The sequence below is a fragment of the Platichthys flesus genome, chromosome 3 (assembly GCF_949316205.1).
Source record: "Platichthys flesus chromosome 3, fPlaFle2.1, whole genome shotgun sequence".
NCBI classification, from domain to species: domain Eukaryota; kingdom Metazoa; phylum Chordata; class Actinopteri; order Pleuronectiformes; family Pleuronectidae; genus Platichthys; species Platichthys flesus.
This window is the reverse complement of record NC_084947.1, coordinates 13,112,640-13,255,405: the sequence shown is the minus strand read 5'-3', so window position 1 is coordinate 13,255,405 and position 142,766 is coordinate 13,112,640. Positions and strand designations below refer to the sequence as shown.

At 43.4% G+C, this 142,766-nt stretch overlaps 6 protein-coding genes across 13 annotated transcripts; 3 read left to right on the top strand and 3 right to left on the bottom strand.

Moving 5' to 3' along the window:
- The first annotated feature begins 30,645 nt into the window (after positions 1-30,645).
- fam222aa (family with sequence similarity 222 member Aa) lies at positions 30,646-81,505 on the top strand. 3 transcript variants are annotated; one of them, XM_062382028.1, is made up of 3 exons: positions 30,646-31,568; positions 57,576-57,718; positions 74,307-81,505. In XM_062382028.1, exons 2-3 carry the CDS (start codon positions 57,622-57,624, stop codon positions 75,776-75,778), a joined length of 1,569 nt encoding a protein of 522 aa, XP_062238012.1. In that variant the 5' UTR covers positions 30,646-31,568; positions 57,576-57,621; the 3' UTR covers positions 75,779-81,505. The 3 variants fall into 3 exon arrangements, with proteins under 3 accessions (XP_062238012.1, XP_062238013.1, XP_062238014.1); XM_062382029.1 differs by lacking the exon at positions 30,646-31,568 and adding an exon at positions 48,280-48,951; XM_062382030.1 differs by lacking the exon at positions 30,646-31,568 and adding an exon at positions 55,968-57,434.
- A 3,800-nt stretch (positions 81,506-85,305) lies between these two features.
- trpv4 (transient receptor potential cation channel, subfamily V, member 4) lies at positions 85,306-98,884 on the bottom strand. The gene is made up of 17 exons (XM_062384839.1): positions 98,663-98,884; positions 97,581-97,659; positions 96,620-97,077; positions 95,909-96,081; positions 94,662-94,814; positions 93,440-93,580; positions 91,854-92,152; positions 91,580-91,759; positions 90,591-90,749; positions 89,842-89,934; positions 89,635-89,708; positions 89,117-89,282; positions 88,972-89,038; positions 88,065-88,369; positions 87,327-87,454; positions 87,128-87,234; positions 85,306-87,009 (listed from the first exon to the last, which is right to left on the bottom strand). The coding sequence occupies exons 2-17, from the start codon at positions 97,587-97,589 to the stop codon at positions 86,918-86,920; spliced, it is 2,604 nt and encodes an 867-aa protein (XP_062240823.1). The 5' UTR covers positions 97,590-97,659; positions 98,663-98,884; the 3' UTR covers positions 85,306-86,917.
- Positions 98,885-100,903: 2,019 nt separating this feature from the next.
- gltpa (glycolipid transfer protein a) lies at positions 100,904-104,578 on the bottom strand. Its single transcript, XM_062382426.1, has 5 exons — positions 104,444-104,578; positions 102,571-102,629; positions 102,345-102,478; positions 102,111-102,261; positions 100,904-101,733 (listed from the first exon to the last, which is right to left on the bottom strand). Exons 1-5 carry the CDS (start codon positions 104,544-104,546, stop codon positions 101,551-101,553), a joined length of 630 nt encoding a protein of 209 aa, XP_062238410.1. The 5' UTR covers positions 104,547-104,578; the 3' UTR covers positions 100,904-101,550.
- A 1,235-nt stretch (positions 104,579-105,813) lies between these two features.
- tchp (trichoplein, keratin filament binding) lies at positions 105,814-111,117 on the top strand. The gene is made up of 13 exons (XM_062382021.1): positions 105,814-105,954; positions 106,288-106,482; positions 107,191-107,401; positions 107,481-107,537; positions 107,882-107,950; positions 108,320-108,493; positions 108,587-108,699; positions 108,787-108,853; positions 108,936-109,108; positions 109,200-109,281; positions 109,363-109,548; positions 109,676-109,819; positions 109,922-111,117. The coding sequence occupies exons 2-13, from the start codon at positions 106,292-106,294 to the stop codon at positions 109,952-109,954; spliced, it is 1,500 nt and encodes a 499-aa protein (XP_062238005.1). The 5' UTR covers positions 105,814-105,954; positions 106,288-106,291; the 3' UTR covers positions 109,955-111,117.
- Positions 110,522-125,710, bottom strand: git2a (G protein-coupled receptor kinase interacting ArfGAP 2a). Of its 6 annotated transcripts, XM_062382017.1 has the most exons (21): positions 125,352-125,710; positions 122,580-122,713; positions 122,155-122,267; positions 121,889-121,994; positions 121,694-121,780; positions 121,472-121,602; positions 121,280-121,374; positions 121,014-121,059; positions 120,488-120,539; positions 120,311-120,383; positions 119,643-119,740; positions 119,431-119,542; positions 119,185-119,327; positions 118,944-119,093; positions 116,629-116,877; positions 115,694-115,783; positions 113,841-113,923; positions 113,499-113,690; positions 113,114-113,245; positions 112,121-112,184; positions 110,522-111,810 (listed from the first exon to the last, which is right to left on the bottom strand). In XM_062382017.1, exons 1-21 carry the CDS (start codon positions 125,401-125,403, stop codon positions 111,598-111,600), a joined length of 2,415 nt encoding a protein of 804 aa, XP_062238001.1. In that variant the 5' UTR covers positions 125,404-125,710; the 3' UTR covers positions 110,522-111,597. The 6 variants fall into 6 exon arrangements, with proteins under 6 accessions (XP_062238001.1, XP_062238002.1, XP_062237998.1 ...); XM_062382018.1 differs by lacking the exon at positions 113,114-113,245; XM_062382014.1 differs by lacking the exon at positions 116,629-116,877.
- Positions 125,711-126,885: 1,175 nt separating this feature from the next.
- ankrd13a (ankyrin repeat domain 13A) lies at positions 126,886-133,916 on the top strand. The gene is made up of 15 exons (XM_062382020.1): positions 126,886-127,205; positions 128,329-128,464; positions 128,734-128,858; positions 128,970-129,015; positions 129,267-129,410; positions 129,508-129,697; positions 129,897-129,963; positions 130,079-130,160; positions 130,274-130,335; positions 130,417-130,547; positions 130,652-130,809; positions 130,901-131,047; positions 131,142-131,302; positions 131,421-131,485; positions 131,654-133,916. Exons 1-15 carry the CDS (start codon positions 127,098-127,100, stop codon positions 131,850-131,852), a joined length of 1,821 nt encoding a protein of 606 aa, XP_062238004.1. The 5' UTR covers positions 126,886-127,097; the 3' UTR covers positions 131,853-133,916.
- Positions 133,917-142,766: the final 8,850 nt, after the last annotated feature.

Here is a 142,766-nt window from a genome sequence, read left to right as displayed (position 1 = left end):
ACAGGGTGCAGCGTAGGATCTTCACAATTGTCGTATTTAGAAAAAACAGTTGTGAGTCTTGCCCTGTATGAAAACATCTACTTTTTTATATGTTTTTTAACCCCTTGTCAACCAACACAGAAAAGTGCATGATGAGATATGTGCATGGAGTCTCACCCTGCAGAATGGAGCACTTTAACCGAAACGAGAGACCCTGTGAATGGAGAGCGAGCAGCTTCTCAGTGGGCGGCTCCAGTTCAGGAGGAAGTGTGGGTTCTACTCCAATCTCGGGGCTGGTGGCGGCTCGATAGACAACGAGTCCAGATCTGAAGCACATGGTTAGCCTTTTAATAAGATCTCCTTGTATAGAGCTGCTCATGTACAGTTCATAGTTACTGTATTTAGTGCCTTAACGGTCCTACTAAGTTTGAGCATTAACAGCAGAATTTGATGCAGAACTGAAGAGATAATCCGCCTTAAATATGTCTGAGTTTGTTTTTTTTTGGAATCAAACACTCACCCCCTGCAGGTTTGAAAGGTGGCAGTAATCTTTGAAGGAGCAAACACAATTTTATGAGGCACCTTTCAAAACCCAGAGGGGGATCAGTGTTTGGACTGAGTCATTTCTTTAATTCTCAAAGATTCACTTGTGAAGCTTAAGTGCTTGATGATGCGGGACATGTTGATAATTGGCGCTAACGTAACTGAACCATCCTACAAACTAATTTACCTGTATAACTTGGCTGAGATCGGAGTGAACTGTTTGTCATGCACATTTATAATAACCTGCTACACCAACATTTATTCCCGCACATCCTGCTCGACAAAATTCACACACTAGGTGGCTGCCTCTCTTCTGTGAATTTTGATGTCACAACACAGCCTGATTTTTCCGAATTTGTCTTAACTGTTTATCCATGCGCTTGCATATAAACACGGATGTGTGTTATATCCGTACTGATTATACTGGGTGAAATACACTGTTGATCGAGACTTCACTGAGGTGAAAATGTGAGGAGCCCAATAGCCTAGAGTGTTGCAAAGGGCCATTATCTGTGTTTGTGTGGCTAACTGAGGAGCGGTGACGCAGGTCAGCGGCCCCCTGTGTGTGGCTCCTGAGCAGATGCAACTAGAAATGCTGCAAACACAGAGAAAGCCTGGTCCTCGGGGCTGAGCTCAAATACCCAAATGCCAAATCCCCCCCCCCCCCCCTCCACCTACTCTAACCACCCACCCATCCCCTCCCCCTCACCCCTTCAGCAAAACTTCCACATTTTTAATCCAATAGTGTGCACAGAGCTCAGGGAAATGATATTTAGGAGACAATGAGTGCCCTGCAGAGAAAAAAAGAAGGGAGGGGGGGATTAGAGTGTGTCTCTGAAGTGGCTTTGACTCCCCTACTGATGGAGAGTAATTAAAGCGGCCTACTGTGTTGTCGATGTAGCTAAAGGGGGATAATAATGAAACATCACAACTCTCGGAGTCGGGGCCTGCAGCACCTAACATTGGCTTATAGGAGTAGACTCACTATGTAGGTTGTTCCTAGACTCAAATACTTAATACTCAGACACAAACTAATGTGCAACTGCTTTCAGAGGTTTTAATTATGGGTTTGCGGTGAATTACTTCCAATCAAAAGTAGATGGAGTGGCTCTTGTTCTGCTATTTATTCTCGTTACATTTGCATTTTTGATCAGAAAATTCCTCCGGCTCTGGCTGGCTGGCTCATCCAATTACGTCTAAGCTGAGAGGACATTAGTTGGAATGGACTATCGCAGGAATCCAAGGTCACGATTTCCTCACCGTCCAGTTACGTACAAAACTGCGTTGAATCTGTGAGTGATCCTCATCTCCTGACTCCATCGTCTCGTATAACTATCTGGTAACCCCCAAACTTGCCACTGCTTACGTCTTGAAGCAAGCCAGTGGGCAGCGCTCAAAAGAGAGTATCTTGGACACAGAGTGCAGTACAATGGGTGGCTGACTTACACATGGTGTCCAGGCTCTGAGTTGTAGTGTGTCGACCAAAGCTCTGCTCACTCCTGTCTCTGCAGGTCACTGTAGGTCACATAATCTGTGGGTCCTCCTCTGGAAACTTTACAGAAACCCATAGAAACATTACAGCCACTAGAAATAGAGGTGGGAATTGCAAGATAACCAACGATACGCGATACACGGCCCACGGTGATAACAATAATATACTGATACATCATTATGATGCATGACAATCATATAACAGAACACAAAATACCCCTGAAGAGTTAAAGAATAGGATTTATGTATTTACACAAACAAAGATGAAACAACGTCTTGTCTTAGAATCTTTTAGTCTTTAACAAACACAGTAACTTGTCAATGATGCTATGTGCCTTCATTCCAATGTAAAACAACTATAAACTGGCAAAAGTCTAAATGTACTGTAGCTATTTGGTGCCAGCATATTATTAATTGTATATCATGAGTCAGGACAATTCATATATTGTCCCATCCTGAACCAGACAACTCAACATGTATTACACCGACAGTAATGTTAAGTCAATGTGGGTGTTACTAGGTTTTGCAAAGATGATTTTTTTAGGCAGACCCAACCAGACCTTTCTCAAAACATCTCACTTTGGTTTCCTCTTGCTTAAAGAGTGTAGGCAGGTGAGAGACAATGGCAGGTTTCATCGAATATATTTCCGTCGAGATCAACAGTTGCCTGAACCATGAGTGCTTTGGTTTGGAAACAGCTCAGATCATATTAAGGCCAAGCTTGCAGCTACAGCAGGAAGCAGCTGGGCTAAGGTTCACTCTGTCCAGACACATGTGGATAATGGATTTTCATTTTCGTTCCCACTCCCTTGTGTTTGCACAAGTGAGGGGGTATAGAACAGGGGTGTGGAAGTCAGCAGATGTTAAATTAGGCGTGGGGTGAATACATAATGAGCTATTAAGGCAGGAAAACCTGTACTAAATATGGCTGAATTCTGCACACACATCCCAAATGGTCACAGGAGTGTATCTGAAAGCCTCGCCCCTGCGGTGGTCCTGGCAAGAGAGAGGATATGGGGAGGACGGCTTGTGAGGAGGGCAATTCTGGTCGCTTTTTGAATTTTGGATTCCAGCATTTAGGTCAAACTTTACCATGGGTCTTGCAACCATCTGCTCCTGGGATGCGGGCCAAGGCCACAGGGCAGGGTTCTGGTAGCGGGGAGGAAGCCAGGCAGCACCATCTATAAAGAGGCCTTGTGGAAGTCAGCACATCCCTGTGATGTGCCCTCTCCCCACCCTGTGTTTCAGGTGTTTTCCCTTTTTAGCTGCATCCTCCAGGGAGCGAGCTTTAAAATGGATGATTGCCTGCGACCGTCGCATTAAAAGCATTAATCCCGCTCTTATCAAGCAGAGAATGATGAATTAGGAGTGTCAGCTCTGGGCTCACCTTTGTTGTCATTTGAACAGAATCAAAGCTTTAAATCACAGGGCTGCACCTGGTAATAGGAGGGGGGGATGGCGTTCTAATACTGTGTGTGACAGAGCCGCACTGCTTCCAGCTGATTTAATAACTCCAGAAGGAGGGGGTGGCGCTGGGCTAAATGATAATTTGAGCGAGGTTTTTTAGAATATATGATTGCAGAATGAAATAACGGCTGCCCTCATTTCTCTTCGGTTCTGGTGTTCCTGTTCTGTGCTGTGTAATACAAGTGTGCATAGTCCGAGCTGTCACTCCGTCATTGTCAGGCCAGTTTTGATAAGGTCTTTTCTCCTGCCGGGGCCGATGGGAATTCAAGTCCTCTTTTAATGGCCACACTGATGATTCTGACAAGTTTCCACCCGGGAGGGTTTTGTTGTAATCAATGTCTGATTTGTTTGGAGGTAGAAAATGTGTCTTTCCAGGAGCAGAGAACATGCTCTGCAGGGCCGGGACATTCACTCCCACTGGTGCTGAGCTGCTGCAATACCGTTTGCAACTCATAACAATGAGCAGGTCACACTGTTCTGACACCCGACAACTGATTTGAAACAAAATGTCCATGTGGTGTAAATATTTTCAACAGTGCGCTGAGTTTAATTTAATCATTTGCAGTCTGATATTGAGGGAGGTGCGGTGCAGCAATTAAACACGACAAAACAAGAAATCCAGGCTTTTTATGTGTACATGTTTGCACATATTTTAATGGAGCAGAATTGTTTATGAGCAACATTTAAGCTGCTAACCTCTCTCCCTGCTCACGTGGCCCTGCCGTATATTCATGATAAAACGGGACGGGACGGAATAAAGTGACTGTTTTAATGAGAAAAGACAATGTATCTCTATTATTACATTTATTGTACCGCGTTCATTTCGGTAAATTCCCACATCAAAGCAGCTCATTACATTTTGTTAATTAGACCTAGAATAATTGAATCTTACTTCAAAATGCAGGAATACGAGAGCAGATTTTGGTTGTTCATTGAAATATGGATTGGACTTCAGTAGCCTAGTTTCCCTCAACATCTGACGCAGCTAAAGGTGATTTTCCACGTTTTAAATTATGTTATCATTTCCCTGTTGCCAACCGCTCTGCTCTTCCTATTTGCCCTTCTTTTTCTCCGGCTCTGTCATTTCTTTCCTGAACACCCACAAGGTCTGTAAAGCACTCGGCCGGCTCGATCCATACCCTCCCAGTAGCACGGACACCGCTCTCCTTTTGAGTCAGTAAACACCGCCAAGAAAGATGTGAAAAGACAGATATGTTGCAGTGAATATTAATGGCTCTTTGAGAGCTTGCTCCCTGGTAAACAGAAGGATTGAGTTGACATGTAGCCAAAGACATAATTTAAATCCGGGGAGGTCACAGGAAACATTAGCAAATTATCTACCCGATGCCTTCCAAGATCTCTGTGCAGATAATGGAAAAGCCAATCTATTCGGCTGATCGGTATCTTATCGGAATAGGCTGAGAAAAGCTCACAGTAATTTCGCTTGATATGATAGAAGATTTCCCCTCACTTTGAGATTAGGTTTGCCTCATGGGTCTGTGCAGTAATTGTGAACTTCTAAGAAGGTGAAACATTAGTGGAATTCACAGCTACGTTTTCTACGAAACCTGCAAAGAGGGCAGCACTGTGCGAGATGTGTGTGAGGCTAAACACACACACTACAGTCAACACAGACACAGGTCTTACATGAAGGGAGGGGAATATTTCCACTATGTTTTACTATTAATGTCACTTTTCATCTTCAACACAGGAGTTCAATTTATTTGTAAGCACGGAAATGTTCATTTGATTGATTTTACTGCTGAAAGCTTTTATAACATTGGATGTTTATGATCAGAAAGTGAATCATTTTCTTAGCATATTGTAGAAATTACAGAAACATATACAAAATATAAGGTTCCAATTGATCAACTGTTAAAAGCCGTAAGGTTACATTTGTTAATTAGAACTTTAAACAAATTACAACTGAGTAGTTTTGCACAGATAAAAAAATGTAATAATAGATAGCGCCAGAATAAAAATCTGATAATCACTAAAGTCATCCTCTGGGGAACAGGATATTTGTAATAAGTTTGAAGGCCTTTCGTCCAATATTTAATGAGATAATTACCAAAAAGATGAACCTGTCAACCTTTTCATAGCATTAAATAAAAAGTATGTTCTCCAAAATCATTCGTTTTCATCTTTAAGGGACTATGAATGCCTATATAAAATTTGATGGAAATCCTTCTGTAATAGTATAATTATATATGACATATTTCTGTCTGTGAATTAGACATTGGACCAACAAATAGACAGAGCGTCTATAAGCTCACAGCTAGCACGGCTGAAGGAGGGTGTGGCTGGACGTACAGATGGATGAAGAGAAACAGGACTGGATGGACGAACGAATCTTGCGTATGACAGGATGTTTTTTATTTCAAAGTATTTATGTGTTTCTGGTAAAAACTCAAAGCTAGGCAGAGAATTGTCACGGATATCGAGTCGTGTTTTCAGTAGCTAATAGGGAAGAGCTTAACGTGTACAGTAAAGTTATCACAACAGATGAATTGGACCGTAAAGTTTCACGTGTTCCAGTCAGTAACTAGGAGAATTTATAGTCAGGGGGAGGGAGGAGTGGACGTAAACACTCATGGGTGGAGGATGAGTCGTCAAACAGTTGAAAAGACAGGTTTTGATATTTGACATTATTTTTGACCAATATCTAACATATATAAAAAAGATTGATGAACAACTAACACAGGGACCTAAATTAAATTTTGCAAATGGGTGTTTATGTTTTTTTCATTTGGTTGGATCTTTAATATAATCATAATGTTATGCTTGTGCACGGCCAGAAAAAGCAGACCAGTCGATCTAAATTATTTTTTATTACCATTATGGGATCGTTCGTGGTGATAAATGTTTTCACTTGGTGTTGCTGGAGCGGTTGCCCGTGACCTTTAAAGATGTGGAAAGGAGCCATAAGTGAAGTTGAGGCCATCTGTTGCACATCTGCAGACTGTGGATCCATCCACATCCAGAGGAGGAGCAGAGCGGAGAGGCTGAGACAGACGGGGGGGGGGGGGGGGGGGGCTCACCTTAATCTCCTGTCTATCCAGTCAGATTCCATCAGACTGCTTTCTGCCCCAGATTACTCTGCCCTCTAAGGTTTTGTTTTAGTTAAGCCCAGCTGAGCTACCTTCAGAAACGGTGGTCCGTCCTGATGGGAATGAGCCCTGGCAGCTGTGGCTATAAAGTGGAATCCGATCTGTGGCCCTCTGCACGGCCTCTGGAATTCCACAGCTCTCTGAGGCCAAATCAGTTGTCCTTCGCACTGATCGATCTGAGACCATTGATTCCTCCGCCGATTTAATTTTCTTCCCGGTGTCTGATTGGTAATGATTTACAGAGCCCTTTGTTCTGCATGCAAAACCTCAAAGACAACATTTTGATGTTTTTTTATTTCTCTGTGCGCTTCCACGTGTGAACCTCAAAAATACAGAGGTCGTGACCCCGCGGGCCAGAGAGGAGCGGGCGCTGCCCTCGGGTGTTTGCTGGGAATTGGAGGAGCTTGTTTTCACCTCACCACAGTAAATTAAGAAGCAGAGGTCATCAACTCAAGAAACACTGTCACGGAACGAGGAGCAGACAGGTTTCTACTTTCTCCCTCTAAACCTTTGACTCACTGCACTGGTCACACGGGTCCGGAGAAACAACTCCTTGAACATTTCTGTTACTATGAATTATGCTAAGTGTATTTAATCATTCCTTGAAAAAAATTAAGACATAAACCTGTACTGTACACTTATTGCAAATAAACTACCCTGCACTGACATGGAAGGAGCTGTCAAGCACTCGCAAAAGCTGATATATAGATGTTATCATCTGAATTTCATCTCTTTTAGATTTGCCTACCATGTTAAACAGTTATGCACGTTTTTGTAACTAACTCTGAGTTAGTCCTACAGCTCATACTGGAAACTCCCCTCCTTTTATCCACATATGTTGTCTGATTTATTGCAGTTATGTCGATGTGTGGATAACCACTTCCATACATCACATTGCATTCCACAAAACCATATACAGAACAAGCTGGATTTGAACTTTCCTACGTTTCAGAAACATCAGAGGATCATATCAGTGACATTTCGGTAAAACACAGAGTGAACGTACAAAAATAGTCTTCACTAGTTACAAACCGTCCCTGCATGCCATGCTCTCCATTCGCTGTAACCTCCTCCCACCATGTGGTGCAGAGAGCTCTGAGGTCACAGCTGCAGCGTGCATGCGGGGGATGTCAGGGCAGGCCGGGTGGAATCCTGGGCCTGAGAGAAGGGTTTTTGTTGAAGGGAAGATTTAAAGAATCTCTCCTGCTGTCATGGCGGAGGGCAGGAAGTGAAACTTGTACCAAAGCAGAGGCCGTGGCAGAGGCCTGTGGGTAAATTGAGCTTCACAGCTGGAGGACCCCGCCCTCCCCCGCTGTGACCCACTGACTCCTGCTGCAGGTTTCTGTGGTGTTCACAAAGCATGAAAACAACTTGCATGAGCAGCAAATTACTGAGATGGAAACCAGTGGAAAAGGTTCTGTAAAGAGACACTGTTAGTGTTAGCATAGTGCCTGACAAAGATGGAACCTTTGGGATGAAGGTTTTTCACCTGGCTTTACAATTGTGAAAAATATGTTTCTGCATCTTGACAGTGAGATGTAAAGATAATATATATATGTAGCATACATAGAGTAATGCATAAATGATGGACTCTGGTCTTTAGCGTATGTTAGCATCAAGACTGGGAACCAACCAGTACAATGCATCGAAGTTTCTGTTTGTGCACAGATTAAATGAGCCCCATGCAGGTTCATTTGAGATTATCTGTGTTTTGTTTTGGTTACTTCGACGAGAGCCAGGCTACATTCCCACAGCTTCCAGTCTGTATGGTCAAACAAAGAAGTAGTTTCACATTTTTGGAAAATACAAAAATAATATGTTTCACTAATGAGACGTAGATTAGATGATAAATGCCATTGTCTCATCTCCATCTTAAATCTCAACCTTATCATAAGGACTGAAAACAGCAAGAGGTCAACAGTAAGATAGAAGAAATGTGAAATACACCCACCAGTGGACATTGTGTAAATCGCAATTGTTCAACCCTTAAAAGAAACCCTGGTAAACACAAAGTCAAAAGCACAGCCAAATAACCTTATTTTCCATTTAACACATAATAAATAAAGATGTAACTAATTATTATTAATGAGCTAAACTTTAAGAATCAGTTTCCCCCTTATTCACAGCCTTTATGATAAAGTCTGCTTATCGCCTGCAGGATGTAGCTTTATAGTTTAGGCACAAACATGACACTGATTTCAAGGGTTACATCTCAGTCGGGGCAATTTCACAAAAAGCTCTTTTCTTTAACAAAACAAACAAGGACTGTGTCGTTTTATGATCAAGCACAACGAAATTCTTAAATAATAATTACTACAACAAAAGAAACAAAGCTCTATGGTAAACATAAACATCGCTTTCATTTTGTGAATATGGGCTATACAAATAAAATTTGATTGATTGATTGATTCAATGTTATCGCCACGTTATATTAAGTTTAATTAAGTCTGGATAAACTGAGAATAATAATTTTTAAAATCATATATATTAGGATGATGTCATCAATACAGTTTGTAAATCAGAGCCGCAGCACTAACTCCCAGTGTGAGTCAGATTTCCATATCTATGCTGATGTGAACCAAGGGCAGACACGTCACCTCTGCTGTGTAAATGTGAATGTTTGCCCCGAGTCATTTTCCTGCCTACAGACACGAGGACTCGGGGGAAATGAGGTGTAACACACGGGCCCACACACGCCAGGTTGAGGCAGTTGTTGCTTTGATGATCCTGCGAGCTTATGGGTCTCCAGGTGGAACGCAGCTCCTTGTCCCAGACGTTGACTGTAAATATCCTCGTGTTGTCGACACCACACGAGTACGGGTTTGACTTTCCCTTCACGCCCTTCGTCTTTATTTCACCTTATGTGTTATTCGCAGCTTCTTCCTGAGAACTTTCCGTGCTGCTGCTGCTTTTCAAAGCAACAGCTCAGTAGATTATTATCCTTTGTTCTGTGCACTCTGGACGGTCTGTGGGGAACAGTGGGAGGAGGAGATCGTCCCTGATTACTTCGAGGGCGCTGATAATTGATTAGGATATTGGAGCTTCGTCTTCAGCGGCCCAGTAGATTACGAGCTGTGCTGGGCACCCGGCTTCACGATAACCCCACACCTGGCCTGCTGGGGAGATGCAAAACAAAAGGAGCCTGGATCAGCTCAAGATTCCCCCGCTTAAAATCAACAAACTTCTTAGAGATGAAAGTGGTCTATTTCTGTGTGTTCCCCCCCCCAAAAAAAAAATCAAAGACCACCTATGCCTCCCGGTATGTAAGATCATGTGAGGTGACATCGCTAATAAAACCAATTTGTTTTCAATCAGAAAGAACCTCTTGCGCCGAGATTCCTCTGTGTTTTCAGAAACAGGCCTTGATTATTGTTCTGGCCTTGCCTTCAAAGTAAGCTTCAATAACACCGCCTCGCTCGCAGGTGTCAAAAGTACAAGGCCCCGGAACACACGCCGCCGCATTCCTGCTTTCTGTCAAATTATTCCTCTCTGTCTGTGCACTTTGTTTTCCATCGAAATAAATAAATAACTGAAACATCAAGCGGCGCCTGTTTGCTGTTTTCAAGCTTTTGTTTGTGTCGGTATATGCGACTGTGTGAGCGGGTGCGTTTCACGTGCACAGGGGGTGTGCACTCAGACACACTGTAAAGCCGATGATGGCTGACGGGACGCCCTGATTGATTTCTGTCTGAAATCCAGAGAGCCAAGGCTGCACAGAGACAGCAGGTGGAGGTTTCTGTTAATGGCAGAGTGGCCCAGCGAGACTCCACACAGACACCTGGAGTGAGTGTAGCACTCCTAAGGTCAGCGACACAGTGTGCGCATGTGTGTGTATTTGAGATGTTTAACACACACACACACACACGCACACACACACACACACAACAGTTGCTAGAGCAGCACAGCATGATGTTTGATACAGGATGTGTTTCTTTATTCGTATTTGTTGAATAAAATTAAGATGTCTGAGCGTTCTTTAAACACCTTGAACATAGAAGTATAAAGCCTCTTTTACACTGGGCATAAAACATCCGATACCATCTGTTTTTTTGTCGCCAATGGGAATGGATACAATCAGTATTAACTCCAAGGTCAAGTTACACATGTTTTACGGTGAAATTAGCAGGTATACATGGGATTTTTAGAAGCGGGCAAACTCAGGCGCCAGTACAGGAGTTGGCCTTTCTGTTTTGTTCCTCTTTGCGTCATGATCGACATCACAAACACGCCCAAAACAGAGGCTCTCTCTCACCTTGCTTGACGCTAAATTACCGCTGATCTGAGCCGGAACCGATATAAACCTGTGTCTGCTACAGACTGATTTGACCCTGCAGTGAATGCCGATTGAATCCATTCCCATTGTTAACAAAAGCCAGATGTTAGCTGGCGTTAGTGTTTTTTTTGGACCTGTGGAAATAGCCTTTAAATCTGCAGTAGACACAAGTATTTGTCCGGCCCTGGTTGGCATTGGTGGAAACATGCGTTTCTTTCTTCTTCTTCATTTTGTCAGTCTAGACGCTGATGCTGAATCTTTTCCACGGCACGGCATTGAACTTGCAGATGTTGCCGCACAAATAGCCACGAACGTTTAATTTGTTTCTCCGACACAATCTGCAGCACGTTCATGATGTCAAAAATGTCTGACTGGCAGAATAAAACTCCAAAGAACAGAAAATTCCTCTACTTGCAAGGGGAAAGGAGTCCTTTGACTTCTTTAGTGGGTTTATCCACAAACAGCTGCTAATTCTGGTGTGAAACTAGTATGAAACCGGCTTTATAAAAACCCTTTGTGTCCTGTCTGCTTCCTGCCTCCACCCACACGTCTCTCCTTTATACCCCTCTTCCTCTCCGGTGCTGTGGCTGCGCTGGTCTGGTGTCCTCTCCCTTCCCCCCAGAGGGCCCTCTCCCCAATTCAGTCCCCCCTTATCAGCAACATCAAAAGATCTCATTACCAGCAGTGACACCAGCCCCACCCTGAGCCAACCTGTTCCTGCCATCACATTTAAATAGCATGATGTTGTCTTCATAATAGGTAATGTCATGCACTGTGCTCTGTGATGTCTCAGATCCCAGATTTCCTGTTTCCTCTGCCTACCACTTCATCCTTTCCCTCTCCATTCCTATCCTTCCCTTCCCTTTCCTTTCCTTTCCTTTCCTTTCCTTTCCTTTCCTTTCCTTTCCTTTCCTTTCCTTTCCTTTCCTTTCCTTTCCTTTCCTTTCCTCTCCCTTTCTTCTCATCTCCTCTCCTCCTCCTTTCTACTCCTCTCTCCCTATTTCAACCCCACATGCCCGACAGACGCCCCTCTATAAAATTCTCTTTTATTTATAGCTTGTTTGCTTTTTATAAGGCAGCTGTGTAGACCAAAGTCGCTCGTCTTGTTTGATGTGCACATCTCTCATCTGTGATTACGAAGTGAATCTTAAAAAAAAAGCACAGGCTATTAAATGAAACGACTGGAGTGGAGCCTCCTTAGCGAAGATTATTCTGCACACATTTTATTTGCCTTCTCTCCATCAACAGCACATAACTTCAGCCTGAGATGCTTTCCGCACACTCCCTGTACAGCAGACACCACCTGGAAGCGACCCTCTAGCTGCTCTCACACGCGTACTAAAGTCTGGACATGTTTTTTAAATAATCCTGGAGGGGCTGTGTGTGAGAATTGAAATGTCCGACTCAGTTGCTCTGGATATTTTCTGGAACATTTCCTGCCGGCCACCTTGTAAAATGTCAGAATCACAGCATGAGAATGTCCAGGAAAGTCACAGCTTGTTGATGATGCTTCTAATACGTGATGGAACTGGAGGAAAACAAATATTTCAGGATGAAGAAGAGGTCCTTACATGGAAGACGCTGACGAAGATGTTGACTTGGAAAGACAACGACATTTGCGAGGTTTTGGCGTTAGAGGCCGACGCCTGTCTCAATGTGCTGTGCACAGAGGCATTTGGTTTTCAGCAGAAATGTCTTCGTCATGTCCGGCCTCCTGTGTGTTCTACCCAGACGTCATCCCTCACCTGAATATTCCCAAAAATATTCCTGTACTTGAGAAAGTACAATCTCCTGCTGCGTTCTTCATACATAAAAGATACACTCCGGAAATGGTCCAGCGTTAAAAACAGCTTACCCCACCTGTTAGCTCAGTAGTCCTGGCCCTACGGCCAATAGGTCATAATTAAGTGGAGTGGCGTCCCGCTCCTGACGCTCGCTGCTTACTGCCCTCGTTTACTCTTTTAATTCATTCACTAAGCAGAGCAGTGTCGCTCATGTCCCTGGTAACACTCTCCACGCCACAGTGCTGTTAAAGAACAGAGCTGTGTCGTAAATAATCTCCACGGCAGACTTTCCTGGGCCCACTGAGCACAGCCAGGGATGAATCAGATTGTAATATCGGATGGGGAGCGTCCGTGAGCTGCATTTATCAGGACCTACGGGGACACACTACAGTCCTGCAGGACAGATGGATCTTTAACTTTGTCTCCTTTTCTTCATGCTCACTACTTTGACAGATATCACTCATTCCCAACCTACAGACAGCCAATTAAATTGGTGTACCGTCTAACCTAGATGCTCTCCCTGGACTGACCCAGCTCGTATGATGCGGGTGAATGTGTGTGTGTGTGTGTGTGTGTGTTTGTGGCGTGTTGATGGTGGAGAGGGGCAGATGCAGAGTTTAGTTGGAGAAAGCACAGCTGCAAGGACGACTTCTCCATCTCTCCCAGACATTTATCTGACACTTGAGAGTAATAGATGAAGGTTGCAGCATTTTTGGAAGGGGATGCTAGAGTTTTATTTCACAGGATGTTTTGTTTTTCCCGTGGAGAATTTATTTTGGCAGGTCTGTTACTCAGAAGTGCTGCTCTTTCCTCCCTCCTCTCTTCCTCTCCATCTATCTCTGTCCTCTCTTCATCTCCATCCTTTATTTCTCTCTGAGGCACTGTCGCTTCCTTACAGCCTCCCCTCCGTTTGATAAACTTTTGAGATTTTGTATAACAAAGCACACAAGAAACAGCAGCCACGAGGAAAAAAAAAAAGGGGCAATCACACTGTCAAGGTGCTTTGAAGAGCAGAGCTCTGCAGCAGCAGATTAATGTCCTCATAAAACGAGGGAGCTGATTTTGATGGAGGACTTTATAGATTTTTTAGGTGGACCTCCTCCTTTGGGTGATAATTCTTTTCTCTTTTGTTCTACATACTTGAGGTAAAGGAGGGAACGGGTGGAGAGATGTAAGAGTGGCTGCGAGCGCAGGGGGCAGACGGTGACAGTGACAATACCCAGATCAGCTCCACGGTCATGTATATGAAAATCTCTGGCCTGGTGGGAGAACGGCACACAGCTTCAATGATTATTACCTCTCAGGAACAATACACAGCATGCATCCCCTTTAGCCCAGTCCTCCAAACACACATACACACACACATACACAAACACACGCACGTACATACACACAGCTGAACACTGCCACTGATATCGCACCATTAGGAGGCAATTGTCCAAGAATGATTGGCCCCTTACAAACAATAAATCTGTAGTTACTATGGAAATGGAGTCAAAAAGAAAACAACAGTGGCTATTGATGCGGGCAGGTAATGAAATGATAATACCTCACAGATGGAACGGTTGTCAAGGAGTCGTTGACCTTGATTCCTGCCTGAGTTCCTTTCTGTTCTCTGCTCATGGTTGATAAGAGCAAACAGAAACACGCAGGATCAAAAGATCCGTCAGATCCACGCGGCTCATTACACACAGCCGACACGTCACACACGTTTGAAATATTTCAGAATTTTACAAATGCATGAAATCTCTAACGACTAACAAACGTGTGAGTCTGTGTAAAGTCTACAGGATTGATGAATCGGACGGTGTTTGCTTTTCTTTATAAAATCCAAAGCAAACCTCAGCCCTTCCTGACCATCGGCTGTGTGTGATTGCATATTTGTCTGGAGGACAAATGGAGAGACTGTGGATAACAAAAGCCATATGCTATATATCTTCCCTTTTTTGTTGAGACCTTTTGATGAAATTCAATTTGATGGCCCAAACGGCAGTAAAAAAGAGAGGCTTGATGGAGGAGAGTTGAGCCTGAGCCACATACGCCAGGGTAAGGAGACCTCCCTCTGGGCCTGGCAGCCCAATCCAGTTTATTGATTTTCTGTCCTCTCCTTCAATATCTGGAATGCACCGTACCCAATAGATTATGACAAACGTGCCCGCCAGAGACCACCGATCCTCTAATTGAACTTGATGGAGTACAGCTGAGGTTCAAAGGTTGGGAAAATTCGGTGACTGAGCAGGTTTCTGTAAACCTCCCAGAGACTCTTCCTCAGTCTTTAAAACACACCGGCGGCTCAGGGAGAAAGAAGTGTCTTCCATTCATCCGACCATCTCTTCTCTCTTGTCTTCTCCATGGTAGAGGACAGCTAGACTCTCAACGCACTGCTGAGCACAATGGAGTCAGTGCTTTACAATAACAACCTCCTGCCAAAAGCACAAAAAAACAAGGCAGGAGAAAGCTCAGTGCTCTATTTTGATGAAAGTAACAAGCACAGCTTGTTGTAAATAGGCTCTGTGAAGCCTGAGGCAGCTTTTCTCCCCAGGGGACATGCTTTCTGCATGTCTCCCAGGGTTGCTGTCGCCAAAAGGTTCTCTCTGTTAAGGGAAAAGGAGGCACAAACAAGAAGGAGCTTCGGTTCTTCTGGCGAGAAGAAATCAACCGTCGGTAGGGCACACTAGCTGGGATTTACCATCCATTCAGATTAGGAATAAGATTTTTGGGTTACAATGCACGGCTGTGTATGGACCTTTCTGTTAGCTGTGTTGGTGGGATTACCGTCCAGGTGCGCATGGAGACACATTGTTAGCCGAGCGCGTCGAGGTGTTGAGTGTCTGAGGGAAGAGGTAGCACCCTGTCGGTCTGTGAGCGCTTCCTCCTGATCCCTGATAACTCGGATGTGTGCTTATTCAAATGATTTCTGCTCCGGGCACCCTCTTGCAAATCAGGTGCCATCCGCAGTGGCATTGTCACACAAATTAGAAACGGATGTTTTGGGTAGAGCAGAGGTGCAGAGTCTGTGGACATAGTTAGCCCTGGTTTCTTTGACGTATTTGTGTCTCTCTCCACAGGAAGCTCAACCATGAGACCCCATCTCTCTCCCTCTTTCGTCTCTTAAAGGGGGAAAAGCAATGTAAAAAATGGTTGCCTCCAATCTGCCACCCACATTTGAGAGAGTAGTTTTTCTTTTAATAAATCTCCTCAAACCTCTCTCTTCACTTACCTTTCTCCCCAATGCCTATAAGCTCCTCTGATCCTTTCCAATAATAATGGCATTGCCAGCCAATCTCTCTGAAAATGGGTTCAGCGCATACCTAATCCCATTTAATTACTTAGACACACAGGGCTCAGGACACACTCCTCAGGCGGCGGCCCCCCTCTCTCTGTAAGCATGCCCTGTTTGCACCCCATCCACCTCTTCTCATGAATTATGGATCCCTGGCTGCAAGGCGAGGGGTGATCATTCCGCCTGCTCTGTCATAAGGCTCAGGGAGAGCCTTAGCCCAGTGTAAATATGGTGCCTGTCTGGGATTGAGGTGCCCTATTGTGCTTGGTATTAAAAGCTCACCACTCTTACCTCTCAGTCCCTACGCCGCGGCAGTGCTCACAGCAGGGGGGCAGAGGTAATCGCACAGCCTTTCCAGCACTCTGCTCAACTGCAGCCGGGCTCACGCTGACCAGCATTATGGCTGACAGTCATCATACCTGCGATGGGGGGGAGAAATGAAAAGGAGATGGAAGCTGAAAACTGTAGAAATGGGCTGAATCAGCCCAGTTCGGCTGTTGATTTGTCAGCACAAACGCCAGTTTACGCAGTGAGAAGACATCAACACTTTCTCTGTGATCACATGTCAAAGTCCGCCCGACCCTCGTGTCCTGGGTGATGTAATGGTGATATGACTCCAACAGACAGTTGCTGAATGATACATGTTTTTGGATGTTTGCTGTTTTAAAAGGGCCGTCTGTAAGGGGTGTCTGAGTCTGTGTCCTTCTAACTTGTGAGGATCAGACCTCTTTTCTCCAGCTGCTATCAGAAGCTTCAACTGCCAGCACTTCTGGGCACGATACACCTTTCTCCTGTGTCCCTACCTGTGTGGAAATATGATGACATGTTTATAGAGAAGAAAAGTCTCCACGATCCTTCATCAGGGTTGTATACATTCACAGAAACAGCTTAATAAAGTACAAGATGGCCGCCTAAGGACTATAATTGGCAATGTCACAGTTCTCCCCTTGCCCTAGGAAAAGAAAAGAGAGATGATGTCTGTGTCAGCTCTGAGATGGTTCGATGCTGTCTGTCAGGGCCCTGAGCACATTTCCCTGAGCTTGATACAGACAGGGCTTGTCTCGCTGCCCTCAGCAGCAGACAGACGTCTCATCTTTATCTCTCCAGATTTCTACCTAATCTGTTTCTCTCCCCTTGGCCCCTCTTCATGAATCTGTCATAAATCATTTTTGGATTCTGGCCCCGTTTGCACAGACGGTTTCATAAAGGGAGAGGAATGGGCATCAAATATCCAGACTAAATAGCGATCAAATTACACTGGATATGAAATGTTGTAGTTTGGAATCCATTATACTACTCAATAAGAGTCTTCCCACTGTAATATGTCAGCATTGGCCCCTGAAGGGACAAAAGCACAGATGGTACTGTATATATGCAATATGCATATGACTGAACAGTCTAATAACTATGGCTGACAGCTGAGTGAACAACATGCGAGCTGAGTGTACACAACTTGTTCAAAATACAAGCCTGCCTCCATATTAGTCTTACTGAATATAAGCCAAAGTTTGCCTTAGTGCAGCTAATCTTAAAAACAAGCTAAAAACACAATAAAACAGTTGGAGACCTCGAAAAAGGAGTTTGCAGTTGTTTTAAAAACCCTCAGGTTCCTCTCAGGCTTTGCCTCCTGTACCGGTTGCTTTGTTTCTGCAGGTTAATTGACATATTTTTTTATTTTGTGTTCCATTTCAAAGTTCACATGAAACCAACTAATTACATTCAATAACAAAGTAAAGTGATGATTGTACTAAATGGACTGGACCTCTCTGCCTCCATCTGTTAAAACCACTGCCTATTTTTTTTTAAAGGGCTCTTCATTTTGACAAGTATCATTGAAAAATTCCGTCACCATGGCGACGGCAGACTCATTATGTTTAATCCACTAATTGGTAACTAGCTCCACAATTGGCTCTAATTGCTTTGGGGACAGGGTTAACCCCTTGGTTGGTATGCAGAGCAAGGCTACTTCTGCCGGCGGCGTCGGACAAAGGCCAGAAATGAAAGATGGTGCCGTGGAAACCCAGTCAACGAAAAATCCCCCCCCCCCCCCCAAACCCCCATCCCCACCCTCGCCCCGAAAGACAAAAAAAAACGCAATCAAAAATCTGTGCACATGCAATGTCCTCTTCCTCCAAGCGTTGCTAAATCTCCCAGTGCAATATTAATTAATGGGGATGGTTGCCATGGTGATTGATCACCATATTCTCTGTCAGCAGTATTTAGCCAAATGGGCCCTAATGTTTGTTTGTTAATGGGGCAGTAAACAATACTGCTTGAAGTCTTTTATTACCTCCTCAGCGGCTCCGCCAGCACCTGGGCCATTCAGCGGTGCACACTGTAAGCCCAACATCACATGAGAGACAGGAAGTCTACTGCATCTCTCTTGGTTGCTGGTGGCGACCTAACATGATGATATCGTAGCACACATAACAATATCAAAGCCCGATATCAAAGCCATCACACATCGCAGAACCCCCTGCCATGTGTAATGACTTAAAAAAAATGTCAGCCACATTTTAAATTATGTCGGCGTGTACTCTGATCAGTGATCTTACTTTTTATTTAGTCAACGTCCTTGATGGAATCAGTGGGGTCATTAAAACGGCTCATACAAATGACTGTGTGATGATGAAACAAGGTGACCAGTGGGATAAGTAGCTTTATGTCTGTGTGGGTGGGTGTTAGTCCGGATGTCCGTGTTACAGGAGGCTATGTTTTAGTGTGTGTGTGTGTGTGTGTGTGTGTGTGTGTGTGTGTGTGTGTGTGTGAGTCATGGCACTGAACAAACTCAAACCCCTTTGAAGAGTGAAAGGCTCAAAGGATGGAGAGGCAATCCGAGAACTTCACAGGCACAGAGGGGAAATTGCCTTGAACCTTGAGGTGTATGAAAGTGCAATTTGTGTCCCATCTGTTCTGCTTCCCTTCCATTAGGAGGAAGGGTGCTCTAAGGCCACCGAGGAGAAAATGCCCCTGCGAGGGTCTCTGGGTACACAGGAGCTCTCAAAGATTTAATTTGCCAGACTAGTCATTCCTTTTTAACTGTGTTTATTATGACTGCTTTGAATGTTGTTACCGTCTTCCTCTTTGTAATTCTCTTTTTTTAAATGAAAGGACAATGCAGTTTGGCTTTTGAAAATTTCTAATTTTCCCTACAAAAGAGAATATTTGAATTCATGCGTATGTGTTAGCCAATAAGCAATTTAGACTGGTGATATTTCCATCCCATATTGACTGTGTTTCCAGAAGAGAAGGGAACATTGAAAGAAACATGAGAGAAAGAAACTGAGAGCGAGAAATAACCCTGCAGCTCTGTCGAGAGAGGAGTCTCTCCACCTGCACTGAATCCCGTCTCGGTAATACCACTCTGCAAAGTGGCTGGATCGGCTTCCTTAACTTTCTGCCCTTTCTTCGGGCGGGGGGGATTTGCATGACAGAAGCCAGGGGAGGAGTTTGTTGCCCAGGCAACGGATTGCCTCCATTTGCAGCTGGAGCAGAGGTGTTACTGCTGGAGATCACATCGGCCCAAAGGAGACACGTGTGTCAGAGCTCAGGTAGTCAAGTGCATTACCGTCACCAGAAAGAGCCAGTGTCAGTGAATCAGACCAAATTTTCTATATTTTTTTTATTTCACTACACTTATCCTTAAACTTAAGTTTTGTTAAGTTGCTTATTATTGTGCCTATTTTTGAGTCTTGTTGCTGTAATATTGCAAATTCGCAATGTAGAAGATTTATCTTATCTGACGTTCGCATCGAATCTTTGAAGTGTTACTCTTGCATTTGGACTTTTGACCAATTTATCCTGCGGACATTTACACTTTTTACACAAAAACAAAACCTGAGCAAGAACATGTCCAACTTTGAACTGATGTATTGATTAATAAATATATCTGAGAATAAACTAAGGGGATATCTGATTATCCGAGTTATGAATTGTAATGATATATGTATTTATCACATTTGCATTCAGTTTATCGCCTCTGTTCTTTCACTGGACTTTATTCATTACCTCCACCATGTTTTTTATCTACATTTGTTTATTTATTTGTTAGGACTATGACGAACCAATTGAATAGATTTATTATTATATATTATAATTTTTTTTACATTTTCCCTGATTTCCCAGAGAACAATTCATGGACCTTGATAATCAGGCACAGTAAGGGAACTGATGATTGTGTCTAATTCAGTGCAGCTTGATGAATTCAGGAGGACAATGGAGCCTTGGTGGAGGTTCTAATTCATTTAGTTTTAACTCTATTTTCTTCTATCAAGAGTAATAGTTGTATTTTATTTTGTCGGTCATGAATTATAAGTCGTTCCGTTCATCATCAAAAATTCACTCTTTAGAGGAAACCATTTACGTAGCGTAAGGTCATGGATGCAGACACTTCAACCTCCTCCCTGCTGAAATGAATTAATCCTAATGGCACCTTCCAGTGAAACGTGCGTCTCGACCAATTGATTTCCACGTGTGAAACAGAGACTTGTCCCAGGTGACAACAGCTCCTAAAACCCTCTTCACACCTACTGCATATGCTGCTAATTCAGAGGAAAAGGACAGAACATAAATGTGAAATAGAAATGGGGTTGCGTTGGAGAACATTAACAGTCGGAGGGGCGAGGCGGGCGCGTGCAGTTGGTGATTAGAGCCACAGTTTGTGTAGAAGAGAGTGCACGCAGTCCCCATTGCCAACTGTGAAACAAATGGCATCTAAATTGAATAATTCAGTCTGGTGGAGAAAGATGTGGGATTTGCACACAAAGACTGACTGACAGATAGAGTGAGAGGAGAGGCAGCCAACCTTTAGCAGAGCTGGAGAGAAAAGACAGTAAATGGCAAGTTAGATTAATAGATTGGCAAGGTCTCACAGAAGATGGGGTAATAATTCACCGAGCAAAAGAAAGGCAGCCTTTCTGAGGTCAGAGTTGAGTGAGGAGGAATGATGAAGATGGAAATATGAACGCTGAATAATGCAGCCGACATCCTTCCCTGAAACAAAGAAAAAAAGAATTAAGAGTGGTAGAAGGAGTCAAAGGCTAGAAGCAGTTGTGGAGAACGATAGAAAAGGAGTCAGGTGGGTGTGGAAAAAAAAAAAAGAATCCGTGAGGGAAGTGAAGCGTAGTGGAGACAGAACAGCTGGAGAAAGAGGAGTGTGCTCTGCTGGGCCGGGGTCAAGGTGTTATTCTAATCCACATCCGGCACCAGCCATCAGGCTAGGGCGTTCACCTCTGTGTGAGCACCTCTTAACCCGCCGCTGGCATGCAGGCACCAAGCTGTAAACGCACATGTAAATGAACACCTGCATTCCCGTGAGCTGCTTTGGATCCAGATTCTTACACAGGGATTTTAGCTGAACAAACACGCACCACTTCACGAGTCAATTATATTACGGGGAAATGAGAAATTGACTATTTAATTTTTACAAAGCAGCCTCCATCTCTGGCTAATTGCGTGCTGCTTATTTCGGTTGGTTTCTCCTCGCTCGTGAGTTGATGCATGTTTCTTTCACTCGCTCCACCTTCCTGTAGCCGGGACCTCGGTTTGAGGTTTTTCTCTGATCTCATTCATTCTCTGTGTTTGGAGCGAAGCTGTCCTGCTTGTATTGTTAATGAGTTTCCAACAAAGACTTTTAACCTGCTCTGTGAGTCGTACTTTTCAAACCCTTAATTATTCTACAATTTATTTTCTCTCAGCTTAATTTCATCGAACAGCACTGGGAGTGTTTGCTCTCTGTGATGCGCCACCTCTACAAAACTGCAAAGCATCAATATTTTCTAATATCTCTTGTTTATGAAAGGCGTTGATCGTGGTGATGAGACCTTTGATTCTCTTCATCAAAAATCTGCCGTTACTTAAAATATGTACGTTGTTTTTGTGTCTTTCAACTCTTTGTTTTGAGTTTACTTAACAAATCGATTTTTTTAAATGCACAACTTTACTGATTTAGTTCACTCAGCAATCTCAGCAGCAGGCAAAATGACCTAGGAACCTTTAAAAGCCTACTTTGCACTAGCATGCCCAGCACCACGCAGCAGACAGACTTAGCAGCCAGCTGGTGAACATGGATGAGCATTCAGCAGCTGAAGAGCCAGATATCACTGGAGGAGTTGGCTGGAACCGAACCAGAGCTAAAAGGAGAGAAAATGCTGGACCTGCTCTGACCTGCACCAGTGGAAAAGAAACACAACTTGGCCTTTAAGTAACGGCTGCACGGGTTAACAAGCATGGGCCTTTGTATTGTCAGCAATGTATTCAGATTTCTTATATAAACAATAGTTACCTTAAACATCTGGTCATACCAGACAAAAGGAAGATGAGCTAGATGGTGTTTAATGGATTAACCATGTTATTTCTTCTCACTCATATTAATAATAATAAATAAAAAATGTCTCTGCATTTTATATTTTCTCAATGAGAGGTCCAAAATTATTGTAAAAATGGCAAATGTTTAAATAAAGACTAAAACTAACAAGCCGAGATGTCATCACTGTCACCATTATCATCATCCTAAAAGTTGTTTATCATTGTCATCATTGTCCTTACCTCCTGTAGATAAGACTCCTCATTTTAAATTAATGCTGTAATCATTTCAGCCTCTTAATTCGGTTGCATGGAGGACGATTTGTATGCCGTTAAGTAATTGGACGGAGTATTCAATGAGAGTTCCAGAGTGGTGATTGTTTACAGTAGACAGCGGCGCTCAAGTGTTGTCTGTAATGTGATTAGCTGTCTGTTTCAAATTAAACACAAGCCAGTAATGTAACGAGGGACAAAGTGTCTCTTTGTCCTCAGCATCCCGGCAGATATCCTCACTTCTGCCCTTCTTTCTTTACTTTGACAGCTTTTGTTCCGCCTTTCATTTCCAGCCCTCGTCCTTTGAAGAGACAGACAGTAGGGAAGAGGTGGATGTGTGTGATCGTGTACTGTATGTGTGTGTGTGTGTGTGTGCGTGCTTGTGCGTGTGTGTGTGTGTGCTTTGGGGTTGCAGGGTGGGTGAAAGGAGGGATCACTCAACTCTCAGTGGCTCTGGGGAGCTGTCAGAATTGATAGTGCTCTATCACTCGCGAGCGGAGGTGCAGAATTGGGCTGAGCCGAGCTCTGCGCAAAGCAGAGGATGATCGTCCCTCTGTCCACTGGAGCCTGACTGGCTGAGATGGGGAGACATGGAAAGTGTTCAACCAGCTGCCTTCACAAGTTGAAATGAACAAGCAGAAGCAATTTAGAATGCAACAGGAGGAATTCAAATTGCAGTAACTGACAACAGGGACGACTAAACCCCACTGAATTTTCTCAAATGTTTTATCCAGACATGTAGTGCTCTTCGTTTCAGTACCAAAGGCCAACTGTGGGACACATGTTTGAACAGTTTTTCATTTTAAAAGGTTATCGTTAAGGTTTCCCTTTGTTTTGTACAATTACAACTAAGCTGATGATCAATAGTTTGTCTTAATCAGGTTTTACGTCCACCTATCACGACCGTATCACGTTTTCACCCCGTTGAGAATATTATGACACAGTCACATATCTCAACACTACCATGGATGTAGTGGATTGTAATGAAACATTTAGCAATATAGGTAAATAAACTGAAGCTTCATTCAAACTAGGCAAAAAGTTGCAATTCAGGCAAAGGCCGAGCTCATCAAATACGCTATAGGCTATGTTGACCTGTTGTCCTCATTTCCATCAGTTATGGAAGATGCAGTGCAAACTCACCAAGTTGAATATACTGGCTCCGTCATGTCTCTTTGTAATGTGCTTAGAAACTACAAGGAGGCTAGGAGAGTGTTTGCCTCCACCAATACTCACACCCTATCTTTCAATGTTAAAGAAGGTTTAAAAAAAATCCATGATCCACTCATTTCGCCAAATCTGCCAGAAAATGTCATAGGTTGGGTCATGCTCCACCCCTCCACAAAATGCCATGAAAATCAGTCCAGGAGTTTTTGCGTAATCCTGCTCACAACAAGCAAGCAAATACAGCTGAAAACATAACCTCGACAGACGTAACACAGCCACGGTCAGAGGAGTGAGTGAAGAGTGAAAGAATGTCTCCTCCATTACTTTACAAATGGGCCTTTTACATTTAAACAGTATTTAGAATTCGGATAGATTCTGCTCTCACATCAGAACGCTGATTATTTCACTGAAAGGTGTCGCACATTAAAAGACTGACACATCACAGACTTAACAAACCAAGTGCCAGACGACTCCACCCCCCCCCCCCCCCCATAAAACCACCGCTTGTTTTTACACCTCATTTGTTTTTATACCTGATATAATGCGTCAGAAAGTTAACTTCAAAGAGGCACAGGCAGCTTTTGTTTCCTGGTTTTCTGTCTTTAACTTGTTACCGAACAGACGGACATTTCAGTGTCTGTGAGGGAGACGTTGTACGAACAAAGATTTTGGTGGAATAATACTTACATCACATTAATACTGTTAAATGATAGTATTATACGATTTTATAAAATATACATCTATAATGTAAAATCAAACAACCAACAGAAGCTAGTAGCTGTATCTTGATTTGGGATTTCCTTGTCAAACTGATGTGATATGTCTGTAAATTGTCAAATGGGTTTTGAGTGAGGCGGTTCCCTCTATTACTATTTTCCCTCAGTTTTAATATTTCTTTACAAACACTCCTGCAGCTCTCTCACTGTTCTTCTTCTCAGTGCTTCCAGTTCATGTTACATTGTGGGACAAAGTGTCCTTCAGAGCTACAAAATCCTGCTATTCATTTTGTGTATGAGCTGTATGCTTAGCTATTTGCTTATGCATACTTTTGTGAGCACGCTACGCACTTGAAATGTGGTTAGTATGCAGTAGGCTATGGAACTAGGACACAGCGAAGGGCTTTAATCAAGGTCTATTGAAATTGCAGTCACTTCTTAAGAAGATTAAGGTCTAATTAGAGCCGAGATCATCATCGCTGAGCAGAGCAGAGGTAAAAACTCACCTAAAACGGTTTTTCCTTTACACGTCACAGTTGTTTCACACATATTGATTATATCTGATAGCCTGGCAGTTATTTTTAAAGTAGGTCTTAACTTAACGGAGTGGCCCCTCGCCTGTCACGGACACCAGTGCTGAGCTGAGGCGGCATTGTGTGGAGAGGGCGGAGATGCAACATGTGAAGCTCTCAGACAACAGGAAGGATACCTGTGTTCTTGGCAGACCTGCCTGAAGCAGCTGCTGCTCGGAGCATCAATACACAATGTGAGCTGTAGGTGCGTTGTCACCAGAAGGCCTCTCTGATAGACGGCGACATCCGTTGATAATATCTTTTGCTTTATTTTGTCGTTAGATTATAATGCAAACACTTTAATTCTGTGTAATATATGATTTGTCTGTAGCACGTCTGTGGAAATCAATTTATAAAGAATGATGGGACGCGCAAATCATCTTCACCGATGAGGTAATTAATGTTTTATTCACAATGCGCTAGGAACAACAATGGGATCCATTACGAGTAAACAATAAAATGGTGGGAGTAAAAAAACAACTTCCTGTTATATTGTGGATTTCTCTGGGTTAGAACATTGTCGGATACATTTTGGATAATGTTTATTCAAATCAACAAAATATACAATATAGGTCGAGTCGTTTTAAGAATTTTCTTGTATTTTTATACATATGTCTTGAATAAATAAAAGAATGTGGTTAAGTGTCTTTTCAATATGCTGCTGGGAGCGGCTGCTCACAAAACACACATCATGAAAGGTGTCTTAAAGTGTTATTATGTCTTTTGATGAAATGTGATTCCTCACATTAGATGCAGCAAATTCAAATAGGTTTTCTGTGGAGGAGCCGTTTCCAAGGTGTTGAAGCCGGTGTTGAAGCCACATTTTAACTTCCAAAATGTGGAAACTGACATTTATACATCAAGTTACCAGCTCTTCTTCTGCTTTTTCACACCCTTGTGCTATTTCTGTAATAACAATTTGCTGTTCTTTTTATGCCTTATTAAAGTCTGTGATGAGAAACAACAGTCACCACCTAAAAGCACATTCATCCCAAACATTTGTGTTCACAACATAACCGCAACTCAACCTGTGTGCAAACAGCTTTCTGTGTGAACTCATGTGTGTCTCAAGAAGACGTCTGTGACTGGTCACACGCAGGAAACCAGATGCTTCGGAGGGTTGAACCAAAACCAGAAAAAAAAAAAAGCATTCTAAGACATAAACAAGTGACAATCTTAGTGTGGAGTCAAGTCAGCTTTCCTCAAACGGCACCTCTGAATAAAAAAACAAGGTTACAAAGCACAGAGAGTCGCTCTCAACTAAAGCTGTGAAGGAACAGCTTGTCCTTTTGAAGCGCCAACAAAACAAGTGTCAGTCACTACATTTAATTACACCTTGAACACAAAACACTCATATAAAGAACACAAGAAAGTTAAAGTAAAGAAGGAATAAAAATCACAACAAATAGACGACAAAGAAAAGTGAAATTTTCAACGTTTTCACAATAGCAAGGTCACAGGATAGAAAACATGTCTCGCAGTCTCTAAAAACCAAAGCACTCACTTTTCTTTTTTGAAGGTTTCTGCACAGCAAAATGTTGTTCTCCTTTTTCGCTGGTCAAAAAACCCACTGAAACCAATTCACTAAGATCTTTTACCTGCAATGGGACCAATCTGCATTCACTCCCCAGTCAAATGACTCCACAGTGGACTTCTATCAGCGCTGCCTCCCATCATTACACCCGGGTGAGGATGTTAATCACTTCTTTTTTTTCTTTATTTTGTCGACACACTGACGCAGCACCATTTCCAGCGCGATGCTATGACATGCCGGAAACTTCCAGGCATTTGTGCGTAAACAGTTTGTAATTGTGCGGCCGTGATTTTTTTTCCTATGTATTGTGTAAGATGCAACACAAGGAAGACAGTGTTTGATGGCATGTTGGTTACGTCCACACTCTGGCGGTGTAGGCTCCAGACAAGTACTCTAGTAGTATAGTTCCACTTTCACTGTACATTGTTTACGAGTCCGGACGCCATTTTGGCTAATCTTTATCTCAAGCCATCTGCATTTAAATGTAGATAAATTAAAAGCAGATGATGCATTTGCCGATGTCTTCCAGCTCCAAAGTCCTCACCCCTACCAGCAGATTCTGTATAGATTCACATCCTGAATCTGTTTATAGAGATTATGTCAAAAATGTACACTTAACGGGAGTCAATCGCCTTTGTGTAGTGAGTTTAATAACGTCTGGAACCCTGCATATAGCTGCTACCTCTGGTGTCAAAGACGTATTGACAGGGTAGACAGTAAAGGATTTCAGCCGTAGAGGAGATGGGGGGTGTGATGTCGTAAAGATACCAAAGTTCAGGAGTAACACTTCTTCATCTGGCTCTGTTGTGGCCTCTGATCTCTGTCCTGGCTTCCCCTCTCCTCCACAACATTTGGCTGTCAGTGTAACGTCTCCGGGGAAACATCCATTTGCCAATTGCTGAGACTTAAAATATTGCAAAAGATGCTCGTCTTGTCAAGCACCCGCAACAGTGGGATTTGATATATGCTTACTCACACAGTATTATTGTAGCCAACAGCCTTCGACTTCACAGTGAATAAATCGAGGATGGTTGTGCTCACAGCAGTTAAAACAGGGGTCAGCGGAGTTATTTTCATTTGAATGCTGATATTGTCAGCGGCAGAGAGAAGCTCTTGGTTTTACCGGATGTCTTGGTTGATATGATGGTTTTCGCTTCGGGCCCTTTGCTCTTTCACTAAGCTCTCTGCTTTCATGTCGATCTGTTCTCGCTTCTGTCAAATACGGTTAGCGGAACACTATAGAGACTCAACCCTGCATAGTGCTGGTGTCATGCGTGTAACATCATCCTCTCTTATCAAGCCCTTTGTCTCCTGCCTTTCTTCTGTTCGATACCTCGTGCCCTCGCTCCTTCTCCAGCCTCCTCGTCCTCCCCTGCCACCTCTGGCTGCCCCCGATCTCATCCTCCACCTCTGTGTCCTCTAACCACTTGACACCTTTTCAGATTCATCCCCATCACTTGGCAGACAGCGTGCATTTCACCCGGAGGGCACAATGCAGCGATCCTCACCGATCAATGGCAGATAAATCAATGCTATCTCTTTTTTCCATGCCTCTGCTGCCATTGATTTTTTTTTTTCCTGTTACTTTGCTGTTTGTGGAGACTTAAACTTTGCTCAATTAAACTGAGTCCACTTTCAGGGAACAAATTGTAACAGCATCAGGCTTTCAGTTTGGAGACTAGTCACTAATGTCACTCTGGAGGTGGACAACCAGAGCTTTATTTACGAGGTGCCCCATTCAAACAGAGGCTGAAGTGGTTTTTTTTGCCACTGAAACCAAACCAATTTATTGGTATTGTGAACTCTCTTTCAGATGAGACATGCCGAAGGCTTGCCTTGATATCAAGGTCTTTCATTTTGAAAAAGAGCTAATACCTTGAACAGACAAAGCAAATATCCTCTGATCATGTTTAAGAAGAAAGAAGGAGGCTCAATTACCATGTGAATAAACCTTGCTTTCGTGTTTCAGTTAAACGCTCAGAGCTTTATTGGCAGGGAAATATCTGCTATGATTTCATATCCAATCTCCAGCCTCTGGATCCTGTCACTCGGAATGATTCCTGGTAAATGCACAGACTCAGACATATCATTTTGAAAACTGCATTTAATATAGCCCACAGAAAATTATCCACTGTGATATTTCGCTAGTCTCCCCCATAAATAATTCATTGTTTTTATGCGCCCTCGCGCTGCCTTGGGGATTGGAACAGCTGAGTGTTTTCACAAAGTATTTGTGTCCAATCTTCTGCGTATTGGGCGTGCTCTAATCAAACCACAGTAAACATGCCTTGAATGTTTGTTGAGTCATCTGGTTATCAACTAATCAAATGGCTTATTTGCCCGCCTGCCTGCCTCACAGGAGCACAACACAGCTCTGGTTGAGTATTTTCCAATTAATAGTTCATCTGTGTGATTGACTATGCAGCCACGTGGTGTAGGATTGAACTCCAGATACTTTAATGTATGCTCTGTAGGTCCACTGCAGTACTGGGGGGGGGGGGGGTAATATTTGAAGGGAGCTAATACATTTAAGCGATTGATTAAGCCCCTGCGCTCCATTGTTCTGGAAATTTTAAGTCTCTGAGAGCAACTGTTATTTGTCATGTCGGTGCGAGGCCTCCTAAAAGATCCTACATGCACGCACTGATTGTAACTATATTTCTGTGAAAGGGCCTAGTATGAAAGTGCAAGTCATAGAGAGTATTTCAAAGGCAGGAGCCAGGACAGCGACATGGAGCTGCCAGGGATTGGTGAGCAATCAGATAGGGCAGAATTGATGACCTGGCTCAGGATGGATTTCTTGGAGCGGGCTGCCAGACTGAGGTAATACTTTCAGGCTCTTATCAGCACTGGCATAAGCTGAGTGCTGCATCACCCACTTCCCAGCGTCAGCTTATTATGAGAGTCCATGATGTGTGATTGCTTGTACCGCCTTTGTGTGGCGCGGGGTCTGTGCGCTGGGTGCGCCGGACACAGTCGGCCAGAAGGAGGAGAAGAAGAAGAAGATGAGGAAAAAGAAGAAGAAGAAGAAGAAGAAGAAGAAGAAGAAGAAGAAGAAGAAGAGGCCTCAGTCAAAGTGAACCCTCCACTTCCTCACTGTTGTAATGACATTTTGCAAAACAGCACACACGTCTTGCAAGGTTTCCTGTGACTTATACAAGCTGAAGGCGTCAGTGATGGACTCCTTCAGAGTTAAGTGGCCACAGATATGTCGTACTTCCTCAAAGATTCTCTTGCTGCAATGTCCTCTCTTCTTTGTCTTGCTCCATTAAGGTGTGAGTTAGTGGTGTTTCTAGTCAACAGAGAGGGCTGTGGGTGTCACCAGGGATCATTAGCACAACTGCTTTTAATGTGTGTATAGATGGTAACAAATAATTACTAACCCTAACCCTACATATCTATATTAGTAAATTACCTTTGGAGGTTGTTGATATAGACACTGCACCCGTCATGGTTTAAGACAAACGTGCCATTAATGCATCCTAATAGATCCCTGAATAGATCTTTGTGTCTCCGAGGCGGCTCCCTGATGATCACCCAGCTCTCTGACTTCTGATATTATAAACTGATTGTTGCCAGGCTTATTATACGAGCGGAATGTTTGTCCTATAGGAGTTTCAAACCAATTAAGTTAAATGGCATTTTCAAGGCACCAATTCATAAACAGTAGATTCATTCCACATGCTAATCACATTTAATCTTATTCAGGTTGCATAATTATACTTTATTTCTCCCCGCAGAGCAGCTGGCTCAGGAGCAGAATTCCTGCAGCTTGGAGTGTGATTCCGCCCGCTGCTCAAGGGCACTGCTCCGCCTGCAGGTTTTGAACCCATGTCTTCTCATTAAAGGACGGTGTCTTTAACCTTTAGCAAGGCAGCTGGGGGTGTTGGGGGGGGAGAGGCTGAGACGCTGTAAAGGAATAAAAGAATGATTAAAGATCTCAATCTGCATCCTCCCAGCGAGATTCAGATCAGCTTATTTTCTTCTTCCGCGAATAAACAACGTGGTTTCAGACGCTTGGACGCATCTCTATGGAAACAGTCCTCAATTACCGATGATTGGCCAACCCGTGGGAATGTTTCTATTCCCTGAGTGCAGTGATTGGTCGGTGGGCGGTCTGTGCTGCCTGACAGTCTGCAGCGTTCCGGGTTATTGTCAGTCTCGGCAGCTCGGCACCAGGGCAGGACCGCATCCCGGAGCTGGTCGCAGCAGCCAGCTCGTTATCCACACTGAACCACTTCTTACTCGGTCACCACACCAAAGAGAGCGTCCCGGAGCTCCGCTGCCAGGGTCAGGCCACAGCCTCAGCGGGGAACCGGAGTGTGAATCGTGGGGAAAGAGCTCAGCGAGGCTGCCGACACCGCGGAGAAAGTGACGGACGGAGCAGAGCCTGAACGCCGGGGCTTTTCTTTACATCGCATCGCAGCAGTTTCGGATATTTCAGGCAGCTGCTTTGGCCCGGCCTTGATTTCTTTCAGGGTACCTATTTGCCTATATAACAACACATGACTAACACTTGCATGATCCAGTTCCAGTAAGGTCGTGTATGGTGAGCGGGTGGACCACTTTAAACCCATGCGTAACGCCGGAGCATTTTGGAATACTGCGTAGCAGTGCGAGCCTCCAGTGTTTCTACCGACACCTCTGTTATTTGGAAATAAAAGAGGAGGAACCAGGACCTTTTATTCTGCTCCGGAGGATACACCGAGAAGCCCAGGAACGCACTTACTGGTGCGCAATCCTTCCGAGGACGCTCCTGAAATTGTCGACCTGCGCTTTTGCACTCGGCAAAAATTGGCAGCCGAGTCGAGAGAGAGAGAGAGAAAGGGAAGCTTATTAACTTTGCATGCCAGAAGCTAGAGTGTGGAATCTAATTCGCAGGGTTACCGGCATATTTGCATCCCGTCGGAGCAGGATAAACTTAATCAGCGTCTGACATCGACGAAGCGCCTGCTGGATTTTGGAGAACAGAATGAATCCTTTTTAATTTGGACCGGAGAGGTGTCAGGCAGATTGCTCAGTGAACACTACAATCTGCATGGAGTTCTAGTCTGCACCACGGAGCAATTTATGGTAAATATCCATCTACATTTCTCCGAGTGCTGCAGATGTGTTGAATGTGTCGGGTCGGTCTGTGGCCATTAACGTGGCCGCGGTCTGAATCCTGTGGGATGGGAAGCGAAGGCGCAGCGGAAAATAATGACTGTTTGTAAATGCTCCGTTTTCTTCTCCCGGGATGCTGCTCACTGAACGACGTCTCGGATTTAAAAGCCTTTGTTTCCATGCGTGACCCGCAATAAAGGAAGTGTTGTAAAAAGCCGAGTTGTTAGGGGGCCGCTCCCGAATGGCTCCAGGAGCCGCTTTCATGTGTGATACTGGTCTTCTCAAGTATGGCTGGCAATTAAGTGTATAGTGAGGGGCAGTGCACCGCAGGCACCGCGCAGAGGGATGTGTGCCACTGGAGTCAGAGCAGAAGGTGCGAATTTCTCCTCAGTGGGCCCCCGTGCGTCAGCGTGCGGGGTGACTTCAGTGTCTGCTGCAATTAGTGATTATTTCCATCCCGGATGGTAATGATAGACATTCTCTTTTATATGGTGCCTCCATATCGTGAGTGGCTTTTATCCGAGGACTCGTAAAATTCACAGGGACGTGTGCGCAACGCTGTAAAACTTTTCACTTTGCGCTCGGCGACATGTTGATGATGCTGCATTGAGCTCCGGAGGCAATTCGTCACTGTCCCGTGAATCTCCCGTGAATGCAAATGCATCCCTGTCGGAATATCTTTGAGTAGAGGCAAAGTTCATGTTTTATTTAAATGCGAGCTCATAAAACTTTGGGCTGTTTCCCGACCACGGTGAACTTTGAACCTCTCCCGTGCTGTGGTTTGCTTTGCAGCGCTCCATCGCTGACACTGCACCTAAATGAGCCCTGCACCTTATGCTGACTGCGCAGTGAGAGAAAAAGCTGCACACGGAATGTTTTATCATTAGACTACAAGCATCTTCAAAATTGATCTTCCTCGCCAGCCCGGGTCCTGCTCAGACAGGCTGCTGGCTGAATGTAATCCGGGCCCCTCCAGCAGCAGCAGGGCAGGCGCCCCCACAGTCAGGGCACCTGCCATGGAGCCTTCCTGGCTCTATTGAATAAAACATCCAGTGATGTATGAGGCAGGGGCTGCACCCGAGGGGGCAGAACTGCCTCATTTACTTCCTCCACTCTGCGCCTATGACCTGCTGAGCAAATTGTGCTCATATTAGCTCTGCGGCTGCTCCTCACCTAAACAAATAGTCTCCCCAGCATAATGCTCCCCTTAACTCAACATGATGGTTGGACAAGGCAGGGGAGAAGGCAACGGCAGAAAGGCTTTAATATCTAGGTCAATGAATTACCTTTTGGAGTTTGTAGCTTTTGTTTTGCCTCTTTATTACTGGCTCAGATGTTGGATCTTCTTGTTTTTTGCAACTCTGGACCCAGGAAGTGTCCCGCTGCAGGCTCAACACAACTCACCCTGCCTTCCTCTCACTTTCACCATGTTTCCTGTTGCGCTGGAGAAAACTGACAAAAGTCCACAGTGTATTGCGAAAAAATGTTTCTTAACCTTAACTCAGTGGTGGATCAAGGATTTCTCTTAGTAGGGGTCACAATTTACATAGAGTGGCCAAATGATATGTCCAGCTTCCAAGCACAATTCCTGATTCAGTAAGGTGCACATTTAAATCATTCCTTGTTGGCTCTATAGCTTGAAACTGCTTGAATGTATTTAGAAAATTACTAATTGTTCAAGTCCATTGTGTACTTTATAAAAACAAAAAACATAATTGAATATTGTTATTAAGTGATTCTTTTTTAAAAGTCTGCTGACATGCCAGGGGCAGATCAGGGGCCCAATCAGATTTAAGTTTGTGGGCCGAAGGATCACCCGGCCCCTGGATCCATCTCTGAGCTTTGTATGTTAGAAACTTTTGTTTCCTAAAACTTGCTCACAGCAGCCGTTTAATAGCTTCACTCTTTCTTTCCTTACTGATGAAAATTAAGAAAAAACCTTAAAGTCAAAATCCAGTCTGCTGCTGCATGGACTCATTCAGGCTGCCAACAGTTGGAACATATTTTAGCATCGCATTAACAAAAGTAATACACTAAGAGAAGCATGGCATTTTATCAATTTGCAACTCAAATTGCCTATCAGTGTGATTGATTGATAGCGTCTGGGCCCCTTACTGTATTCTTTGCTTATTAAAGTGCCTGCCTGAAGTGAATCAGTGAGCTTGACTCATGAATATCGTTAAAGTCACTGAAGTTTAATTTCCTGCGCTGTGTATTAATCTTTTTTAATCCCTGCATGGCTTGATTGTCTCAACACTTACCCAGAGGCAGCAAAACTCATTTTGGCACTTAAGAAGACTAAAATAGTAGATACGTGTGTGTGTGTGTGTGTGTGTGTGTGTGTGTGTGTGTGTGTGTGTGTGTGTGTCTGAAGATCTACCCCCACGTCAGAGGTCTTATCTATGCAGGTCTGTTACTGAGTGGAGTTTTTTACTGAAAGTTCTGCCTTTTATTCACAAGAGAATAGATTTACCGTTCATACTCCATTTATAGAAAGATAGACTGCAGATGTAAATAATTCTGAAATGCACGTTTCTTCTCCCAACAACCCTTTCTAGATTATCCGATATTCTAGAAAGGCACTAACAGATTCTTATACTTGGAAATTTCATCGGACACTTTTAACGAACGGGAGCGTTTTCGCTCAAAGCCGTGTCAACAGCGGCTCATTAGGTACCTGATCAAAGTGTCTCATGTCAGGAAAAAGTCTCTTTATCGCGTCTTTATTTGAACACTTTTCATGTGCAGGCAAACAAAAATGACACTGGCTTTCTTGTACTTTGCAATACTACATGATTTAGTATAAACCCTTGTCCCTGCAGCGAGATTTGTCTGGCACATCAGTGTCCGGGATGTGGAGACGGAGCATGAAGAAAGCAACATAAAACAAAAGCAACACACAGACGATAGTGGGGAAACAAACACAGCCTTCAGACAGTCAGTGGGAATTCAGTGAAGTGAAGGAGACGTTTAGTTTCCAGTGAAGATGGTGGTGTTGATGAGATCTGACATCATTAGTACGGGGGGAGTGGATTCTGTTCGTTTTTACAGGGAACACAACCGGGACTTAATGCTTTAGATATCTACCTCAACGCTACCATTCATCAAACTGCACATGATATCTATTTTAGCAGAGAATCATTGACCCCCCGTCTTTCTAACCGTGCTGACACTGTCATCTTCTCCCCAGCTTCCTGATCTTTGGACCACTTTGGGGTCAAATACTCAAACACAAATGTTTCAGGCTCACTCTCAAGGCTGGTTCCGAGGATTCAGTTTGTTATTTTCTATATGAAATGAAAACTGCAGCTTTTCACATGATACTGACCTTGTACAAAGGAACTAAATTGCTGCACTTTCATGAATACAGGTTTTTCGTGGCGTGATGCCTGGATGAGATTCCACTCATACTATATAATAATGAAGTTTGTGTGATGACAGCTCCACGGTAGCACGACTGTGTGTGTCTGTGTGTGTGTGTGTGTGTGTGTGTGTGTGTGTGTGTCTCCGCCGGTTAATCCAAAGATGATTTCCTCTTCTTCTGGCTGCAGTAAAAGGTTTACCTGACCACCGCTCTGCTCATGTGATCTGATCCACCGCGATGGCAGACGTTGGCAGCTCCTCACCGGGGTTATCTGCAGCTACTTAGTGCATGACGGACAGCGGCGATCCCCCGACCTCCCCTCCCTCGCCCAACTCCCCCTCGCCCTCTGTCTGGTTGAATGGAAGTCACGTCTCACCAGGCCTCGAGGTTAATGTACAGCCTATAATTTGGAAAGGTTACGGCCGTTAGTCCATTTTTCTTTATTGTTTGAAAATGCTCTCGAGCATGTAGTGAAATATAGTCTGCAGACATGCGGGGCGAGTGAGTGCTCCAGGTGTGGGGAGCCTGAGTGCTGCGCGGCTCCATAACCCATGCAGTCAAACAAAAAAAGAAGTGAGTGGAGGCATGCTCCTTCCAAAGTGTTCTTGGGGGAAGAAAGAGAATAAAGCAAATCTGACAAGCTCTCCAACAGCGAATTTGCTCTCCTTAAAAACAATGCCGCTCTTGCCTTCCTCATGGTCACATTGATTTGTTCTGGGTGACAGTGCAGGCTGCTGTGAAATCACCCCAGCGCCATTGATCTCAAGGAGAGGAGGAGGAGAGGGAATGAGAGCCAGGCGACAGTGAGCAACATGGGAAAATTCTCAGCGCGTCCCCCCCTCCAACCTCAACCAGTAATAAAATGAAGGCCCCGGTTACTATCAGATCAGCCTCTGCTGCACTCCTCCAGCCTCTGTATCGCAGTCTAGTCGGCGCTTTGATTTGTTTTGCAGGCCCCTACATGCTGTTTGATTTGCTATTGTGCCGCGCCATGTTTCACATTATCAGCTGAACTCTTTATTGCCACTGTTTTCCATGCCAGAAGCGGGGCTGTTTTTATCTCATGCAGGCCTCTGATTAATCTCTCCCTCTATGCTGGTGTACTTTAATCTTGAATGGGAGATATCTGATTCTCCTCGGCTATTGAGGAAGATCAAACTTTAATGGAACAAGGAGCCGCACATCATCCTAATCTCCATCCCCCTCCATTTTGGTTGACTGCTCTCCCTCGGGCTTTGGAGCTTTCTGCAGAAGCAGGAAATACATCAGACAGATAAGATGTTTTCTCTTCATGCTTTGGTAATTTATTCCCTGTTTGACAATGGCCACCACTCTACATCTGCGCTGTTTGATTACCTGGTGGAAGGAACAGCGGGTAAAAGTAGGGGAGAATTGATTGACACGTACGAATGGGCGTCCTGTGCGACCTGAATACGGCAAACTTTCCCAGAAGCTTTAATTGGGGTTTCTTCAGAGTTCAGTCCTTCCACAGGAAAATGTTCTCGCCCCGCCCTCTGTTTGTTGACACGCGAGCGATGGAGCCGCGTGTGACCCACGCCATCAGTCCATAACAGCCTGAGGAGAGACACGTTGGCTGCATGGATGTATCAAGGTTCAATGCTTTTGATGACACTACAGTCAATCCAGGAATTAGCTTTCGACTGCTCTTTTCTTCATTCACTTCCTCCATATCGCTGAATAACACGGCACATTATGCTGACCAGCATCTGGACGCTGACTGGCAGTGGCTGCATATTGTTGTGAAATGGATAAGACTCGCAGGGTGTCCCGCCTCCCACAGACGGTTGGTGTCTCTGACAAAAAGACCCTATTACCTAATTCTGAGGCAGCTGCTGTATAAGGTAATGAAATTTCCACTGACTGGAGAAAACAATGTTGTCTGGTCCGGATTGTAATTGCAAAAGCCACTTTGCCATTTTCCTGACTTCAGCGTGAATGCAACACGATTTAATATAACTCTGGAGATTCTGATCATTTATTGCCAGGACTGGCAGCCGCATCAGGGAGCGTGAGCTGAGGCGTGCAGAGATAAAACTCATTAAATCTACTTGTTGAATTTTAACCGCGCTGTAGACCGTTTACAAGGGAGCTGGTGGACATGTGACCCATAGGGAGATGTTTATGTGTTTGTGTAGGGTGCGGGTCAGCTATATTGTTAATGCAAAGCCACCATTTCCTTAATCTAAATGGAGGAGTAGCCTGGAATTTCCATCATTTTCTAGCCCGTTATTATTTGTGTCAAGGAAAGGTTGAAAATCCGTGGGATATTAGGCCCCGAGGCCAAAGAGCTTCTGCGCGCCTGCCTCCACTCACATACAAAATCATAGGAAGACTGACATGAGGACATGTATGGACACACACACACACACACGCACACACACAAACACACATACACACGCACTCCTAGCCCTGTTTTATTACCTCCTGCCTGCTGCTGGAATTGCTTTCCTCCCTCGAGTGAGCCAGGCAAAGCCGGCTTTATTGTGTTAACCTATTTGTGTGTCAAGAGCGATTGCAGCGTTCTTTATCTCTGTTTGTATTTGGACGGGGAGACGGGAGAGAGAGAGAGAAGGCGAGGGAGCGAGGAAGAGGGGAGAGAGAGAGTGGCGGAGGGGAAGGAGGGAGGGGGGTTTTGCACAGGAGCCAGGCGAGCCACCGGAGTTAGACGGATGGCCGGTCACCGTGCTCCAGTCTGGTGGATAATGACTGGTTGCTTAGCAATAACCCACCCCCACCTATTTCCAGACTTGCATCCAGAGTAATCACTTTTTTCCTCTAAAAGTCTTTGTACGTAATTATAAGCTCACTGGCGGCCTTTGAAATCTGCCTAATGGGTCTTTTCATTTATTAAGAGGAGTGGGTTGAGGGTACGAGCAGGAATCGGAGATTTTGATGCGGGGGTGCAAACTCTAGGTTATTGTAGGTTACAGAACTGTGTGTGTGGATGTGTGTGTGTGTGTGTGTGTGTCAGCATGTGTGTATTGCGTTGAGTAGTTGGTGGAGTTTGACCGGGATTACGACCAGGCCAAAGCTATATTTCCTGCTCGATAGCTGCTGCTGCTCAACCTTTGACCTACGTCACGCTGCAGCGGCGACCTCGTGCTTAAAGAGACGCAGCCTCACAAGCGCACACATTCACATATTCACTGTATGTTGGGGTGAAGCAGAGCCTTTGAGTGCTTGGTTTTGTGAGCTCTTAGTTTTATTAACATTTTTATTGAGTTGAACAAATTGCTGACCTTTTGTGGCATAATGAATAGCCCGGCTCGCTCAGGAAAAATGAGCGTTTTGGCAGAAGTGACTGGCGTCAATCCAAGCTGTTTAACTCCTGATTTGCTGCGTGTTTATTCAGCAGGTGAAAACATTTCACACAGCTGAGTGTTTTCCAACATTTAAACTTGTTTTTTCCCCCCCGGTAGTTTCTTTTTTTCTCTTTCCAAATCTCAGCCCTGAGTTAAGACGTTAATCTATACGCTGTGTTTAATCTCACTCTTCTCCTGCAGGTCTCTATAATTTTAGGCAACTGTGTTTTTAAGTGGCAGAATAAAAGTATGATATCAGAACATGACCCCAATTTAAACTGCCTTTCATCACCAGCAGTCACTGATGTTGGCACAAAGTCCAGAGTGGTTTTAACTCTGAGCCAATTATCCTCTCTGCTTTTGAAAATAGACCACCCCCCATCCCTTTCAAGGAAGAAGTAAAACATTTACTTGAAATTCCCTGTGAAGTTCATATGAAACTTTTATTTTTTTTTGCTGATAAAAAGTCACAGGGCTCACGGATCATAAATAAATGTTTTGACTCCTTCCAGTGAAGCTCTTGGTCAATGCAATAGCTGTTCACTTTTAGATCGACAAATTACAGTTAACAGAAAATCAGTTATGTTATTGGAGCTTCTTTAACTAACGTCATCCGCGTTTGATATTTACCCATCTGTGCTCTCTCTCCGTATCCTGTTCGGTGCCATCTTTCCTTATCCGGGCTCATGCACCATCGCTAAAAAGTGACAGCTTTGCACGTCCTGGGAACTTCATACAGATAAACTAAACATACAGCTCTAGCCCCCCCCCCCCACCTCCCCCATCTCCACGGCATGCTTCCGTGGCTGCATCTATAGGAACAGCTGTCCAGCTGTCACCGTAGCCAGCCAGTCAGCCGCTCTCCAAGGCAACATCTGTACAGACTGAATGCACAAGGGCAGCCTGCCATTCTCCTCCCGTCCCCAAAGACCGGGGGAGTGTGTCAGGCCTTTTGGCTGCACATTATCACTGACCACATCAACCGGCTCCATCGTGATCTGCTCCTGTGCCACTCAAATAAACTGCGAGAGGTAACGGACTGTTACTTTGTGTTGTCTTTTTTGTCACCAACTCCCGGCGATCTGTTACTGAAGCGATTGTCACTATCACAACAGTTCGTAAAATCAAAACATGTGACTGTAAGGCCCCAAAGAAACCCGGCACATTATCGTATCCATTAATAGCCATCTGCCTCTGTAAGGATATGAGTGTGTGTGTATGTGTCTGTGTCTGTGTCTGTGTCTGTGTGTGTGTGTGTGTGTGTGTGTGTGTGTGTGTGTGTGTGTGTGTGTGTGTGTGTGTGTGTGTGTGTGTGTGTGTGTGTGTGTGTGTGTGTGTGTGTGTAAACAAAATCCCAGCGAGCAAGGTGCAATGGCCTGGAACTGACGAGAACCCACTGGGAGAGTCGCTCCTTGATGTAGCCCCCCTCTCCCCCTCCCCACCGTCTTTTCCTCCTGGCGCTGGAGCGACAGTGAGGCGAGCGGCAGCGGCGTTGGGAGAGGGGAGGGGGGGGGGGTGCACAGAGCCGTGTGAGCGGGGAGATGAACAGAGCTGCGGTCCCCTCTGTCAGCCACAAACTAGGATCAGGGAGATCGCAGGGGACTCTCTCCTGGGACGAGCAAAGAGAAGAGGGGAGAAAGCAGCTGTTCACAGTTCCCTCATATACTCCCTCACCAGCTCACTCGTGTTGTTTTTACTCTCTCTCTCTCTCTCTCTCTCTCTCTCTCTCTCTCTCTCTCTCCGTCTCTTCTCTGAGGCCGTCATTAGCTTCTGTCATGCTTTTTTTCCCTCCCGGTTTGGTTTGTCTTTTAAGGAGGAACCGTTTTACCGCGTAGCAGTAGAGAGATGAAAATTTGCACTTGTTAAAATCATTCCCGTGCCTCGTCTTCTTCGATGTTTTTGGGAACTATTAAAGGAGGTGATTTCCTCATCAGTCCTCTTGATAACTAAGGAGCCTCTCAGGCATACTGCTCGGCTCCCCACAGACAGCTGCAGACTTACACAGGCTCTGGGCAAAGTTTGATGGATCCTGTTTACTGGAGCTGAGAGAATGCCTGGGTATCTCAAATTAAGTGTCACTTAAAGCTTGTCTTTTAGTCAGCTTTCCATTTTGTTCCCCCGTCTTCCGTGACAGCGCTGTGCTGCCAATTGTAACAGGGTTTGAGAGGAAGACATTTGGTGATTACACATTCTGTCATGATTGAGGGGCGAAGCCGGCATCTCGAGGCAAAAACCAAATTCCATATGGCTGCGGTGAAATCCCTCCACCCATATTGAGTTACTCTCAAACAGCCTCTGTCCCCGATGACAGGGAAATCGCCTGCTCATGACTTATCGTTTTATCATTCAAATTTACCCCATTGATGCTCGCCGCTGTGATTGACAGCTGGGCTTGGAAGCCACAGACATCTCAGCTGAGCTGCGGAGCCAGTTGGTAACTGTGACAATGGTTTCTCCTCTTCGCCTTGTTTTCTCCCTTTCTCCTCCGTCACAAGCCCCTCTTACGCCGCCTGTTCAATGTTGTGCCTTTATCCTTCTTTGCCGCTCTGTAAAAAGGGCACAAGCCTGTTTCACCTTTATGCTGGCAGCGAGGTCGTCGCACAGCTGAATCGATGTATTTGTACAAGGGACAGTGGGACTGATGCCAGCGCCGCCATGATCCGCGTCGCGCCTCAGGCTTGCTCTGTAAAATCACACATGGGGGAACGCTTTATGCCGGCTTGTCTGCTGCAGTGTAAATAAGCAACGGTGGCATAACGAGGGGTCTCCTTAACGCCAAGATAGCGGGCTCTCCCTCTAATGGGGTCTACAGAAACCTCGCTGATTGCCCCTCTGCCCAGACAGCATCCTATTCATCTTTTAAATAAGGGCTGCGGCCCAGCGGTGTTGTTTGCAGAAAAGTGAGAAGACTTTGTAAGACCACACTGAAAAGAAAAAAGGGGGCAACCGGGCCTGAATCTGTCTCGTTGTGGCAGGGAAGTCGAGCCGCTGTAAAACCAACAATGTTATAAATCTGCTGTGCTTTAGTGGCTGTGGAGATGGATGGTGCTGAGGTCTGAATATAACCAGCACATTCTGGCCCCCACCTGTTAACGCTGGGCCTTCTTGTCTTCCTCCGCTCTCGGCTCTGCTCCACAGGTGCGTTCGGTGCTTTCATCTGCATCGCAGCACTCTGAATGAAAGCCTCTGTGTTTATGGCCATTTTCCCTTCTTTGCACTTATTGATTCCTTTCGGCGTGATTCGGCATAGGCTTTATTTCCTTCTAGTTCTGGGCTTAGACAGCACAACAGTAGAATAAAGAAGAATAACAACTCAAGCCTTTGTCCCTCTGTACTTATCTGACAATTTGTTTGAAGGACACGCAAAGTTTGTTACAACCCAGAAACGAATCTGCCTCGCCTCTGTGTTTAAATTGCTTTCTGAAGTCAGGTTTCATGGACTCGGCTTTTGCCTTTAATTAGGTGTGATTTGGGAAGATATCCCAAGTGGCCGGAAGTCTTTTTTCAGTCTCTGTACTTCCTTTTTAAGTAGTAGTTAATAGAGAATTACTGCAATGCTCCTGACACCTCCTGCTTTGTAATGAGTGCCTTCCCGTGTAGAACAGCTCCATAAAGCAAACTTTTCAAGGTCGGGGAACACGTGGTGACGGTGTTCTGTGTTTCAGCACTAGGGGCGTTCCCACCATATAAAGATAAGTTATGGGATCTGGGCATTACCCTCCTCGTGTCTTTGTCTGCTCTCCTGTCATGGAAACCCAGTGAGGCCGGGCAACTCAGATGACTAATTGACTACCAGGTCAGGGTCACATGATCGCAAGACTTCTGGTCAATGGAAATGGATATAGGTTCTCCAACAGGGAGCAAAGACTGCTTTGTGATCATCTGTGCGATCACACACCCGGTGCAAGCACACAACCCATGTGTGCATGGAGCTATTCACAGTTGTGTAGCCAATCCATTTATAAGGACTTCAGAACAATATAACTCCACTTTTTGTATTGGCTTTAGTCTGGTACTTCACTGTAATCTCTCATGCTGCTTCTGCTGCTCGAAGAATATTGATAGTTTGAACAATAAAGAAATGTCGAAGCGACGCATTTGTTATTTTAATCATGTGATTCATTAACTTGAAAGAATTGTGGCCTAGTTTTCTGATAGTTGACACCGGTTTTAAGTCTATCCACTTCAGTATTATATGAAAAAATTTCCTCAGGGCGCTGCATGTGTTTTGCAGCGGTGAAGGTTTTCTCTGCTCTATATCCACTGCAGTGCTTTATATCCACAGTGAAGTTCTCTGTGCTTTATGCAGTTTTTTCTGTGCACAAAGATGAGTGAGTTCAGTTCAGTTGGCCCTTTAAACATGTGCTAAACTGCAGCTCTGTTTCTTCTCAACATGTGTGCTGGGATGTGTTTTTGATCTTGGTTGCAGGTTAAACACAAACACCTCTGCCCCAGATTCACATGCTAACACCCCTCCACCTGAGCGTGAACCCCTGCAACCAGCCATGAGTCCCCCCCCCTCCTCCTCTGCCCATCATCCAAAACAGATTCTCTCCCAGTCCCTTTGCTTTCAAAGCGCTCGCATAGCTCGACTGTGTCGGAGCACGCCCCTCCTCCCTGACCCCTCCTCTGAGAGACAGCACTCTTGACCTGCTGCCCCATTGTTTCCAGCGGGGATGGATGGGGAGCCGCCCCAGTCGGCGCGATCCTTCACTCAATAGCGGCTCCATCTGTTGACTGCGTGACTCTGGGTTACAAGCGGGGATTTTGCTCCGTCTGTGCAGGGTGTGAAAGGAGCTATCTCAGGGGGCTTCCTGAATGGGGTTTAAAAACTGCAGTGGCAGGGCGTTGTGATGCCCCTCACAGCCCACCCTGCTCCCCTCTCCCCTCCACCCGCCGTCAGCCCAACACAGCCGGCTGGGTTTGTGCAGGATGAGAGGCTTTCATTGTGCCTGTTCACAGGACCCTAGGCAACAGGGTCACCTTGTCCCCAAACAAATGCTGCCCTCAGTGGGATTGTTGGCACTGTGTGTCTGTGTTTTCATGTGTGTGTTTGTGTGTGTGTGTGTGTGTGTGTGGAGGGGCTGTGGGTATTTGAGTATAAGAATGCATCATCAGGAAGAGGGCAGAGGCCTTGGCTGTGAGGACATTTATCTAACATCTCTGCCTTTCACATCAAGGCCTATTCAGTGCAATCCTTCTGCATCATGCTTTCAAAAGACACAACCGATAGAGAAGCACTCTGGGCTGCGGTTCAGGTCAAACTGCTGCCGCTGAGGATTCAGATCAACAAAGCTGCTGATGTCATTTTATAGCTTAGAATTAAAAAAATCCCTATGACACTATCCACGTTTGGTCTCTTACAATAATGGTGGAGCTCTGCTTTGGGGGTTTTGAGGCCAGTCTGTTCTGTGGATTGTCCTATTAAACAGAGGGAAATTGTGAACAACCTAAATCTGTGGCTGTTTTAAGAGTTGCTTCTCCTTCAGTCATTAATGTTGAAATTCCAGTCTGCCAGATATTTTTCTACATGCTTGTTGTTATTTAGTATTTGCTCTCGGGTGAAAATAAGCCATTCCCTCTGGCATCCTTTTCTTTCTCCTGAATAAAACTCCCATCAACCAAAAGATGATTTTTCTTGTGGAAACCCATTATTTTAATCCAGTGCAGGTCGAAGTAGTTGTACATACGATATTGATCATGTTAGGGCTTTTAGACTCTTCTTTTCTCTCTGCCTTTGACAGTATAAAGTCAGCTGCAGTTTAATTCAGTTATTGTTCTTTTGTTTGAACCTAAGGGGGGGGGGGGGGGGGGTCACACTCTTGCCAGGAGCTTAGTCCTGAAGAGGCACAATCAAGCCCCCTCATCCCCTCGTTTCCTGTTCCTTTCCTTTATCGCAGAGCCACAGTCACTTCTTGGGCCTGAACCCCTCAGCTGTGACAGGTTGTCCCCAACACATGCACCTTTCCAGAAGTGAAGATGATTAGAGCTCCTGGATTGCTCTCCTCATGTCTCCTGCACATGTATTTCGCTGCCACCTTTCTCCTTAGGCTGAAGAAAAGTCAGTCAGTATCAGACAGAGAAGCAGGCGGTGGGTGTGCGGGCGTGAAGCCCCCGCACCAGACGAGACAGAGTTAAAGGAGGAGGGGGGTTGTTGAGTGGAATGAGTGGAGGTAGAAAACTGCAGTGACAGCAGAATGAATAAATTGAAAAATTCTCTCATTGTAAATTGTCTATCGCTCATGACAAACGATCTGATAGGCGAGCGGCCCGGGTTCCCGACGCATCCGTCCCAATAGAGCTGTGAATAACTGGTCTATCTCCACACTGCTTAGCACTGGCCCCACACTTAATAATTCATACAGTGTGAAATATTTTCCCCGGTACAGATATGCCAAAGAGCTGCCGCCAGCAGGCGGGGGCGGTGAGGGGGGTGTCCCTGCGGTGCTAATTTGGGGGATGGTGACGTGCATAGATTTCTAAGGGGGTTCTAGTTTACAGGAGATGCCTCAGACACATTTGCTCTCCTGTACGCTCTGTCTGTTATTGGATAGAGCCGAGCGGGAGATGCAGAGAATGTGAGCGGGTGCAGATGACATTTAACTCATGGCTGATCTGCCAGGAAGTGCGAACACAGAGGGGAAATACATTTCCATTTAAGCTGACTGAACACAGTTATCAGTGACTGTGGGGACAAAGGGAAGCTGTACATCCACTAAGTAGTTTTTGCTGTTTGCCCCAGTGACTGCTGTGGCATTAGTGGCAGCAGGTGTCTGTGGACACCTGGTTCGTGTCTCCTGTTTCCATCAGGTGACTCGTCCTGCCTCTGTCTCCTTCAGTAGCTCAGCTGTGAAAAGCAGCTCTCATGGTCCCTGACCTTATTGTCCCCGTCATTCACAGCGCCGTGGTCACACCACCTAATTCTCCAGAGCAACGGAGCAATGCATGTGCATGTACGGATGCTTGCTGTCCTGCGATATTGTCGTTCCCCGTGTGTCCGTTTTGCTGTCCTGTGGTTTTCGTCTTGCTCAGTCCAGTACAAACTGGGTTTTTATGGTTCGCATTCAGGCCCTGATACCAATTATGCAAACTATTAAAAATTTAAGGAGGACAGTCTTTTATAATTTAATCCTAAAGTAATAGATTCTATTAAAAATGCATGAGAGGAGCTTTATAGATGGAGCTGGAATTAGTGTCTATCAAAGACTCCAGTCAAGGATGCTGGGGGAACGGGCAGCAGGAGTGGTGGTACTGCCTCATTATTCAAATAGGATATGATTACCATAGAGCAGGAGTCCCTCCGAGCTGCAGCAGAGCTCGCTGGCCACTGTGATCACAAACAGGAGGAGTCCAGTTGGGCTCCCTGAAGGGAGATATCCCATTTTTCCCATTGAAATGAAACTGGTTTTTAGATTTCCTGTTTGAACTTCCACAACCGGGATTGGAAGTGACACGCGATTTGTTGTGTCCTAAAAGCATTCTGCTGTTGAAATACTCTGTTGTCCTCTTGGGTTTCTGTTCCCTGGTGTTTCACTTTAGATGATTTAGTCTTGTCCTTGCTGAAAGCATGTAGAAGGTGTTCAAGCATGAAAACAGAAAGCCTGCTGTGTTGTAACTTAATGGCTCATGCAGCAAGCAAGACGCAGACCTTGGCCTCAGTGCTCCCTGCTCTACCCCACAGAGCTCCCTGAACAGGTGAAGAGCCGGGTCGAGTCCTCCCTCTCTGACTCTCCGCAGTGTGTTCTGGTTGTTTTTATTTTAAAGCATAAACAACCATATTTGCTTTGTTTGACTTGACAACTTTTCACTTGTTTTGTTGCCAGTTTTTATGCTGCACCCGGGCAGGGGAGCGAGCTAAACAGTTTTTCTGCATGGCAGGTTTTATGGAGAACTGATAGCGGTTGAATTTCTCTCTGTTGTCATTGCTCTTCACTTCACTTCACTTCAATTCACCTCGATAATTACTGGAAGGGAGAACTGAGGTGATTCAGATACCCAAACAGCTTCGGAAAAGGCTCGGTGCCTATTAATGCGCTGCAAGAAGGGGATTGAAAAAGCAAAACCCTCTTGAAGCTTATGTGGATTTCAAGTTCTGCCTCGGAGGTATATTCCTTGCCTTTTTGATGTAATGGTTGCGTGTTTATGGAATTAATCCAATGAGCTTAATCGATCATCATCGTGGAAAGGTCAAGAGGAGAAGCTGTTGTGTTTGAAGTGCTTATCCCACGGAGGAGTGCCAGAAATGTGACACCTCCATATGAGGGGGCGGTGGCGTGCAGATTAGTGATGGACAGGGTGGCCCAGGGGGATGATTTAGGGAGATTCAGCTCTAAATACTTTGTGTATTTCAGAGAGAGTGAGAGAGAGAGAGAGAGAGAGAGAGAGAGAGAGAGAATGTAAGCTGCCTCCCCCAAGACCTGATTTCAGCAGGAAAGCATATTAGTAGATTTAAAATATTTTTTTCCTGGAAAAAAAGGAAAAGAAAGGGGGTCACAGTTGGTGGTGAAAGGTGAACAAAAGTTTATTGTTTTTAACCTCCGGTTAACAGTTCATGTTTAGCGTGGCTTGAAGTTTCCAGTCAGTTTCATCCCTGTGCAGTCTAATCTAATCTGGAGTGGGTATAGCTGTGGGCAGCATCTGTGCTCCGAGTTGAAACGGGGCTTTCTCTCTGCCTAATCCTCTATCCAGGGATCACTCAGTAGGGTGAAGACAATTACCAGCCTGCTTTCTCATGCTAATGGAATCTCTAACTAGATCTTACAGAGAGAGGGGAAAAAAATAGATGGAGGAAGAGGAGAAGCAGGGACAATGGCGCAGAAAGATGACCCAACTAAAATGGGTTTTCAGATTACCATTTAATTATTGATAGAGGCCCGGTTGTACGGCCTAAGGTATGGATTTGGGAAAGCATTAACTGGAAAAGAGATAAATTATCAAGTTATTTTGGTGTGTGTGTGTGTCTGATGAGCGACTTGCTGAGACAGGACTGATGTCACTGACATATCAGCAGCTGTGTGCCTTTCACCTTTTTATCACCTGCCTTCAGCAAGGTGTCTGGAGTGGTTTTAAATTGCATTAATATGCAGGAATTTATAGATTGCCTCTCTTGGCATTTCTGCAGGGAGGGGAAGAGAGTATTACAGTCTCCATCTGCACTAATTACTGGGTCTTGGCAGTATTACCTGTCTCTTGTGAAGGACAAACCAAGGCACCGAGCAGTAACACGGAGCAGAAGGAGCTCATCTGTCGGGGGGGGGTCTTCAGGAAGAGGGATGTCTCCGGGGTATTTTTACTCTGATGTGGTTGAAGTGTCGGGAGCCTTGACGAGGATACAAAAAAAAATTTAAAAAATCTGCAGGCAACATCAATAAACTAAATGACTTTCGCCAAACTTCCTTCATCTGGAGCTCAGAGAGAAAAGCAAACAGGCTTTGCACCTGATTTCAGTGACAGTTGCACATTCACTCAAACTGTTTCTTAATAAATACATGTACATCAGCGTCTATCTTCTGTTAATCCTGGCGGAAACTTAAATCGACTGGCTCCGTCGGTGTGTCGGGAGATTTAAAGTCATGGTGGCTCAAGAATAAATCTTAACAGGTGTACACCAGCCGTGTTTTCCTTGAGGCGTGGTTCTGAGACCTGCAACAGCATGCAAGTCTTTGTTCTACCCAATAAATCACAGGAGCGTCGAAAAAGGGATCCAAAATCCTTGGGAGGAAGGAGATAATCAAAGCTCTGCATTCGCCGTTATCTTCGCGATGACCTCGCTTCTCAATTCTATCCATGGCTGGACTGGCTGACTGATAACAGGAGCCCTTATCAGGTTGGCTTTTGTCATGGAAAGCCTCGACCATTTGAAATCATTACGGCCTGCCCACTTTTTCACTTTCACCAATCGTTGAGTGACACCAAGACCTTGCCCGTGAACACAAGAGATCGATGCTTTAACTCTTTGCACTTTGGGTAGCTCTCTCTCTCTCTCTCTCGCTGCCGGGTTGCCAGGGTTCCTGCGTCCCAGATCTGCACCGCGGTAATCCCTCAGCTCGCTGTGGGCTCCTCAGGTTTCTGTGTTTTGGTCTGTCAGCCTGTCAGGAAGACTTCTTGGATTGCTGCTGCACAAACATCTTGCTGGTGTTTGTGCCATCTGTGCCTTTAGCCAGCAGGTGATTACCAACCGCAGGCTCACCTCCCACTCCGTCCAACTGGAGTCCCTGTGCTGGCACGGTCAGGGCCGGCTTCAAGAGGGAGCGGGGAAGACAACAGCTGGATAGCACACATTACCGAGGGAGAGGAGAGGCTGCCGAGTCTCATCGATGGAACCTGCAGCGAGGAGGAAAATATGCAGAGAGAAATGTCTGCTTCCTCCCCAGCTAGCTTAGCTGTGAGCAGTTGTGTCATCCTCGCTTTTCTACTTCTTAACATCCAGCAGAGCAAAAATGGCTTTGTCACACTTCAAATATATCAAATGAGATCAGTGTCAACATTTCGACGGTGCACTATTTGATTGCCTCGTGGGCTTCACAACACACTAATGTTATGCATGACTGACTATTGGATCTGTGACACCCTCCAGTGAGAGACGGCAGCGGTGTCCTTTGGACCATGGGAATTGGGGTCACCTTAGGCCCCGCAGAGAGTGATGCTCGGAGTCGGGCTACGGCAAGTGAGAGAAGAAATCACATTGTTTGAATTTAATTATATTCCATTGATTTATTGAACACCCATTAATAAGCATACATTTCAAGGCAGGGCCATTTAGCGTGAAGGTTTTTCTGCTGCTCGCTCGCTCCCTCTTTCCTCCCTCGCCTGCTCACTCCATTTCATCATAAATTGACATAAGCCTTTCTTTGAAGTTCAGGAGCCAAGCAGAGGAATGACAGCACAACAAACAATGAACAAAACACAAAAAGACAATGAACACTGTTTGAATATTCAAGTGAGCCACCACAGGATGGGTAGAGGAAAAAAGGAGCCCTTGTTTTATTGTTGTTGCGTTAAGCTGTGAATGGACCTGTCGAGGACAATAAAGGATTGTGTCACATTTGGATAAGAAATTTTTGCAATATCAACAATGCTTAACAAATGGTGTGTAATAAGGTTTAGTCAGAAAATATAAATCCTAGCATGAAAACCAAGAAAGCACCGCTAATTTTTCACATTTGGCTGCAGTGAGTGTGGAGGGTTTGTGATTTATGTTCGGAAGTCCTGCCTGGCGAGGCGGCATCTGCTGCAGGGGGAAAAAAATCTGAAAATGATTTGTTTTTTTTCAAAGAGCAGAATTTAGTTTTTAATGCGGCTTCATATCTGTGATCAACATCTGGGATGAACTCCACAGCTCTACCCGTCACATCTGTTCAGCGTGTCCCAGTGTTCGCAGGGGTTTCTGTGTGCAAGTATTAGATGACAACTGATGCTGCTACTGTGCAAAACAATACAACAAAGGCTGTGGCAATAAGAGGAGGAGAGGATGTGTTTCCCCTGCGGTTTGTCTGACAATCTTAAGCCAAGCTCTCATTGCTCACAGTCCCTCGCTGGCATCCGCAGGAGCACAAAGACTCAGGCGTGTTGTAAGAGCACCTTGGTTGTGCAGCGCAGGAAACAAACAGATTGAGCCGAGGGACTCTCCGAGTGTGAACGCAGGCATGAGATGGGTTTCAGGTTGCGGGTTAGTTCACAGGAGGCACATGTAACCACCGCAAAACTGCAAAAACCCAAAAGAATACAAATATCTCAGGTTGAGGAAGAGGAGCCGTGCATGTAGGAAATGCAGACGAAGATGCCAACTTAGAAATACGATAAGATTTGAGAGCTTTTGGGGATAAGGGTCGACGTCCTTGTCAATGCGCTGTAAACAAAAACACACAATTTCGCTCAACAGAATTTATACAGTACGTCCTGCCTCCTGCATGCTCTACCCAGACGCCACCTCTCACCTGACCGCCCCGGGAACTGTCTTGCTGTTGTGAACACGTCTAACCAGGGAGAGTCTCCTGCTGCATTCATCTTCATCCTTTCATCACTTCATTCATGAGAAGGTCTGGACATTATTGTCTGGACATTTTCCTGAGTTCTTGTCTGTTAAGGGCTGTAGACTTGTGTTTGCCACACAGATAGCTTGCTCTATAGTTTTGTTGCTATTAAATCTGAATTACTTTTTAATTAAACATGCTACAGCTACATTTCAATAAACTCAGTACTCAAAGCCTCTGCTACCACCATTTGTGATAGGCTCTGTGATATAAGGGAAAAATGTATTTAATTTAAAATACCACATCAGATATAAATGTCATGTGACCAAGGGGTGTCAAAGTCAGAAGTCAGGCCTCAGCTCACTGTTGCCTCTGTGCACTGTTCACCTGTAGTGTAGGTGTAAAGAGAGCAGAATTTAGAACCTTACGTAACCAGTGCTTCTGAGAAGTGGAGGCTCGGGTTGATTCCGAGAATTGCAGTGGACGGTGCATTGTTTTCCTCACTGACCTGCGTGGCCGTGGTAGTAGAGTTACACGCCTCCCACAGTATTTGAGGGCCTTTCTTTTATTCCGAAATCATACAAGGGAGCAGAGTGGGTTATGAGTCCCCGGTGCTTGTGCAAAGAGCAGAACCAGGTGAGAGCCGAACTGCAGGAACGATCCCCTCTCTCTCACCAGAATAGACAAACACAGACGCTAAATGCACCTAAGGGCACAATCCACCTTAAAGTGCCTGTTTCATTCTGTTTGGTCCTTTTCTGTAGTGTGTCAGAACCCTTTTGTGCACGTAAAATAGCCAAAGTCAGAGGCACAGGGATTCCTTCCCTCCTACTCCTCCTGAAGTGCCTGAAACAGCTTCTTTGCATTCCTGACTTTTTTCCGTGCAGATTCTGCGTCACCAACTATCACACCAGCCTTCCGGCGAGTTTGGCCAGAATTTGCGCATCAGCACATACACCATTGCTACCATGGCTACAGCTGTGTTTACAGCTGATCATGGAACCTGTAGGTAACACATGCTCTAAGCAATTGACCAATCACAGAAGATCTGGCCAGCTTGTTAATGAGAGCAGAGATTGCTCTTTGGGAGGCCGGCCAATACCCAAACAAAGTATTTCAGCCAGAAGGTGTGAAGGTGCAGCAGCAACATACTGAGTGAGACAAATGCATATTTTGAACATTACATTGCAGCTAACCTTATCCTTGTAGATCCCACTGTAAATGGTCAATGTGGCCACTTTAACCACTTGGTGACTTGTATCTAACAGCGTTAACTGAATTCTACCTGACAGGTCATCTCCAGCCCATCCGAACTTCACTGGTAGAATGCAGCTCATGTAGTGGCTGAAAACATATGGTTTAAATTAGCATAATATCCTCGATTATTCATAAGACCTTCAACGCCCCTCATGCCAGCATTTGGAGCACATCCATCCAAGGTTTAAACTCAGACCTGCCTCGGCATAACTTTATATCAACATTTAATATTCGCTTGACCTCAGCTCTTTGCATTCTCCACGTTCTGCATGCAGTTGCCAAATAGCCATAATGGTTCAGCGCTTTGTGAGCCTGTTATTTGCCATTGATGAAACCTAGCCCGGCATAAAGATGCAGCAGTTGGCTGTGAAGTCAATTAGTCCTTATTGCTATTACAGGGTTGACATTAGTCTAGGCAGGCGTGTTTTGATTAGAGATGACAGACGACTCGCTGCTATTGGACTGCCAGACATTCCTCACCCTTCATCCCATGGGTGAAGCTATTGAAGCTGACTGGAATATGGAAAGCTAACAGCTGAGTGTTTTTGCCAAGATGCCTCCCATCTGCACAGAAAGCTCTTAAAACTATGACTGCATGCGAGGCTGTATAAGCCCCAATAATGCCGGCATGATGCATCGTATATATAAGGCTCAGCTGCCAATATGTTATTCCAACACTGTATATCATGGCAATAATGCCTAAACTGTAGGCTCTTACACACAATGGCCTTTTGTTGTGCAGGTTATTTATTGTGCTGGTGTGAGGTTGTGCAGAGCTGGTGGGTGAGTGCATCCAGGGGCTTGTATTGTTAGGGAATCAGTGGCTCTTGTTTGTGGAGCTGGGAGGGTTTGTTAACAATGCCTTTTTTATGTCCCAGAGTGGCGTGCCTGTCGACAAACGTCCCCTCAGAATTTTGTTTGTGCGTTGTTTTGTTGTTGTTGTTGGTGTGTGTGTGTGTGTGTGAGGGGGGGAGGGGGGTCGAGGGATCGGGGAAGGCTAACATAACCCTCTCATTGTGTGTCCCGTCCAAACAGACCATTTTTTCTATCAGGCACATGCGAGCAGTAGTGTGTGTGTGTGTTTTGGATATACTGTATGAGTGCAAATTATTTAGTGCAGATGTGTGGAAAGTGCCGAGCCGAAGGGGTTTACTGCCAGACCTTCCTAATGGAGCTTTTCACTCTCCCTCCATTCATGTGACGGTATGGTGACGGAGAAGGGGGAGCCGGGGATTAAGGGGGTAGAAGCAGTGCCTTGTAAAAGAAAAAGAAAGGGTTTGAGTGTGTCGATTGGATTAACTTGTTTGGGCTTATTAAGAGGGGAGACACAGCAGCTTGTTAAAGGCACTGCATGGGGTGTCCCACAGTGAGACGGCAGGGTCACCATTCAATTAGGCTGTAGCTCCACCCCGGTTCATTGCGGAGGCAGTCTGCCAGGCTCCCGGACCACGGCTGGTCCCACACTGTGATGGGGGGGGGGTTCACTGGAGACGCTTTTAACTGAGACACAGGAATCTGTGACGCTTAATGATTTGTTTACTGTAAAAATTACTGGCAGATAACATTAGTGCTGGGAGTTGTTGTGCTATAATGGCTAAAACAACACATTTCAAGTTTGAAACCGAAACAATCGGTGATACCTTCCTCTAAAAAGTATTAGCTTGTTCCTCGTGCCAGACAAGAACATTAATATTGGATGATTATACAACACCTCAGATTACAACAATTATTATATTTATTTCCATCCAGTGATGTTTTGGAACTAGAGAGGCACTCAGTAGAGCTCACACCTCCGCCAACGCAGTCCCCTTAATTCAATCAAGCCGCACCAGTTCGCACACACTCATAGAAGTGCGCTCTTTAAATGTGCCTGTGTTTTTCTTCCATCAAGAGCCATTTTGTTATTTTCATGTAATCTTTCTAACAAACAAACAAACCATCCAACAAACAAACAGAGGTGAAAACATAACCTCATGACACACATCTCATTTATTGCATTTGTGCATCCAAACAACAGTATTAGTTTAGTAACATTAAAGGGGAAGGTTAGTGCAAAATGTGCTTTAGGTTTTGGAATCGAAGCACACAACTATTAGCACTATTAGTACTAGCACTGTACTATTACAGTTAATAAAAAAGTCGGATTTCTGGTTGTGATCGGATGGTCACAAAGTAAACAACTTTCAACCACCCTGATATCTAATGGGAATAGAACTGCTATGATGCTGGGCTGGTTTTTCAACCTAATCTTTCATATTACAAAAGGTCCGAAGGTTCAAAAATGTTAAATAGGAACCAGGAGCTTTGCTCATTTAGGATAATATATTTAAAAAAAAATTAAGAATCAGCAGCCATCTGATCAGTGAATAAGCTAAAAATGTCCCAGTCTGAGCTGCCTCACTTTGTCCTGCACCTGAACGACGTATATCTCAAAACACACACATACACTCCGCTTATTCACCCATGACCTCGCTGCTGCACCCGGCACTTGGCAGGATGCTTATCTGGACAGACAGCTTTGGGCGCAGGGAGCCATCTCCTCTGATCTCCTCTGGAGTTTAAGAACCTTTTAACTAAGAAATAGCCCTCTGCCAAGCCCACCACCTCTTGATTCCGGCTTATTCCCTCATCTCATGGGACTGATCTTCCGCCCCCGTTGCAAACCCTGCAGCAGCGTTTGCAGAAGAGCCGATAGCCATCCTGGCTTTTGAGATATCCCCGCACGGGTGTAATAGGAGACCTGTGAGTGGATTTGATGAGTGAGTGAAGTGCAGGTGGGTTTTTTCGAGCAGCGTGTAGGGTTTGTTTGTGTGTGTGTGTGTGTGTGTGTGTGTGTGTGTGTGTGTGTGTGTGTGTGTGTGTGTTTGTGTGTGTCTTATAACCCCCTCTACAGCACCTTCATGGGGATTGACCAGGGCACCACAGGCTGTTGTAGGGGCAGCTGGATGATGGGTCACAGGGTTTTGGTTTTGTAGATAATTTCCTGCTCATTGATGGACATCTGCTAAGTAGAACAATAACCTAATAGGAGGAGATGAGGGGAAAGGGGCGACATGACAAACAAGTCAAAGACCTGCTCCTTCTGCCTCGCTCTTAAAGGCAATAATAGGAGAAAATTGGTTCTTGAAATTGAATTGAAAGAAGCGGGTCTCTCTCTCTGCAAAGTATAATGCCTCAGAATACATTTGGTGAGCAGCAAATGGAGAAAAATGGAGGGTAGTTACACGATTGTCTTTCATTTCAGAGCGGGGGGGAAACTGCAGAGGTATGCCCCGTTAAGACTAGCTTTTAGTCTCAATCTACACCATGTGTCCCAGTCCTCTCTCTCTCTCTCTCCGCCACTATCTCTTAACAAATGGGCTGTGAGGACGGACTTGTTGTGAAATTAGTATCCTCACAGAGAGGGCACAGAGAAAGGATTATGTGAATAGCCGGTAATGAGCTCAAAGTGCCAGTGTGTTTGGGCCAGGCCTGCCTGTGTGCGAGAGGAAATGGCACTGAGAGCGACCTTTTTTTTGATCAAGCACCTGGCGAGAAAAAGAGTGGCCCCTCTCTCTCCCATCTGCAAAGTGTGCTTGTGTGTAAGCGTGTGTGTGTGTGTGTGTGTGTGTGTGAGAGAGAGAGAGAGAGAACCAACGAGAAACAGGGAATTACCAATAAATTCCATCTGAAATCTTAATTTACTCTCATTTGTGAGAACGAACATTTTATTATTGTGAAGATTTTCACACTCTCAGCTTTTGTGCTGAATGTGTTGTTTTGTGACGCTCTCAAAGGGCTATACACTTTGAGTGTTAGGGGTGTTGCTCAAGCCTCAGGGTCTGGGGTCACATTTAACGTCTTGTGAAAAATGTTTTATTAAAACACTTTTTTTAAAGTGGGTGAGAGACTGAATTCTTCGCAGGGATGATGCATTTGTCTGTAACACCTGCTTCTGATGTTTAACTATTCAGACCAGGAAAATCATTCAGCCTTATGATTATAGGCAGCAAGACGGGTTATCATGTTTCCCTCTTTCCTCCACTTCTCAATCCAGGCTTTTTATCAGGTTTTATTAAAAAAAAAAACATTTGTTAAAAATCATTGTCGGTAAATATGTACAGACTGCCCGAAACTCTGTTTTTCAATGACAATTGTTAAAGTTGCTACAAACGCACCATCTGGTTTTGATCTAGTTTTGATCTAGTTTTTAGGATACTTTTATTGGTACTATAAAAATGGTATTAGTTAAAAGTAGTTAAATTAAATTTTAAATACGAGAAATTTAATTAATTCTCATCCTGATCATTTGATTTAATGTAATGTTTTTTCAGTGCTGAAACTGTGCAAAAGCACAAAGTAACTTTTAATTGTAATTTTTAACTTTTCAATTTCCACATGACTGTTTTCCACCTCGGTCAATACAAGAGGAATATTTTGTCATTTGCAAAGGTTGTTGTGATGGAGTACTCGCATTAGTGGTTTAATATTTCGATGTTTCTCCACTCGTGATCTATATTTTGCTTTATTCCCTAAATGAGGGAGAACAGGACCTGGCGCTTTATGAACTGCCATTAATTCCCGTTGTAATCACTGTAATTGCTTTCCTTCATATTAAAATGATAATCTATAAAAACTAAGTAATGGACTGATGGCAGGTGGCTAAATGTTCATTTAGTGATTCACTGAGAAAATAAATAACAGGGGACGAGGCTGTGACAGGCACGGGAGGAATCATTTTTCAATAATCTGCCACGCATCATGGCGAGAGACGCTGGCGCTGACAGCACAGATGAAATATTTGCTTCTGTTCTTTGTTTTAATATGGGAGGAGGCCCAGATGGAAATGATAAGGTTTTATATCAATGCATTCTGATTGAGAGGCTCAAGCACATGCAGGGCTAAGATTAAGGTTGTGGTGCTTTGCAGAGACAGCCGGTGCATTTTAGGTGTGTTTGGGCTTCTGCAGTGTTTTAGCCCACATACAGTAACACAGTACCAGCACATGCTCCTGGAAACCAAACAGTCACCACCAAGTGAACTATAGACGAGTGAATCTTGATCCTTATCATATAGATGCACTTTCTGCTCTGGACCTATATGGTTTGCTTTTGCTTCTCTCATCTGGCAAATAATCCAAGTAGAAGACTTTTGTAATCAGTCATCATTGAGCTATGTGACATTGGTATGTTGCTGATGAATGATACCCTCCATGCTCCTCGACTGCTGAAGGTTCTTAGTGAGGGAGCTCCATGTGTCCCCATGCTGGCCCACATATATATATATAAAAAACCTGTGTGTACGTCGGGTGTTTCCACTGGGGCTATGATGGGCTTTTTGAGAGGAAACTAGCAGCAACTGCCTCCCTGTTCCTGAGTGAAGGTGGAAAAAGGGGGAGTGCAGAGCTGGAGATTTATGGCCTGGAGGGAGATTGATTAGTGCCGTCACTAGTCCTGATGTACGGTTGGCAGTCTCCCCCTCCCAACCCATCGCATTTGCTCACACACACAACCACGCGGTTCAACACGTAGCTACACATACATCCAGACACCGCACAGTCCCCCAGGCCTTTCCTGACAGTCCCCCAGAGCTGCTGCATGTTAAGTTGGAGCAGACAGACGGCTGTTTTCTCAGCATTACCATTTTTTTTTTGCCATCCATAGATAATGCCATCAATCACCAAGTACACACTGCCCTGGAAGGAATGTGCCGGCTACACTCTGTGTGCGCCTGTGTGTTTGTTTTGAGGACGGTTTCATAGACAGGAGATGTGGTTGAATGGCTGTGTGGATGCGCTGTTTGAAGCTGCAGAGTGACTGGCCTGGACTGTGCTCTGAACCCGTGTCAACTGTGCAGCCCCGGTGCAGGTGTGTGTTTATCATTCAGCACACAGAGCTGGGAGGCAGGCAGCTGTAGGCATGCTTTCCCAATTAAATCCTGGGTGAGAAACCTAGCCCATCTCGCTCGGAGCCAGCTCCTGCCAGCTTACCGGACACGGCCATGGAGCTTTGACCTCGAATCATCCTGCTTAACTCACTCAACACTCCTCTCTTTCCCCTTTCTTGCTCTTTTTCTGCTCCAGGTTGGCCGCAGAACTCCCCCGGCTGTAGTACTGTGCCCACCTCGCCATGCTGGCTTGTCTGCAGAGGAGGCAAAACCCTCCACCCCAGCACCCGGTGTGTGCCAGCAAGACCCTGGAGCCACCGCAAGCCCTCGGACGGAAATGTAAGTTAACAAAGTGACAGGTAGCGATGGTGGCAAAGAGTCCAGCTTGCTTTAAGTGACGAAATGAGAGGGGTTTGTGTTTGTGTGTAATCTATTGGTCATGGTGAATGATGGAAACGGGTAGTTAACTCTGACTGTGAATAAGTGAAGGAAAATAGACTTTCCGGTTTCTGTTTGTCGCTGAGTTCCCTCGCTGCTCTGAGGAATTCTAAACAGTCTCATTCGCTCTAGACTTTGGATTGCCGTGTTATTTAGCTACTCATTGAGAGGAGGCTGTTTAGCTGTGCTGATTGTGCAGTCGTGGCAACAGGGCCGAGCAGACAGTGTTTAACGTGCCTCGCTGGCCTTGGGTGACCCTGAGGGTCTGTAAACATTTACAGTGTCTGGCCCTGGCTCTGCCGGCCGCCTGTAAAGCATGACAGCTGCTCTGTTTGCTCCCTGAGCACCTCCCTCTGTCCACTCACAAAATGGTGTAAATAAAAAGGGACAGAGATGAGCCAGGGTTGAGAAACTGTTACAGAGCTGACAAAACTAGTACTGACCAGTTTGGGTTCAGAGAGAGCCGCAGGAGTTAGGAGAATTTCTGTCTTATTTCATTGAACCTTTCCAATCATCTTTTTACTTTTACGTTGACGCTCGCTCCTCACTGAATCCTCATCAGTCTTTAGTGACCTTTGTTTACATGCGGCCTACAAGCTACAAGCCGATTAAAAGGACTGGCTGATGGAGAGCAGGGGAGCACTAACCTATCAGTTTTACCTCAGCTTATAGAAGCTTACTGGGAATAGCACGGTGCTTCTTCCTCAGTGGGATATTGATGCAGGCCTATAACCAGCCCACCACAAGGCTTTGAAGAGAAGGATTGGCTCTGGGCGAAGAAATGAAGCAATGCCTGCGTCCTCTCTCAGCTCCTCTCTGGCCAATTAGTTGCTTCTCAGCTCAACATCACACTCCAATTACCTCCCACAAAGCAGAGGAGAGTCAGGAACAGCAAGGTGACTGGGTGCTAGCTCAGTCCTCAGATCTGGAGTAGTTTTTTCTGGTCTGTACGGATGTTTCATACGGAGCTTATAGGTGTTTGTGAAAGAAAGAGGGAGATAAACAGAGCTCCAGGTGCATGTGGAAGAGGGGCAGCACTTCAGCTGAGTGGGTTCAACTGAGCTCACTAATGAGGATTCTGAGAGGAGCCGGAGTGAATGGGAGGACAAAGAGAAACTGTGCAAAATAGAATTAGAGAAGGTAAAGATGGAGAGGAGAGGAAAGGGAGCGAAATGGAGGGAGTCCTCAACAGTCTTAATCGATTCCCTCCTTCCAATTTCGTAGGATTAGCCCACTTCCTCTCAGGGTCCTTTTATTGAGGAGCAGCCAGTGGGAGTCAGGACTCAAATCAATAGATAAAAAGGACAGTCTCCAGTCTTCCCCTTGCCCTCCTTCTCACTGACCCTCTCTGACTGACTCCCCCTCTCCACCTGTTAAACCTTTGATTGAAAGACTACCACAGCGACTGGCTTAAGGTTCATAATGAGGATGTTTGAACATAATAGCCTCCTTTCTGTCCTTGGAAGCGGGGGGGGGGGGGGCTGGATTTCTACCACTGCGCAACTCTTGGCCTCAATAAGGCAATTGTTCGCCCGGGCTCAGAATGGGCACAGAAAGACAGACAGTGGCTCTGCCGGCAGAAGTGGTCGCTGTGCTGACCAGGTCCCAGTGATTTAGTGTCCATGGGCCAGTTTGAGCCAACATGGAGGAGGTTTGTGGGTAAGGTGACCTGGTCTCCCAACAGGATGCTGAATACCAGATTACTCCCCTCAAAGAGACAGAGTGAGTGACAGCACTGGGGGCGGGGGGGGGGGGGGTTACCTGGGAGAGAGGTAGAGGCAAGCTGTGCTATTTGCATGTGCTGTCCTTTACGCAAAAGTCAGTGAGTGAGTGTGTGTGTGTGTGAGGGAGAGAGGGGAATTGGGTGGCAGAGTAGATGAGAGGGCAAGGAGGGTTTTAGAAAAAGCCCCTGCATGCAGATGCAGAGTGGCTGCACAGTTCATTGATGCGACTCCCATTAAAAATCCCTCATACCCTCAATAAAAAAGGACTTAACTGGCTCTACCATCAGCTGGAAGCGTTGAGATCGGCTCGCCAGACAATCAATTTCCCCCAAGCGCACAGAGCTTAGCGGGAGGAACGGGAGGCGGAGAGCGGGATGTTTCCATTATCACAGCCCTCTCTGTGTCTGGGCTCGAGGGGGTGGGGTGAGGGTACTGTAGAGCGGGGAGTGCAGGGCGAGAGAAAGGAGGGAGCGGCGGAGAGGGAGATGGGGAGACACAGACAAGTGGAGAAGAGCAAGAGAGAGAGAGAGAGGCAGAAAGGGAGACAGAGAAGCTGGCTTTTCAAAAAGCCATTGACCGCCTGCCCTTAAAAATATCATATTGGATTAGCCTCACAGGGGCGGCCTTTTGATATATTTTTCTTTGGCCGTAGAATTAAAAGGAGTGCAGAGCATTACTTTAATTATAAATCATAGGCACTTGCTTTCACTGAGCCCAAATTCTGCGCATATGTGGCTGCACTCTCCAGCGCCAGCCCCTGTCATTTTTAATTAAATCCCCCCTTATGGGTGACATTTGTAGCTTGCCTCCTCCCCTTGCCTCCGTCCTCCCCTTCACGTCTCTCTACCACTGCCCTAGATGGAGACATGAAAGGCAGAAATGGCAGCGGAGCCAGGGCCTCTCATCGTGTTGTTCCCGATAGAGAGGGCACCCATCCAGACAGATGAGAGAGAAAAGCCCTGCAGGGGTAGAGGGGTGAATGGATGCCACTGACCCTGGCCACCCTCGGCCAGCGGCGACCTCCCTCGCTACACATCACTCTCCTTGATCGCAGTCCTCCACTGTGTGCCTGAAGGTTCGGGGAGCAGGGGTGAGTGTAGCAGGCCTGCTCCTGGAAGGGAGAGGGAGGTGCGCCGGCCCTGTTATGAGTAACACTGAGATGGCTGGACAGGAGGCCCAGCAGCCCTCACCACCATCCTCCCTCCTCCCTGGTTCAGAATAACCGGACAATATTTACCACATTGACTGTTTGATGCAGATATTTCCATCTGGCTATTTTCCCACATACGATCAGATTTCAGCAGGTTTCCATTTCTTAGGAGTTACATTTGTGCCAGCATGACATTCTGTGAGGATGTCATTGTCACACTGAGTGTGCATGTTTGACTTTGGGCTTAACCCGGACATTCCCACATGTTTGTAACCCCAGCAGTGCGTGACTGTCAGTATTATACACACACCCACAGTAATATAACATACTTTTGGTTGCATTTCAGTGATTTATGAAACCCTAATTGAGACAGGAACACTTTCACATCATGATTAATGCAACTGCGGTGAAATCAAACTTGGAAAACCAGTTAGTTAAATGCCTCCAGTCAGCTGGTGTGTAGTCTAGAATTTGTCCCCAGATCTGCCTTGTGGCAGAGACATGTACACACACATATGTAAGAACACCTCCAGCCGTAACCCTCTGTGACACCACCCGGGAGGCCCGAGTTGCCAATCAGCCAGGTGTAGATGAGAAGTTCCCAGAAGGCCTGATATCCCAGGTTGATACTGTGTCGGCCCCAGTTCAGCCCTCTTCTTGCTTGATCGACAGAGACAACCTGGCCTTGTCACACGCAGCCTCGGGACATGACATGGAGGTTCACCTGAGGATTGTGGTTTTCCTAATAGCCCTGTGCCTCTGCAGACTGAGCTGGCAGTGCCATTAGTTGGCTTTGCTTTTAGGCAGCCAGGCGTTTTTTTTTTCTTTTTCTAAGCTGCGGCCCCAGCAAGAGAGAATATGCTCAGGTAATGACCTCTAGCCCCCTCTCCTACATTGTTGTCTGAGGAGGTGTGGACATTGCAGTGGAGTTAGCTCGCCATATCAGGACGATAGTCCAATGGCTGTTATGTGGTAAAAAGAAGAGGGCGGGGGGGGGGGGGGGGGGGGGGGGGCGTTTCAGTTGAATATTTTTAAATGTGGCCGTGAGCAGCAGCCACAGGAATAACAACCTTTACCCTGATTGCCTCAGTACCCTGGAGGTTGAGGGCGTAAAGTGGAACTGGGGGAAAGGACTGGAGCCAGAGCGAGGGAGAGGGAATCTGCATGCACTTGACCTTTTCCCACTGATTGAACTACCTCTTTTCCGACTCCCATTTGGAATTCCACAGAGTGCCCACAGAGATTGTCATTATTCCACTGTCTGCTGCAGGGAAGCAGGGGGTCACTGGGTATTTGTCATGGTGAAAGGTGATTGACAGCCATCCATGCCTCTCATACCTCCTCCTGTGTGCCTGCTAATGCAATCTCATTTTGGAGATCGCTGGGTTTGCATAGCCCCATGAGATATATGTGATTCCTACTTTCATCACATTGCTTTATTGCAAAATGCAGAGTATAAAAAGAGTTGCAGTGTATTCCAGAGAGGCAGCCATGTGTTATTGGTTGTACAGTTCTTACCTCACCCAGCCTCTTCTGTCACGTTGGCTTCTCAGCACTGGCACACAGAGGATCATTTCCGGCTGGTGGCGTCCCACAGAGCCATGCCTTCCCTCTGCCCTCTGCCTTCTGCTGTGAACACGGGGGGCGAAGCAATCTTATTGCCTTGGGTGGTGAGCTTGAGGAAGAGGGACTCTGCTTTAGTTTTGGTCACAGCGGGACTTGGGTTGAAAAACAGGTTCCTGCTTCCAAAGCCTCCGAGCTGGCATTTGGGCATCCCAGGTGCAAGCCACGGACACCCTCTGTCTTCGCCTGCCAGAGACTGGGGGTGGGAGGGGGGATGTGAGCCGGGATACAGAGTGTCCGCAGTCCCTTGCTGTCCCTCAGGAAATGACACAGCCTGTGCCATCTCCGAGCTGAGCCCACCACACACTGATCAACAGAGGCATTCAGGAAGTGGTGCAAACTCCCAGCGGGATACAAGGGGAGCTTTTGAGTGGGCACTTCAATATAAAGCTCAAAATTAAAATGTATTCATGGTCCAACATTTGGACTCAAAAATATAAAAGGAAGACAGGTTGTTCTATTTCTGGCCACTCCTTTCTAATCATTCTAGAAATTCTAGCACATATCTATTTAATTACACCTAAATATTGCATAATGCTGTTATTTTGTTTTATAAGTTTACAAAAAGACTGGAATAAGACATATTTCCTTCTTGGTCAAAGATTCTTACGACCTTGTTTACATTTTTTTTTATGTTAAAAATATCCCATCTGCCAAAGAAGAGAAAAATCAATAAACCCAAAGAGCCGAAAGCAGAAAAGTTTGGTGTTTTCGTCCAAACCAGTGAACTTGAACCAAATTTGAATGTGGTTTGTGAGTCTGCTCTAATAGTACCGAGGGTTTGGCAGAGGATGCTGACCACAGCACAATGGTCAAATCATCGCTCCTGTGGGACATTTAAGTACAGTTTCTGTGGTCTTTCCTCTTCAGGCTCGTTCTCATGAAGACCATGTTCACACGCTTCGAGGTCTTCGTCATTTTAGATTACAGAAATGATTTAATCTGAGTTTAATTTTCTGTTTTTTTGCTGACCTCTGGCTACAATTTCCAACTCTGACATGCTCATTTAACTGGACCTCAAGACCTTTGAAAAAATTTCCAACAACCAGTTCAAACTAACCCTAACCCCAGAGGAAACACTGCAAACCCAAGCCTGTGACTGTAAACTCCATCATGGAGCTTCAAGCGTCTTATTTGTGAAGTTGTAGAAAACGTTCTGTCACTGCCAAGCTTTGAACTTGAAAATAAAAGTTCTGCTTGATTGAGTGAGTGTGGTGTGACCCAATAAACCCAAATCAACTGTCAAAGACAGAAAAACACACTTAATGCTAACTAACTGTTTCCTCACAGTCCTATAGATATATACAATGATAGTATGTTGATTAAACGTACAATATGTAACTTGCTCGGGGAACAAAATACCTAGTTTCATGATGTTCTGAAGCAGCATGGGATCATGGGAGTTGTTGTTCTTACCACCGTTACCAATGGCAAAGACAGCCAAAGCCACTTAGGTAAAGTTGATATGATGTAATTAAGAGGAAAACAAACATCCTGTTACCTTCATTTGGGATTTCTGTGTGATTGAACATTGTTGGAAACATCTTGAATAATGTAAGTACACATCAGTCAAGGAAGTATACAACATAGGTTGAGTCCTTTTTACACATTTTAATAAAGAATTGTTACATTATACATGAAAAGGAATCTTTAGTAAAATTACAGGTTCCAACAAAAGAAGTATTTTAACATGTTGCTTCTACTAATCTCTACCTCCAGAACACAACTGACATTTAAATCTTTCAAATTTACCCATGTATGTCTCTCCTCTCCTCTCCTCTCCTCTCCTCTCCTCTCCTCTCCTCTCCTCTCCTCTCCTCTCCTCTCCTCTCCTCTCCTCTCCCCTCCCCTCCTATCCCCTCCCCTCCTTTCCTCCTCCTCTCGTTGGCATGTGTACTGCAGAGTGCCTTGTTGTCTGTGCGGTGTTAAATATTAATTGGGAATCAGTGGAGGACTTGTCTCCTAAATGATAGAACAGAAGGGCCCAGGCTTGCCTCAGGCAGCCTGCAGGCGCCTTTCTTCTTCCATTTACCTGCAGGCCTGTGCACCAGCGCTTCCTCCGGTCTGACAGGCCTGCCCAGGCGCCTCCAGCCTCTTCCTCATCTCTCCCTCCCTCTCCCTTTTTTTTCCTCAGCTCTCCGCTCTGGTTCCTTCTCTTATCTCTGTGTGCGCTCACAATCCCTACCTCTGGGGTCCTTTACTTTAAACCTGTGTTTGTGTGTGTGTGTGTGCGTGTGTGTGTGTGTGTGTGTGTGTGTGTGTGTGTGTGCGTGTGTGTTTGTGTTGTTACCGCGTCCATTTGAGTTTATGCATGACTGTGAATGCTGCTGGCTCTCAGCTGCCCATGTAGCCCTTTATGAAATAGTGTCACAGCACAGCATCTTCTCTTAAAGACACAAAAGCAAAGGCCTGACATAAATCTTTCAGGTCAGGATTTCAGCTTGTTGTGTTTCTTTGTCTTGGCTCTGTGTCCTGTGCTGCTCTTAGAATCGCTGAATGGTCTAATCTCGGTTTTCCTCTTTGCGATCTTTCCCCATAACTAGCGTCACAGTTTGTCTTTCTCTTTTCCACGGCTCCGTCTTTGTTCCTCTCTATCAGCCTTGTCAACTGAAGAGGTGCACCGAGACAAAACAAGTCTGGCACCGGCTGGTGAACTCGCTGGTCTCTAGCTCGTGGATGACCCATTTGAATGGAGTAAATTAAGCTGCAGAGATTTGTTTTGGAAATAAAAACCAGTCTAGCTTGTTGTTATGTTTTCCCTCGGTACGTGTTTGCAGCAGAGCAAAGCTTTTCACAGGGTTCGGTGAGGGTATGCTGGGAAGTGACAGGGCTGAGTGTAAAATGGAAAAAAAGGCTGGAGAAGGAGGAGGAGAGGGCAGCGGAGAGGCAGGGATATAAATGGAGGGTGGTAGGGGGTGGGGTTGACTTTGATGCCATAGGAATGAGTTCACAGGCTCATGAGCACAGGCCTAATCGCACATGACAATATCAGCTGGTGTGCCAGTCGCAACGCATAACCACCCCGCTGCTTGTGCTGACTCGGGGTATTTGCTGATAAAGCTCTGCTTTCTAGACCATGCTGTATGCACAATGAGGGTGGCCCAGGCAGGCCCGAGGGCTGGCTCATCACAGGCAGCCCACAAACCAGCGCCTCGCTCCCCTCATCTATACACCAACTCTCCTCTAAAGCCCTTTAGCCAAACTTGATTATTAAACAGAGAGCAGTTTTGTGATGAATATAGTAATTTCTTTCCCCCATTTATTATCTAGTATGTCGCCTATCCAGGCCGATAAATTATTAGAAACGGAAAGTGCTTTAGTGAAACTCTGAAATGAGGTTGTGGCTCTGATCGCAGTATAACATTTTTCAGATTTTTATATTTTTCAGTGTAATTCCCTTTTTTCTAGGAGGAGGTGGGGTTGGCTGTCATGGGAGCAAACATTGAGCTGCTTCTTGTTTCGGGCCCTTCTTGTTTATGGCGTGCAGTGTGTAGTTTGAGGTAAACATGTTGCCCCAGATCCGGTGTTTGTTTGGTGATGGTGTGTCCCACAAAAGACATGGGTGCTGCTGGCCTGCATTCCTTTGTTGCTCAGATGGGACATAATCTACCCGCTGGTGTTGTTTCTGCTGGACACTGAGATGCATCATCAGTAATTAACACGTGCACTGATTTGAATTAAAAGGAGATCCTGCGCATGTTTGGTTCAATTGTGATATTTTGCACTAAACGTAACACAAAAGACTGTAAGATATCTAACTAAATATCTCCCTTTTTTTTGCTGTTTCATAAGTGATCTTCACCAAGGTTATTGCGGATGATAATGTTATTAATTCCCCAGGGAGGCAGTGGGTCTGCTCCGGTGGTGCCAGTGGTGTTAATGGGCGAGGAATGCAGGACGAGTGCTTTCCCACGCTGTTAGTTTTCCTCTGCCGGGCGTGTTTGAGACGAGGCTCTGGGCCGGCGAGGCTCTGCTAATGCAGCCAGAGTGCAGACAAATGGAAAGTGACACTTGTGTGTGTAGAATGGTATTTGTGGTGACGCTTTGACTACAGATAATAAAGTGTTCGCCCTGAGGTGATTTCGCCCGGCAAGCACCCCAGATGAAACTCACTTACTCAGAGAGGGAGACGGAAGAGACAGAGAGGGGGGGATGAAGAGACAGAAAGGGTTATGTGGCAAAGGAAGAGCACAAAGGGAAAAAAGGGAGAGGAGGTGAAGAGGATGAGAGAGAGAGAAAGCGGCAAAAAAAGATCAAGGAGGCATGCAGAGGGAATTCATCCATTTGTAATTTCCATGTTTTTATGGGTCAGAGGGTGAAACGGTCGTCTGAGAGGATGGTGGATGTTCAGAGATTTGTCCTTCTGACTGGACCTGATTTTAAGTGTGCACCCTTAAAATCCACCTGCTTTTTAAAATGATAAGAAAAATAAGAGACCAAGAACGTGTCTGCAGTTTGTTTTAGATTTATCGATTTTTTACATTTCATGGTTATTGATGTTGTAGGTACTGAAAGAAAAGGATGTCAGGCTCATGTGGAGGGTAAAATGTTTAAATCAGCAGTTGTTGGCAGGATCTGTGGGTTTGTGTGTGTGTGTGTGTGTGTGTGTGTGTGTGTGTGTGTGTGCGTTTCCGTGTGTGTGTATCTGCTAGTCCCTGTGTACAGAGTAGTCCTTCAGGATCAATCAATTCACAGTAATTTCCCCTACAGCCCATAAAAGCCAGGTCTGTCTGGAAGGGGCACGAGGTTGCCACATTGGACCAGCTAATTAATTTTCATGGCTGATCCAGTAACATCTGGCTTTAGAGATAAATTCTAACGAGAAAATGTAAACATGACAGTGTTCTGCTGGTGCAATATTTCACATTTCTTGCGAGGAAACCTTGGTACTTGAAACCTAATTAGCAGCTTCTGATTGGAGCCATTGTCCAGCATGGAGTTATACACACATGTGAGGCTATAAACACTGTGCAGAAAGTGGATCTTTTATTTTCTTCGGCTCCTTCCCTGTGTCATCTGGAGCTGTGGACCTTATCTCATACTGTATTAACACACACGCATCTATCGCCTGATTGCAGCCTGGATCAGTGACCTCCCGCTGCAGCCTGTGCACAGAGGACACCAGAATTAGGCTCTCACTTTGCTATTTCTTCCAGCTGCTTGTGCAGAAAATAGGGAGATTAAATCTCAGATAAGATTAGCTTTAATGAAATGAAGGATTAGATTTGGGAGTTTTGTCTAAGTTTTTCTATTTAAATCTCTTTTAACGATTAAATCCATTTTTGGACAAGCCCCGTGTCTGCGTGCCTGGTGAGGATCAGCGTGCAGATTTCTTAAACTTGTCATTATCCTCTTTTTTGTTTGTGCAACATGTTGGCAGGTTTAAAGGCCCAATAAGGGATTGCAGTATGGCACCCCCTGTTGTAAAGCCACAGCTTTTATTTACACAGTGATTCATGTTATTAAATAGCATAGAATAGTAATTTTCTTCTTATTAAGTGTCTGATCTTGATAAAAAAAAAAATAACCATATGCAACTGAAGAATAACACTTGTTTAAGGTTTATTGCAGATCTAGTTTGGTTTAAAAATACATAGCAATAAGCCAAGTGATTAATAATAAACATGAAGAATTATGAGCGACGGAGAGAAGTTGGGCGAGCAGCCCATTTTCTTTTCCTCTGCCTTAGAATATGCATTTGTTTGATGATTATGATGACACAAGCTGCCGCGGATACAGACAGCTCTATCCTCGGAGAAATCATTGCAGTTTGATTTTTATCTTTGCAATTATAGATAGCGAAGGCCTGACAAATAATTGCCTTGATTTTTTTTTTCCCCTCCTGGTGTTGTTGCTCAGAAAATCAGCCCTGAGATGAACAGAGGGCGATGAGTGTTCCTAAAAATGGCTTTTCTGATATCAGGCAAGCAGCAGGGTTCCCTTTCCCCTCACGTGCACTTGAATTGATTAGTACTCTGGCTGAGGGCATATTCAACATGTCTGCCCCCTGCAAGGCTGCTCTACCCTGTTGATCGCTGGCTCATACATGCGCTCTCTCCTCAGGAAGCTCCTGTGGGGTAGCGAGGCTTTGATTGAGTGGCAGCCGAGTCCACGGGACGCCTCTATTATTATCATCTCTACCTTGGCAGAGGGGCGGGGGGCTACGTCCAGGGGGCCTGGCCGACAGCCCCTGCTTTGTGAGCCCGATAGTCAATTAGAGGCAGCGCACTGCCGGAGACGAGTGGGATGCAGGGTTAATTGCAGAGGACCAAACAGCTGGCTCTATCAGGGCCCATTGTGTTTGCAGCAGTTGTCACGGCAATTTAGGCCTGGCTGTAATCGCTGACTAATCAGCCCTGTGCCAGATGACACCTCCATTAGCACAAGGCAGGTATTGTTCAGGACGCGAAGCCGCCTCGGCCCCCCCACCCCTCTCCACCCCATCTCCCCGCATGCCCATCCTTTTGACGGCAGACTCACCGAGGTGGGGAGAGGACGTCATAGACAATGATCCTATCTGCTAAGAGCTGAACAATAGCCTCAGGTCAAGGGTCCCTCCCGGGAACAATGCCGTTGAATCTTAAGCTGCAAACGCATTTGACAGGTCAAACTGTTTCCAAGCCCAGGGATTCTGATGTGAAGGATTTGAAGACTGCCAGAGCCATGAATTATTAATCTGATTAACTTCGTTACAATGAGGGTTGGGTCAGAGTGTCCTTTAGTGGGGGAATGGGGCACAAGACGGGCTATGACTGAAACACACTGTCTCCAACTTTTAAATAGTACAGATTAAAAGTAGACCCAGCAAACCCACATGCTCACACACATTTAACACGGACTGTCAAGCTGATCTCAATCCTGCACTGATCTCTATCTAGAGGGTTTTTACATGAGAACTCAAATGTCTGAGACTTGTTTCTGTCAGCCCACTTGTAGAAACTCTAATGAAGGAGCACATTTGAGAAAACCGCTGAATATTGTCCAGAAAGAATTCCCAGCGAGCAGGTGGGGTTGTCGCTGGCGTTTCTAAAAGGTGACAGATGCAAAATTGAAAAAACAAAAAAATGCAGAGGATGAGAATGTTGTGCTGCAGAATTAATACGACATCCTGTCTCCTGTCTCCTGCCTGCTGCACCATGAACCCCTCACCTGAACCCTTCCGGAGAGATTCCCTGGTTGTTGTTAACGCTTCTGACCTGGTGCATTCCATATGTAAAAGGCAAACTATGGATTTTTTGTTTGGACCCAATTGTCCAGATATTCCTGTCTGAAAACGGGGACATGTCTGTCAGGGATTGTGGTTGATGTTGGACTGAAGCTCATTATTTTCCTTCATCTCTCTTGTAATCTCAAATCTGTTTTTTTTTGTGTGTGTGTTTTTGCCCTAACCTCATCACAGTCTGCTCTCTTTGTTTGGCCAAAGTTTGTGTTTATTATGCGCAAGTTGTTCTGAAAACCTAATTGCAGTTCAACCAAACACTCCTCTCCCTTCATCTGAACAAGCACTCGTTTCCCCTGCTTGCCGGCGAACATGGTCTGAGGGGATCAAAGCATACGGTAAATAGGGATCCAGCCTTGCAGGAGTGGGTGAGGAGAGGCTGAGGGTCTTTTTGATGTGTCGGAGCGTTTTCTTCACTAATAAGAAGAAAACTTCTCCAACCTGCTCATAATGCTAACACTCGGGAACACTAATAAACGGGCATTCCAGGCAGTTCTCCTCTCCTTATTCATTTAAACCTCTAATTAAAATGCAAAGCATTCTCAGGGTCTTCTGGACTCGGTGGCGTACTCTCGCACAGCCTCTGACTCCCCATCTCCCCCACCCCTCCTCCACCTCACCTCACTGCCTGCTCTCACACCCTCTCTCTCTCTCTCGTCTGCATGGCTTATAGTGATCAACACAATTTGACCTCTCACTTGGAAGAAGTGCACAAAATTTAATGGATTTTTTTTTTTTTTTTACAGTCTAATCTAACCAGTTCCCTCTTTATTGCTGTTTTGTACCCAGTGGACCTCATCTTTACCAGAAACCCCCCCCCCTTTCACACACTCACACACACACACACCAAGGAAATTAGTTCATCAGAATTCAAAGTGTACTGCTGGCTAATTAAAGTAGTGTTAATTGAGTGTTCAGAATTGGGCAGCCCCCTCACCACTAAATGCACACAGATACACACATGCGATCACACACACACACACAATCACAGTGACAGCACCGGGTACACCAAGGACGTCGCGCTTGGGGAGTTTCATGCCAATCAAAAATGGAGAGAAAGGAGAGGGCCCATCCTGTGAGTGAAATGGGATTTCTAGATCATATCATGGCCTGCTGCAGCTCAGTCTGGGTCTGTGCTGCCATGTTATCCTATCCCAGCCCCGCTATCTCTGTCTGACCGCTGGAGAGTGTAACACTCCACAGATAGCCTCTCTCACTGCGTGCATCGTGCTAATGAGGGGTGGCATTTAGAGATGTGCTGCTCTGACACATGGGCATTGTGTGCCAGGCACTGGGTGATTAAGGACGAAGGTCAACCCATTAATTGCCTCCCTGCCATCTCCGCTCCCTGGCGCGTGATCTCCCAGACCGAATGCATGTGTTTGCCTGAGCTTTTATCTCATCTCTTATGCGCTTCAATCATATGCTTGGTTTGTTTACATTCCTTTCATGTTGAAAGTTTTCTTTTCTCACTTATTGCAAAAGCAGTGCTCGCCCAGGTTCCCCTGTTCATTTGCTATAAGCTGTTTCATGTGCTTGTGAGTGCACATAGCCTCCTGCTCTCAGGAAGGGAAAAAGCATATTCTTCCATCCCCAGGGGAAATAATTAATCCTTACAAGGCTGTCGTATGTCGAAATGAAGCGAGTGTGAAGCATTTAGCCCAGGAGGCATTGCAGGCTGTCGCCCGCACAGGCACCTGTTGTTGTCCCTGCCCTACATTTCATGAGAGAGCGCTGAGCAGAGGATGACAACATGCTTCACTGATGGCAAATGAGACACACATCTGCAGATGCAGGTTTTGTGTGCGTGCATGTGTGTGTGCGTGCGTGCGTGTGTGCGAGCCTGCCTTATTTTCTGTTTTTAGACATTGTGTTTGCATGCACGATGCACGCTGGAGAGTGTGCACAGGTGCAGGAAACCCCCTACCTTATGAGAAGGTGAGGGCTCACACAAAGGGGGCAGTGCCGGCTGCCTCAGAGGGTGTTTATCAGCCAGCACCATCTGTATGCTGCTGCTCATAGCTATGATCTACTGCAGCCTAAACCAATAAGTCACAGAGCGTCAGCCCAAAAGAGACTCTTTCCTTTAACCTCCATGTCCTCACTTATAGACTTACTGCTCTGGAGGAGAGAGATGTGGAGACCCCTGCACATCAAACACACAGTGTGTTTGAGAGTGAAATTACGCCCCGGTCTGTGGCCATACTTACTGAAATCAACTTTGCTATAAAAATTTATACCATGGAACTTTTTAAAGAAGAAGCTGGAATCAGAAGCATCCAGATGCTCATTTGCCTCCTCCTCCTCCTCTTCTTCCTTTATGCCTGTGGGTTCTAATAACCGGAAGCTTTTGTGGAGCTGAGATGGGTTTTGTAGGCCTGAAAGGCCTCTAATCCCTGTGGCCTGTGAAGTGTGAAACTCTTTGATGCCAGGTTGGTGTGCCAAAGGCTCTGCCTATTGACAAACAAGGGCCAAGCTGGGAAAAGACGGAGGGCGAGGGCTTCCTCCTCACTCTCAGAAGAAATGCAGGCTCAGGCATGGAAAATATGGACTCAGCCAGTGAGAAGGAATAGAATTAGCCACCCTTTAATGAATTTCCAGGCTGTTTTTATAGGTTTTTCCCTCATGTGGCAGTAATTAGGTGGAATGATGGGCATATTGCAGCTGGAAGCGTGTAGGGGCGGCAGGACCGAGGCCCTTGATATGCCTGAAAGCCAACTATCCCTCCTCATTTAGACCATGTGATGATCAAAGATGTTTTTTTTGCCCCCATGTAAAGAAGATCAGAAAAAAAAGTGTCATTCCATTTGCATGTGGACCAGCAATGTGCTTTGAAATTAGCTTGTTTTTCTCTTTTGAGCAAATGAAATAAGTCTCTGTCAGTTTTCCAGTGCGAGTCAGAACATCAAAGCGAATGGCACTGCTGTCACCAGGGACGCAGCTTTGCCTCAGTAAGGTTGGTTAGATCTCAGATAGGCTGGCCTGGCACTCTCTCCCTAAACCATTCGAATGGCACTAGGTTGGCTTACTGTTTATAGGAACTAAGACATTAAATTCAGGCTATTCATTGATCTATTTTAGAAATATAAATCCTAATTTGAGCTGAAATGTTTCTAATTTAGAAAGTATGTAGTCTGCGGAAGTAGCGAAACTTACCGGAATAGGTCTCGCACTAAATCCGGTTTCTGGGAAATTCAGTTGTTAAATACCCAGTTTCTTTCTTTTATGATATTGATCTTGTAGATGTAATCAGTTGTACAGTGGGAGACCCATGGGGTTGTTGAAATGAAAACCCCGCGCTATCTGTAAGGAGAGCTGAAAAATAAGAGATGTGACTTATTTTGCAATGGAAATGAAGTGAGTCCTAGTCACAGGCTGCACCCTGCAGATTCCTTGTGTCGCCAGGACATTTGCTGACGGCACAGTTATGGCAGTACATTTTTGTGTATTTTGTCAGCTTTTGCATAAAAATGACATTTTTGAAGGGGTTGCAAGTCATTTGTGGCAGCTGATATATTGCTTGTAAATTGAGTTCTTTTTCCAGCCCCCCACCCTTTTTGTTGCACTGAGCTAAGTAGCCATGAAATTGCCTGAATAATGTTGTTTAAATCCAATCTCACCGCAGCCCCTCACCTCTATGCCCAGCCCCCAAACAATGACACATGGTGGGGTTTTTTGAAAATTGCCATTTTCCTGTTTGCCACCTCGATTCACAATGGTGAAGCCCTGGTTCAGTGAGCGAAGGCTATAGCTAGTCTCGGTTGCCACGTGTGCACTGCTGAATTGAATTTTGGAACTGGGTTGGTTTCATTAGGCAAACAGTAAAACAGTGCATTTATATGTATGTTAATAGCGTGCACCTGCCTTTTGTTTGTTCCATCATGTATAGATTTGTTCATGAGAACAATAACACACCATCAGCTTCTCTTAACTTTTATTTGAACATGTTTCTGTCCTTGACAAACCATTTTTTGGTGTTAGCCTTGCATGTTTGCAAATTGCAGCACTTTTTTTGACTTGGCTCTGTTCTGATATAGTTCACCTTAACCAGGCTAGTAATTCCCTGTAGATGTTTAATAGTTTTTTTTTTGGTGAGCGTCTCTCTTTACGTTCTCCTAGATTGAATAAATGTGGAAATTCTGTGGCCAAGGGTAAGACCCAGTAAGTGATACCACTTATAAATCTCAACTGTGCCACTGCAATTAAACAGGCTTTTATCCCCTCCCCTTCATCCCTCCTTGCCTCGTATCCAAGGCTAACCCAATTCAATGCTAAAGAGAGTCTGAATTAATTTCACAATGCACTGATTTAACAGCGCCTAAGGTACCAGGCTTTGACAGAATGAGTTTTTAAAAAGATCCATTTGTCTAGGGATGAACTTCCACGGGAGGGTGTGAAAATGAGATGGAGAGAAATCTCACATGGAGGAGGGGAGTGATGGAACAGAAATGAATGTCAGTCCTGACTTACACTTTGCAAACTCTTGCTTTGGTCGTTCTGCAGCGTGTCAGCTGTTTACATCTGGTTTTATTCACCTGCTCTTGAGAAACACTGACAGTTTTCAGGGGTTTTATATGAAGTCACTGGGATGTTGTCAGGTTTTAACCATTGCAGCGAAGTCAGGATTATTGCAATTGATTGATTGATCTGACTCTGTGACTGCCATTGCTGCCAGCTCCTTAGATGTTTCTGGTAATTAAACTCCTGGTCTGCTTCTTTTAGACATCTTACTCATCCATTTCACTCATGCTTTTCTCTCTGTTTGTCTCGTAGGTGAGCTTTTGGTGCCCGCGCATTCCCCCCGCTACCCCACTGCGGCAGAACTTGATGCCTTCGCTCAGAGGACAGCGAACAACCCTCTGGCCATCAAGATCTTCCCCACCAACATCAGGGTTCCCCAGCACAAGCACCTTAACCGGACTGTGAATGGATATGACACCACAGGGCAACGCTACACCCCCTACCCAAATATCCACACAGGGGGCTACAATGGCCTGCTCGCCACCATCAGGGCCTGCTCACCCTCATCAACTTCCACCTTTGTCCCTTCAAAAGGCGTTCTCAAGAACTCTGAAGGCAGACGAACTAAACTCTCTCCAGCCCACATAGCTATTGCTCCATACCCACCCCCTAATAATAGCACTTTAGCCAGTGGCCACGGCCAAATGGTATACCACACCGGGCCCTCGAAGCCTCCAGAAGGACCTGGACTCTCGGTCCCCCCAAATGTCACTGTAGCTGGCTCAGTGATTCCAGTAACAGGGGGCCGAGGCCTGGCCCTGCCCCCACAGTCCAACCTCCCCTCCATCCAGAGCATAATTTACCAGATCAACCAGCATTGCCAGGCCCAGGCTCTGCAGCAGGTGTGTCAAGGGGCTGGCGCTGGATCATCAAACTCCAGCCCCTCCAAGCTGGGAACAAATGTCATGGGGGTCTCGTCTAACTCCTCAAGTGGAGGCTATGTGGTCGGAATGGGTCCCCAGGCTAACATGGTGTACACAGGGACAGGACTGCAGGCTCAAAATTCTGAAGCGATGAAGGCTGGTGTGTACGCAGAAGGTATGGACTACATCCTTTGGCAGAAGCAGCAACAACAACATCAACATCAACAGCAGCAGCATCAGCAGCAACAACAGGCTGTGCTCCGCATGTACAGTGGAGGAAGTGGAGGAGGGGGCGCCATCAGCAAGTCCCCCGAAACTTGTGTTCCAGGGGGAGGGATTATGGCCGGCCAAGTGTCCTCCTCTTCCTCCAGACCTTATCACATGACAGCCAGTGCCAGCGGAGGAGGCGGGCTGGACAAAGTCAACTCTTCCCCTTTGAACTGCGTGGGTATGCATGGAAATTTCTCAGTGGGTCAATACTTTGCCCCGCCATGGAACAGTGTGCTGGTGACACCTGACAGTGACTGCTACAACCCCCAGGAGCTTTTGGGCACCTCCGCAGGTGGACCTGCCACAGGGCACAGAGAGATGGGCTACCCCCACCACCATCACCACTACCACCACCACCACCAACACCCGGCTGTGGACAGCGGAGGAGGCTTGTGCTGCAGCCTGCCCAGTAAGAGCATGTGCAACACATCTGTGCTAAGCAGCAGCTTGCAGTCTCTGGAGTACCTGATCAACGATATCCACCCACCCTGCATCAAGGAGCAGATGCTCGGCAAAGGCTACGAGACTGTGTCTGTGCCACGTCTGTTGGACCACCAGCATGCACACATCCGCCTCCCTGTTTACAGATAGAGGAGGAAGAAGGTGACGAGAGGAGACGAATCAAGAGTTGTGAATTTGTGAAGAAATCAAAGTTTAAATAAAAAAACAAGACGTTTTTTTGGGGGGGCTACGGAATTATTACGAGTGACTGGGCTTTAACTAGTGTGGGAGCTTACACCAGAGCAGTTGTGCTGTGTGACCCTATGGTTTGGTGGTTTCAAAGCAGGCAGCGGGAATCCCAAGTATGAGAGGTGATAGTGACTGCCAGTGGGAGAGAAAAGGGATTTCAAGATTCTCCAGATGTTCCATTGTGTGGTTTGCCAATAGGAATTTTGGATTGATTGTTTTTTTTCTAGTTTTTTGTGTTTTTTAATTATTATTTGGTTGTTTAACTTGCCTGAACATTTTTGACAAGAATCATAGCTTGACATGAAGTGCATACGCCACTTGTACCCCCCTTCCAAATACTAAGGATGAAGCTACTGTGTAGGTTGTCACTGAAATGGTCTTAAAAGGGCCAAGGTTTAGGGCTGCTCTCAAAATCCAAAACTCTGTAACAGTGCTCACACACTCACACACACACACACACAGACACACAAACACACACACACACACAAACACACACACACACGCATACATTTACCTATACGCAAGAAGAATAAGATTATAGGCAGTACTCGGCTGTTGTGTACAAGGATCATAAGGTTGAATTAGTACAATATTAGTTATTGTTGCTGTTATAATTGATACATAAATTGCACTGCTTGAATCTTGTTAACTTTGAAGTTTGGATTTGGGTAGTTTGGATATGATATATTTAAGAAACTTGAAAAACTTGAACCTATTTTTGTTGTTTTATATATTTGTAGGTTTATTATATGCATTGGCTGCTATGGGGAAAAGTGTCTCAAATGCTTTTATTTTTTCTTTTGTTTTCCACTTTTCTTTTATGATTTAATAATTCCTCTTTGAGCTGATGTGCAGGATCTTATGTCCTGGTGTGAGACATAGTCGCAGCAATGGTTCTGTAAGAACCTGGTTGGAGAGCTCTTCTGTTTCATCCTAATCAACACTGGAATCTACAATAAATCTTGAAATACTTATTTAAATGGAAAATGTCACAAAAACCTACAAAAAAAGAAATGTTACAATGAAGAATGTGATCGGGGGGTTATCGACATAACCTCATGTGTATGTTAATGCGTGTATGTGGCTGAGTGCATGCGCGTGTGTTCATTTTAGTTTTTGTTCTTCAAAATCCTCAGACTTTCTTTATCTGTATCAGGTCATTACAATTTTTTTTACCACCATGACTGAGACAAAAGGATTCAGCAGTCCAATGAACATCATATCTGAGTAATGTACAGGAGATCTTTTGTAAATCTCACTCCCTTTTTATTGGATGCTTTTGAAATTCACTGGAGGAAGTACAAAATCAAGTTCTCACCTGACTCCCTTATAACTGTAGTACTGTAGGCCCTTCCTCGGTCAGGGGTTATCAGAATGACAGAGAGAGGCAGACACACGTGTAAAATCCTACTCTTCTTCTACCCTCAATCTTGCAAAGGAGAACAAAATGAAAACAATCATGCCCTACCCTCTGGTGTCAGACGAAATGAGACGATGCCCACTTGCTCCTCCTTGTCCATTTCAGCCCCATGGTAGGGATGCATTTAGCCCGGGCCAGTCTTAACTTGATGATTCAGAGCAGTGAAATATTTATAATGACTGTGAGATTTCCTTGAATGTACTGCACTTAAATTACTGCGATGTTTCACTGCCTTGTGGGACTCAAGTGAAAGAGAAAAATTGGATCAGTGCAGCAGTCCTCTGGTCTTAAATTAGCATTTCTTTTGTCAGTCAAATTTCTATGGTAAATTGAATTTATTAACCGGAGAGAGAGAGAGAGAGACAGAGAGAGAGAGAGAGAGAGATAGAGAGAAAGAGAGAGCGAGAGAGACGTCGCTTTGTTGTTGAGAAACACTGGCATCAGTCTAGATTTATGAAGTGCAATTATTATGACTGTATTAACATTTTTTCTCTGAGCTTACACCAAAAAAATGTAAACTACAGTTGTCAATACATTCCCAATGTACCACATCCCTAATCCCTATTCTTTTTATTTTTGTTTTGAGGTGTAAAATAAATTTCTTTAAGAATATATTCAGAAGGCCACATCTTGGCTTTGAAGTCTGTCATTATTTTTTTTACCGATGTCCTCTAGAAGAAAGCGGGAAACTGGGCCCCTTGTTTCAGTAGCTCCAGAGTAGAGCGTGATGTGTGACGTAGGTTCTGTTTTATATAGCCCAGATAAAAACTTTTTTAATTGATCTTATTTTAATGTTTAAACTTTGGCCACCCAAAGATAAAGGGCAAACAGCAAACAGAAGATTTCAAATGATTCTTCAACATTGAAGATTCTTTTTAAGGAGACGGATTATTTGATATTTCTCTTCCCCCTGAAGACAACCCTCACCTAGTCTAAACTATGAGCCTTACATTTTCTGGGCTACTGGTATTTCTAGACAAGCCACTGTCTTTGAAGGCTTACAAAGATTGCAGTCTAAAGAAAACCAAGCCCCTTGGCTTAAATTTGCACAGTAAGCCTCCTTAACATTCCACTGAAATTTCTCATGTTGTTTCAACAGCTTAATACTCCAGCCACAGTCTGATTCCAGCATATTTTATGTCTTGTAGAAATATTTTGACAGATTTACAGATACATCCCAGCCCTAAATCCCCAGCGCTTGGCTCCTGCATCCGAGCATTAAACCCTGTCACATGATGTTGGAGTGAAGAAGAGACACTTGAGGCGGTCGAGTTTCTGGTGTCTGGCCTTTCCCACCGCTGGACGTCTGAGGCACCAGGCCTCGTTGCTAATGGGACTATTGGGGGACGTCTGCTGCTGGACACAGCCAGTAGTGAGTAATCATTCACTCTAAGGGTTGAAATGAAACCCTTTTAAATAGCAAGGGATTTCCTATTCGACACAGAAAGGAATCTGGCCCCTTTGAGCAAAGTTGTACTGAATAATATTCAGAAAGGCGACACTAAATAAAGAAAAAAATGTTACTTTTGAAAAAAAAATGTCAGTTTCAAAGCAGGTTTAAAAAATCCAAGGGGGTGTTTGGATATTTTGGATATTTTTGCATTGTGGCCACAGTTTCAACTGTACTGGCTCCAAACTGTCTGTCCCCCTTGGTCCTTAACATATATTAATGAGCTCCTATTGATGCGATGCATCTTAGCCCCTGTATCTCTGCTCAATTCCACTATTCCCGTTTTGGACAATGGACGCCTAGCCCATATTAGGATAATAGAATTAAATTTCAAATAGATTTGTGCCTGAGCTGATCCGTGCTTGGCTCACTCAGCTGCAGAGGCAGAGTGGCATATGGCATGTCATTATCTAAGCCCACCCTCCCCCTGTCCGGGGCCAAGAGGGTTCAGCAGTGCTTAAACAAACTGAAGGTTAGGACGGGCTGGCGTTGAAGGGGAGGACAGCAGGGTTGGCGGTGGTGGTGGAGGGGTTGCGAAGTGGGGGTTGCAAAATCACAGCCTCCGCAGAATCTCGAAGGGCCTCAGCACCACACCATGGCGCCCGGGCTCAGAGGCCTGCTTTAAAAGCTGGGCCGTGTTTGATCGAGGGGATTTGTTTTCTGTTGGATTATACATGGTTGCTCCCTGCCTGGCTGAGGGGCCCTGTCAATGTGACAGATCTCAGTGAAGAAGAGAAAAAAAAAAGCGCGAGAAAGATACAGGGAGGGATTTTGGGGTCAGAGAAGCCTCGAAGCATCAGTAATCAGGATAATTGCCATGTTCCTGGTGCTGGTCTTAGCCTCCCCTCTTTTGGCTCTGCAGCGACGGAAATCACCGTCTCACTCAAAGACTTATTGTGCCTCCATTTATGAAAATCTCCGCCAGTAAGATCCTCATTTGTACTTAACTTTGAAATGCTTGCGAAAATATTTGAATCGGTGTTGCCCATGAAAATGATAATTTACGCCATTCAAATCCGATGTGAATGATGACGCTCAGATCTATCACTCTGTGGTCTCTGTGTGGCTACACACTATTGACTGTTAACGTGCTTTCAAGGGCAACGAGACACTCACGAGGACGGCCCGGGGGAAAAGTAGAGGGGGAGCTGTCTTGGGCTGTTCGTAAAAATCCCTTAGTAAATCCCAATAAGTCCATGAAGACCTTAACCCAGTGCAAAGGTCTGGTTGTATATTATGCACCTTTAAATACTTCTGAGTGGGAAGGAGAGACGGACGGACCCGTTCAAAGGCGGGTCGGCTCTTTCAATCTTAAAACAGAGGGGACGTGAGGGGAGGGAGGGTGAGAGAAGATAAAGGCAGCTGCTCGCTCTGTGGAGTCCTGGCGCTGCTCTAACCTACAGATGACAGAGGGGGTGGTGGGGGGGTGGGCAGCGGCGTGGGGGTGGACATCCCCTCCATGCTGCTTTGGTCATCCTCCACCATGTCCCCTGGCTGCCCTTGGACCCTTGGGGCCCTCGTCTCAGACTTCTTCCCAGCATCCCTCCTTAGCGTCAAAGAGAAGGAAAAAAAAAAAACTCAAGGGGCCAGTCCTCTCCATTGGGCTCCTACCTAGCAAGAAAATACTTTAATCAATAATTCACATGGTCATGAGGACGCTTGTATAGTTAACCCGTGAGCCCTGTAGCTGTGTTCCACAATATCATTGCAAGATTCGTTGTGTTCTGCCACAGTTGGAGCACAACGGCAGCTCGTGAGTGCTACTGAATAAAACCGAATGGGTTCATTGTCGACATCACACAATTTAACTGTGTCGTAATTAAAATAACATTAATTTAACGCAACACAAGGTAAACAATCAGCACAGACACAATAAATCAGGATCTTTTTTTTCCAAAGGCACAGCCCCGGAGCTCTTTTCTTAACAGGCAATGCAGCAGGTCGGAATTCCTCGTTCTTACAACGTTTTATTTCCTCGCCATCGAAACCCATGTATGTTCAGCTGAAAAAGCTTATGGCCTCCAAATATTCATCTAGTTTACGTGGTGGGTATATATCGCTGTATCCAATCTAAACACAAAAGTCTGGGGATTTTGCTTTTTTCTTCTTCCTGTTTCCTCTCACTGTTTGTGTGGCTCTCAGCATGTTGCTGTGGACAAACAGGCCTGGGTTTTTCTTTCCCCGAATGATCTCAAATGCACCGACGCTGCCAAAGTCTGAGGGTGCTGCAACCTTGAGAAAATAATATATATGGAAATGGGAAATCTATAAAGCATCTCTCTTATTGTTCTCCCTGCAGTGTTGTATTTATGTTCAAAAAAGATTTTGTCTCCTCAGGATGAAAAAATGTTAAAGATTCCTTGCTTTTTTTTTGTTGAGAAAAAAAACGAGATTATATGAGTCTTAGATTTCGAAATAAGAAGTCTGAATATTAAAAAAAATAAAAGCTGTAAAATCCTTTAGTCGTGGGGTTTTCAACTTTGAATGTGCCTACAGCCAAGCATCCCAGTGATTGCTTATACCTTCTACTCCCTCTCCACTTCTGCAATCTCCCCACAACCATCATCTTCAATTTGCTGAAACTGCCACTGTCCCTCCTCCATCCCGACGACCACAGTAGATCTTTTGTCTGTTCCTCCTTTTTGTCAATCTCAGGACTGAAATTTCTTTATTTTAATGTAGATGGTTGGTTTTCATTTGACCTCTCCTCTCTTATGTATTATTGTTTGAAATAAGTAAATAAAGCAGATGACTTCTACACTTGTCCTGGTGCTATATACTCGTCCATAGTATACTTCTTCTTCCGTTCTTCCGTTCGTTCTTTCTTTCTTTCTTTCTTTCTTTCTTTCTACCTATTAACTCTACTTTGTATTGCTCATGTTGGAGGCTGTATAAAAGCAGGCAGTAATCAAATGAACTCTTTTTTTCTTTCTTTCTTTCTTTCTTTCTAATAACTCATCCAAGCCCGTCCTGGTGCTATACTTCTCCATGGCATATTTTTTTTTTTTTTCTTTCAGTCTTCCTTGCTGCACTCCCCTTCTTAGACATTTTGTAAGACCTCCCTGTAATGATGGTAAGCATATTAGTCTCAGGATTCACGTTGCACATCACCACCATATGCTGGCCCCCTTCAATCCTGTTGTTCACTTGACCTTTTTCACCTTGTGCAGGGGTACATAGTGGCATCACTGTAAGACCTCACAGGACACACAGTGGGTTCGTGTCATCACAGGGAAAAACGACTTCACCTTGGATAAGCAAACGCCCGAGAGTGAAAGAAAATATAACATGGGAATGATTGACATTTTTCCGGGATGAGGATTTGCTCTAAAGCGCAGAGGCAAAGGCGAGCTAAGACTCTTTACACACAATTTACCAAAGTGGCCCAGACAAGGTGTCCTCCTGTGAAGCATTGATAATTCGGGCGCACAATAACAGGGAACATCAGTCGTTTTTCTGAACCTTGTTTGTTACAAATCATCACGCTGACACTGATCTTCATCACTTACAGCAGGTCACACTCCTTCTGCTCCAAACGCCTCCAAAACAACAGAAATGACCACAATGTGAATGCTTTAGTTTCCTCCTTCAAGGAAATTATTGTTTTCGTCTGCATTTGTTGATCGTTTGTTTGTTTGTTTGTTTGTTTGTATGTTATTAGTGTTACGTAAAAACTACTCATTCTATTTCTATGAAATATTCTGTGGAGGGGTGGTGATGACCCATGGAAGAACTCATTGAATTTTGGTGTTGATTCTTGAATTATTTCACTTTCTTTATTTAGCAAGGTATGTTTCAAATTTTCTTGAACTTCAATCATCAATCAATCAATTCTGTCCAGCCCATATTCACATATCACAATTTCTCTCATAGGGCTTAACAAGGTGTGACCTTCTCTGTCCTTAACCCTCAACAAGAGTAAGGAAAATCTTCAAAAAAGCAAAAACCCTATTAACAGGGGAATAAACTTAGAAACCTCAGAGAGAGCCACATGTGAGGGATCCATCTCCCAGGACGGACAGAAGTATAATAGATTCAGCGGGTAATTTAGAACATCAGCAAAAACATTGATTAGAAGAAACAATTTGTAGCATAATGGAGGATTGTGTCAATGTTTACAGTATTTATACATAAGGAAAGTTCTGATTGAGTCAAGGATCAGCTGCCACCACCATCAGAAGCCACCATGATCCACGATCCACCACAACGATCAGACTTGTCAGAGAATAATTCATTGATCCTGAGAGAAAAAAATTCAGGCATATTTAGGAGACTGATATTTATGAGCTTGTGACACTTGGAAACTAGTGAATTTAAATGTGGCTCCATCAGGGGACTGTGGAGCCTGAGATGAGGTATGCACTCTGCTGAGTCTCATTCTAGTTCTGTATTGTGTTTGAAGTTCCTTATTGATATAGTCCATATTCTTTACTTGTCTATTTATTGGTAGGTTTTTGCCAGCATAGTACAGTCTTACGACACACTTCCTGAAAGAAGGGAACACAACATACACCAAATCTAAATGTTTAACAACACAGTAAAGAATTTGAGACTGACACTTTCCCTTCTTTTTTCTCCCCTCACTCCCAACCTCTCCACCCACCTAAAACATCAGATAAGCCGTAGACTGATGAGCCAGCCGCCTCCATCAGAGCGTGTGGTACTGGGAGACTGCACACTGATTTCATACGCGCTCGCTCAGACAGAAAAAGAGCTCTGTGGAGCAGAAATGCTTCTCTTATTAGCAAAACTCATTCACCTGCACGCCACATTGAGTCCCTGGCAATTTCACAATAAATCATGAGCGATGCCTACGGAGGCCGGGGCAGCAGGCTGACGCTCGGCCGCGGCCGTGCCCTCGGCTGTCAGTTTAGACACTCTGAATCATTTCGGGTTCAGCAGCCTCGTTTCATCTTAGATGAACTGAAAGGTCATCTCGTACGCCACCTAACCAATATGTCTCTGGCGCCTCATCTCCCAGTGCTTCCAGTGATTGCTCATTCCATTTAGAGATAACGCACCTCAGTGAAATATGTCACTCTGGGGCTCATGGACGGGATATCAAGGAATTATTTCTAGGAGGAGAGTTAGGACTGACTTTAAACTATGTGGATTTATCATTAGGCCCGAGCCTGATTTGAACCTTTAGTTCGAAGAATGATTCAGTGATCTTTCTACCCATCGACGTCTTTTACAATATCTTGCTTGTGGAATGATTAGTGAGATTTGTGACCAATATGGTTTCCTCCCCTGCATCGGGCTGCTAGACCTCAGGAAGACAATGAATGTTCCGTTTGAGGCAATCAGTTAGTTGGAAGTGTTGTTTAGTGAATAAAGACTGAGTGGGCCCAAATCCAGCCCAGTATCCCCTTCAGTCTCATCTACCCCTAACAGCTTGAAGCTTAACTGGCTGGTCAATAGCTGATGAATTTTTGCGGCCAACATCTAAGCTAGTCTGTTTCCGTTAAGACCTCAACTTTCCCTCATGTGCGGTTGCCAAATCAGGGTCGTTACGACACGATCCTGCTTGGCCTTCTCTTCGGTTTGTTGAGAAACATTTGTGGCGGTGAGCAGTCACACGCGTGCCGCAAGCGAGCAAGCAAGCAGGCCTTTTTGTTAACTGCTCACACTTCCTGCGCGAGTGTGGGGTTCCAGAGTTGCTGACAGTGACACTTGCAGGACCGAGCCCTGCCCTACTTAACAGGCTGCAGGGAGGAGGGCAGGCCAAGTTGTCAGCAGCGCTAGGTGCTCGCTGCTTAGATAAACCTGGAGGATTAGTGGCCCAGTTAAAGTTGGGGGCAAAGAGGATTAGCCTCTTCTCTGAGGTGGCGAGAGATTCCCTGTGTCCTTCAGTGCTGCTGGCCTCAGAGAGAGAGAGATGAGTGGGAGGGGGAGGAGGAGGAGGGTGGGAAGCGAAGGGGTGAGGCCCTATTTAACGTGAGGGAGAATCACCATGTTTTAAAATGGAAAACCAAAGGTGAGGCGTGACGACGGAAGGTGAAAAGCAGGGAAGCACTTCCTGAATTGCTGCTAGCTTGTGGTTTCATTACAATGGCAAAAGCCCATAATTATGTAGCAGGTGTTGGAGTAGGGTCAACGAGACCTGAGATCCACAGGAGAGAAAATATAAGTGGACAGCTTTCTACAAACTATCACCTATTATGGTAATAACAGTTAACTCTGACAATACATTACATGCAGCTGTAATAGAAAACAGAAAATGTGCCAAAAAGCATCTGCAGGAGAGGACCCTCATCTGGGATGTGGAAGACACGGCAGAGGAATTTAGATCTCTGCAGCCATCAGCAGGCCAGACCAGGAACTACAGTTGATCATTTGAAGAGGAAGACTGATCAGGAATCGAAATCTTTGCAATGAGTAATTGAGAATTGGGTTTAAATGAGTGTGTTGGTACAAAGCAATACTCTGTAACATCACAAAAAGGGCAATTTTTTGCTATTTTAAATAATCTGGGGGTTGGGGTCTCAAGAAAATCCAAGGAACATCCATTTCACATCTGTAATGGCATCACAACCTTCTGGGACAGATAAGGAAGGTGCTTAACCTCCAAGTAGTTCTTAAAATTCAGTTTGTTAATCAAAGATACAAAAAAATGTCATCCAAAGAATCACAGAACAACAGTGTGCTTACAGTTCTACGAACATAACTAATTTTTGTTTACTCATATTGCCAAGTAAAAAAGCAGATTAAAATAAAAATATCATATGAAACCATTCCTTCTTTCCCTCTCTTTTCATTGTGCATAAATCATTGTGATATGATCGTGCACCGAACACCAAACTTGCATCCTTGTTTCTTTACATGCAAACTGTTTTGCATGTAAAATTATTCAAGTACTGATTAAAAAATCTAAAATCTTTGCACGCAGAAATAGCAAGACAGACTGTTGTGTGCTTTATAAATAAATTCAGTGTTTATTGTTCTGTGCAGCAAGGTACAAACCAAATATAATGCATAGATGTGTCTCAATGTAAACATAGTGAACAATGACCTGTGACCTTCAACGGTAAGGGTTAGGGTCTAAATGAAATGTATTGTCTCTCTGCTCCTCATCAATGTGCTGTAACACGTATAGATGTATACATTCAGTAGAGACAAATAGAAAAAGAGAGCTGCTGTATAGGGCATTGAGCCAAGAGCAACGAAAACACTGCAGCAAATAGAGGAAAGTACATAATAGCGAGGCCTGAGAGTTGATTATGCAAATACCCCAGCTGCATAGGAACAATAACTCTGGAAATTCAAAGACAAACCGTAACACGGAAGGCTATTGTCTCGTATTTGCACATTAGCTTGACAAGTACAACCTGCTCATCATGCCCATCTTGTTCGGAACAATGTCTTTGTATTCATATAATAATGGACACATCAGAAATTGGCACAGTGCATTGTTTCAGTTCAAATGAGAGCTGCCTGCTCCGCCAGTCCAAGCCTGAGACTTTCATAGATTTAAAACTATTTGACTGATACAATATAGAAAAGACAAAATATTGTATAAAACATCCTCTATACAAACCAGCATATACATATAATTACTTATGCACACATCATATGTATATATATATATATATATATATATATATATATATTTAATAAAAACACACAACCTAAAGCTGAATTCTATTGTATAAATTTATAAATATTTGCTGCAATGTTCTCTTGAAAAAATATTTATCATGTGTAAATAGTTCAAAGCTTTCATTTACACTGCTCATATATGTCTAACATGTGGGATACAGTACATTTACATTTTCATGTTTCTTTTTAAATAAAAAAATCATAGTTAACAGCTCACCGTGTCATTAATGCCAAATTTTCCTTATTCTCAAGAGAAAGAGAAATAATAATGTGACATTCATTGTGATACTTAATCGATGTTGACAGAAATGAATTACTCTATTAAGTGTTCTTTAGATCATACTTTAGTTATTTTTAGGACATTGTAAATCCAGTGTCTCTGTGCTCTCAGTCCAATACCGACTGTCTCACTGTTATCTCTACTATACTCTGTGTTAACGAAAGGCACGTGAGATTTGTGCCAATTAGAAGCACTTATTGGCCAAATTGTCCCCAGCAGAGTCGTGTCACTGACGCTGATGGCTCTCCTCTGTCTCTTTAGAAGAGGGACAGTACTAGTCCTCTGCCGGTGTCAGCGCCTGCGTGTCAGAGGCTCCATCTCCACCACTGCCTCACGACCCTTATTTAACTCCACCACTCGGGGGACTACCGTGGACCAGCGATCTGGACGGGGATAACAAAGAAGAAGGAATTTTGTTTAATCAGTGTGAATGTGTATATGTGCTGCTCCCGCTATGTTTGTCTGTGCATTTATTCATGAGGGTGCAGTGTGAAATCTCACCTCTCCTCAACACTCCGACGCCCTGCTGCTGCACGTTGACTTGGCCTGGGTCCTCGCTGATTATTGCCAGGTTTTGATTCCAGTGACACCAGCGAACCTCGTCCACCCTGATACATGAGGACAGTGCTGGCTTTGACAGTTTTCTCTGGAGTGGCATTGGCGCTGCAGAGTGACAGCGAATATGAATCATGCAAAATACCTGAAGCACCAGCGTCGGTCAGGTGTGCCGTCCCAGTTCTTCCCCACAGTCACCATCTCCCCGGATCGAAAAGACCTGCGCAGGCAGACTGGGAATGAGCGCTCGATGTCCAAGATGGTCGTTGCCCACTGTGAATATACATTATTTAAACATGTATTTATTCCATCAAACTACAGAAACATGTCATGAATAAACCATCAAAATGAATCCTTTTGAACAAAATTTATGGCATGTGTGATTTTGCTGATCCTCTGCTCGTGCCTTAGTTTGACATTTGTGGTTTTGAGGGAAATATCTCAACATCTCTTTCTCAGATTAGCATGAAATTTGGTACAAACATTCACAGCAGCCACAGTTTGAATTAGAATAGTGGATGCCTCCCCCTCCAGGCCCAACAGTCACATTTTATTAAAATAAGCTGCACGAAATTCCAAGCACTCATAAGTATAATTTCCCTAAATGTGTCTGACTTTATTTCCAGATCAGCATCAAACTTTAATGGGTTCTTCCCCGACAAATACCAAATCCTTTCACCAAACTTTGTGGCAATTCATTCAGTTGTTTTTGTGTAATCTTTGTTACAAACCAACAGACAACCCGAGAAAACCTCAGATCAAAATCTCATACACAAAATCAAAACTTGTGTTAATGAAGCCAAATCTATCTGATCAAGACTAAATGGTAACGACATTGAGTACAGACTCCTTCGTCACCGCCCTCCAGCCACAAGCAGCTCACCTGAAGCTTCCAGATGTTCTTGCTTTCCTTGGACACCTGCCCCACCGTCTCCCCCATCAGAGCGATCAACATGTTGAGCAGCAGCACAAACGTCAGGATGATGTAAGTTACCAGCAGGATGAGGAAGACGGCGGGATACTGTGCACTGCTGATCATGTCCAGTTCTCCCATCCCAATGGTCAACTTGAAAAGGTCCAGTAGGAAGTTGCTGAACGTGTCGGGGTCCCTGCACTTTGGGTAGGTGGGGCAGTCCCCGTCACACTCAGATCCTGGTGGAGGACACATGGTCAGCAGGGTCACCAGGGCTGTGGGGTAAGAACAGAGGAGGTTGGGCTATAGATCTGTGCGAGCACTAAAAGGAAGAGACAAGACATAGTTCAACATTCTGAGAAATACACTTAGTCGACAAAACCCTTGTTCTTGTCCTTTAAATGTAAAAAAAAACAGGAGTGAAGAATACAAGCTGGCTGGAATAATCAGCCTCATGACTTTGACGGTTTTGTGGAACAAACATAAATTACAAGTTGAGTAGGCCTATCAGCTTCAGGTACTACAGTAGTAAATGGTTTTGAATTTAGGCTGGGACTGTTAGCTCAAACCTCAACACTGGAAACAGGACAGGTCAACATTGTGTTAGCTTTAAGAGTTACACGTAAAGCTTAGCTTAGCAAAGTGGAACTTATTATGTTACCATTTACAAATGATTATAACAGTAGAGGAGTTAGTTGTATTATATTTTAACCTTGGACTTTGATGCTTTGCTTGTAAGTCGTATGAAATTGTCTCTGAACATCATTTCAAATGCATGTTGACGTCCCTTAGGGGATCTGTATGTATCAGCAAATTGCTGTCTCTCTGTAGTAGTTCATGCTGACATACTGGTAAAATCGGACGAACATAAGCCTACCTGATGCATATCCAATCATGAAGAGCACATACACCAACAGAAACCTGAAAAGGTCTTTGAAAAGAATCTGAGAACGAAAAGAAGGAAGTTAAAAGGCACAGAATGTGATTTTTACAGTGAATTAATCATCTGTCCCATATCTCACCTTCTGTATCATAATACTGTAGGTGCCAGTGAGCTTCAGGCCTCTGGTGAAGTAAAGGGTGTTCATCCAGCCCAGGACGAGTGCAAACACCATCACAGACACATAGGCCTTAATGCCCGACAGGTAGAGAGCAGCTGTGACTACAATCAGCACAGAGTAGATGAAACTAGAGAGGAAAGAGGACAACTTTGTCAAATAATTGAACTTTTCAGTTATAATTAAAGGCACAAAGGCCTGACTGCTGGTGTTTCGCACTGCAAGAGAATGTAGACTTCACAGCCATGTCGCTAATGATCTAAAGCAACACAGTTCAGAGGCACTCGACATTATCTGCTCTTTGTTTGGATCATGGGTTTAATTAAAGATGCAAACTATAAAACATGCCAGGGAGGAGGTGGAGATATTAATTAGATGACTCCATTAAGGAGGATGCAAAATTTGCCTTGGGTAAAAAGTCAGCAAGAGCTGCAGCCCAGATGAGGAAGAGGAGGGAGGAGGCACAGAGGACGGGGACTTACTACAGCAGCTGAAAGGACCCATCAATTAATAAAGACTTCACCCCAGGACACTTCTTCAGGAAGACGTCTTTAATCTGCAAAAAGCAGGAGAAACATTTCCAGCATGACAACAACACTATTGTGACAGTGCTGAGCTGGATCCGGGGAACAATGGCGAAACAAGTAACGACCAATCTGTGAATGTGTGTCAGAGCCTCGTTGACTCACGTTGGTGAGGAAGAAGAAGATTCCTGATGCCAAGGTGACGACCTCCCCCGCCATCCGCACGTAGTCAGAGGAGGTGTTGTACGGGTACGGAGGCTGGAAGGAAGGAAGGAAGGAAGGAAGGAAGGAAGGAAGGAAGGAAGGAAGGAAGGACTTTAGATTTAATTCAATCTGAATGTCCTAACACTAAAACATATTCAATACAGTATGCAGAGAAACAGCCTAATGAGAAATATCCGTCTTTAAGAATAAACGTGTTTATGAATAGTTTGGACTTTTTAGGAAATTGACTCGCTGACAGTCATCAGTCGGTTTGTTAGTTGCTGAGTTACATATGATTGCAATCAATATTTATCTATTAGATATAAAGATGCTAGCCAGATAGCCTTTGATTAGCTAGTTTAGTAATAGCACATAAACCTCCATCTGTTTCTAAATGGCGAACAGATTAAACAACTAAATCATTTTAAACATTTAATGGTGCTACTAGGAGGATTTTGGACAGAGCCAGGCTTCCCAGGTTTCAATATGGTATCAATCTTCTCGGCAAACTCTTGGCAAGAAAGCAGGTAAGTGTATTTCCCCAAATGTTTAATATTCCTTCAATACAGAAATGGTAATTTGACGGTACATGATGGATTACCATTATAACGGTATTAAATGAGCTACAGGCTAGTATGGCAGAAACCTAGAACATATATCAAGCCATGCCGTGAGAACAATCCACACATTTCCAGTTGGTTCACACCCACCTCTTCCTGTGTTGGGTGGTAATACGCCACGAGTGTGAAGATGATCATGGTGATGAGGTAGGAAACCACACTGATGTAAAAGGTGACTGCACCAAACTTCTGCCATTTGGCCCGGAGCAGCTCGTTGATGGGCTCCACTGCCAACATCTCATGACGGTTCTGACAAAGAGACCAGAAACATGAAGCTGTGTAGTGTAATACAATCTAATGCTGATCCGTTAACACAATCACATTTTTTTATTGCACACAGGTATTTGCGCTCAGACGTTTTAGAAATGTTTATGTTTTATCTTGATGTTTCTTTAATATTCACCCTGTATCAACCATGTGGCTCTTAATACTGCTGCACTTCTTTTATCAACATGGCGCCTCTTGCAGTCTAAAACACCAGCAGATCAGTATAGGCAACTAAATAAAAATGTAGCCTCACATAACTATGCCACTAGACGAGCAATAGAAGGTAGGTTTTCACTCCCCAGAACTAATACCAATTTTCTTAAACGCACTGTGGGATACAGAGCCATGAAGTCATGGAACCTACTACCAACAGAAATTATAAACGTGACACGTAAATGTATGTTCAAAAAGCAAATAATGAAACACTAAGTTACAGCATACTTGTGACACTAGATGGTGATGTACTGTACATAAATGTGTAGTATTCTCTTACATGGTTTGCAGTTTTTGCTTCTATGGAATTGGATATACCAGTGTTTTATATCATGACAAAGGTATTTTAACTTTTGATATTTGTAATGTAACGTATGTTTTAAATGTTTGATATTGGTATGGTAATGTATGTTTTAAATATTTGATATCTGTGTGTATGTTTTAAATGTGGACCCCACTAAAAGGAGCTCTGTCTTAGGCAAGAGCTAATGGGGATCCTTCTAAATAAACTAACAAATAAATTGATCTTGAGAGAAACAGCTTTTCATTCCGGCTTTTGGAATAACAAGGCAATCTTGAATAAAACTGTCAGTTGTCACCTCGTTGCGACTGTTGTAGACGAGGATTTCCAGCACAGATGGCTCCTCTCCACATGTATCCAGCGATGAGAGATCGTAGAGGGACGAGTACACCGGACCGTACGCCCAGTCCTTGAACTTTCGAGACAGGTGACGAACTTCTTCATCTTTGATCTCCCGTCGGATAATGTGCTGAAAAACCTGGAGGATTATGGAGATAATGATGTGGAAATGTGAAAACCTTTTATTATCGTGATGCCGCTTGACCTTTGATTCATTATAGTCCCTAGCTCACCCCTATCTTGCCCAGTTTGGCCGCCATCATGAGAGGTGACATGCCATCGCTGTTGAGCACCGTCTCCAGGCTGCATTCTGGGTAGAGCTTGGCGCTCTTGATCAGCAGCAGGTCGTACATCTTGGTGATGAAACGGGTGTTGTCCTTGGTGTTGTCTCCGATGTGCACCAGGGCGTGCAGCACCGTGTTGCCGCGGGAGTCCTGGCGCCGCAGGTCAGCTTTCTTGTGTGGGTTCTCAGTCAGGTAGTGCACTATGTCAGGCTGGTTAGTGCACGCAGCCAGCGAAAGAGGCAGCTCACCTGGGCAAACACACACACAGAGAAAGAAGAGGGAGCAGTCACTTCATGGTAAACTCACAGGAGATCAAGAGCATGGCACCTCACATTCAAAATAAGCATATCAACAGGAGGGTTCATTAAGAACTGTGGCTGGCATCTGTGTCTTTCTGCAAAGCATGCTAAACATGGATCAAAGATGGGACTTAAATCCCCGCCATGAAAACAGCCCAATTAGCAGTTGTTGGAGGGAGGGGCCAGAGGGCCAAGAGCAGCTGCGGAAAATGAGCCGTTGCCATGGGTGACAGATTACTTTGTCACCTCCCATAGAAACGCTCCTCTTCGTGGATTTGCACGGGTGCATGCAGAGTGTTAGCGTGAGTCTAAATCCCATTAGCCATCAGCCCTGCCAGGTTCCTGTTCACCTCGCTGCAAAGCTCCGCGGCAAATTACTCACACTGTGCCCGGACACGCTGGGATTTGGGGAATGACAACCGTGCTGAGTGCAAATAGAAATCACCTCCTCTGCGACGAGCGGGGAATACGACGTGGAGTGTCAACAAATAAACAATTCTGGAAATTGGGTTGTGTAAAAAAGAAGAAAAAAAAAGCAACACTAGTCCAAAACAGCTACCTTTCTGTTAATGTCCGTGAAGAGTGAGGTGAAAATCAATTATAGATGCTGTAATTATCATCAAAAATAAATAACAACATATTTCTCTCTGTGCACGGTTGAGGAGGCAGGGCCAGAGCAGGAGCCAGCAGAGGGCAGTGTTGAGTGTAATTCACTGGCTCTGATTTATTTATTCTCCTCCTGGTCTTAAAGGTCAGTGAAGCCCGTCCCACCAGCAGAGGATGTTTACTTTTCCTCACTGCAGAACACAGACACCTTTCACTGGATGCACCTCTTGAACATATGACATAATGCTTTTCTTTTCATGTGTTTATGGCGCTTTGCTGCCTGTGGTTTTAACGTGCCATGCTTCAGAAAAACATTTTGCTGCAAGGTTAAAAGAGGAAGGGTGGGGTCTCATGTCACCTCATGTCTGCACATGTCTGAGATTTGCTATTGCCAGAAAAATGTACCACTGGCTTAACAGCTTTATCTTGGCAGCTGCTTTAATACACATCGCAAACTCCAAAGTGTAAAAGACAGAATAGGTGCTTGTGGGGGAAACATCAGACGCACCACATCGTTAGAACAGTATGAGGCAGAAAATACAGTTTTGCTCATCTCTACCTATGACTGTTTCGTAGTGTAAGTAGAAATACAGATTTATGAATTTAAAATGAGCTGACAAAGGTAATTACCAAAGTAGAAGTAGCCCCCTTCATCTTTCGGCTGAAAGAAGCGACCTCTGGCCTGGGCATGAACGTCGGCCCCATTCTCCACCAGCAGCTCCACATACTGTTTACAGCGTCGCTCTATGGCAATGTGGAGCGCTGTTTGTCCTGACAACACAACAAAACAACACAAACATTAGCTCAAGCCGTGTTTGCTCTTTTTATATGTGAAGTAATTACTCAACTGAAGTGTGTGGCGTTTAATACTGGTGACGGGCAAATAGGAAAGTTACACAAAGACAAACAGTGTTGAAACTTTCTTTTTGCCTGAAGCATTTTTCCTTTTGTGAATCCGATGCCCAATTATGAACATGAGGGAAAAGGTCAAACAAAAAGCTGTGAAGTGGTCAAATTTATGAACAGGTTTTTTTTCTTTTCGGATCAACACCAATAGAAACTGAGCTCTTAAACATTTTTATGTTGTCACATAAAAATCATTTACTGCATGTAAAAGAAAAACAAATGTTTTTGATCAAACTACCAATAATTAAAAAGTACAGAAGATTAGGTTAAACATGCAAATGAAAATTAACATCTGAATTTGTATTACAAGCTGTTGGATGTTGAAAAGGCTCCTGTCACTGTGTTCTCATAACTAATAATGTGAAAGGTGAAATCCAAACAAAGCCTGAGCTGCACAGTCGCTACAAAATGTTGCTCTTCCCACTAATTGGGCCTCACCTACAGGAGCAGCCTGTCAAACCCAGAGCAAACCAACAACAACCTCTGTCAGCTTCAACTCCGAGGCAGACGAGGAGACTGTAGTCTTACAAAGTGTACAAAATAAAACCTGCTTTCAGACATAGACTGTCTGGAAAAGGCAGATGTCTGAGTGTCTCAGTCGCTCTGGACATTTTCTGGATCTTTTCCTGCCAGACCCCCTGGTGAAATGTCCAGTACAAATGTCTGAGTGAGCCCGTGTTAGAATACAGCAGGAAAATGTCCGGAGAATTCGAGGTGAGGCTGTGGGTTTCTGACACACAACAGGCGCAAAACTGAAAAGACAAAAATAATATAAATATCTCAGGATAAAAAAATAAGAGGAGTAATAAAACGTAGAAGACGCTGACAAAGTATCTCATCTTTCCAAGTTGACGTTCCTATTTTGACGCTAAGGTCCTGTGATTCCTGCCATGAATTCTCACGTCATTCTTCTGTTGTTGTGAACATTACTGGTTTGTTTCCGTACCTCTGTAGTAAAGATCCCTGAAGGGTGAGTTGATGAACTCCCTGAGGTTTCCAGTCTTCTCTGCGATGTCGACCAGCAGTGGGATGGTGTCGTTCTGACCCGCATAAAGGTTCAACAGAGCTTTAGGCAGACAGGTCTTACCTGTTGATGGCTCTGGTAGAAACATATGATAAAAGACAAAGAATATTTTTGGATTTAAACAGTGTTGTTCACAGAGGTTGGTCCCATGTCAGTGTCAGACAGGGTCTCCTAATCATTTCCCCACAGTCTAATCAGATGAGGTCAGAAGCTCCATTCGAAGCTATTTATATGATCATTTAACATATATTTTGTCATTTCTACCTTCCATCCATTTATTTCAGCTGTATTTCAATTGTCTATCCACTACTTTTGGCTAATTATCAAGCATGAATCTATTTAATTCAACTATCTATTATAACTATTTTATAATTCGTTTGTGGTATCTCAATTATCCAGTGGTTTCAGCAAAGAGTATTTAATTGTGTATTCTTTCAACTTTCAGCAAAAATATTTCTCTTAATCCATTATTTTGTTGATCATTAACATCTGGCCTGCTAATGTTGATTAGTTTTCATACACTCTTAATAACAACCTGTGGTGTTCACATGACACATTGACTCAGTATACGGATTTGTTTATTTTTTTCAAAATTTCCTTTTTTTAATTAACTGAGGTCCTCCTCTTACGCCTGGTAACTGAAACATAGCTTGTTATGATGTCCAGCCATGTAATGTGACTGAACTGGGAATGAAGATACACAATTAAAGGAGATTCTGTGGAGTTGTCACATGGAGTTTCTCATGAGAACAAACTGTTAAAGTCAGGGGTCAAAGCAGCCATTCACTTCTTTTAGCCATTTTTGTCTCCAAGACTCCAGGCCCCGGTTAACTCTGTGAGAGACGGCAGTTTGCTGTTAGTTTTCTCTGCTCCTTGTTATGAGCCTGAAAACCTCCTGAGACAGAAGCTTTGTTTGAACCAGCCTTCAGTGGGACAAAGACTCACTCCACCTTTTCCTTCTCATATCCTCTGAGCAAAAAATAATCAAGAGGGAGAAGTCTTTTTACACAGAAGTAGATCAAGTGAGATTCTGCTTTGGAACAAAGTCGAGATATTCAACAGAAACGGAGTAAAAGAGGAAGAAAACTAAACTTCTGTACTTTAAGTTTTATTCCCGATCACCTATTGGTTTGACTCAGTAGACAGATATCTGCATATTTTAGTCTTACCTCTGAAATCCTCATCAGTTAACCTCTTGCCATTGCTTTGCAGGTACTCTAACAGGCCGTCGAGGGCCCCGGGCTCTCCACGTGAGACACCGTCAAACAGGAGAGAGCGGTTGAATGTTTTCAGGACCTTTGGTGGATCTGTTTGACCATCATCACAGGACGTCTCAGTTTTACTGAGGACACACAAAAACATGACATGATGGTACTGTGGGATACAAAAAGATTCAATCTGGGATTGTCCTAAAATCGATAACTTCTTTTTTAGTGGATAAACCGTCTTTTACTCGATCAGCCTCACCCTCCAGAGCTTCAATAACTAGACCTCTGTGTGTATGGGACAGGTAGGCAAAAAGAGGCAGCAGCCTAAATATTACCTCAACGGCTGCAGAGCAACTAACAAAATCCTCTCTGTTAGATCAGTGAATAGGCTGAATGAAGGACTGCAGTGTGTGTGTGTTTGTGTGTGTGTGTGTGTGTGTGTGTGTGTGTGTGTGTGTATGTGTGCATACTTCCTTAGTGGCACACCTCTGTCTACAGAGCGGCAGTTGTGAGAGGTTTTTTGTTTTAATGACAACATTTTTCCAAACCAGCCCTTTTGCGGTAAAACAAGAAGAAGTAAAAGCTAAAACCAAGAGGTTTAAAGAAATGCCCAACTTTTAAATCCAGGAAATACATGAATTCAACTTTCGAGACAGGGAGATTCCTTCTCACCCTCTTGGAAGCTTCTTCCTGCGTTTCTTTTGGTTGCTCATCTGGCTGTAGGTGCCGTAGTCAAAGAGCGAGTCCATGGGGGCTTTCTTGGGTCCCTGAACCACATTAGACTCGTATATGGTGGACTCCAGCAGGTCCATGGGGTTGGAGATTCCCTTCTTGAAAGCACCCTGGAACTTCATCCGCAGGTTCGGTCTGCTGTCCACAGGCTGGCCGGGCTGGACCAGCTCCAGAGCTCCAGCAGCTGAATCCTGGCTCGTGTCCTGAGTTGATGGGGGGGCATCTTCGCTCTCGAACAAGTGCGAGAGGTCAGAAAGGGGAAACGCAGCGTCGGCCTCAGGCTGGGCGGCCTCGCCATCGCCTGCGTCCACAGAGACAACAGCTCTGGCAGGAGCAGAGGTGAGGCTGTCAGCCTTGGACAAGGCAAGGTGGCACCTTCTGAAGAGAGCAGAGCGACCCTGAAATAAAAAGCAAGAGACAGTGTCTGAGTGAGCTGCACAGCCTCAGCTGGTCGGGCGAGATGGTTCAAATGCAACAAAAAGCTTTTAATTTAAGTTCAATCAGAGATCTATGATAGTGATTCCATTGGAACATATTTCATAACTTAGAAACTGTCAGGTTAAAACAGTTGACTTATCATCTTCTGTCATCGCCAACATCTAGGCATTTACTTCTGTTTAGAATAGCTGCATCCCAATAGCTGTTATTTGTATTTCATGTTTCAAATATTTGTATTCAAAGGAAGGTAATTAAATGTTGGGATCTGAGAAGGTGTCAGGTTTGTTGTAAACAAGGCTGCCCAACTCTGCTCATGAAGGAAATCCTACAGAGTAATAGTGACAGGAGCTAATTGGACAAAATATTTTGACAATTTTAACTTTCAATACTAGAAGTACCAAAGGGATCCTGGGAGTTTAAAACAGATTTTAAGTATACAGTTGACAGTTAACCCCCTTTGTACCTCATTCATGCCTTTCACAGTGATGTGCCAAATTCCTCTTCAGGGGAAACTGGAAATGATGCTGAAGCATGTGGGCACCCTGAAGAAACAGAGTAAGCATCATAAGAATTACTGACACAGAAGTACAGACCAAAAGCAATCAGTGTTGTAAGGGGCACAATAGGAGCTCTGAAGTTTGAGGAAACACAGCAAAGAACTGATGCTAAACCCAGAATGAGTCTGTTTCCTCTCCCTTGTCAGAAGAACCTCCTAACATGTCCCAGCCTCTCAGCACCCATCAACACAAGCCGTAAGGCCACAGCAGGCTATCATGTAAGTTCAACACCACTTCCTCACGTCCCTCCACAGCTTCCTTTAGAATGGAGCTCTTTCCTGAGTTTGTCCATTACATTGACAACTTATCTAGGCCAGAGCGAGCTGTAAAGGAGCAAAACAAACAAAGGGAGCGGGGGTCCTGCTGAGGGAGGGGGTGACTCACAGCCTGTCTGACACAAGGGGATTTTCATACCTTTACACTTCAGCAGGCATCCTATAGTAAAAAAGACAGAAGCACAAAGAGGAGTCTGCCCTCGCTAAACTATTATAACAGACCTAGAACAAAGGATTAAGTTGGTTAGTGGTGAGAGAGGACCTGCTGTGTATTAAACCTGTCAGAGTGACGGACTGGAATCAGGAATTTTTACTCAGGAAGTATTTATATATATATATATATATATATATATATACACCTCAAGACAGTTGCTAAAGTCGAGAACAAACAAAAGTTAAAAGTCATGTAATGAAGCTTTTTTAACAGTTTTAAAAGAGGATGCTGTGGTGGTACTATCTGATCAACATATGAATATTAATTCATTCGTTTTTACTATAAAGAGAAAAAAAATAATTATAAATATAAATACCTTTTTGACAGAGAGCCTGCTATTTAAGTTCTGACAAACCTAAAAAAGTCTTCCTGAAGTTGGGTACTTAAAGAAAAAAAGTTAACAAAGTTTAGGCTTCTCTCTAACTAATACAGATGAGACAGAATGAAAACTTTGTGAGCAGAAGAATAAAGAACCATGAGAATCAGAGGTGTTTCTTACCTCGTTGTGATCAGTTGACTCTATTCTCTCTTTTCTCTCAGATTATCAGGGTCGCAGTTTGCTCCATAGTTTGAAAACGCCTCGGGCTGAGTTCCTCTCTCTTCTCTACAGGATCAATGTGTCTCCAGCCTGGAAAGTCTTCACTGAGCTACAGCAGGTTCCCTCTGCTCCATGTGTCCGGGGAGCTCCACCAGAACAACGGATGCTTTCACACAGTTTGGGTGGACGGGTGGGACCGGACAAGCTTGGCAGAAAACTCCTGCCTCCAACCGGAAAGACAAACACAGTTCCTCGGGTGGCCGCTGGGGGCTCTGCTGATTCAACAGAGATTCATTAATTCTTTCATTCGTTCGTCCCTGAGTGCTCTCCTGTGTGTAATTTAATGGTACTTCTGTTTTACACGTTAATTCTACTGAGCTTTGATGTCATCTCGAATGAATTTTGATCATCCTGTTTCCTAGTTTATACTTTTATTTTGTACATTTTGGATAATACAGTTTCTTGAGAAAGAAATGCAACATCCATGTATATTTTGCTTGTTCCAGGAAGCACAGACAGGTTTGTGGCTACAGATCGTATATATCCATGTGGTCTAAACAGGATTCATTTCAATTTAATTAATAACTCTATCGATCTCACTGGAGCAAGGTGTGGTGAGTCCAACAACACGGGGTGATGCACACAAAAAAAAGTATTACATTTATTTGGTGTAAACACTTCATAACAAGTAAAAGCTTGGTATTTTTTTTTTTTCTTAAATCAGGCACAGATACGTAATAGACAAGTAATATCTGCAAGATGTACTTAAGGTTCAAACTGAAGAACTCATTAAACAGCCGGATTGCCTCTGTAAAGACATTGTGTTAGTATTACATTGGGTTAATATTACTGATGCATTTACATATGTTACATAAGAAATGTCACCCTTTGGTCAAGGTGACGATAATCTAAACTAAATTAGATGCTGTTAGTAAATTACTTCATAAGGATTCATCATATTTAATCCATATGATTTCAAATATTAAGGAACAATTCATGGTAGCATTTGAAGCGAAGTAAAATATTGTTTTTCTTTCAGTGGAGTACAAATATAAAGTGGCAACAAATGACTATAAATGAGTAAAAATACCTCAACATTGTACAGAGCTGGTGTAAATGTATTTATTTACTCCCCATTACAGCAAAACCTAAAGAAAGAAATTTTACAAGAAAACCAAATAAAAACCACATGACTTGTTGCACATATCTTTATTGCATATTGCACTTGAGTTGAAAATACACAATTTGTTGCTTTGCACTATACAAACACTGCAACTTAACTTCAGCCACAAGACAATCATCAGACAGACATTTCAGAACTGTTTAAACCAACCACAGGCCATCAACATATCCAAGTGTATTCCAGCTTTCTGTCCGTGAACATCACATTTGACACCCAGCTTCGGCTGAAAATTCACATCTATTTAAAAACAATGGAAAGGCAAAATGCATTTTTTTAAATATATATATTTCCTTAATAATAAGGTGAAAAGAAAAGACACATTCAGAGCCTGAGAGAGTAAAAGATATTTGATGAAGCAGTGCTTTGGTAAAATTTTTAAAGATAAATAGTTGCTTAGTAAAGACACAAACAGAGGCGGATCGGACCCTCAGAAATATTTACATTTTGTTCTGCAGTGGTCTGCGTGGTTTACACAAGGGGATGTGTCGAGAAATACACACGATTAAAGGAACAGAAGTTAACATGGTCATTTGAAACGATCCATACCTTCTGCTTAATCAAAAGCCATTTACAACATTTACAGTATACCTGCATATTTGAAGTGTTGAGTGTCTATTCAACACCTGACCTGTTGACCATATACACTCCGCTCCATATACTGGAACAATTACTCCACATCATATGTGATATGTGTTAATATAAACCATACTGATACTATATATCATTTTATACAATAATATTGTCTTTTGCACACTCTGTCTACATATTCTTAAACTCATAGTATATTATATTATCTATTGTATAGTCAAATACTTATATTTATACCTCTACTATATATCATATCATATTATATCATACTCTTTGTATATTCTTTGTATATATAAGTCTATATACACATATTTATACATGTGTACATGTTATTATTATTATTATATTTATTACTATTATTATTATATATACTGTTGCTGCCATTACTACTATATACTGCTATTATATTGGTATAATGACTATCATATATAAATATATATTATGTTATATTATATTGTATACTATATATACTTACTATTTTTATATACTGTCTAACAATAACTTTACCATCATATCATCAGTACTATTATCATCATCTTGCCACTGCACCTTATCTACCTATTTATCTTGTTTTTCTGTTTTCATTCTTTCTACCTACCTCAATATTTTTATTCTATTGTATTGTATTTTATTGTATTCAAATATACCAGCTGCTATGACAACTTAATTTCCCTTCGGGGATGAATAAAGCAATCTATCTATCTAATTCACATGTCCTCTTAATTCTTCTGTAACAATCCTTTCGCTGGATTTAAAACACTTGTTTAGTGAGAAGTACTTTTCTGGTAAAACCTTCTCCTATCTGAGAAAGAGAGGACTCATGACCATGGACATAAATGTCCGGCAGTTATTGTCTGAATAGAAAACTTTGCCCCAGAATCGAAAGACAACATTGAGGAAAAGGCACAAAGAGAAAGCCAGAGGCGGCAAAGACGACTCAAAGTAATACAAATACACTCTCACGGTGAACCGTCAGATGGCCTGCAGGGAGCCGAGTCAATATGTAGTCTGCACAATCCTGACTGCATCATGTAAATGACTTTGTGAACTACACAGATCACTGGAGGCAAGAGGAACGTCACACTGAGTATTCAACGTCGGCATTCATCTTACTGTACATCTCATAAATAGCATCAACGGTGGCAGTGAAGTTGATGAGGAATTTTCGGATTTTCTCCAAGCATTCCTCTTCCTTGACTTCTCGACCCTTGGAGAGCGCCTTCAGGAAATCGGACTTGTATGGAGCAGCGTAAAGAGCCGCCTGAAAGCAACACAACCATTTCAGATTCATACACCACATGTATTTTTCAACAAGCTCTCCGCTCTCTAACATAAGCTGCTTTCAGACATGCACACGACAGACGAAAAACTAAATTAATAAATATCTCTTGAGGAGAAAGTGGTGTCATACACATAGAAGAGACGGTTTGTGGTGAAAAGAAAAAAAATCACATGATCTCTGCGCCTGCCGGCTGCCCCGCCCCTCACCTGAATCCTGCAGAGGATTTGTTGATCATGTGTGAAAGGAAAACTGCAGAGAAAGTCCGAACCCAATTCTCCGGAGATCCTCCACTGAACATGTCTGAAAACAGCTACACAAGTCATCGATAAAAAAAAAAACGTAAGGTGGTAACTGACCTTGAAAAGCTGCTGCACAAACCAGCCATGGTATTTCTTCAGGGCTATTTCATGGGCTTTGGCGATATTGACTCGGATGAGGTTTGGGTTGTTTTCATCCTTGTCACCGTCCACGAGGCTCTGCAGGAAGACTTGGATAAATCGTAAACCCCTGTTGAAAAACAAGATCATGAACGCACAGCTTCATAACACACATAAAAATTAAAATAAACACAAACGTCAAATTACTCAAACCTTCTCAGCCACATGAGAGCCAAGGTCGCTCCGACATTGGGCCATCCTGCTCCGTGCATTTCCTTCTCTGCCTCCAAAATCTGCTGCAGCGTCTTGAACCGTCCAGGGTTGGTATCAAAAACCGCTTTGATTTTCTAGTAGTAAAAACAATAGTAAAGTAAAAAGGTATGAGTAATAAACACATACATATTCATCCCAAGCCACATTAAATAATGACTGTACTTACTGCGATGTTGCCAGATATGTCAGCTTTAATTGGTGCAAAGACCGTGGAGCCAAGGCAGTCTGAGGAGAAATATTTACACAGGATGTGACCGGGAACCGAAAGAGTGACAGTAGGACGACATCATATCAGAGAATGAGGTACTATATTTTCATTTACTTCACACTGACTTTCTTTACGATTTAAACATTACAATTTTCCTTTAGAATTACTCAATTCTCAAAATCTCAAGTATTCTTTCGTCGGTGTTGCCCTAAAACTCTGTTGCACACGTTCTGGTCAATATTCCAGAGCTTTAACAAATCCAAAATATTAGAGGCCTCATTAGAGGGGTATTTTTATTAAAAGCACTATTGCAGTTATGTAGTTTGTATCATTTAATTCTGTTCAAAATTTGATAATATACTGTAGCTGCAGCAAAGATCTGGACCAAGCAGATCTGGATTCTGTGTAAATTCCAATATGACACATATTGCACATTTGGCTCGAGTAGTTCAAACTCTTGGAGCTGACAATAACACTGGCAGGTAAAGCCAATGTACCTTATCAGGCCTCATTAGGCCAATCATCTGAGTATTATTATTAGGTGTCTTTTAATTTGTCGGCTGAAAGATCTGAGTATTTGGTGACGGGCCTGTGAACAAAGAGACATCTCGAGTGGCGACCACACGCGGCTCCTGGCTGACCCACTGACACAACACACAGCTTTCAGCCCCTGAGCCGTTAGTGGAAACTACACTTATCCACTCGGTCATGCTGATGTGATGCATCGTCACAACACTTCATTTCAAAGACACCCTCCTTTTAGAATACAATTTGAAGTTGTGCATACAGAACTGTGCTTTTGGAAGCTAAAGACAGTCATATAAGCTGCTGCTAAAAGATATAATGATAAGAAAAAACTTGTAACAAAGAGCATCATTTGATCTTGGCTTGGGAACAGCCGTGAACACCAACACATGAGTTAATTATCCTGAGTAAATACATAGTTTTACACAGTCATGGTGGGACTTGGCCACACAGAATTAAATAAAGATAAAAAATATTGCAGTTGTCAATCAAGTACACAGTACTAGGAGTGAGAGGGTGTACATTAATGGCTCGTAGGAAAGTTGGCCAAGAGATGACAATGGTGACAAGGAGGAAAAGCTTACTGTCGCCATCAGACTTGGTTTCCCTCAAGGGTTTCACATGGCAAATTCAATAGAGGACCTTTGGCATATTAATACAGAATGAAGTCACACAAAGATGCCCTGGTGCACCATGCCACCAGTGAATGGGCAACGGGAACTCAACACCAGACTAATCAATTTTCACAACTTAAAATCCAGGCCAGTGGATTAAATTATGCATGATAACGGATTGTGGACAGCTGGCTGGAGAGAAATACGATCTCCCCAGAAAAAGATTATCATTCGGACAGATCAAGATCGTCTCGTTGGGCCTGGCAGAAGTGCTGTGACAGATTTGTCTCACAACACGTTTTGTATCCATTACTAAAAGTTGAACAAAGCGCAAGAGAAAAATAAACAATAGTGCAAAAAGGTCCATTGCAGAGGGCTACCTGCTAAAAAGAGACAGTGTTCCAGGCATGTCTGGGCCTATACTGGTTATACAGCTTTATAATTCCACACGCATAGAACTATAATTATCACTTTGTCAGTGGCATCCATCTGGCCTATACAACTACAAGCCTCTGACAACTCAATCATGATAATAAGCTGAATAGAAATAAACTTGTGTCAGGAGGAGCATCATCTCTCTGCAGGCAGTGACATCTCAGAATAAGGTTTTCACATTTATTTCCACACAACTTCACATCCAGGGCTGTCACTACATAGCCTCAGCTGTGTCACACTGTGGAAACTTTACTTACCAAAGAACGGTGGAAGGTATGACACAGCCTCCAGAAACGGTCTTGTTTCCACCTGTCTGTCGGCTGGCAGCTGCCTGAACTGGTGCTCCATTAGCAGAGCCATCGCTTGAGTCCGGACACTCGCTTTACCTCTGAAATGAGAGCAACAGGCTGTCAACCCCGCACTGCAGAGTTACACTGACACCAGGGGAGAGGAGGGAAACTCTGAGTCTGTGCTTGTGAGTCTGATTGTGATTCTGTGTGTGTCTGTATGTGTGTGTGTGTGTGTGTGAGAGAGAGAGAGAGAGAGAGAGAGAGAGAGAGAGAGAGAGAGAGAGAGAGTGAGAGAGAGAGAGAGAGAGAGAAGAGAGAGTCTGTGTGTGCATGCTTATGCGTTGTTGCCACTTTTGGGAACAACTTTCAGACTATAGTCCAACTAATTGACGATGGGTTGTGAAACTTGAGACAAAAGCTGAGCCTTCAGTTGTGTAAACCAGATTTTCGGGTCAGTGGTTATTTGTAAGTTAATGTTTAAAGTCTAGCCTTAGGTTATGAGTAGGTGTATGTTAGGTCAAGTTAGGTTTAGGAATAGGTTAGGGATGCATATATTTGGGTTTAAATTAGGTTATCTTAAATTTGATAAGGGTTAGGCCAGTAGTATTAGGAAAATTAAATTGAAATATCCCCAAACGTTAACTATGAAGACACACACACACACACACACACACACACAAACATACACACACAGGTTTTCCAATTAGCTGATTCTATTGACTTCCTCTGCGTTCAATCACACATGATGCTTTACTGACAACTAGTGGACTTGTCTGGAAGTACAGTCACGCTGATCTGGTGGGAGCCTGGTATTAAGTCTATAAAAAGAACATAGTTACACTATATTAAAGCTATTTATTTTCTAAATTTGAATTATTCAATTTATACTTTGTGAATGAGCAAATGAGGATGATGTCTGAAAGGATTGGAAAAGATTATACATCATAATGAACATTTTTAAATCCATAAACTGTGATTAACGTTTAATAAATCATTTAGGCTTATATATCTTCATAGACCAGTTATAAAAATAATAGTAAGAGCTTTGGGGTATTTTTATTATTATTATGGGGAAGAACATTTGTGTTTCCCAAATAAATATTACATCACATTATCGATACTCTCATTATCACTGCTTTATTTTCCTATTAGATTAATTTCTGTCTTAAAACGTGTTGTAGGCTGTACACTATTAATGTGTCATAATAAGTTCGACTTGGTGACTCTACAGAAGAAAAAAAATTGTTTTTAACATTTTTGCAGCGACATTTGAAGGCAAATATTTTCGCGTTTTCGTCCCTGTTCTCTTAATTTTGACCTTAACCTCCCCCCTTAGCGTGGGAGTAACTAGGAAGTGATGTCGGTTACTAGGGGACACTGGGGGAAAGAGCAGAGGCGAGTTTTCTGCTTTGAGACTCGAACCATCGAGTGATTCGAGCAAACATCGAGTGACGGCAGCAGGCTTCACCTCCAGCAGGGTGAGTCCGTGCGATTTACCGAGTCATGAAAGCCTCGACTCGGCTCTGTCAGTGATGACTAGCGAGTGAGCGGCGGGACGCTTTGTTCGTGTGTTGTTCATTAGAGTAAACACGTCAAATGCACAACAACACGTGTGTAAAACAATCAACAACATATACTGGATACTCTCTAGTGTGTGCGTGTACGTGAGTGAGTGGTTTCTATCCTCGACCTCACACACACACACAGCTAGCGCCTGGTTCAGACGCTGCAGGTGGCCATTATACATCATGCAGCTCTGGTCAGGAGAAAGCAGAGGTTATTTCTACTGCTCTTGATTCTTCATGATTCAGGTCTATGGCTCTGCCGACGCTCTCGGCCCATGTACCCGGCCGCTCCCGGGCGCTGGCCGGTCAGATGGCCCGGCAGCGGGAGCAGGAGGCCCGGTGTCGGCAGCAGTGGGAGCAGCATGCCCGGTACTTCAGAGAGCAGAGTGTCTGCAGCCAGAGGCAGGCGGCGTGGACCTCCGGCCAGTCCCACCAGCGGAGGTAACTCATCCACCAGTGCTGCACAGCACCAACAGCCTCACACCAGTCTGGAGCATCAGAGATAAAACCATCCAGAGGTGCAAAGCAACAGAGAGTCGCAGTACAGAAGTGTTTATTCTAGATTATTCACACAAAAGTAATTACACCTTAAAAAAGGGATCTTTCAACTGAACATCTTAAATCAATCAATCAATCAAATTTTATTTGTGTAGCCCAAATTCCCAATTCACAATTTGTCTCACAGGGCTTTAACAATGCGCAACATCCTCTTTCCTTGACCCTTGACAAGAGTAAGGAAAAACTACAACAACAACAAAAACTATTAATGGGGGGGGATTTAGAAACCTCAGAAAGAGCCACATGTGAGGGATCCCTGTACCAGGACGGACAGAAGTGCAGTAGATGTTGCATGTAACTGAGCACATCAGCAAAATAACAGTGTTTACAGCATTGATTAGAAAAAATAATAGAATCATATAAGTAGGGTATAAGTGCACTACTCATTACCTAATTTACAGCATTTGGGTGCTTGTTGATTGTTCTTTAGCTGTGTAGAGCAATAGTCTTCCTTTAAAACTGTGTATTGTCTATTTATGTGCTGTGATTTAATATGTGCATGTGTGTCTGCCAGTTTCATCAGCAGCTGCGGATGAAAGGGGAAAATGTCAGAGAAAGAAAACTCACGTTTTTTCACTCTCTTTTTCCCAGTATGTCGTCATACTACAAACAGAGAGTGAAGGAGGAGAAACAGGCCAGCCTGGAGCGGCGCAGGAACCTGCTGAGGGCCATGCTTCAAAAGGAACAAGAGCAGCTGGAGGCTGAGCTCAGAGAAGTGGTACCTGACAGGGCAACACTGGCAAATCAGCTGGTGCAAAAAGCCGAGGAGCTTCGCACAGCCAGAGATGAGAGAAGGAAAAAGGTAGCTGCATTGTTTTAGGTGCATATTTCTTTTAAAACACTGTGTACAATCCCTGTTATTTCTGTTTTGTTATTCCCAGCTTGCACAAGAGCTGTTGAAGGAGCACTGGAAGAAAAACAACCCAGAGTTGCGAGAGGTATTCAATTTTTAACTATTAATGCAAAAGTGACACGTGCCAAACCGGTTACCTCAATGTCTGACTGTTGATGAACAGAGAAATGGCCTAAAGGAATCTAGTGACCATCCTATATGTCTGAAGAACACAGCAAGTGGAGAAAACAGACACTTTTTTTCATGATGTCCATTTGATCTGGAAACGAATAGGTCTAGTGATGCAGCTGTTCCATGACTTTCTGTTAACCTGAGCGCAGTGTCGACTCGGGAGAAAAAAATGTCCGGGTGTCCCTTCCGCCAGGGGTCAGGTTCATCAGTATCTCTGTCGCGCCTGTGTCAGAACTTGCTCTTTTAATCCGTCCACAGGTCGAGTCAGCATTACATAAAGATCATGTTGTCAGCCGATGGCAGGAGCAGATATCTGAGAAGACCCAGGTAGGAAATTCATCACAGCTCTTTTAGAACAGTTCTAGGATAAGACGTGTTTTTTCACCTCCAGGAATTTGTGTGCAATATTCCATTTTAATCAAACCAAACAGGGGATAAATTACTCCCCAGTTCTCTGAAGTATAACCTTCACCAGGCCAGCGGCCACACAGAGGACCCACAAGTCATTAAACTATCATTATCATTTTATGTGACTGATTTAGGTAACAAATCAATTTTTAATTAAACAGCGCCCATGTCATCTGTGACCACAGTATCAGGTCTGAGATCTACTCTGGTTAATCCACTCAACCTGCTACATAATTTAGAACGTTTAGACACCTACTGTAAATGACCCATTGCTTTTTACACATGCAGCAAGAAGTGGCAGAGCAGGAGGAGACGAGGCGCTTCGAAAATGAGTATGAACGCACCCGAAAAGAGGCTCTGGAGCGGATTAGACAGGTGGAGGAGAAAAGGAAAGCAGAGGAGCGCAAGAGAGGAGAAGACCTTTGCAAACAGATGGAAGAACTGAAGCGGAGGGAAGAAGAGGTATAAAGATCTTGGACTACATTTTCCTCTGTGAAAAGGGATTTTGGAGGTTAAGCATCATCCTCCCTCTCTCTCTCTCTCTCTCTCTCTCAGGCCACTCGTCTAAAGAAGGAGCAAGAGGCTCTGCTGGTGCAGCAGTGGGAGCTGGAGAACTTGGAGGAGGAGAGAAGGAAGGTGGAGGAAAGACGAAAGAAGTCTGAGATGGGGTAAGGGAAGGTCTTTCAGTAGATGACTCATCGCAAGTGTGATCATACAGGCGAGGTCTTAGATTCATTGAATTCATGTTCCACCAGGTATTTCTTGATACGTCAATACCGAGCTCAGTTGAAGAGAAGAGCGCAGCAAGTGCAGGAGGAACTGGTAAGTTTAGTGAGTGTACTCCAGATATGTATATATATTTCGGGGTTTAAACATCTTCTTTGAATACCTCTGTGCCTTCCAGGAGGCCGACCGTAAGATCCTGGCAGCCTTGCTGGAAGGAGAGCACGAGGACAGGAGAATGGAGAGCACACGAAGGGAGAGGGCTGTCGCTGATGCTGCCTGGATGAAACAAGTGATTGAAGAGCAACTTCAGTTGGAGCAAGAACGGGAGGCGGAGTTTGACATCTTGCACAGGTGAGCAGCAAGACTCAAGGAACCTCTGACTCCGCAGGCAGGGACCCCTGTTTCCCTTCGAATATAAACCACTGGACTTCATCCATTTTAGAGAAGAAGCTCAGCGTGTATGGGAGAAACGAGAGGCCGAGTGGGAGAAGGAGAGGAAAGCCAGAGAAAGACTCATGCATGAGGTAAAGATGTAAAAGACTGAAAAGACTCTGACGCGTGACGATTTGATGACAGACTAACTTTCCTGTATTTTTCTTGGAAAGGTGCTCGTGGGCCGACAGCAGCAGTTGGAGCAGAAGGTGCAGAAGAACCGCGAGGCTCAGGAAGAGTTACTGATGAGACGAGAAGAGTTGATCCAGGAGCTGGAGCAGGAGAAGGACATCAGACGTCAGGAGAAGGACAGTGAAGAGGGTCGCAAGACAGCAAGGATACAAGAGTTAAATGCTCAGGTTGGTTCATGCTGCAGTGGTATCTTTTATCAGCGAGAACTTAAAACAATTTGGAGTTCCAAAGGTAGCTCAGCTCACAACTCACAGCACAAATAGGCCTAAAGCTGTTTGTGTGTTTGCACTGTAGGTGGAGCAGCAGCGTCAAGAGCATTGGGAGGAGCAGTGCCAGAAAGAGCAGGACGAGGAGAGAGACAGGGAGGCCCTGCGTATCCAAGAGGAGGATCTGAGGCTGGAGATGCTGAGGATCGCCAAGAAAGGCTACCAGGAGAAGGTAACAATTAAATAACAATGATTTTGAATGTTGATATTCCAAATGTCTAAATGCTCTTTTACGTTATCGGTACTAAAATAGCTTGGGAACTGTCTCTTTTAGGTTCACAGCAGACCTCGATCCGCATGGACATGAGCAACGTGAGAGTATGAAGTTAAAACAGATTTGTATGTTATGTATTTTTAAAGATGTTAATATCCTTAAAGGATTTGTTCAAATTGTTTTTTAAGCGTGTCTTAAAACAAAACTCAAATGCCAAAATGAAAACACTAACAGTAAATGCTGACATTGGGCGAGAGGCGTATCACAGAAACAACCTTTCACATGTGTTCACACCTATTGGTTCCATATAAACTAAGCACCAGAATGGAGATGAACAACTTTATCAATCTGTAACTGTTTTGATAAACGCATCATGTTCGTACAGAAAAGTGAATCTCTCCTTGAATGTCTTATAAAGAAGTGAACCAATCATGTAGACTGTGGGGCCATTGTTCCATCTTGATGTTAATAATCCAGGGCCGGTTGTTTGCATTTGTAGCGAAGAACAAAGTTTCATTTGCACTTTTGGAGCTCTTCAAGGAGTATATATATTTTATATCCTGATCTTTTTTTTTTTACTTTTGATTAAAAAAAAAAACAATGTTCCAAACAAATCAGTCCAGTGTTTTCTGTCAAGGAATCAAACATGATAAAACAGGATGTAGTTATAAATTAAGTTTATTTAGAAAATAGTTATTTTTCCAAAGTCTGACTTTGAAATTCATTCAATGAAATGACCTTGCTCAGATTACAGAACGACGATGAGACACTTGGGTGAGGAGGAATCCTGGGAAGCACATTAACAGGGCAGCTGTCTACAGCTCCATCCCACATGTTGCACATTAATACAAAAACTAGCAGCAACGGAACAGAGCACACAACACATGGACGTAGGTACAGTATGGCTCTTAGCTCTATATATGCTGTAACCTCACCAACACTGCAATGGCACATGGGAGCCCAGAATACAGTGCAGTCTTTAGCCTGTTAGAGACACACCAAATCATTACAACATCCTGGTTCTGGTTAAGATCACAACCTGCCTCCTAAACAAGTTCACTGACAAGTCAAATGTCTCTGTGAACAGTGCCCTGCACACTGGGCTACACTGGGACAGGGGACAAATGGTATAAATGGCTTTTTTTTTAATGCAACAAACATTAGCATTGCAAAGTGTGATGTAATGAAGTTCCCAATATTTAATGTAAGTTACCTAATTATTCTGTTTCTGAAGATTAAACTTTACAGTATGATGATGATGCTTCCAGTGTAATTAATCAGAGGAAGCTCCTTGAGTACAAGAGTGTTAACAGCATTCAATGACATTTATGGTTTTTAAGAATCTGTGCCTTGCTTTGGACTGATAACATATACCTGTATCACCATGTAAGTTCACTGTAATGTGCTTCAAGACTATTTGTAAGTTAAGAGTTACTTTTACTTTAAGTTTGAGAGAGAAATCTAGAAGCCTCTGTGTTTCCCTGACTTGCTGCATGTCATCTTCACCTCAAGATAACTTGTGCTATTACAACCGCTGAATATCCCAAAAAACAGCTGCTGACTTTTTTCCTTGAAACTCTGAGCTGGCTTTAAATAATGTCAATACCTATTCATAAGTTAAGAAACAAACAAATGCATGCATATACCACAAAAACAAAAATCAAAAGGATTCGAAAAAAATATATATATAAAAAAGAACTGAGATGCTGAACGGCTGTGCAGCCTTGTAAGTGCTGTTAGTTGGTGTTCTCCTTTGTGGTGATGGTGACGAGCTGCTTGGCGGCCTTGGCGATGTCATAAGCACATTGGATGACCTGCTGAGTGACCAGCTGCATGTCCGGTCGGGGGCAGCCCTCTGACGGCACCGCCTTCCTGCACTCGCCCTGGAGCCGGTACGCGCTGGAGGTCAACAGGCGCAGGGAGCTTCTCACGGTCTCCGAGCGCGGCCTCTGCAGAGGACGGTAGAACAAATATCATGGGACTGTCTTTATATTGTGTCCTTTCAAAATTGGTTTAGGATGAATTGAGTGCAGATTGACCTCTGGGCCTAAAACCTTAGTTGGTTTGTCTACTTTACTTTTCACCACACTAAACACACACATTTAATAATATTTAGTACATTGGTTATTGGTATACAGATGATAATATTGCTGTATTTGAACATGACACATCTAATTTTATTTTTGCTGCCTTTAAAAGTAAATAACTGGTCCACTTCCTCTGACTAAATGTATGTACAGTACGAGGTTGTTTCCATACCTTGGGAAAGAGGGCAGCCATTTCTGTTACAGCCACATATATTCTTTCTGAGCAGGGTATGAAGCTGCGAGGAGAAGACGTGTGTCAGCGAGTTCAATGTATTGATCTCACATCCATACCATTTTCAACATTATAGATTAAATATTAATGTAGAAGAACCAAAAGTTATTACATGCAAAGAACTCCGTCATATCCACAACACATCATGCATGTTCAGTTCACTTCAGGCTGACAAGAACTAATAACATGTAACTGAACACACTTTTAGTCCTGTGAGATTTCATATTCAAAAAAACAACACATGAAACAAACAAACAAACTTGACAAATATGAAAATCTTAAAACATTAATCACACTCTGGGCTACATCTAATAAATGCAAGTAACTACACAGATGTATTGTAATTTGTAACTTTCCATCGACTAACTTGAGTGAGAGTGAGTGAGAAAACATATCATCGTCAATCAAGTAATAAACTAGAGCCCGGACGATGTGGATTTTTTGGGAGCGATGCCATATCTCAGGGAGTAAAGTTTTTTTTTGATGCAGATATATCAGCCAAAATGTTATATAAAAAAATTTAAATTATTCCTAAGATGTTGTTATCGAGCCCTTATGTGAAAGAAATGTAAATGAGGCTTGACATTTTACAGTTAGCCAAAAACTATAAAAACAAAACAAATAAAATTATAAAACAAATATGTGGAGCTGCAATAAATAAAATTAACACACTTTTTAAAAATATAATCAAAAATGCACATCTTCTCTGCATTTTTGTAAACAGAAATGTCAACACCCACATGTCTGTGAGAGGCTCATATCAGCTGACAGATAAAATGGTCGGGCTCCATTTTACACTGAACAAACTCAAGCGTTCATTAGCACATTGACATTGAAAAAGAGACATCAGCTTGTTAGCAGGTGAGAGAAGAAATGAGGGAGTGAGAGGAGAATGAAACTGTGCCTGGGAGGCAGGGACAGAGGCCAGAGTACCAGGAGGTGGGGTCAGGGGACCGGAGGCTGAGTGGCTGCAGGGGAGGGGGGGCCTTGTCAGCCCAGGGTACCAGAGTGCTGAAACATCCCAGACTGTGCCTGAGCCGACGCACACCTTCCCGCTCACATGGTCTGCTCACAGGAGCGAGGGAGGGGGCGGGGCACCGCAACGCAACAACATATCAGCAGCAGCAGAGTGGAAGTCGGATGGGGGGGGGGTCGAAGATTACAGAAACAAAAGAGGAAATTATAGAAAACAAACACAACTAAACAGATCCGAAATATAATGAAAGGAAGAGGAACTTGGGATGTAAAAATGAAAGCAGGGAAGTGAAAGCTGGACAGAATCACTGATCTAAAATAACTGATCTTTTTAGATTCTGACCTGTCGTGTTTGTTCTCCTGAGCGGCTCGCAGCAGCTCTTGGATGTTCTTGGTGATCTGCTCGGTTTTGCGGATGACGTCCTCCGTGCTGGGAAGCGTGGGGTCCGACTCCGTCTCCAGACCGTCCAGCTCGGGGATGGAGCTGCCCTCCCCCAGCCAGCCACTGCTCCTCAGCCTCCCTCTCCTGCACAAGCTGCAAGAGTAAAAGTCACAAGAAAACAGTATTTATTGTTTTTACTTGGCAGACAAAACGGCACATGTTACTGAAAACCCCATTTGAACCATATTCAGGAGCCATAAAACACGGTTATTATCTCTCACTTGACAACTTATTTACTCTCACCCTGAATCGTCCAGCTCAGAGTCGTAGAACGTGTTGTCATAGTCACTTTCAGGCATGCTGCTCTGCTTCTCGAACCTCGAGGCCTAGAGGGAAGAGCCAGGACAGAGAAAATTCCATTCTTCAATGCCTCAGGTCAATTTCATCCCCGATGAGCAAGAATTTACATTTTTCAGTTTGTTGTGCCAACTTCAAACTGGAGTATAAACATGTTAAAGTGATGCAAAGACAGCAGTAAGCCAGTACAGCTGTGAAGCAAGAGCACATCACAATACATTTACAGCATTTGTAAAAATATTAGTAAAACAGATTGAGTTTAGATCATTTCCTCCTGTCAGTGTGACAGCTACTAAAAGAGATGTTTACTTCTGCATTTGTTTGCTTCTTTGTAAAAAGGATTACACGAAACTACAGTGTGGGTTTCAAAGTCAACTGGATGGGGCGTCGGCCAAGACAGAAATTATAACATATTGAGGTGAATCTGCAAAAAAAGAAGCCAATCCAGGATAGTCTCTCTTTAACATTGCAAGACAGGATGTTTGTTTTGTTTTTTGACACCTTCACAAATTTACCAGGAAATAATTCAACGATCCTGATGAAAAATAGACAAATCGGGCCACATTTAGGAAACTGACATCTACGAGGGTGTGAAGTTTGATGCAGCTTAATCGATTTGAAGCAGATTGTTGGTCTGAAGTATGTGCTCAACTGAGTGACATGGAGTTTGTCTATGAAAACTTTTGAACTGCTGAAGTAAAGGTGGACTAAACAAAAAAGACAGAGTTTCAGCAACACATGGCTCTAGAGATCTGAACCATGACACACAAGCTTTCTCCGAATTATAGAGAAGTGAACACAAGAGGTTTTTGCATGAGGACGGGAAGTCAGTGTCCAGACGAGTTCATAAATAAAACTAAATGTCACGCAGCACAAATATAAAGTGTGTGACACAAAGAGTTAACTGTGATCTGATATGTTCATTGTAGCTTAACATCACGCAGTCTCACTATCAGACTGAAAACTATATTTATAAACAGGAAGCAGAGACAGACAAGAACACTCACGCCACTCAGCCGGAACGTACAACATGTTCATAACCTTTCAGTATATCCGTCAAATACACACAGTACAAAAGGAAACGCTGCACGTGTTAGCTTGCCTGAGGAAAAGCGATTAGTTCATACATGTTTAGATTAGTCTGTGTTCTGCCTGAAGAGAGGATCAATCTGTTTAGACTGTAAACACTCAGGGATGACCGCAGTGTTGAGAGCATGCTGCTGAAAGGTCACTCTGCAAAGTGGACAAGCATTTGTTAGACAGAGTCAAAATAAGTTTTTTCTTGATAAGTAGAGGATTTGAAATGAAAAAAAATCCAAGAATTGAAGATTTATAAAACATACATTTAACAATCTAATTCACTAAATACTCAATTAATTTCCAAAAGTCTTACAGATGGTTGTGAAATTCAACAAACACTAAAAACAAACTTTGTCCAATCAATCAAAATTCTACATCATCTGCTGCACAGGATTCTGCATCAAACGGAAAGCGTTAAATGATCAGACGCTGCGTCACAAGCACAGCTTTCTGCTCAGGGTTCAGTCTGAGGTTTCGCCTTCACAAAACCACACAATTCCACTTGTGTAGGCTCACAGTGAGGATGATGCTGATGGAGGAAGGTGACTGGTGGTGAAGGGCAGCCAGTGGAGGGTTGGCTCATGCAGCAGAGCAGAGAGGGAGCAGCATTTGGGGAGAGACAGGAATGTAAAGGGTACAGAAAGAGGTAGTAATGGTAAAAGGCTCCCGGTGGATTTGCTGTGTCCCACGAGGTGTGGACGAGTGCAGATGTACTTAACCTTTTGAGCACTTTCGTCCTTCGACCATGACATGGTTGATGGAAATGAGGGGAGGGATGAAGAGGCGGTCACAAGAGCGCCCCTTTCCGTCTAAAGACAGGGTTCAAATCACATTTTAAGGACAAATCTCTTCAGTTTCAGAATGAAAGGTGTAGCGAGATGACGTTAGGACGTCCCACAGACCTCTTCAAGGCGGTTGCGGCTTTATCACATAATGTATATTGAGAAAGGAGCTGATGGAAACAGTGCAATGAATATGAGCATGATCAAGATTAGAAAATCCTGTTATTTTAGAAGGGATAGCAATTAATGTTATGTGGTAACTTTAAAATAGCTTGGTGGATTTCACAGATCTATGTCCTACATTTAAACCCTGAGAGTGAAGAGTTAATTCATCAGAAGGAAAGAACCAGGAAACTAGAATTCATCAGCTCAAATTGAACTGCAGACAAATCAAACAGGTGAGAAGGTTTTAGTGAGTGTGTGGATTCATCATGCATTACAAGAACACAGAGTATTTGTATGGTAGTTTTAATGCTTCATCAACATAAAACACAATACAAAAAACCTTCAGAGTTTATCAGAATAACAGCATCTCTTTGTTTGTACAGCTACGTTCTGACTGAGGAACAAGCAGCGCTCCAGTAAACAACAGCTGTATACACACACACACACACACAACAGTCCTGTGTAAACTTCAAATCTGGACATAATGAAATGTGACTGACTCTTATTGAAATGCATGAACTTGTGCTTTTTGAGGACTCTGTCTCTGATGCTGCAGAAAACTACCCAGTGGTAAATGAGTGAGGAAACATTTTGGAGAAAGGTTTGCAGACAAGGTGAATACATGAGGGAAAGTCATGGAAACATAGCAGAGGAGAGGAAATGGCAAAGGAGAGCAGGGAACAGGTCTTACTTACATTCTTACTTACATGAGGTGGGAAGGGTTGCATGGTGGGGATACCCTCCTCAGGGTAGGAAGTTTCCCCTTTAGGGAGATAGGGCTTCAGGCCTGAGCCGGTCTCATACATAGACATGGGCCGACTGGCCTGTGCAGACTGCCGGCGTTTCAGGGCTGAGGGACTGGAAGGGTCAGGGTAGTCTGAACCGCTGGGGATCTGATAGATATTGGGTGTGACCTGCCGCTTGAGAGACGAGTTGTCGCTTTGCAGAGATTGAAGCTGGAAGAGACGGTCAGCAACACACTAAGAGGTGCTTTCAGCAAAGCAAGCTTTGTTCCCTGTCCTGATCCATTCTGCATTTCAGTTTCTCTCCCGTTATTCCTCTAAATATTTATTCCCAGGAGAGTTTCAGTCATGATTTGTATACGGCTCTCACAAAAAAACAGAAAAGAACAAAAAACTACAAAGGTTTCTGACTTGTCACCACCAATATGTGTGTGTGTGTGTATAAATATACATATATATATTTATCTTTCTAATGTCTGTTGTGTTATATTACCCTACACTAGTACATTATCCTTTAAGAATAAACCTGTGCCATTGTGCTAAAATATCCACACAGCATCCTTGTGACTGTTACTGAAACAGCTTCCTGTTTTTAAATGCTCTGATCTGAACCACCTAACATCACAGTAATAACCAGACTTTCGCTTTGGGAGAGGTTTTCCCTTTGTCTAGAGATGCAAAGCAAGTGACAAGCAAGCAAAAGGTTGTGGCACAGGTCAGCAACACAGGTGAAGTTTAAGTCAAGGTGCAGCTTCAGTACAGAGAGACTGAGAAGAACAAAATCAAGAAGATTTTGTCAAAGATGAACTGGCCTTAATCAATGCAGTAACTTGCATTCAATGCTGAGAACTTGTCTGCTGGTGTTAGAAAGTGAAACTTGAGATGTAGAGGGACTTAGCTACTAACATCTGCTGGTGTTTGGTAAAGGCTGATTTGTTACAGAAACAGGGTTCTAATATAAGAGAAGCCTGCATTAGAGATATGGTTACTGGTATCTGTCCTGTCCAGCATCTTTATCTGAATGTTCTTCGTTGAGAAATGGTCCAACCACAAATTAAGACGTGTGCTTTCAGATCTTAGTATCTATGCATAGACTGTGCATAAAGATGGACGACATGACAGTTCCCCCAAAAGTGAAGCCAAAGCATCTTGATCACCCCTGGTGGCTGGCTGCAGTAAGGGTCATAAATCTCACTTCCTCCGAGATAGTGAATGGTTTCATTCTTATCACACTGAGGTTTGTGTTCATTCCCCAGATGAGTTTGGATTAAATTAGTTGATGCTATAAAAAACGGTATATATATGTGATGGTTAACAGCTGAGACCAACTTGCCATCGGTCGATTGCATCAACAGGACCTTGATACTGCAGCTCAGCTCCATCCAGCACAAGATGGTGGCAACAATATCCCGGATATTTTAGCTTCATTTTTGTAAAACTGGAAGATGTGGAGACGCGTCATCTGTCTTTATACACAGTCTACTGTCTACCCCCAGAAAATAAGACACAAATTCTGCACCCTCCTTCCAAACAACCAAATTAAAACCCTTTAACACATGTAAAAAATAAAAGAGTAACCTCACTGTCAATGATTCATTTTGACAAAACACCTAGCTGTTACATGTTCTAGAATTTCTGTGGTCAAAAATATATATTGTATAAATATATCTTACAAATCAGCAGTTTGGTACAATATCACTATTCCAGACTTGAATCAGCTGAGGAGCGTGCTTTCTATGAAATGTATCTGCTTAAAAAACATGTCCAACAATAAATCCATATGTTAACAGCTAGAAATCATCTAAAAACATTCTATTCAGTCAACACACTACATGTGAGCAAGGCACACACATACAATTTAAGTTAGTGACTATAACTATGAAGGGATAAAAACCTGTCATGCTCTTGAAACATGCTTGTTAGTAACATGACATAGCATATCTATAACTTTAATTTATAGGTAACAAAAAAATGGGACTAAACTGTGTTTGTTATTAACTGGAGTAATGGTGGACTTGTTCTTCTCACATCTATAAAACAAACCAACACAAAACAAATGCTGTTTACATTCAAGCTATGAAATTGAACATGCTGGCCAAAACAGAGGGTGGACCAGCAGGGTGTCACAGCAGCTCGGCCCTGACTCCAACCCCCAGGCTGGGCCTCCACACCAGAGAGCGATCACACTGGGCAGGAGAAGAGCTCTGCTGACCGCTGTGGCCCCCCCCTCAGGCTGGCCCCCGGTGTTAGTGATCTTAAGGGTGGAGCTCGGTGGATACCTTTTTCTGCATCAGCCTCAGCTCATCGCTCAGGTTGTTATTGGCTTTCATGAGCTTCTGAATCTTGGCTTCAGAGGCTGAGAGCGCGTGTTTCACTTCCAAGTATTCTTGCATAGTAATGGGGCTGTCTGAGAGGTCAGAGTCCAGACTCTGTGGGATTAGAAACAACAACTGTAAAGACTCCTAGAGAGAGACACAGTGTCTGTCACGGTTGTAATTAGCGAATGTGATACTGTGATACCTTGGTCCTGTCTCCTTTGCTGGAGTTTAGCTCTGGATCTGTATCCTCGTCCGACGCCACACTATCATAGTCAGGCTGGTCGTTGTCCTGGCTGTCGCTACAGTGTCTGATAGCCACACTCTTCAGGATGAGTTCAATATTGTCTGGAATGAAGGGACAGAGTCAAACACTTAACATCTCTGCTGCACAAGCGAGAAATGTCCGGTGCCAGTATGACCTGGAAATAAATACACATAAGACACTGACCTTTGGGACTGGCCACTGAGTTCCCCTGTTGTCTGCGCTTGGCATCACTTAGTATGTCGATCACCAGAGTTGCAAATTCATGTGCATTAAATCTTGCAAGTTTCTGTCGTCCCTAATATGAAAACAAAAGGCCAATTTAGTTCAAAATGAATCCACACATACAAAGATAAACAATAGAGCATTGGTAAAAGAGTTCTGTGAGGGTTACTTGCCTGGTTCCGTGTTGATGAATACTCTGGATTCACAGGCAGGAAAGGCACCACGGTTGTTTCTGTCACCAGGGTGCTGTGATTCTGTGTGGCCAACCACACTGCAAGAAACAGAAGAATTAAATGTAAACTAATGTCCAGATCAAGGGTTAGGGTTAGTGAAAAATAGCATTGTGTAAGCTGATGTTCTCTTTAACATTTATAGTAGGTGGTACTCTTTTTAAAGAAACCAGAGATTCTCTTTTGCTATTTAAAGGTTCAGTGTGCAGAATTTATTGACATCTGGTGGTGAAGTTGCATATTGCAGCTGAATACCCCTCCCTTCACCCTCCCCTGCCAAACATTAAAGAACCTGTGGCAGCATTCAGTTGTCCTAAAAATTCAAAAAGGTGTTTAGTTTGTCAAGTGTGGGCTTCTGTAAAGAAAAACATGGCGGCCTCCGTAAAATGTAAATATAACGTATCTAAATACAAATGTCCCATTCTAAGGTAAAGAAAACTAAAAAATTTACAATTTAGATGCAACACTCTAGGACTATTTCATAATCAATTTCTGCCTCCTGAATCTCTAAAACACACTGGACCTTTAATGAGCATTTAATTATCCTCAATTAATCTCATCTAGCATATCATTGGTCGCAGGTATACAAGACAAGACAGAAAGACTTTTACCTGCATCCGTCTCTCGTCGGTCCACCTCATCATACACATCCATGGCCAGCTCCTCGAATAAATGATTACTGAGCTGCATCAAAGTCAGGAAACTACACTTAGTCCCACATGAGTCATCGGATTGAACAAAGCTCAGAACGGTGACATTCTACAAGTGAACACTACAACAGTACTTACAGACTGTAGTTTCTTCTTTGCTGCTTTGGCCAGTTCTGATAGGTCTAAACTGCTGTGAACAGGAAATAACTCATCATTATAAGCTGTTGAGAAATTAAGATGATTTCAACTTTAATCTGATTAATACTTACATGTTCCTTATTCACCATAAGAAAGCAATGAAAAAACGTAAAATATAACATTTCAGTTGAAGAAGTTAAACAGTTTTTTGTCTGCCATTGGTTGGTAATAGAGATAAAGAGTAGTTTTGAATGAATTATTTGCAGCAATTGCAGAGCTCTTAGTTTAACTCTACTACCTCACTGGGTCTGTTATCTTCAGCTCATATAACAGATGCTGCAGGGAGCTCAAGAGCATGTCAGAACGGGCCTCAGAGCAAAAATACAATCCTAAACAGCTGCCTCACTGCTCTGGCTCTGCATGCTCCATCCAAGTCAAACCTTATCAGTTATGCACATGTTCAATCAAAGACAAATCACTGAATAGTGACTCACATCAGGCTGATGTACAGCTCGGGCTCTCTTACCTGTCGGCCATTTGTGGAACAATGAAGTGCTGGCTGTTTTTATGATCTGAAAGGAAGAAGAAGGTGCCTGATGACTGACAGAATCAATGCTTATACTTGAAACACATAATATAGTTGGTATTCACGAGACAAAATAAACCGACAAGGACATATGCGTTCTCGCGTGCAGCTCCTCCAGATCATTTCAGTAGAATTTCCTGAGTTTGAAAGCAGGTAACCCCCCCCCCCCCCCCACCAAATTCATTTCATTTCCAGATCTTTCTCACCTGGTTTCCTCCCACACAAGTAGAACGCCAGTCGATCAGTTAGTTCATATTGAATCTCCACCAGTCTGTCTGCCAGGTCATGTTGGCCAGCTTCCCTAAAAAAAATAATAAAAAAAACATTTCCAATTGGATAAATTACTCAAACTTTGTTAATATTTTTGTGCTGAAATTAGTTTATTGAAAGAAGCTAACCTTGCATAGTCGATGGGCGTTTTGCCATTGCTGTCAGGGGCGCCAGGATCTGCCCCATAAACAGTTAACAGTTCAGCCTGAGATACTTGCCCTGCCTTTGCTGCTACATGCAAGGGAGAGTTTCCCTTTTCCTGGAGTAGAAGCAGATTCAAGACCTCATATCAACAGACAAGCAAAAGCACAGATGAAAATGTATATAAATGTATATAAAGTGAATCTTACGGGGTGAAAGAAATTAGCTTGTGCTCCGAGGGATAGCAACCTCAAACAAGTCTCCAGATTCCCTGTGCGTACACTGGAGTGAAGTTGCTGAAGAAAGAAAACACTTTTAGTATGAACTGAAACTGTTAATAATATAAAAACACTTAATACAAAACACTTTTCTCATAATCAGTTAGAGCAGCTTTTTCTCCTCACCTTACTTAGATCCTTGGCTGTCGAGCTGTCGTCCTCTCGGCAAGGCATGCGATGGACGAATGCCAGCATTTGATATTTGGCTCTTATAAATTCTGATTTGTTTGGGCTTTGGGACAATGACAAAAATGAATAAACAGAGACTATGAATGAGCAAGCAGCACAGATTAACACTATTTATTTATTGTAATGATCATTTTAAGTTTACCAAACAATTAGCATCCAGAGAACAAAGGGCTCTGTAATTATTTCAAACGTATATGACTCACTGCAGTTTGTCCTGAGGGTTGGCCTTGCGTTTCCCGCTCATCACAGATGCGGGGTCCAGGAGGGAGTGCTCCCATATGGAATTTGAACCGTTGCTGTATAATGTCTGAACCATCTAAGGGAAATCAAAAAGAAATTGATTGATTATTTTTAGAATGCTGACTGACATTTCTGTTCCCGAACAAATACTTTCTATATTTGGACAGAAATCAATACAACTCAGAGTGGTCGGTTGTCAAACAGATTTATCTTGAGCAAAGAGACGGGGCAGCTAAAATCAGAACTACAGTAATAAAGACTGAGCAAGGATAACATGACCTCAAGGCGTTTTAAGGAACAATGCAGCCTCTGACAAGAACAGTAAACGTCACAGCTGAGAGTGTAAAGATCCCACAGTATCTAAACATTCCCACTGAGCTGTTATTACCTGAAGCTGTGTAGGCGGCCACGGCGTGTGCGTCAGGTGGCGGACTTGGGAGCTGTGTCTTCCCAGACTTCGGTGAACGCTGCAGCACTCATCGCAGACCAACACGCCCCTGTTCACGGAGGCCCAACGAGGTTCTGACAGGGATGAGAAACGTGTATCAGCTCATCTACTGCTCACACTGAGGGCCAAATATTCCCTTCACTTATATATGCTGATTATAATTCAACAATATGACCCCAATAACCTTTTATTTATCACGTTCTTAACCGACTATTACACTGTGGTACTTACATGAAAAAGGCCACAACTAGGGTTAGGGTTAACAGATCCAACGAACAAGTGTTTTCTGTGTAGCCAAATCCTCATGGTACATATTGGTCTGTGCCTCAATTGTCATCGAAAATTGATCAAAAGGCCTCAGTGAGCCACTGTTTATGAATTCATGTCTAAAAACAGTTCAAACAAATACACTGTTCCCACCTGCCTGAGTAACTCGCTGTTTTAGGAACTAATTGAGCCTTTTTGAAATTAATATTAATATTTTCTAAATTGAGTAGTGTACTATTATTACAGACTCTGTCACAACAGTGATTCAAGGCCTTTTTGGACATAGGTTTAGGTGAAGCCACACACATTGAAAAAAGGAAGTCAAGACTAACAGTTGTCGGTTGAAGCATCTCAACGTTATTGTTGAGTGATCGAGCAGCTTCCCCTTTCAATACGTTGTTAAAAAAGGATATATAGTTTAGTGCTGCATAATCAGGCAACGCCTGGCGTTAGAATCTGACGCAGAAGATACAGAATACCCTGTGCCCAAAATAAATATGTGTACATAACCTTGACCTGTTTTGCACACTTCATCTACTGCAAATGTCTCAGGGTTTTGTTGTCTCTGATCTGTACCGAGACGATGGTGGCCGCAAACATCTCAAGACCAAAAATGTGGTAAATTCATACGCCATTGACCCGATAGCCAATTAACTGTTGAGCCAATTGAGTGTCTGGCACGGTGACAGCACAGACAGTGAGACTGTAAGTGCCTTAGCAGCAGCTGTGGTGTAGGATGAACAGCCGCGGGGGTTGCTGGTCAGATTCTGGCACCTGGTCCACAGTTTTCAGCAGCTTCTCCAAACTTACTCGCCACCAAGACATGAGTGTTAGTGCTGACATGCCTCTTTTACCCATTCCTCAACAAGTGCTGCTAAATTTAATACCACATCTTTGAAACTATAAATATTCTTCCCCAACAACTGGTGACAGTTGTATGGAAGGGCAATCCAGGCCAGCTGCTGTGGAGACCTAGGAGGGGGGGGTTAACTAGCTTTAAAGACCTGATGAGGCACAAGGTACAAAAACTTGACTAATCCTGAAGATGGAAATGAAATTACATTGGGTTAACCCTCACTAAAAACAATCTCTCACATTGTGCAACATTCACAAAACATTATGCTGCGATTATATAGAGAGAAAAAATCTTCTGCATTGAAAGCTTGCGGTCAATTCACTCAGCATCCTGTTTTGCTTCCTGTGCCTGCTGAAAAACATCACGTCACTTCTATATAAATGGGACTTCTGAAAGCACCTCAGACACAATGCAGCTACTACTTGTTCGTCTGTCACAGAAAAAGTAAATTGTAAGAATTTAAATCCACTTTTCTTTCTTTCCTAATAGCTTGCTATTGAGAACAAAAAAGATCGGTGGAAGTTGCTGACGTTGCTCTGAGGCCACATAATGGACACAGTATTAAATTTGAGGCTAACATGGCTGTTACTAGATTTTTTTTTTGGTATTACTGGAATTTGTTGTCTTTGATTTCGGTTTCGGATTTGATTGTGTCCTGTATTTGATTTTAAAAGCTATAGTGCAACTGTAGTTTGCTTGTTGTCTATTATGTTGTATTTTTTTGTTCTCTAAGTGAATAACTTTGTAATGGCTATTTTTAAAGGTGCTTTGTGCATTATAATATTTCCACTGGAGATGATCGCCATTTAATAAATCACTGCAGCTAGCATAGTAGGTACATAGTACCATAGAGAAAGGGTCCAATCTCTTTTTTTTTCTTTTATTAATATTCTAGATGTCAAATTATAATTCTTTACAGTATCTTTACAACAATCAAGTTTTATAAACCCTAAAAATGCATGTTGAAGAGGAGATGAGTCCTTTCTTTTAGGCATCCCCCATGAAAAGTTGGATCAGCCTAGGACAGGCTTTCCTTTCTCCTACCAATGTCTTTGTGTGTTGTACTCTGTACCCACACTGGCTATGTAAAAGAATGATGCTGTCATCCTACTTGTTCTGCAGAGATGACACAGAACTTACAAAGCAGATTGCTGCTCCTGATCTGGGATGAGATTTCAGAATTGAAGATTAAATTTTCAACATATCGTTTGTTGTTAGACAAATCTGTACTATACACATTCAAAAATATACATTTTAAAACCAAGCAACATGGATGGAAACAGAAAGAAGAAGAGAGCTGTTACAGGTCTGACTGAAACCTGAGTCAAGGGAGGCTCCACGTTAGTTAGTTACTGATCTGTAAACACCACTGACATCCTGTTCAGTCAAAACAACACGGAACTTCATGATCTACACTACTGTACAGTGTGAAAACAGCTTGAACCCGGGCCCATAATCAGATTTAAATCAGAAGTGTGGAGGCTTACTGAGCTGGAAGGAGCCCAACCTTGGTGGATCAATAAAGGCTAACAGCTCACGTCTGCAGGGATGGTGTGTGTGTGTGTGTGTATGTGTTTGTGTTAGCTTACCTGGGACATTACAATCAGCGCAGAGCTCAGTGTTTCTCAGACGTTTAGACATCCTGTCCTCAGCTCAGGGGGAAATGTCTCCTCACAATGAGCAGACTGTGCTGTGGGCTGAGCTAACCATTGATTACTGTGTGTGTGGACGCCTTCCGCGTTAGCAACACCTCGGTTAGCTAATTACAAACAACCCGAACGACGACCTGCCACTTGGTTTAACTTCGGGTTCGCGTCTTACGTCCGCACCATTATAACGGTGCCCAGAGGAGGAAGGTACAATGCTACCACTTAGCTGAGTTAGCACCTGACTAGCTAACTAGCCTCTATCCGCCTGCCAGTCTTCAGTCAGTGTGTGTGTGTGTGTATGTGTGTCAGACAAGCAGCAGGGCGACATGCAGCTGCAGCATTACGTACACAGGTACACTGTGCCCAAAGTGAAGACTCTCAGGTGACACACACCCAACAATGATAGAATAATACACATAATACAAATTTTTCCGTGTGACCCACATTTTACACTTACAGTCAAGAGTGAATCATGAACACTTCAATGTATTGTTAGTTTTGTGTTTGTTTTTGCGGTGGTGTGAGAAATGCACATCCTGACAGACCAGGCTGAGGGCAGTAAAACAGTGTGAGGCGATCGTGATCTATTCACCATTTGAATCCGGTAGTAATCTATACAAGTTGTATTTACAGCTATGATGAAGACAGGGCATGCTTGGTTACAGAAGCCATCGTTTAAAACACATCTCACCAATCAACAATTCAATTGTTTTACACAGCACATGTACACAACTTGACTGCCACAGGTTATTCCTTATAATCTTTTATTCTGTGGATATATTATGGAGCATATATAACTTTGAGCTCCCAGTTGTACGATCTAGTACACAATGATGTGCTGGTGGAATTCTACATGATTTTGTCTCCTTTTAATTGTATAATATTTACTGACTGTTTGTGTATATTGTATATTGTGGATCTTGCCACAGCCTGCATGTTGTTTTTTTGTATGTATCTATTTTTAAAGTCAACAAGCTTGGGACTGCCCATGATAATGAGTCTAATAATTCATTAATTTAAACTGCCCCTTGTAGTAAATAAAAGTTAAAAAGTTCCATTTCTACCAACCTCTGTGCGAAAAGAGCTAATTATTATCAATGTTATGGACAAAAGGTTAAAAATATATGTTAAGTTAATGTTTGCAGGACACAGTTGTTCACAAATTAAACTTACTTCATATATTTAATCAAATTAATACAGGTAGGAACCATAGACGTTGGTCCACCCCCGTGCGGACAGCTTGAATGGTTGCGTCCAGACTGAAACTGATTATTATTATTTTTTTCTTCCTACTTTTGTTTAAAGAAACCGATTGAATACAAAACACACCTCTATTATATGATGACTAAATAAATAACAGGTATCATACTTGAGCCGGTGAGATGTGTTAGTTCAATGTAATTGATTAGATTGGGCGTTCGCTTCTCTGTGAGACACCCCTGTCCTCATTGGTTGATCCCGCTGGCACTTCCTTATTCAAAAGTTTTATTTAGGGGAAGCCTCGGACGAAAGTTGGTCCCCGGTCCTGGACGATTTTCGACGCTGCTGTGGTCAAATATTGTGAAAATGGGTCACACTCGTCGTACATGTCGGCAGTGACACTGCACAGCTAGCGCAGGTTCCCCATATGGCTGTGGCCACCAGAAGCGGGCTAACGTTGCACTGAGAGTGTCCGCAGAGAGGAAGATGTCCACGGCTAACGTTAGCGATGACATCCGTGGGAAGTTTCCCCTGCACTCCGCGGTGTGGGAGAACGACTACAGGCGGCTGGATGAACAAGTAACGATAGCGGAGGTTCGTAAACACAGACACCGCGACGGTAACTAGCTGCTAACGTGCTCGTTAGCTAGTGGAAGCCGGGGTCGAGGCGGTAAAGCTGCGGAGGCATCCAGTCAAAGTAGGCCAGTCGTGTTGACAGATGCTCAGTACCACTACGAAAACAAAGAAAGCGCCATGGTCCACAGGTTTGGAAGTTACACAAAACAGAAGATTTATTATTGACAGTTTCCACTTGTCCTAGAATTCACTATCTGTCCACTACGAGTAGATACAATAGCGGATAAACGCTTCTACCTATGAAATCTATACATTTCTTGTTTAGCGTGCACCTGACCATAGGAGTGGGCGATATGGACTAAAGCGATATCAAGACATCAATGTTCTAATCGGTCCATATCGATAACTATCACGAAAAACATCGTTAAGTTAACATTTAGTGAAGTTTAAAGGCTGATGTTTGCTCCCGAGTGAAGGCTGTGGTTTAAATCTTTACCACAAACATTTGATAAACAGCTAAACATCTTACAAACCATCAATTATGTGTTCTATGCCCTGACTGTGCTTACTCAGGTTATAAGCAATACACTGCTATGTATTGGACTTTTTTACATTGCTAGTGATGAAAGGCACTATAATGTTTTATTGCCCAGCCTTACCAGATCATTACATAACTTGTCATTGTTACTTTAAAGATTTACACTAGAGATCAAATCATTGGCACAGTCTAAACAAAGGTGTGACTAATGTGTTTTTACATCTTTCAATACCCTTTGTTGGTATTTTATCCACCACAGTTAATACTGTATATTGTTGAATTGTCATTACTTTGCTTCAATTGTTAATACCCCACAATGCTGATCAATAAAACCCTCATGATATCAAGTCTTTACACTATCCAGAGTCCGACTACTGCCTTCAACCCTGTGTCGTTATCAGTGTGGATCTCAATTAAAACCTTTGTGTTATAATATAAAGGAGAGCAGTTTTATGTAGCCTGCACACCACAAGCTTTTCCTCATAAAACAGGTTGTGCCCTTACTGCAGTATTTTGTCCAACTAGGTGACTTAATTATAATATTAAATGTGAAATATTATAAATGTGCAGGTGAAGCGTGAATTTTTCTTTGATTTTTCTCAGAATGCCATCGAGGCTGCAGATCCCAGAGGTCGAACCCCTCTGCACTTGGCTGTGTCACTCGGGCACATGGAGTCTGTGAGAGTCCTTCTGAGGCACGGTGCTGAAGTGACAAAAGAAAATGCCAACAACTGGACAGGTCTGTTTAAAAGCCGGCTGCAGGAAACCCAATGAATGCCATCACACTTTCAATGTGTCACTCACTTCCCTCACAGATATGCTTTTCCAGGATTTATGGGTTGTTAGATCACATAGATCCCTTTGTTCATTAACCTTCACATCGTCTGCTGGTAATGGGCTTTCCGGTTAAAAAACGACGCCCATCCTCTCCTCTGAGGTTTTTAATGGATAGTTGCGGTTGCTGTAAACCATTTAGTGGTTTGTTTAGACATGTCTATCTTTGTGCAGTGCTGCAGGAGGCGGTCAGCACCGGAGATCCAGAGATGGTTCAGTTAGTGCTTCAACGCAGAGACTACCTCAAAGCCTCCACTGCGCTGGGAGGAGTGCCTGAGCTGCTGGCAAAAATCCGAGAGGTTTTACTCCATATATTTTCTTATTCTCTTATCATTCATCTTTAAATATCAATGGAAACATTTACTTGCAAATATAAATAATTGATCTATTTGAGATTTTTCTCTCGACAGTCGCCAGACTTCTACATGGAAATGAAATGGGAATTCAACAGTTGGAGTAAGTATGAGTGTGTTCATGACGTTCACTGTGTAAAAATAAGGTATCTGCAAGTGCATTCTACTGCAGAGCCCACTGGTTAAATATTGTATTTGCACAAAGCTGAGAGGTTTCATTAGGTCATACAGGAAAAACAACATTCTTGTCTCTTGGTTGGTAAAGCATTTGTTTCGGTTTGAGATGACCTTGCTTTTCATATGTGGATACTTTTCTTCCCCTTTGTGGAACATTGATTTATTGTTGCTTCGCAGTCCCTCTTCTGTCCCGAGTTTGTCCAAGTGACATTTGTCGCATTTGGAAAAGTGGCGCCAGCCTACGAGTGGACGCCACTCTTCTAGGCTTTGAAAACATGACATGGATCAGAGGGCGCAGAAGCTACATCTTCAGAGGGGACGGTGTGTGATTTAACTCTCCTGCACAGAAAAGCTGTCACTGTGATTTGGACCTTTTCTGAAAAGTGATTTAAGTCTGTCCCTAATTGTATTTGTACAGATTCGCACGCCGAGCTGATGGAGGTGAATCACGACGATGAAGTGGTGGACACAGAGCGCTTCAACATCTTCCAAGAAATTGAGGATGTCACACTGGAGTCAATGCAGCCAGCTGAGCAGGAAGTTGCCAAAAGGTTGACGACCCCCGTTGTCAACACCTTCCTGGACACCAAGGATATCGCTTTTGAGAGGCAAGAATCTAACTCTTTTTTTCTGTTGTACTTTTTCTCACAACATGCATCACACGCTGCAGCACTGACAGTATTTCATCAGAGTTCACAACTTATGGCATTTTCATACTTTTGATGTATTTCTTTCGTTTTTATATGAACACCCACTGAGGGACATATCATTGTATTTTGCCTGTAATGATGTTTTGTGTTTTCACAGGAACAAGTCTGGGATATGGGGCTGGAGAACTGACAGAACAGAATTGGTCGATGGATTTGAATCAAAGGTCACTGAAGCTATTCATTTGTTTTTTTAATTATATTTAAAGTTTCCTTCACTGAAAGCTTTGCAGCCCAACAGTTAAAACCGTATCTGACATCAGATTCTGGTCGTCTGCTCAGGTTTTCAGTGTGAACAATGTAAATGTGGTAATCAGGACGAGGACAGAGCATCTCACAGACGAGGAGAAAGCCAGAATAAAAAGTGAGTGCAAATATTAATGTGTTACTTTCCTGTTTTTATATTCATGTTAGATCATGTCGAATGATTCATTTTGAGAGTCAGAGAGAATTAAAGTTGGATTTTTTGATAAAAAGGTGAGAGGAACGTCCTGGAGTCTCTTCTGGGGACTGTGGAGCAGCACATAAGTGCACAAGGGGTAAGACATGCATTCAGTAATTCCATAAGAATTCTGTTCCCAGCCGGTGGCTCATCTGATACGACTGCTCTGACTTCATAGGATCTAACTCTTGAGTATGCAACTGCCACCAATCCCACCGCCATCACTCCAGAGGAATATTTTGATTCCGACTTTGACCTCGGGAACAGGGACATCGGCCGACCCATTGAACTCAGCATTAGAACCCAGAAGTGAGTCACCGTTTTAAGTTTACAATAACCACATACTTGATTTCTCCTAGCTGTGTGTTATCTATATTACAAGGTAAAGTTGTGCACAATCTCTCCTCATGCAGATTCAAAGGTACATTGTGGATGAGTGAGGATCATCCCCTGTCCCTGGTGGAGCAGGTGACCCCCATCATTGACCTCATGGCCCGGACAAGTTCCCATTTCGCACGGTTAAGGGACTTTGTAACTTTAAAGTTTCCTCCTGGATTCCCAGTTAAAATAGGTGAGTGAGTTGTTTATAGAGACTGACCTTTTGAAGGGGCTCTTCCATTCCTCCTCAGTTATTTGTTCACAGCTTGTCTTTTCCCTAACAGAGATTCCACTGTTTCATGTGCTGAATGCCAAGATTACATTTGGTAATGTAAATGCATGCAGTACTGCAGAGGAGGCAAGCACACCTCCGGCGAGCACCACGCCAGCAGCCACACCAACATCTTCAGGGGAAGAGGAAGAAGCTGCAGGTACGAATGCAGCCAGTCTCACCATTGTATTAAAATAGAAATTTACAGTCTGCCAATTTAGGTAATTTATTCATTTTGTTGTACCCCCGCCCAGCACTCCCTCTGTTTAAGGTGTGCCCCTCAGTGTTTGTGGTGCCGGTCGGTTACCTCCGCCGAGGAGGCACACGCCACACACCCGTGTCAAGCAATGACGAGGAGCTCTTGCAGTATGCCATCCATCAGAGTCTCCTGGAGTCTCGCAGAGTCCCGGGCCAGGTCAAAACAATTATTTTTCAGCTCTCTCGCAAATTTCTTCTTACAATTCTCCCATGCTGTCATTGTTTTAGCTGTTTATTGCATTACTTACCTCCCCTCTATGTTTACGTGTTTGTAGGAGGGGATCAGTGAGGATACAGACGGGGAATTCACTGACGCAATCCCAAGAAGCCAGAGTGACAGGTAGGAACACAGGTTTAGGTTGCAAGCATAGTAGTTACATAAGTACATGTGGTAAAAGCAACAGTCCCTCATACTTGCAGGCGCCACTCTGTATCCACCACATGCACGTGTCAGTAAAAGTCACAGATCAGAGCTGGATCTTACTTTCCCCTGTCACTGTCATTCTAGGAGTATCCCAGAGGGGGTGCTAGTGGAATTTGGAGACACCTCCAGCGCTACCAGCTCGGTCTCTGCCTCCAGCCCTGACTCAGACCTCCGCCTGGCCATGGAGCTCTCCGCCCGAGCTCAGGAGGAAGAGGAGAGGGCGAGGAAGCAAGAAGAAGAGGAGCTGGAGCAGATACTGCAGCTGTCGCTCACTGAGAAGTGAAAGGAATAAGAGGGAATAATAATAATAATAATTTAACTTTTCCAGATCCAGAAACAACAACAACCACCACACCTCAGTTGACCTTCCCAACCACTGTCTATGCAACTGCAGAATTCTCTCTGTAAGAGATTGTTCTTGCACATGCAATATCAAACTCACAATATCTGATATTTTCCAAAAGGTATTTTTGGTAAGAACATACTCCTTTTTATATGATATTTCTATCTCAACATAGTTTGTCTCCTCACTCGAGCTTCATTTGTGGACTCGTTGAGATAGATTCCAGTGGGTTCTGCTTTTTATTTATTTATTTTCTTTTTCCTACTCAGAATCAGAGCAGCAACCCACAGTGTGTCGATGGACTCATCGTCCTGAGTGCAGTTATGGTTCTGTGAAGTAAAACATTTGACCACTCTAGATAACATGTAGTGTTGATACACAGATGTGACACTTTAGGTGGCATTGTTTTTTAATTTCCTAGTACCTGTCGACAGTGGCCCTTAAGGGACAGATCACAGGGTTTTCACTGGGAGGTTTTCCTGCAGAGTTGAGGACCACAGGCTCACTGAATAATAGAAATCTCAGGGTTCAAATTGTAGACATTTTCCCATCACTTTGGAAATTTAGTTTGTTAATCACGTGTTAAACTCATGTAAATTGTTGCCTGGTAAATGTTTCTTTGGTGCAAAATGGTATTCTGAATATCACTCTATGCCATACCAACATTAAGTCAGAGAGATTGGTTATAAAAGTCAAAAGTTCATAATTAAGGTGTCAGGGTTAGTTTCTTGTACTCTGTGAATGTCTACTCTGCAGATGTTTAAACAAAATCTTGTGGCTGTGAGGGAAACTTTATATTGGCTTCATAGTGATGTAGCCATAGGATGGGGGTTTAACTTTCCCTACCTGATTTTTTTTTTTTTTTCTTCCATTTGTACATTTTCTCTGATTTTTGTGGTCAGACAGGAACTATTTCTGTTAACTGTCACAAAGCATCTTCAAGCATTTTTCACCTCAGTTCAAAATGCAATAGCTGAGACCGGTCTGTCTGTGGATGTCACGTGCCTAAGGAGCGTCACACGACCAATGTTGCAGAGATTTTTCTGATTCCTAAAGGCAGCCAGCCTTTTGTAGCCATGAACAACTTTCGACCTCTGAGCAGAAGAGAACATTGCACAGGGTCAAAGGTCAAGCATGCCCGCCACAGGCAGGTTCTTTCAGCATGTGCCAATGGATCACTTGCTCTGAGTGACGCCTGCTGAAAGGTCTGAGGAGTTAATTTTGTAACTTAGAAACATGGGAATTGCTGATTAACATGCATTAACCACTGTACTTGATTTTACTGACAGCCAACCACTCAAAGTGGCAAGAAAAATATGCAAAACCTTTGGAATCACCTCGTTTACTGCAGTCATTTTTCATAAAACGTGATATGATTTTCATCAAAGTCACAAGAACACACAGACATAATGTGCTTAAGTTAAAAACACAAAAATATTTATGTTGAATCTCTTTATAGAACATGCACACAAAACATTCAGAGTGCTGGAGAAATAAAAAGTGAACTCTTGGCTATGATGACTGGTTTTGCCTCTTTTGGCAGCAATATCCTCCAACAAGTGTTTTCTGTAGTTTCTGTAGCTGCAGATCAGACCTGCACAACATTCAGGAGGAATCCAGATCATTTTTTCACACAGAACTGTTACAGTTCAAACGTATTCTAAAGACGTCAGGTGTGTAATTGTAACTTCAATGAAGATCTCACCACATTTTAAGACACAAAAACTCATCCTATTCCACAGGTTCTGTCACTTTTTCTTGCCACTTATCAAAGGTCTCTCTGTGTTGCTGCGTCTGACTTGCAGGGGCTTCCGCTGAAAATCTTTAATAATGATCAAATTGCCAAACTGCTGAACACTAGACTGGCTAGCTTTGGTTAATGAAATGCAGAACTTTGTAATGCACCGCTCGAGCTGCAAAGTGGTTTTTTTAATATGTTAAAACTTTAGGAACGTGTTGCTTTCAAAATGTTGTTTTTAAAATAAAAGCACTTTATTTCCATGAGGACTGCATTTTGTCTTATTAAAGTATGTTTACATTGTTTTGAGTAAATTACGTCGATCTGTCTTTATGTTTAGCCAGCAGCTAAATGTGGTTATAGTCAAAGTCAGGATGCACTCCTACAATGTAGGAGGGATCTGCAGTAAAAACAAAAAGGAAGCTTCTGTTGTATAAAGAATGTTTTGGAATCACTTATATAGTTTCAATGAAAACGTTTCTAAATTTACTCCATCTGTATCTTTATCGAATTTTACTCATCTTTACCTTATATTTGTTTGTTTAATTAATCTTTTTCACAGTTAGCAAATCATTCAGAGAACAATTTTATTCCAAAAACATGAAGCAGGAAACAGGCCAAGCTCACTTAATGGTGATGGTAAACTATGATGGTGATAATTTATGGGCCTGTACCAAAACCTTTCCAAAGCTGAAACATTTCATTTAACCAAAACCTCAGTTTCCATTGATCTAGATCAAAAAAAACAATGAGACCTCTCCAGCTCAGTATTTTTTTTTTTTTAAATAGTAGTCAGTCATATTTAAAAAAAAGGCAGAAACCGCAAACAAAATAAAATAATTTACATAATTCTCTTTACATTATAAATGCATCATCTCCCTCGTGAGCAAATCAATAGGCAAATAGTTAATTTTGGAAAATTTATGAGATTTCCACATTTACAGAATAAAATAGACAAATAAACTCTGGCTAAGGTAATGAAGATTTGATTAATAACAACTCTCACTTTAAAAATCCCACCTTAGTTTATTTAAAGGCTTTTGGCCTCCAGGCTTCTTCTCCCTTCAGAACAAACAGATGAGACCAACTCTCGGCCGGAAAATCAAATGAATAAAACTAATTACAACCTTAAGGTGTGAGGTCCAAACAAATATAAATAAAATGTGACAGGTGTTATGTTTGCAATAGCTCATGTTATTGTCAAATAAAATTTGTCAAACCAACAATATAATTCAGTGCAGAGACGTAGGCTCATTTCAAATTAAATAAACAAATGAAATCAAAAACAGGTAGATGAATAATTCTTCAGTAGCCTGCTCTGATCATTTGAACACTGCTGGTGTGTCACAGTGTTCTCTGGGCCGGTCCGCTGATGGCACACTGCAGTAAAGTGAGCCGTCATCTGGGAAGCCAGCCGCCACCGGATTTTTGTTGCGCGTCTACTCGTGCCTCATACGGTAAAGCGGTAGAGATAGTGTGAGCGCCTAAAAAGAACGTAAACACAACTATATTTTAGTTATAGTCTCTCATTTGATTATTTTATTCATATCTTCATGGTGTATCTGTTCATGTAAATTATGTACTTTTAATTCAAATTGAAGGGCAAGTCTGTAGGAAAGGATTAATGTATTCATAATGTAACCATATTTGGAAGCTTATTAAAAAAATTCCTTGAGAGGTTATAAGCTATTTCAAGTGGATTCCTGTTCATGCTGTCTCTGACTATGCTGACACATATTTTTGTGTACTTTTACTGCAGAATTACTGAGAAAATTAAAGGGCAAATCTGTGAAAGTGGCCCAATGGATTCATAATGTTGCCATATTTGGAAGCTTATTACAAATATTCCTTGAGAGGTTATAAGCTACTTTGAGTGGATTCCTGTTCATGCTGTCTCTGACTATGCTGACATATATTTGTGTGTACTTTTACTGCAGAATTACTGAGAAAATTAAAGGGCAAAATTGTGAAAGTGGCCCAATGGATTCATAATGTTGCCATATTTGGAAGCTTATTAAACAAATTCCTCGAGAGGTTATAAGCTATTTCAAGTGGATTCCTGTTCATGGTGTCTCTGACTATGCTGACATATATTTTTGTGTACTTTTACTGCAGAATTACTGAGAAAATTAAAGGGCAAATCTGTGAAAGTGGCCCAATGGATTCATAATGTTGCCATATTTGGAAGCTTATTAAACTCATTCATCGAGAGGTTATAAGCTATTTCAAGTCGATTCCTGTTCATGGTGTCTCTGACTATGCTGACATATATTTTTGTGTACTTTTACTGCAGAATTACTGAGAAAATCAAAGGGCAAATCTGTGAAAGTGGCCCAATGCATTCCTAATGTGACCATATTTGGAAGCTTATTAAAAATATTCATTGAGAGGTTATAAGCTATTTCAAGTGGATTCCTGTTCATGCTGTCTCTGACTATGCTGACATATATTTTTGTGTACTTTTACTGCAGAATTACTGAGAAAATTAAAGGGCAAATCTGTGAAAGTGGCCCAATGGATTCATAATGTTGCCATATTTGGAAGCTTATTAAAAATATTCCTTGAGAGGTTATAAGCTACTTTAAGTGGATTCCTGTTCATGCTGTCTCTGACTATGCTGACATATATTTTTGTGTACTTTTACTGCAGAATTACTGAGAAAATCAAAGGGCAAATCTGTGAAAGTGGCCCAATGGATTCATAATGTTGCCATATTTGGAAGCTTATTCAAAATATTCCTTGAGAGGTTATAAGCTACTTTAAGTGGATTCCTGTTCATGCTTTCTCTGACTATGCTGACATATATTTTTGTGTACTTTTACTGCAGAATTACTGAGAAAATTAAAGGGCAAATTTGTGAAAGTGGCCCAATGGATTCATAATATTGCCATATTTGGAAGCTGATTAAAAATATTCCTTGAGAGGTTATAAGCTACTTTAAGTGGATTCCTGTTCATGGTGTCTCTGACTATGCTGACATGTATTTTTGTGTACTTTTACTGCAGAATTACTGAGAAAATCAAAGGGCAAAATTGTGAAAGTGGCCCAATGGATTCATAATGTTGCCATATTTGGAAGCTTATTAAACAAATTCCTCGAGAGGTTATAAGCTATTTCAAGTGGATTCCTGTTCATGGTGTCTCTGACTATGCTGACATATATTTTTGTGTACTTTTACTGCAGAATTACTGAGAAAATCAAAGGGCAAATCTGTGAAAGTGGCCCAATGCATTCCTAATGTGACCATATTTGGAAGCTTATTAAAAATATTTCTGAGAGGTTATAAGTGACATTGAGTGGATTCCTGTTCATGGTGTCTCTGACTAGTGGCCCAATGCATTCATATTTGGATGAATTTTTAAGATATTCCTTAACAGGTTATGAGTATTTCCAGTGGATTCCTGTTCATAGAGCCTCTGACTATGCAATGTCCACATTAAAATTTAGAAGAAACCTCCTGTTTTCAGACTCATTCCACTTCAACATGATAGTAGACCATCTCTAAGGTGTCAGTGACATTATATCAGTAAAGACTGAACTCAATTTTCAAAATGACTCCCCTTTAAACTGAAGAGGGATTTAGTTTTATTTTTTTTTAAACAATTAGTTACTGAATATCATTTTGGTGTCTTACCTTCCCCCATGTTGTTAGATGTACTCTCAAAAAAGCATTTCCAAATATACGTACAAGGATATGAGCTGGAGTGTGTCAACTTTACATATGTCAACTTTGATCAAATCAAATCAAATCAAAGTTTATTGTCACATGCACCTATGACAGCGGCATCGGAGCAGTGCAATTATTTTGACATGGCAGGCAAACATCTACGCAGTAGGCGACTTTACAAAATAGAAAAATTATATACTAAGTAACATTACATATAACATCAAAGATAACATACAAGATCACAGTCACTTAGTACTAGAGAATTAATAAATAAAACAAAAATAGAGAGTAACCACAAAAGGTTTTAATGTTGCAGGAAATAAGATTTGTTTAACAGAATGAATAATAATATAGACTGTTCATACACTTTCTTGGCAATAAAAATTTCACATGGAACTAAAATAACTCAGATATGCAGTGACAATATTTCATAGAATACAAGTAGAACATCAATACATTAGAAAACATACTAAATTATGATGGCTTAATTGTGTTGTTGAAAAATGTTTTAATATTGATGTATTCAATGGCTTTCCCTACATTAGTAATATTTATACAAATATACAATGAATACAAAAGTGCGACATCCTCTGTCCATAACCCTCAACAAGAGAAAGGAAAAAATACACATAAAAACCCTAATAACAGGGGGTAAAAAATGTAGAAAACTCAGAGAACGCCAAATGTAAGCGGTAACTGCAGGTGGAAGTTTGGCGCCAGATCCTCTAGTCTCACATTGACCGTGACTCCTCTATCTTGCCGGAGTTTCCTCTTCCCTCCTGACCCGTTAAAGCTGACATGGATAAAAGAGTGAAAGGACCCTTCAGGAGCAGTTTTCAGGATGCTTACTCCAGCCATTTTTGACTCTTTCACTGATCACTGTGTAACAGAGTTAAGAATGCACTGTATTTATTTTATTTATAATTTGTATTTGTGAATTTTATTAAGTTATTACTTTATTTAGATAGTGCTACTTGTGGTGCTGATGTTGCTGTGTACCACCTTTGTGCTCCCTGAAAGTTTGTCACTTCCTGTTGGACCTCAGTTTAGTTTTTCATCACTGAGGACTTTTGTATGGAGAAAAAGGAGGTTTTAACAGTAAACCTATGTTGGTGTCTGCAGGTGTCTGCGGTTTCTGTAGGTGAATAAAGACCCAAAAACCAAATCCTGAGTCACATTTCTACATCCGTTACAGCTGCAGCCCCCCACTCACTGTCCCCTTGTGCTCACACCACGTGGAATATAAGGGGACATAATATTACCGGTACAGTGTGTGTACACCACGTTCCACATTATTATGCAAATTGGATTTAAGGGTCTTAAACATTCATTTTTTAGTTTTTGAATTAAACTGATGGATGGTATTGTGTCTCAAGGCTATTTGGATGATTGAAATCAATCTCAGACACCTCTGATAATTAGTTTTCCAGTTGAGCCCAATCAAAGGAAAACTACTTAAGAAGGATGTTCCACATTATTAAGCAAGCTACATGTTTCAGGCAAAATGGGGAAGAAAAAGGATCTCTCTGCTGCTGAAAAGCAGCAAATAGTGCAATACCTTGGTCAAGGTATCACAACATTGGATATTTCCAAAAGAATTGCGCGTGATCATCAGACGATGAAGAAATTTGTCACTGATTCACAGCACAAGCGGGTTCGTTCAGACAAAGGCAAAATAAGGAAGATTTCTGCCAAACAAATGCGTAGGGTTAAGAGAGCACTAAATGCCATTGAATAGCAGCAAACAGGTGGTTGAAGCCGCTGGTGCCTCTGGAGTCTCGCGAACTTCAAGATGTAGGATGCTCAAGAGGTTTGCAAGTGTCCTTAAACCTGTTATTCGGCCACCCCTAATCCAAGCTCACAAGCAAAAAAGGTTGCAGTGGGCTCAGGACTACATGAAGACTAACTTCCAAACAGTTTTGTTTACAGATGAGTGCTTTGCAACCCTTTAGGGTCCTGATGGATGGAGTAGAGGATGGTTGATGAATGTCCACCATGTCCCAACAAGGCTGAGACGTCAACAAGGAGGTGGCAGAGTCATGTTTTGGGCCAGAATCATGGGGAGAGAGCTGGTAGGCCCCTTCAGGGTCCCTGACGGTGTGAAAATGACCTCAGCTAAGTACGTAGAGTTGCTGACTGACCACTTTCTTCCGTGGTACAAAAAGAAGAACCGTGCCTTCCGAAGCAAAATCATATTCATGCATTACATGCATCATGCAGCAACTGCCAAAAGATTACCAAGAAAAGCCGGCCACTTTCCGCGCATACTGCAAAAACAAGATCACTGAAAAGAAGATCCGGCCAGAGCACATCACCAACATGGACGAGGTTCCGCTCACCTTTGATATCCCCGTGAACCGCACCGTGGAGAAAACAGGGACCAGAACGGTGTCTATACGCACCACAGGGAACGAGAAGTCATCCTTCACTGAATGAACAGGAGGAGGATGGACGAAGGGGGCTAACGACAAAACTGTATCTGAATGTATCAGATGAGGATGATGACGGTTACTTCTCAATGTTTCATAAAAGAGCAAACATCTCCCGTCAGTCAGGACAAATTCAGCTGCCTAGAGCTACATCCAGCCCCCAGCATATGCCAGATGAAGTTAGAGAGCCATGGGATGCGTGCCATCCTGAAAGTCATTCCGAACAAGCTGCGATATTTAGCCGGGACATTTCCTTTACAGTCAGTGATTTGTGTCCGACTGTTAGCGGGCCACAACTGGAGTCTGCAAACTCTGATTCATTAGAAGGTGACTCTGAAGAGGAGTGGACTATTGGTTGCCCCATGTTTGAATCATCGATGTGCAAAAGTGTCACAGTGAAGTAGAGTGCAGGTAGTGAGCAGAGCAGAAAGGTGACGAAGGACCCCCAACAGAGACTGACTGGACAGATATTGTAACTGATATCTAAATATGAAGAGAATGACTAAATGAAATAAAGTGACACCCAGCGGGTCAAAATGCTGACCAATCTCAGCCAATGGCTATCCATAGGCTCTCCGCCATGCCGACGTGTAGTTAGAAAAATCAGAGCGAAGAACTCTCCCTGGAGCCCGGAGAGGAGGTTCCACTGGCAAAGAAGGCGGTCCTATCTGTCCCAGTCCATCAAAACGGAGAATCATACATTTAAAACTAAATCCCTCTTCAGTTTAAAGGGGAGTCATTTTGAAAATTTAGTTCAGTCTTTACTGATATAATGTCACTGACACTCAGAGATGGTCTACTATCATGTTGAAGTGGAATGAGTCTGAAAACAGGAGGTTTCTTCTAAATTTTAATGTGGACATTGCATAGTCAGAGGCTCTATGAACAGGAATCCACTGGAAATACTCATAACCTGTTAAGGAATATCTTAAAAATTCATCCAAATATGAATGCATTGGGCCACTAGTCAGAGACACCATGAACAGGAATCCACTCAATGTCACTTATAACCTCTCAGAAATATTTTTTATAAGCTTCCAAATATGGTAACATTATGAATGCATTGGGCCACTTCCCAGATTTGCCCTTTAATTTTCTCAGTTATTCTACAGTAAAAGTACCCAAAAATTGGTGTCAGCATAGTCAGAGACAGCATGAACAGGAATCCACTTAAAGTAGCTTATAACCTCTCAAGGAATATTTTGAATAAGCTTCCAAATATGGCAACATTATGAATCCATTGGGCCACTTTCACAGATTTGCCCTTTGATTTTCTCAGTAATTCTGCAGTAAAAGTACACAAAAATATATGTCAGCATAGTCAGAGACAGCATGAACAGGAATCCACTTAAAGTAGCTTATAACCTCTCAAGGAATATTTTTAATAAGCTTCCAAATATGGCAACATTATGAATCCATTGGGCCACTTTCACAGATTTGCCCTTTAATTTTCTCAGTAATTCTGCAGTAAAAGTACACAAAAATATATGTCAGCATAGTCAGAGACACCATGAACAGGAATCCACTTGAAATAGCTTATAACCTCTCGAGGAATTTGTTTAATAAGCTTCCAAATATGGCAACATTATGAATCCATTGGGCCACTTTCACAGATTTGCCCTTTAATTTTCTCAGTAATTCTGCAGTAAAAGTACACAAAAATATATGTCAGCATAGTCAGAGACACCATGAACAGGAATCCACTCAAAGTAGCTTATAACCTCTCAAGGAATATTTTTAATAAGCTTCCAAATATGGCAACATTATGAATCCATTGGGCCACTTTCACAGATTTGCCCTTTGATTTTCTCAGTAATTCTGCAGTAAAAGTACACAAAAATACATGTCAGCATAGTCAGAGACACCATGAACAGGAATCCACTTAAAGTAGCTTATAACCTCTCAAGGAATATTTTTAATCAGCTTCCAAATATGGCAACATTATGAATCCATTGGGCCACTTTCAAAGATTTGCCCTTTGATTTTCTCAGTAATTCTGCAGTAAAAGTACACAAAAATACATGTCAGCATAGTCAGAGACACCATGAACAGGAATCCACTTAAAGTAGCTTATAACCTCTCGATGAATTTGTTTAATAAGCTTCCAAATATGGCAACATTATGAATCCATTGGGCCACTTTCACAGATTTGCCCTTTAATTTTCTCAGTAATTCTGCAGTAAAAGTACACAAAACTATATGTCAGCATAGTCAGAGACACCATGAACAGGAATCCACTTAAAGTAGCTTATAACCTCTCAAGGAATATTTTGAATAAGCTTCCAAATATGGCAACATTATGAATCCATTGGGCCACTTTCACAGATTTGCCCTTTAATTTTCTCAGTAATTCTGCAGTAAAAGTACACAAAAATATATGTCAGCATAGTCAGAGACACCATGAACAGGAATCCACTTGAAATAGCTTATAACCTCTCGAGGAATTTGTTTAATAAGCTTCCAAATATGGCAACATTATGAATCCATTGGGCCACTTTCACAGATTTGCCCTTTAATTTTCTCAGTAATTCTGCAGTAAAAGTACACACAAATATATGTCAGCATAGTCAGAGACAGCATGAACAGGAATCCACTCAAAGTAGCTTATAACCTCTCAAGGAATATTTTTAATAAGCTTCCAAATATGGCAACATTATGAATCCATTGGGCCACTTTCACAGATTTGCCCTTTGATTTTCTCAGTAATTCTGCAGTAAAAGTACACAAAAATACATGTCAGCATAGTCAGAGACACCATGAACAGGAATCCACTTAAAGTAGCTTATAACCTCTCAAGGAATATTTTTAATCAGCTTCCAAATATGGCAATATTATGAATCCATTGGGCCACTTTCACAAATTTGCCCTTTAATTTTCTCAGTAATTCTGCAGTAAAAGTACACAAAAATATATGTCAGCATAGTCAGAGAAAGCATGAACAGGAATCCACTTAAAGTAGCTTATAACCTCTCAAGGAATATTTTTAATAAGCTTCCAAATATGGCAACATTATGAATCCA

Excerpts from the sequence above, each read along its gene's own strand:
- fam222aa (XM_062382028.1), top strand. The coding sequence starts at position 57,622 with ATGCTGGCTTGTCTGCAGAGGAGGCAAAACCCTCCACCCCAGCACCCG. Across the intron at positions 57,719-74,306 it reads GCAAGCCCTCGGACGGAAAT|GTGAGCTTTTGGTGCCCGCG; the intron begins GTAAGTTAACAA and ends TTTGTCTCGTAG.
- trpv4 (XM_062384839.1), bottom strand. Across the intron at positions 91,760-91,853 it reads CCAAACTGGGCAAGATAGGG|GTTTTTCAGCACATTATCCG; the intron begins GTGAGCTAGGGA and ends ATAATCCTCCAG. Across the intron at positions 89,935-90,590 it reads ACCACCCAACACAGGAAGAG|CCTCCGTACCCGTACAACAC; the intron begins GTGGGTGTGAAC and ends CCTTCCTTCCAG.
- gltpa (XM_062382426.1), bottom strand. The coding sequence starts at position 104,546 with ATGGCTCTGCTAATGGAGCACCAGTTCAGGCAGCTGCCAGCCGACAGA. Across the intron at positions 102,262-102,344 it reads GCTCTCATGTGGCTGAGAAG|GGGTTTACGATTTATCCAAG; the intron begins GTTTGAGTAATT and ends GTTTTTCAACAG. Across the intron at positions 101,734-102,110 it reads TTGTGCAGCAGCTTTTCAAG|GCGGCTCTTTACGCTGCTCC; the intron begins GTCAGTTACCAC and ends TGTTGCTTTCAG.
- tchp (XM_062382021.1), top strand. The coding sequence starts at position 106,292 with ATGGCTCTGCCGACGCTCTCGGCCCATGTACCCGGCCGCTCCCGGGCG. Across the intron at positions 108,494-108,586 it reads TGAAGCGGAGGGAAGAAGAG|GCCACTCGTCTAAAGAAGGA; the intron begins GTATAAAGATCT and ends TCTCTCTCTCAG. Across the intron at positions 109,820-109,921 it reads AGAAAGGCTACCAGGAGAAG|GTTCACAGCAGACCTCGATC; the intron begins GTAACAATTAAA and ends TGTCTCTTTTAG.
- git2a (XM_062382017.1), bottom strand. The coding sequence starts at position 125,403 with ATGTCTAAACGTCTGAGAAACACTGAGCTCTGCGCTGATTGTAATGTC. Across the intron at positions 116,878-118,943 it reads TGAGGCTGATGCAGAAAAAG|CTTCAATCTCTGCAAAGCGA; the intron begins GTATCCACCGAG and ends CGTCTCTTCCAG. Across the intron at positions 115,784-116,628 it reads TGCAACCCTTCCCACCTCAT|ACGGAAAGGGGCGCTCTTGT; the intron begins GTAAGTAAGAAT and ends CCCTGTCTTTAG.
- ankrd13a (XM_062382020.1), top strand. The coding sequence starts at position 127,098 with ATGTCCACGGCTAACGTTAGCGATGACATCCGTGGGAAGTTTCCCCTG. Across the intron at positions 129,964-130,078 it reads TCGATGGATTTGAATCAAAG|GTTTTCAGTGTGAACAATGT; the intron begins GTCACTGAAGCT and ends TCGTCTGCTCAG. Across the intron at positions 130,548-130,651 it reads CTCAGCATTAGAACCCAGAA|ATTCAAAGGTACATTGTGGA; the intron begins GTGAGTCACCGT and ends CTCCTCATGCAG.